The 144,179-nt window shown below is 47.5% G+C and overlaps 2 protein-coding genes across 2 annotated transcripts; both read left to right on the top strand.

Moving 5' to 3' along the window:
- The first annotated feature begins 64,210 nt into the window (after positions 1 to 64,210).
- On the top strand, positions 64,211 to 123,058 carry LOC135911726 (uncharacterized). The gene is made up of 11 exons (XM_070538424.1): positions 64,211 to 64,228; positions 75,796 to 75,931; positions 80,119 to 80,177; positions 82,719 to 82,770; positions 92,472 to 92,568; positions 96,179 to 96,303; positions 106,594 to 106,652; positions 113,527 to 113,729; positions 114,626 to 114,731; positions 121,113 to 121,298; positions 122,806 to 123,058. The coding sequence occupies exons 3-8, from the start codon at positions 80,166 to 80,168 to the stop codon at positions 113,605 to 113,607; spliced, it is 426 nt and encodes a 141-aa protein (XP_070394525.1). The 5' UTR covers positions 64,211 to 64,228; positions 75,796 to 75,931; positions 80,119 to 80,165; the 3' UTR covers positions 113,608 to 113,729; positions 114,626 to 114,731; positions 121,113 to 121,298; positions 122,806 to 123,058.
- Positions 123,059 to 131,174: 8,116 nt separating this feature from the next.
- Positions 131,175 to 143,417, top strand: LOC135911696 (uncharacterized). Its single transcript, XM_065444050.2, has 4 exons — positions 131,175 to 131,357; positions 139,456 to 139,582; positions 140,059 to 140,315; positions 142,529 to 143,417. Exons 1-4 carry the CDS (start codon positions 131,190 to 131,192, stop codon positions 143,054 to 143,056), a joined length of 1,080 nt encoding a protein of 359 aa, XP_065300122.2. The 5' UTR covers positions 131,175 to 131,189; the 3' UTR covers positions 143,057 to 143,417.
- Positions 143,418 to 144,179: the final 762 nt, after the last annotated feature.

Here is a 144,179-nt window from a genome sequence, read left to right as displayed (position 1 = left end):
ATCTACGTAGAATTTATGACATTTGCATGCAACTGATGGTGTTTCTATCCCTAATAAATGTTGTAAATTATTATAAATGTTTGTTTTCTCATGAGTCGTTAGCATTGCTTAGATCCCATAGATGAGATGAATATTTACAATTATTATTAGGGTTATATTTATATTCGAATGCTGATTGGTGTGCTATCGTTTGTTAACGAAGCTTTCCCTCAAGTCTAACTATTCTAATGCAGTTTTTCGTGTGCGTATCATAGCCACGCACGCTTATATCGCCTTCCGTTTCTCTACCACGGGTGTGCTTTAAAACCACGGCGCTGTAATTTTGCTTTCCCTTCCTTCATTCCTCTCCGCCCTTAAACTGGCTGTCTTCACTACTACACGCAGAGATAAAGCAACAACGCGCGCATTAGATTCCATAGATGAGATGAATATTTACAATTATTATTAGGGTTTTAATTATATTCGAGTGCTGATTGCTGTGCTATCGTGTGCATATCATAGCCACGCACGCTTATATCGCCTTCCGTTTCTCTACCATGGGTGCGCTTTCAAACCACGGTGCTGCAATTTAAACCTCCGCCCTTAAACTGGCTCTCTTCACTAACACACGCAGAGACAAAGCAACAACGCGCGCATGCGGTCCCATAGATGAGAAGAATACATATATATATATAGAAAACTATCAGTCATACCTCTCGTAGTATAGCCTTCTGGGCCGTTTTTTTTCTTTTTTTTTGTTCTTTCGAAAGTAGTTCTATTAGGGTTATTATAATTACACGAAGGTATTTCGCCCTCCTCAGCAGCAGCCCTTGAGATAGCTATTCTGGCGGCTAGCTTCCCACGCTATGCATGCCGCCCTCGCACCTGTTTAAGCTTTTCCTAGACGCTAGAGCTACACTACTATGTCCGCGCAACCTTGAGCGATCGGAAAGCGCGTTTTTCCCTCTTGGCCGGCGGAGAAGGGAGGCTTCGTTCCGGCCGCGAAGCTCCCCACATCTCAGTTAGGTGCCTGGTGGTGGTCTCATGCTGACGATGCCCTCTCGGTGAGCGCATATTTCCCCCTCAGTACTTGGCCACAACCTCCCATATGAATACAACAATCAAACCCCGGCGCTCAGTCCCCAGCAGCCGCGAAGCAACTGACCACGGCGGTGGTCAGATCTGTGACGCTGCAGAGGGTGCTAAGAATGCCTGGCTCCGGACAGGCCGCCATTGAAATCTGAACCTGGCAACGTTTAACGTTAGAACGTTATCTAGTGAGGCGAGTCTAGCAGTGCTATTGGAGTAATTAGAGGGTAGTACATTGGATATAATAGGGCTTAGTGAGGTTAGGAGGGCAAAAGAAGTACGTACAGTGCTAAAAAGCGGACACGTACTGGGCTACCAGGGCTTGGCGGAGAGACGAGAACTAGGAGTCGGATTCCTGATTAATATGGAAATAGCTGATAACATACAGGAATTCTATAGCATTAACGAGAGGGTGGCAGGTCTTTTTGTGAAACTTAATAAGAGGTACAAGTTGAAGGTGGTACAAGTCTATGCCCCTACATGCAGTCATGATGACCAGGAAGTCGAAAGCTTTTATGAAGACGTGGAATCGGCGATGGGTAAAGTCAAAACAAAATACACTATACTGATGGGCCAGGGTAGACAAGAAGCAGGCTGGAGACAAGTCAGTGGGGGAATATGGCATAGGCTCTAGGAATAGCAGAGGAGGGTTATTAGTAGAGTTTGCAGAACATAATAATATGCGGATAATGAATACATTTTTCCGCAAGCGGGTTAGTCGAAAGTGGACGTGGAGGAGCCCGAATGTTGAGACTAGAAATGAAATCGACTTCATACTCTGCGCGAACCCTGGCATCATACAAGATGTAGACGTGCTCGGCAAGGTACGCTGCAGTGACCTTAGGATGGTAAGAACTCGAATTAGCCTAGACTTGAGGAGGGAGCGGAAGAAACTGGTACAGAAGAAGGCAATCAATGAGTTAGCGGTAAGAGGGAAACTAGAGGAATTCCGGATCAAGCTACAGAACAGGTATTCGGCTTTAACTCAGGAAGAGGACCTTAGTGTTGAAGCAATGAACGACAATCTCATGGGCATCATTAAGGAGTGCGCAATAGAAGTCGGTGGTAACGCCGTTAGACAGGAAACCAGTAAGCTTTCGCAGGAGACAAAAGATCTGATCAAGAAACGCCAATGTATGAAAGCCTCTAACCTTACAGCTAGGATAGAACTGGCAGAACTTTCTAAGTTAATCAACAAGCGTAAGACAGCGGACATCAGGAACTATAATATGGATAGAATTGAACAGGCTCTCAGGAACGGAGGAAGCCTAAAAACAGTGAAGAAACTAGTAATAGGGAAGAATCAGATGTGTGCGGTGAGAGACAAAGCCGGCAATATCGTTACTAATATGGATGAGATAGTTCAAGTGGCTGAGGAGTTCTACAGAGATTTATATAGTACCAGTGGCACCCACGACGACCGTGGAAGAGAGAATAGCCTAGAGGAATTCGAAATCCCGTAGGTAAGGCCAGAAGATGTAAAGAAAGCCTTAGGAGCTATGCAAAGGGGAAGGCAGCTGGGGAGGATCAGGTAACAGCAGGTTTGTTGAAGGATGGTGGTCAGATTGTTCTAGAGAAACTGGCCACCCTGTATACGCAATACCTCATAACCTCGAGCGTACCGGAATCTTGGAACAACGCTAACATAATCCTAATCCATAAGAAAGGAGACGCCAAAGACTTGAAATTTATAGACCGATCAGCTTACTGTCCGTTGCCTACAAAGTATTTAATAAGGTAATCGCAAATAGAATCAGGAACCCCTTAGACTTCTGTAAACCAAAGGACCAGGCAGGATTCCGTAAAGGCTACTCAACAATAGACCATTTTCACACTATCAATCAGGTGATAGAAAAATGTGCAGAATATAACCAACCCTTACATATAGCTTTTATTGATTACGAGAAAGCTTTTGATTGAGTCGAAACCTCAGCAGTCATGGAGGCATTACGGAATCAGGGTGTAGATGAGCCATATGTAAAAATACTGGAAGATATCTATAGCGGCTCGACAGCCACCGTAGTCCTCCACAAAGAAAGCAACAAAATCCCAATAAAGAAAGGCGTCAGACAGGGAGATACGATCTCTCCAATGCTATTCACCGCATGTTTAAAGGAGGTATTCAGACACCTGGAGTGGGAAGAATGGGGGATAAAAGTTGATGGAGAATACCTTAGCAACTTGCGATTCGCTGATGATATTGCCTTGCTTAGTAACTCAGGAGACCAATTGCAATGCATGCTCACTGACCTGGAGAGGCGAAGCAGAAGGGTGGGTCTGAAAATTAATCTGCAGAAAACTAAAGTAATGTTTAACAGTCTCGGAAGAGAACAGCAGTTTACGATAGGTAGCGAGGCACTGGAAGTGGTAAGGGAATACATCTACTTAGGGCAGGTAGTGACCACGGATCCGGATCATGAGACTGAAATAACCAGAAGAATAAGAATGGGCTGGGGTGCGTTTGGCAGGCATTCTCAAATCATGAACAGCAGGTTGCCACTATCCCTTAAAAGGAAGTGTATAACAGCTGTGTGTTACCAGTACTCACATATGGGGCAGAAACCTGGAGGCTTATGAAAAGGGTTCTGCTGAAATTGAGGATGACGCAACGAGCTATGGAAAGAAGAATGATCGGTGTAACGTTAAGGGATAATAAAAGAGCAGATTAGGTGAGGCAACAAACGCTGGTAAATGACATCTTAGTTGAAATCAAGAAAAAGAAATGGGCATGGGCCGGACATGTAATGAGGAGGGAAGATAACCGATGGTCATTAAGGGTTACGGACTGGATTCCAAGGGAAGGGAAGCGTAGCAGGGGGCGGCAGAAAGTTAGGTGGGCGGATGACATTAAGACGTTTGCAGGGACAACATGGCCACAACTAGTAGATGACCGGGGTAGTTGGAGAAGTATGGGAGAGGCCTTTGCCCTGCAGTGGGCGTGACTAGGCTGATGATGATGATGACTGGAAAGAAAAAGCAATACTCAGACTCAAGATTCACGTGCATTTCACACGCCATTGGTAAAAAACAGTGCCAATGGGGTCACTGAAGGCTGTCGCGATAAAATCGTTCGCAACATGCCGCAGGCGGCAGAATGCAGCAGCATTGGCGCGGCCACACTTGTGGGCGTCTCTGCCGCTGCGGCAAGCAAGTAGTTCTCTATGGGCTGTATTGTGGGTGCTGCAGATACTTCTCGCAGCAGGCCACTTGCCGCCGGCTGTATTGCAGCTGAGATCAGCCGGAATACAGCCAGTGGCAAGCGGCCTGGCGCGAGATATCTCCAAGACCCATTCGCTTCTCGTCGGGAAAAAGTTGCCGCTTGCCTCTTTTTTGCCGCCCGCTTTCTGCTACCCGCGGCATGCCGCGTGCGTTTCTGGCGCTAGTGAGAATCTATCTATGCGCCTACAGAAAGGCGGGTTAGTTGGTATAAAATGATCTTAGAAAAAAAATCGCATTCCCACCCGAGAGGCCAAGCACCGATTGCGATAGTAAATTCTTAGATATCTGTACGAAGTACGAATAGTAGTTTTATCAGGCGTGTAAACTTCTAATATTCGCTAACTAACTAAATTAACAATGATAGAATGCATAAGCGTGACTCGACGAGGACGCAGAAAAAAGTCACATGGAGACCGCTTGTCTTTGTGCTTCTGCTTCTTTCTACGTCCTGGTTCAATCGCGCTTGCGCATTCTATCATGGATTCAAAACAAGTTGCTCGTCAACGTGTTTTAACAGAATTAACCAGCACAGTGTCACGCACGCACAGGTAAACATGAGCATATCTCGCTCGAGGAGCGCGGAAAATCGCTGTCAAAATTTTTGAGTAAGCACAGCGCATACGAAGCTACCGGCACTACGCACACTCGGCAAATATCGAAAATGGCTTTGAAGATGAGGCTCGCGTGTGCGTGCCTTGCATAGTTGGTGTCTTTCCTCTAGAACTTTGCATTTGCATTGTGGGACCCGACATATAGAGAGCGTTCCACGCAGTTTAGGGATATCTTGCTCACAAGGCATCTGTACGGGCCAATTTGGAAGAGGTAGTCGGTCGCCTCAGTGCGCGTCAATTTCACGGTAGATTAACCATAAACAGCTTAACTGCAAAAATTTAGGCCTGAAAGCTTCGATTTAGAAGTTTGGCGTGCAGACCTGCGCAAGACGCAGGAGATGGACCGCATAGAGTCCTGTGTTGTTCGCCTCCCGTTTCTTGTGTCCGTGTCGGGACGCCTAAGTTTTCACGATCAAACTAATGCATCGGGAGCCTGTAGTCGTGCCTATTGGCGTAGTAGTCATATCCATTTCTTTCTATTTCCCATTGTTGCGTTCAGTGAACTCTCGCAGCATTGGTTGTAAATATTGTGACCTTGACGGCTTCTTGTTTTCATGTTTCTCTCTTCAGTTCAAAGGCCGTTGAGACGATCGGACAATACTGGAGCGAGCAGCGACTACCTGTTCTACTCATAACGGCGCCCAAGACTTACGCCATTATCAGGTGAAAAATTGCTAGCAATGAGTTAGCCCTTGTCATCGTTGGTGTCTTTCCTCTAGAACTTTGCATTGTCGGACTCGACATATAGAGAGCGTTCCACGCAGTTTAGGGACATCTTGCTCAGAAGGCGTCTGTGCGGGCTAATTTGTTTTAAAGCGAAAGCTTTACTGGACGCGAACTTGCGATTTCGCCGTTTCCGTGACGTCACACCACATGACGTCAAGGCCACGGCGAGGCACATGACGTCACGGCCACGGTGTGTGAGGCACATGACGTCACACCGTGTTCTCCGCCACATTATGTTCCTCGTCGTTGCATTCGCCTGCGCTCGCTTCGCCAGCTGCGTCGCATGTCTGATAACATGTCGGAAGATTGCAAAGGAGAGCTCGCGTGGGCCGCAACCACAGTTGAGGTGGCAGTATGGACGGCTCTAATTCTGATAAGCAGGAGGAGGCCTAAAATCGACATCGGAACGAGATGAAGGGGAAAGGAATCGTCCAGGAAACAGACTAACAGCGCGCCGAACGACTGGCTAAACGCCGCAACGTAGCTAGAAAACAAGACTATCCTAGACTTGCAATCAAGATTAACCCAGGGTAACCATGCCTTAGTTTTCGCTACGTATGGTATATCCTGGCATAGCCGAGCTAAGCTACTGCCAATTTTGGTGCACGATTATTTAGGCATCTGTATCGTAGAGAGGTGAGAAGGAGGAAATTCGATACAAAAAGCCGTCACGCCTCCTCCTGCATGCAGCTCTCCGGTTCGTTTTTTTATCACGACGATGAATGGAACGCGCCGCTTTAAGTAGATGCACCGCATGCCCGTGATAAAGCACTGCGCATGCCCAGTTAAGTTACGGGCTTTGCAGCTTCGTGTGTTGCGTACGTGTTTTTGACCGTCACTCAGCATAGCGGAATTTACAAGTCAATCCAGTGAAACGCGCAAGCCTTTGATTTCCTACAGTGCTAGTCGGTACCTCGGCAGACACGTGTTAGCGAGCGATTTGTTTGCCTCTCACGCGACAGTAAGACAGCCACCGATGAGCGTTTGATGACTTCGTTTGAAGTACCCTGCGAAAGCAGCACAGTTTTGAGCGCTGGATAGTGGGAGAATCGATCAGAAGGAAAAAAAAAAAGATATTTACTTCACACTACTTATTTCCCGTGAAAACGGCTGATGGGTTATCAGAATGCTGCCTTTGACGTCACATGACCCTGTGAGAAGCACTGAGACGTTGGACCGAGGATCCCCTGAAATCTGTAAATGCCGAAGGAGAAAAAAAAAAAAAAAAACACGAGAACGTCATCGCCTGCATAAAATGTTCAATTTGGACGTTCTACGAAGGCCAATGTTTAAGCAAACTAATGTATCGTGAGTATGCAGCTTTACCGAACGAACAACTCCAAAAATAAGGTTGCTCTATTTGCTCCTCATTCTTTAGTGGATATCAGTTTGCTACGTAATAAATATAGCAGATTGTCAAGGAGTTTCGAAAGCGTCAAGCAAGTTTCATGGTCTTTCTCTTCCCTCTCCAAGCATGTGCACCGAGGCCATCAAAATGGTCAGGCAACACGGGAGCGGTCAGCAATGACTGTAGAAGCGACAGGGATTTGACAGTCGAGAACAAGCATTCTAGGTAGGTGACATGCAGTGAGCTCGACAGTGCCACTTTTGGAAATGGCTGTCATGCAGTGATTTAATAGAGTAGTTTCGCTAGATGGAACTTGCATTAGTTTCGCTAGGTACAACATGTACAAGTTGTTCGGTGGTTCTCCGGTTAACATGTTAGAGCTTCAACTCAAGATCTTAACACATTGGCTTAACCAATCCGTGCAAGTCGATCCTTCTACAAGTTGTTTCACATATGTTCGACATTCTTCAAGAATTTGAAAGCTTTAAATATTGTGACCTTGACGGTTTCTTGTTTTCAGGTTTCACTATTTAGTTCAAAGGCTGTTGAGATGATCTTGCAGTGCTGGAGCGAACAGCGAGTACCTGTTCTACTCACAACGGCGCCCAAGACTCACACCATTGTCAGGTAAAAAATTGCTAGCAATGAGTTAGCCCTTGCATAGTTGGTGTCTTTCCTCTAGAACTTTGCATTGTGGGACCCGACATATAGAGAGCGTTCCACGCAGTTTAGGGATATCTTGCTCACAAGGCATCTGTACGGGCCAATTTGGAAAAGGTAGTCAGGTCGCCTCAGTGCGCGTCAATTTCGCAGCCGAATGCCATGCCATTTCGGTGGCTGTATCAAAAATAGTCGAGATGAACATTCAAAATAGCATTACCTACACGGACTCGCTAAGTGCAAGCACAGCACTGAAAGCCAGGAACGTAAGGGAACCTTTAATAGGAAACATAATCCATAACATAATAACTGCTCAAACGCGAGGACACGAAATTAAGCTGAGTTGGGTACCAGGCCATCAAGGAATTAGAGGCAACGAGAGCGTTGACGCGTGCGCCGCTCAAGCCTGCCATAAGGATGTCAGTACTGTAAATATGCCCTATGCAGATTCCATGAAGTTAGTAAAAAACAAGATTAAAGAAAAATGGCAGCGTACATGGAAGAAAATAACAAACTACATTTAGTAAACCCTATTCTAGGAGAATGGAGATCATGCAGGCATCAGGAACGTTTTATTGAAGTAATTTTATGCCGCCTGCGCATCGGACACACCCACTTAACAGACAACTTTCTACTGAAAAAACAAGACAAACCCTTATGTGAGAAATATGGCAGACAAAGTGGCCTGTTTCGAGTAGTGTAGAAGGGGTCGATCAGCCCATGTGAGAGCGGCGGAACTGAACATGCACCTGAGCCTGCATAAAGCGGAAGATCCCAGACTGAGATGATGAAGTGTTTCAGCCAACAGTCTGGGTACCCACATTCCCTTCCCTCCTAATCCCCATCAGCGGCCTAGAGCCCTCCCCTTCCTTAAAATAAAGGCTTTATTCATTCATTCATTGTCGTGCACACAACTCGAACGGCTAAGGAAAAAACATTTTACTGTATTTTACAATGAACACATTCCCTTCCATCCCAGTCTGCTTTTAGGAGATAACCCACTAGTAGAAACTTCATCTGTTTTTAGTTGTTTGAAAGACGCAGCGATCCTAAACGCAATATAATATATCACAGAACTACTAATTCTAAAATTTATTACCCGTTTTTTACACGCATCTTATGATGCACCTCACCCATTTTCTCAGTCCTGAGAAGAAGGCTGAGGTCTTCAATTGGTTTGTTGGGCTCCTCAGAGTCCTTGTCTGGACAAGGACCTCGATAAGGATACCCAATTTTTGAAATAAGTTTTACCATGTGCTTGGCGCATGATAGCCTAAGTTGCTTATGCGCCATAAAACCCAATACAATACAATACGATGTTTTAAAGCGAAAGCTTTACTGGCCGCGAACTTGCGATTTCGCCGTGGCTATGCTCCGAGGAGGCACATGACGTCACACCGTGTTCCTCGTCACATTGCTCGCGTGCGCCGCAACCACAGTTGAGGCGGCATTATGGACGGTTACAGTTCTGATAAGCAGCTGGAGGCCTAGAATCGACATCGGAACGAGATGAAGAGGAAACGAATCGCCCAGGAAACAGACGAACAGCGCGCCGAACGACTGGCTAAACGCCGCAACGTAGCTAGACAACCAGACTAATCTAAACGAATGTCGCGGAATAACATTTGCTGCAATTTGACATACCTGAATGACTCGGGTTAGTAATAAAGTAAGGAACTGTCAAAGTAGTTTGCCGTTTTAAACCTTCGCAAACGACGAGTAATTGTGTCCGACAGTGAAAGTTTTCACTTCAGTAAATTGTTATAAAATGGGAGCATGTTTAAGCTAATCGAATTCATTGTATAGGGAAATTTAATCTTTACGGTCAGTGTCAGCCAGCGTGGTTTATGCATTTTGGGAAGTTACCGCAAGCAAAGCACGAGACTTGAAGAAAGCGGCAACATGAAGCCTTTCCCTTCCCAAAATCATGAATCGCCAACTGGCCGGCACCGACACTCTGCTAGAGTTCATGAAGTTGTCTGACAGGATTTTGCACATTGCGCGCTCCAATGCCTCGTAATAGCCAATCAGCACGTGAATAGTGTCTTCAAGATAATACGAAAAATTACACAACCAGTTTCGTTTCAGCGCGATCCTGTAGTTTCACGAAAGGTTCTCTAACATTCCCACTAATAACCTGTAACAAAGCAGCTCATAAACGCTTTGAGATGTCGTTTAGATATTCTGCTAGTACTTTGTTTCGCGCGTATTTCAGTATCACTGATTTCCGGCGGACTGGTTATACACCAGACATTTGACTACTTAATACGTGAGAGTGGGTTTGCGTAAACTGAACATTCAATTCTTTTATTACTACATTTCAGTTCAATAAACTGAGTTTTGCTACTTACGACTACATTGCTGAAGTCGGCATATTATGAAAACGAGAAAAAACTGTGATTTCATAACTTAGATGACATTATTAATAAATTGCACTGTAATTACGAGGCATTACTGATACACGCAATAAGCCATCCTGACTTTCTTGGAATGGAGTCTGCCGCGCATTGGGAGAAAACTACGTTTCTTTGTTACAATTACCCACATGCCCGCGTAATTCGTCACTTCTGTGTTGCTCTGTTTTGCTCTTCAGGCAGAGTCGGGGAAAGACTGGCAAGACAGAAGCGAGCAGCGGTGCCGCCTCCTGGCACTGGGTCTCCGAAACCGAGCGACGCGACCGGGAGCAGAAGGAGGCGCCCGCTGGGAGCCGTAAGTTGTGCGGGGTTTCCTTTGAAATTAACGACACTGTGCTGCAGATGTTGGCTTCGTCTGACGTCAGAGGTAGCAAAAACATATTTGTCCATGCGGCTGTGGCGGGTGATTGGGTTTACTAGGGTGGCCATAGGTGGTGGTGGTACACATTTATTGCTTGAGCCTTTTTACTACGTTACTTGTGAGGGGGCTCAGGAGCGCGTAGGGTGTCCGGGAGTTTGTGGCCCTCGGCGACCCTCAGAACCCAGTCCACCAGCCGTATTTCGTCGGCTGGGTTGGAGCTAGACACCGCGGTCTCCCATCCCTCGACGTCGGTGAGTTGCCACTCAGAGGGTGGCTGGAGCTCAGGGCTTAAGAACATAATGTGATGGAAGTTAGCTCTAGGTGCGCCGCAGAGCGTACATTCCTGTTGATATAGGCCTGGATGAACCAGGGCGAGAAAAGCTGGAGAAAGAAAAGTTTGTGCCTGAAGCTGGCGCCAGGTACTTTGTCGGAATTTTGTTAAGGATTTATCTGGGGGAGGGTATCTCAACCGCATTTCGCGATAGTGGAGGGTGATCTCATGATATTCGACCAATCGGTCTCTGGCGTTATCCAGGTCATCGGACGGCGTGGCTCGGTTGACGGCTACTCGAGCGATAGGATGGGCCGTCTCATTGCCTGGATGGCCTGCGTGCGCGGGCACCCAGATGAGCTTAATTGGTCTGAGGGGGGTCTGATGATTGAGAATTTTCAGTGCCGGTTCATGAACTCGGCCTTTCGAGTAGTTGCGGATTGTAGTTTTGGAATCACTAAGGATAACCTCGGCAGTGGTGGTTGAGATGGCCAGCGCTATGGCAGCCTTCTCCGCCTCTATGGACGTGCGCGCGTGTATTGTGGCAGCTGTGATGTAACCAAGTTGATGGGACACTGCACTTACGGCATAGGCTGGTATCTGTGGGTAACTAGCGGCGTCGACACACACAGTGAGGAGGTCGTGTTGGTGTTGTTTGTAGAAGGCTTTTGCCCTGGTCTGCCTGCGTGCCTCGTGATATACGGGGTGCATGTTTTTAAGCAGGGGGAGAATAGTGATGCAGTTTTGTATGTCCGATTGTAGAGGCATGTCTCATGGGCCTGGGAAGTCGGGATTAGTCCTAGTTTGTCCAGGATGTGCCGACCTGTGGTGGTAGAGGACAGCCTCTCAATTTGGGCTGTGCGATGGGCTTCCGTGAGCTCATCAAATGTGTTATGTACCCCCATGCGAAGGAGGCGCTCGTTTGGCGTGTGCGTGGGGAGGTTAAGTGCAGTCTTATACGCTTGACGTATAAGGGCATCCACTTTTTCCGTTTCCGTCCAGTTGAGATGTAGGTATGGGAGCGAGTATAGTACTCTGCTTATGACAAAAGCCTGCACTAACTTTCTCAAGTCATGCTCTCTCATCCCATTGTGTCTATTGGCTATCCGCTTAATCAGGCGCATAGTGTGGTGTACTGTGGTGGTGAGTTTGTTCAAGGTCGCTGTATGTCTGCCGTTGTTCTGCATTACCATGCCAAGCACTCGGAGCTGTGTGACCTCTGGAATGGAATACATCTTCATGTGGATACGGATGCTAGGGTTTGGAGTTGGGTCTTTGCGACTCTTCGGGGGGTGAAGAACAAGAAGTTCCGACTTGGTGGGGGAGCACGCGAGACCTATTGCCATAGCTCGCTCCACCACCACATCGGCCCCTGCTTGTAAGGTCGCCTCCATGTCGCCTATGCTGCCTGTAGTGGTCCACAAGGTGATATCATCTGCATACAGGGAGTGCGAGAGGTTGGGAATATTTGCCAGGTCTCTGGCCATGGGAATGAGAGTAAGGTTAAAGAGGAGTGGCGAGAGCACTGACTCTTGCGGTGTGCCTCTGCTACCCAGTGGGACCTTGTCTGTTGTCAGTTATCCCACAGTAAGGACCGCAGTCCTGGTCTAGGAAAGCTGTGACATAGGCGTGAGTTCTCCCGCCTACGTGTAGATCGGATAAGGCGTTCAGCACTGCGGTATGTTCCACATTGTCAAAGGCCTTGGTCAGGTCGAGTGCTAGTATGGCTTTTGTGCGTTTGGCATGCCGGGGGTGCAGGACTTCTTCAGAGAGCTGAAGCATGACGTCTTGCGTGGATAGATGCCCGCGGAAGCCAATCATTGTGTGAGGGAAGAGATTATGTGTTTGCATATGCTGTTGGAGTCTTTCTAGTATGACATGTTCGAAGAGCTTACCTAGACATGAAGTGAGTGAAATAGGACTTAGGTTTTTTAGATTTAGCGGCTTGCCTGGCTTGGGAATAAACGTTATCTTTGCATGGGTCTACTATGGCGGGAGGCTTCCTGCGGCCCAGTGCGAGTTAAAGAGTTGGGTTATCGCCTGTATCGACCTGTCATCAAGGTTTCGAAGGGCTTTGTTCGTGATGTTATCCCCCCCTGGAGCGGATGTGGTTCTGAGCTTATGTAAGGCTGCGCGGACTTCCCAGACAGTGATGTCTGCATCTAGTTCTGGATTGTCCTGGCCGGTGTAAGGAGGCAAGGGGACCCTTGTGCGGTCCGCCAGATATAGGGTTTGGAGCGAGTCCAGTAGTGCTTTGTCTTCAGCTGGGTTGCTGTGCAGCAGCCGCGAAAGACTTGCGCTGTTGGATCTTGTTATTTTCGGGGTTTAGCAGGCATCGCAGGAATGACCACGTGTCCTTTAGGCCTAAATTCGCACTCATGCGGTCGCAGAGCTGCCCCCACTGTTGGCGTGTTAGGTGTGTTGCGTGCTCTTCTATTTCCCTGACAAGGGCCGCAATTCGGGTTTGAGTTTGCGATTGTGCTTATTTGCTAGCCAGCACTTCTGTAAACTGTTGTGTGCCTCCCACATGTGTAATAGCCTACTGTCTGTGAGTTCTGAGTCTGACGCGATTGGTACCTGGGATGTGGCCACTGTGGTATCTGTCATTAGTTGCTGCACCCACGTGTCCAGGTTATCGATGGTTTCAGGTGTGGCTGCTCTAATCCTTCGAAACCTGTCCCAGTCAGTGATGGCGACTTGGTGGCGTTGTGTCTTGGAGAGCGTACGGGTAGGGATGTAGGTGCTAAGAATGAAGTGGTCACTGCCCAGTGAGTTGAGCGTATTGAGAAATGTACCATTGGGTATGTGCTTAGCGAGAGTAAGGTCCGGGTTTGTGTTATTTTGGACACTGTTGCCGATCCTTGTGGGAAAATTAAGATCGTTGAGGAGCGAGAGCCCCTTATTTTGGATGAGCGTCCACAGCGTGGTACCCTTCAGGCAGTTCTTTCTGGATTCCCAGGCAGTGTGGTTTGCGTTGAAGTCGCCCGCTATTACTAATGGGTTCCTTCTGCAACTGTCTAAGGTTTTACGTATCGCCGTTACTAGCGGGGATGCAGGGCCCTTGGGGGGGCTGTAGATGTTGAGCACAAACAGACTGGTGTCGTGTCTGTGTTGGGGAAGAAGTTCTATGAGCACTCCATCAATGTCCGGAATATCAAGTGGATGGAGCGTAGCTGTATAATTTCGGTGTACCAATGTGGCTACCCTGCTGGAGGTCGCATTGGCGATCTCGAAAGGTGTGTAATTAAGGAGCTTTGCGGGCCCTTGTGTTTCTTGTAGTGCTATCATTGTGGGCGTTTGATCTGTGGGCAGGTACTGTAGGCGGAGTTGGGGGTTGCTGCGCTTAGCCCTGTAACTCCGGCAGTTCCACTGCCATACCACGGCCCCGTTAGGCCGTGCTGCCATGATGATGACTGTGAAGGGACTCGGCTACGGAGGCCGAGGTTGTAGAATTTGAAGCTAGCAGCCCATTGAGCAGAGTTTGTATCTGAGACACGGTTGCTTCCTGGGTGCCCTGCCGTTTCTTGAGCGCCGTGAGTCTATTAGCTATATTTGCCATCCAGGCGGCATTGTCTTTCTGCATGGCCATGAGGCTTTGTTGCATGCTTTGGATAGCGTTTGCAAAGTCTGCCATGGAAGTGGTCCCGTTTTGAGAATTTTCTCCGCTACCGTCAGGCTGCGCACGGCGCTTCTTAGGGGGATTCCTGGTGGGGAACGTTGCTTGTGACGGATGGTTAGATGCCTGCGGCGCAGAGGGGGGTCTGACAGAGGGAGCCCTAGTGGCGGGTGGGGGATTAGGAGAGTCGGTTCCGCGCGTATGCATGTCGCGCTTAAGCAGTGATCGAATTTGTTCACGTAGTTCGGCGATTTCGGCACTTTGTTTCTGAAACTGGGCCCTGAGCTCCTTATTTTCCCGCTCGAGAGACGGAGACCACGGCCCCCAGCTCACCTGTTTCGTGGACGGAATCTCCGTCCTAGATAGAGGAGGGTAGGAGGTGGAGCGGCTCCTGGTCTGGCCGCGCCCGGTTGTGGATCGGGATCTGGACCTGGACTGCGTCCTGGAGCGAGAGGTCCTGTCCGACTTCTTTTGGGGGTAAGAGAGCAGCCTCGTGCGACTGCGGGAGCTGCGTTGTTGGGTGGAGTGAGGGGTAGCCTTTTTCTCGATCAAAGCCACCTTGACGGTGGCGGGTGGAGACTTGGTCTTGCCGGTGCGGTCAAACCGCACCTTACACTTTTTCCACCCCGTGAAGTGCGCCTCTCCACAGAGGATGCACTTGGCGTTGCAGGTGGGTGGTTCGACGAGTTGATGCTCTACTCCGCATCACGGGCAGCGGTTGCTCTTGGAGTGCGGACACACGTCCACTCTGTGCCCTGGCCTCCAGAAGTTGTGGCATGCCTCCACTTTGGCCTTGAAATGGTGGCAGGCATATAGAGTCCCATAGAAGTTCAGCTGCTTCGGGAACGCTTGCACATTGATGAAGGTGATTAAGATAGACTTGGTTTTGCTCAGAGGTCTTGCGTCAGTGATCGTATACTGGGAGCTCTTATTCATAGCTACCAAATCTTGGATGTGAAGGTGATTAAGATAGACTTGGTTTTGCTCAGAGGTCTTGCGTCAGTGATCGTATACTGGGAGCTCTTATTCATAGCTACCAAATCTTGGATGATTTCTTCTTGATTTTGATTGTATAGCGCATTGTAAATGATGCCACGTACCGCATCGTCAGGGGCGGCCACGTAAGCGCGGAGTGGATATTGCACGGTGTCTAGTATCAAAGAGTCCACAGCCACATACCTCTTCGCTCGGTCCTCCGCAGGGGTACTGATCATGAACGAGTTGTTGAATGGGTTCAGGCGCAGTTTGTCCTCCGCCGGGCGGTGTTATAGTCAATGCAGGCGTTCGCGCATACGAGTGGGAGAAGCACTCCGCCGTTGCACTGTCGCACGCACAGTCCGCCGCCGGGTCGGAATATGACCTTGAGGTCCGTTTTGGGTAGCTTGGGTAGAGGAGCGTGCCTTTTTGGCTTGCCGGAAGTCAGCGGAGCCATCGGCGGGGTGGTTGAACTAGAAGAACTGCCGGTAGAACCGGCCGATGGCGCCGGGAGCGGACTCGGCGCCAGGTGTTGGAGCTTGGGGTAGGCAGCCTTCCGGGCTTCAAAGGCCCTCTGCCACCTTGGGTCACTTGCGAACTCCTCTGGGGTGATATTTTCTCCATCGACACAGTAAGCCATCTCCAAGGACGGCTCCATGTCGCTGAGCGGCGTCGGAACAGACGCCGGTAGGCCAAGACCTAACCGGCTGTCGTGGCGAGACGCTCGTTGCGTTCGGCGTAAAGTAGGCCTATAGCGCGGCGGCCGCCGCGTTAGACAGAAAAGCGCTTCTCGCGCACAAGGTCCGGTCGGAAAGTTCCGAAGAAAGGTGAAGACGGGTGCCGGGCACCTGCACTGACCTTTAGGGACCGGTTTCAGGCCATTTACGGTGAAATATCCGCCATCTCGGTGAATGAATCAATAAAGCCTTTATTTTAAGGAAGGGGACGGCTCTAGGCCGCTGATGGGGATTAGGAGGGAAGGGAATGTGGGTACCCAGACTGTTGGATGAAACACTTCATCTCAGTCTGGGATCTTCCGCTTTATGCAGGCTGAGGTGCATGTTTAGTTCCGCCGCTCTCACGTGGGCTGATCGAGCCCTTCTACACTACTCGAAACAGGCCACTTTGTCTGCCATATGTCGCAATGGCTTTCTGTGTTTCAAGGTTAGCTTGTATTGCAATTCCTAATGTTCTAATGTCTCCGTGTAGTAGATGCTGAATGTTGGATCTCCCTTGGGAAAAAGCTGCACAGCTCCAAATGAGGTGTTGCAAGTCTGCTCTGCGTGACTCCTGGCAATGTGTTTTCGCAATCGTAGCTTGTATGGGTTGGTGCCATTTCTCAAGTATGTGTGGTGTGTACGCAGCGTTTGCCATAACCTTATTCAAGAAAACCTCTTCCGTGCGGGTAAGCCCGCCCTTGTCGTCAAACACATGTACTGGTGTAGCTCCTAATAATCTCCGTTTACTGTCTGCTTTTATTTTAGTACGAATGTAATGCATCAGTGCTCTGCTAGGAGAGCCTGCCGCCAATATGTTTAGGTATGGGTTTTGGTCCGCGGGGTTTGGCGAGGAAATGGAGTGTGGGGCGCTGTACGTCTAATCAAGCCCACCCGCTTGCGCGGCAGCAGCGTGAGCGGCTGCGTTTCCCCCATCCGTGCCGCCGCCGCGACGCCGCGAGTGACGGCGCGAGTCGGAGCCCCGTTTCTCCTCTGTCGTGACGTCACGGTGTCACGTGGTATTGAAGGCGACACCGCCGCGCCTGAGGAGCTGGGTTGAGCTCTAGTAATAAGCTTCGCATAAAATTCTCGGAGCCGATGTAAGGTGCGTCCGCTCTGCTCGGCCGCTGGTGGCGTTCCGTGGCCAAAGTGGTACGATTGGCCAGTCATATTGAATTGAAATGAAGGGTAGCAGGCAATAGAGACGCGGACGCACGAAGGATCGATCGACACTCAGTGCTCTTCGAACTTTGAAGAGAAAAAAAAAAGCGCTGTGGGGCATTCCTTAGGTCGCTCGTGAATGTCCCCCGCGTCGCGCTACACTTAATTCAAATTGATTGTTATGCGAAGTTGCAAAGCTGGCTTTCGCAGGTCGACAGCTTCTATATAGCACGAAAACAGTGGGCATGCAGATAAGGCACATTGTAGTCTGGCGAACTGATTGGTCAGGATTAACGGCGTACTTAGCATACGTGAGGTAGCAGGATTTGCTCCCGCAACATTGCAGGCGCAGCGAAATTCGTCGCTTTATGCGTTGGTACTGATCTCGAAGAGCGTCCGCAAAGCAGCTTATGCAAGCCCAGGTATCAGCTCCGTACACTGTTTTGCATTCCTATGTGTCAAAAAAAGAAGAGAAACGAGAGTGCCAATACAATGCTCAGGGGTCGGAGGGCAATCTCTGTCTTCAACACTATACCTTTGTCATCATTCCGTATCTACTTCGCCTTGCCCACACTGCTGGCCAATTTTCAGGCATCAACCACACGCTACACAGTCAAGATGCGGTCATTAGGCCTTTCACTGCTATGTGAAACAATCTCCCCTCCTCTCTCTCGCATGCAGCACAAACATATATTTGCCTAAAGTTGGTTCCCCTGACTTTCAGCCGTGTTGTGGGCTTCTATACATATGTACTTTTAAGTTAATTTTAATCACGAATAGGAAAATGTTATGGTGCACTTCAGCAGAGGCATTCTATAGTGTGTGGGAATTGTAACATCGTTGGTTCTCATCTATTTGTATAGGTGTAAGAAATAATAAAAGAAACACGGAATGTACGTCGTGTTTTCCAGGGAACATTGAATGCCGATGTTATAGCTTATTTCAGCGTTGAAAAAGTTAGCTTGTTTGGAAATTGCCGTTTAGCTGAACCATTGAGTTTCTTAAAATAATTACTAGAGGGAACTATGTCGCTGCGAGCCTTCAACCACCATGGGATGCGTAGTAGATGGATTTGAACGGATCTTCGTGCTTGTGGATTCAGATGTTCTTGAGGCTTTGTTTTTTGTGCGTTAAGTCACGTTATTGTCCTCAATTTCGAAGAAATAAGTGACTTTCTAAATACAGAAGACTCTGCCTGTGAACACGCATATTATGCTCGTACTTGCAGTGGTTCAGCCCGTCAACGTGGCCAAATGTTTCGAAGCACTGGCTTGCCCGCGCAAAGTTCAGTAGTGTTCTACGTCGTTTGTCGATGCATGCGTGCGTGTCATGAGGGTTTCAATATCCCGCATATGTGATAGGGGTTCTGTGTTCACATACTGCCGTCCCGCACTTTTAATACAACTAGTTCGCTATGTTTAATGCAATGCCTTGTTGAAAATGCCACGGGGCCGTTTGAATCCTGAAGGACGACGTTTACGCAAATCCATGTATCAGCCCCGTACCATACCATCAGTCCTAGACAGGCTGAACCTACCAGCTTGCAGCTCCGGTAGACACTGGAGCCACAGTTACTTCTGGTAATTATTCCATCGAACTGGTTGACCCGAACCTGCAGGCGCAATAAAGGCTAGCTGTCACATTGACGTTATAAAGATGTTTATTACGAATGACTCTGCAAGACCCGTCAAGTACATTTCACTGTTTCCTTTCTCTCTCTACTCTCGCATCCTCTCGCATCGTTGTGACGAAGGTGGTCGGAAACCTCGGGCAACACGCGAGCGAGCAGCCGTTGCGTTGTGGAAGCCGCCGAACAGTGGTGAGAGTAGCGCCCATGCCGTAGAACCGAGGGGACGGTCACGTGGTAGGTAGCCGTGGCTTTGACATTGTCAGATTTGGTAGCGTAGTGTTTGCACTGCCTGACTCACTGGGTGCGACGGGATTCTTTAAACGTCATTTAAATATTTGCGAAAGTATATATCCTTTAATGGACTGCGTTTGGAAATGTTCGAAAGGAAATAGGCAAGGTGATATGGCTAATTAAAATGTACCTTTCGAGTTGCTTTCCTTAAAGCAGCACTTATTTAAAAGTGGTTCGATGTAGTAATGGGACAATTAAATTTAAGATTCGTTGGCCGAAGACGGTACGGCCGTTTTCGGTATTGCAAAAACCTCGATCACCTCTTTGAAAGTTCATTATGACCTCAAATAATCTATAGTTTTGTTCGCTTTTCGGCACTTAGCTGGAGCATAGAGACAGGAATGTTAAAGGAATGTTTGCTACAATTTAATATTATTTTGGAACCGATGCTGTGTATTTGTACGAGATGAGTTAGCGCACTTCCGCTGTCTGATCGTTGCAATCGCGAAAAATGCCACGGGGACAGCGATCGGGTAGTTCTGCGGGCTTTAATATCTATCGAGAAGCTTGTTGACTAGGCAGCACTGATATCTACAGACGATGATTTGTGAATGAGCTGAAACTGTGAGAAACTGTGTCAAATAAATTTTTTTATGAACAAGAGATAAAAAATTTGCACCGTGCATAACGCAAAGGAAGTGTACTTATGGTTTACAATAGTAATCTGTTACGCTAGTCGGTTTGACATGATTTTTGCAAATAGGAGCGCAGAATTAAGCTGTGCGGAAAAGGGAGACGTGGGTAGGAAGGATGCAGGAAAGAGCGTCGTTCCTGTCCACGTATCCCTTTACCGCAGCGCGTCTGTGCTCTCCTTTATAAAAATTACACTTATGCAGATCGCGCTCAGCAACTTATCATTCAATATGGCTCTACTACCCATAGATAACGATCAAGATATAGCTCCAAGCTTTCTGTACTAAGGCACTCCCTTTATTATTCTCATTTCCACTTCTCCTTGCATAGAGGCTCACCAAGAACAGCCATTTTAAAAGCCAACATATACATGCCCACTAATATACGTAAAGGTAGCTCAACCGCCTTTACAAATTTGCACGTATATATTTTGGCACTCAGTCCTCTAATGTTACAGCTGGTTGCCTTAACTGGCCCTCCTTCTTTGGGCTTAACCTTAAGATCTTAATCCTAAATCTTAATCCTTAAGATATATTAAAATAATTATTTGATGAAGAACTGAGCATGATTTATCTACTAAGGCATGATCAGGGAAGGCGTGCGTCGTACTCTTGTTCATCTTGATCGATTATATAGAGGTCACGTGATGCTCTGCACAGATTTGCTCGAGTCAATTTAGTCGCAAACCTATGGCTCGATGCCAGTGCCTTCGCGCCCTCAATCTATCTTGTATGTGCAATGCACCAAAGAGCGCAACTTTAGGCTGTGTTCCGTGGTGAATTGCAGCTAATCACCGTCTTCATTTGTATATGGAAGACTGTGGCACGGGGAATGGGAACAAATAGGCTCATCTTAAATGATAACGTAAATTGGTTTGTTTTACGAACACATTTTTGTTTGTCAGCGAAATGTGAAAAATTCTCGGGAAGACGAATAATCAGTCGACCTGTGGTCGAATAAGTAAAGTCGCTGGTAGCAACGTTTCGGCAAGAAGACTTTTCTTAACTTCTTTTGACTTGCTCTGGCGAATACAAATCTACTATTCGAAGCACTCGCTCCAGTGTCATTCCTTATACCAACAACTCTGATCACTTCTTTCGTTACAACGCTCACAGTTGCCATGACTGCAGATCAGCGGCAATGACGACAACGTGATGAGAGAACTAATATCACATAAAAAAGATAGGTAGGTAGACTACGCCGTACCAGCCCCCAAATCGTGTATTCCTAATGGGAAATTTCCTCGGCACTAACTCGTCACAACCATTTTTGCAGACATTGTAGTTTATGCATATGTGCAATGAATTGGGGAACCAATAATTGTAGTGCACCTAAGAGCTCGGATATTGACTTTCGCTTTCCTCTTTTGTATATTCTGTGAAGCGATATGCAGATTACGAGTTCTAATATTTCTGAATATGATATTCGTTTTTCACGCTTTACGGCGCAGATCAGCCCGGCCGAGCCAAGACGGATGCGAACAGCTCCCGTTCTTGAGTTGCACCAAGGAGCCGCCAAAGTGTAAATACCGAACGGGACAGGACACAAGTCCTCCAGGAGACGTAAGTTTGACTTGTCCGTTTTTGAAATCTGATGATGCTATGCTCGGCTCTACGTGACGTGATGGGCCCACAAAGTCCTAACACTCAACATCCCAACCGGTAGAAGTTTCGCTGTGGTGGTCCTCGCATTTGTGGGCATCTCTCACGCAGGCAGCTCCTATTCTCATTGAATCGCAGAAGGTCACTGAGAAATATTTGTTGGGATTAAGCTTGCTCGAAAGTAACCGCGTAGCGTCTTTCTAAACAGAAATCGCATTGAATGGGGCCTGTAGGGGCTCAACGAAGCTCTGCTGGTGCTATTAATGAAGGCCCTAGTTTGGCAAAATTCGGGCTCCTCGAGCAATGGTGACGTCGTCGAATGAATTAGCTATTGGTATCAAGACATAAAATTGAACGCTTCAGTTTCCTTGCCTTAGCTAGATTAGCTCTTGGGTTATCACCGGGGCGTGACCTCATGGGCGGCCGAGAAAGGAGTCATGTAGCCAAACCGTCGGTGCCTTCTTTCAATTTGGTTATCATTCCACACAGTGGAGTGGTCGCGGCAGTAAGTCATATAACAATTGTATTCTTTATGCGCATTCAAAAAACCAAATGGTTGGCGCCAGAATGCGCGACGCCTGCACTGTTCGCATTCGACGCTGGATAGACGTACACCTAACCTAACTTAACCTAACCTAACCTAACCTAAACATATAGTCCTAAAGAGGGGAGACGCCCATGACGCGCCACAGAAAGGCGTGACAAGGGGCTTGCCCCGAGTGTGTGGATAGGCAGAGGCACAATCACGACATTACGATACTCTGTTAATATTGCGATACTCTGTTAATATACCCATTCGACCGAGGTCTACCCAGTGACCCATGTAGTCGGGGAAAACGGTTATACGTGCGTGCGTGCGTACGTACGTACGTACGTACGTACGTACGTACGTACATACATACATACATACATACATACATACACACATGCATGCGTGCGTGCGTGCATACATACATACATACATACATACATACATACATACGTACATACATACATACATACATACATACATACATACATACATACATACTTACATACATACGTGCATACATACGTGCATGCATACGTGCATATGTGCATGCATACGTACGTGCGTGCATACATGCGTGCACACATGCGTGCATACATTCAGGTATACATACATGCAGTCATACATGCGTGCACGCATACATGCATACATGCAGGTATACATACATGCATGTATACAAACATGCATACATACATACCTACATACGTAATTACGTAAGTATGTACATACGACGTAACCTCCGTAAAGTGCGTGAGGTACCCTGAGAATACTAACGCGTTACAATGCGATAGAAATTGATCGCCTGGTCATCTGTATATGGCATCGACCGAATCAGAACACCGCTGTGAAAGGCCCCCCTCACCTGCTCTAAGTAATATTTTCTATTTCGATCAACGTTTTCTTTAGCATATCGTAATAATGACTGCGCTGAAGCAACATATCTTAAGGATTATGGTATTATAGTTAACAGTGTTTCGTTTCCGAGAAGTATGCACCGGGGTTGGACAGTGGAGCTAATTTCGGTACTGGCAATAAAGCGCCGCCAGGATACTAAATTTGACAAGGCGCTCGCGGTGTTATGTGGTGCAGAGTGGCTTTTCAGAACTACCAAATAAACTAATGGAGGAAAAATTTCCAAATTCTAGCGTCATGTCAAACACGCTTGTGTGTTGTGTTAGTTTAAATGTAAGAAAAAAAGAAAGGATGTGGCAGAAGCCATCGGAAATTATCGATAATATCAGCGATAGCTTTATTGTGTGACCTGCAGCTTGGCCTCATACTATCCCTGAATCGGGAGGTATTACGGGCACGTCATCAGACGTACGAAGGGCCAATTTCTCTGCCGAAAGCAACGCAAAATGACACCACGACACACTATGTCTTGTTTCAATCACATCACTCCAGTTGAATCACCGTAGCCGCCGCACTATCCATAATCCATAGTATTGTGGCTGTAATTTCGTTGCAGTGGCTATCTATCTGGCTAAGCGTCTGCACTCGACCCGGGAGTGTCTGTTGCGGTTTTGGGACTGTCACCTTGCGCGAACGAAGGATTGAGACTGCAGACTATTTACAAGGTATATTTACAAGGGGTAACTGCAGCACTGGCCAGTTCAGCCGAGAGCTCGAGAGCCAGAGAGCGTTCGTCTACGCAGAAACGCTATGTGCCATCTTTCTTTTGAAGAAGCACCACGTGCGAGGCCCAAGGGCTTGACGAAAGTTTATCAATGCTTTTGGCAAGCATTTTGTTCATTTCATCTCGAATAACCTTACGCTCTGAAGCAGAAACTCGATATGGCCGGTGATGGATATGACTGGAATCACCAATAATCACATAATTATTGGCCCAATTGGCGATTGCTGAGGTCGAAGATGTTGTGGTAGGAAACCAAGAGGTGACACCGTCGACGTGAACATCTAGAAAGTTGTAGTTCGTTGAGAGCGTCAGTGGAGGGTTTCGCGACGACGAAGATAATGCAGCAATATTTAAGGCTACATAGCTAATATATGACCTAGGCACATCCATTACGGGGGAATGGCCGGGGTATCTGGTCTATCGGTCACATACACAGTGGCCCATGTTGTCTGCTTGGGAAGACAGCACGCAGCCGAATACCTACCAGCCCATGTTGACTCCTCTTCCATTAAGAGCTAGCGTCTTACAAACCGGGAACGTACGCAGCAGAGAAAAAGAATCTATTGCTTTAAAAGTGTATCTGTCAAATGGATAACGAATGAAAATAGTCTCGGTCAAGCTTACTCTACGATAACCGCGTAGTGCTGGTCGATACTGTGTTCACATTGAGTTTGGTCTGCGCTGATTCAACAAGGCTCGTATGCCAGGTCATGGATCGGGAGTACCTGACCATTGTGCCAGGTACCCCATACGCGCCCCGCAATCATCGCCCTCACGGCCACCCTGAGTCTCGGGTGCCGGTCACGTTGCTGTTCAGTGGTGCCTGGTTGGCTGCCTTGATCGATGGCTTGGCCGCGTCTGATCTCGTTGGCTGATGGCCACCACTCTCCAGTTCTCTTCGGCCGCTTGTCTTGCTGCCGCAGGCTTAATTTTCCTGCGAAGCATTCTTTAGTCATTCCGAGGCACATCGTCATAGCCGAGTCTCTTTCGTTGTTCTGGACGTCTTCAATAAATAAAAGAATTTGCCCGATGCTGGAATCAAACCTCCACATCGTAATGCAATAAATAAGTCGAAGTAAGTCGGCCAACTAGGCCCCGATTCGCTTTGTCTTTAGTTCACTAGGCCCCGATCGCCCGCATACGTGTGCCGACATGACCTAGCCTTTCGTGCAGACGTCTAGAGCTCATCGCATAATGCTATTTGACGAATTAATTGCGCGAATGAGGGTCAATTTAGCCGCCGTTCTTCAGTTGCTTATCAAAGCAAGAGCATGTCAGTTTCTACCGTTCTTTCCTCGAGGCTGACGTAGCGCTTTAAAGTGCTGTGTTAGACTGCACCGCTCAAGTGGTAACAAAGCGGGCTGTAAAGATAATAAGCCAGGTAAAAAAATTTGTCGCCATGCCATCGCCTTCATACTAAGTCGTCGCGGTCATCGTCTCGCGTCACACACACGTAAGCAGTGTTTTTAGGGCCCCTAAGCAACCTCTAACATTTGTTTTGCACATTTCGAACAAACACGCACAGCATGGCGTCGTAAATGCGCCGACGCTAATATCTGGCGACTGCACCAGCGCTACAAAAGGCGGGGAAATCAACAGTGAAAATACACTTTGTGAAGGTGGTTGGACAGCGAAGCTGTAAACAACTGAAACGGGTACGCATTGCGGCGTAGCTGGAAATTATTCACGTCATGACATTCACCTGCACTTTACCTAACTATTAGTGTAAGAAGTCTCAACGGCCTGCGACTTGGCTTGCGCCGCTGCTTCGTGGACCTACAAGAAGTGGATCAGAGAGAAGAGAGAAACTCGCTATGTCTCGTATGCATGCTGCTATTAAGGAGTCCTTCCTACACGTGCCTTCGCATAGCACTGTGAAAGAACAAAGTAGTCTCTAGGAGGGTTCTTATATGTGCGAAAGTCTAGTTACGTAATCTAAAACGCAACAGTAATCTTTACCGGGATACGTTTGCTGGGAACGCTACGTGCTTAGCATTGCTATCAGGAGCGCCTTGTCATGAATTATGTGCTTCGGATGCTTTATTTTTGAGCTTTTTGTTCACTGAAATGTATGCTGTTCTGTATGTTGTATGCGAGATTCCAAAGACCATATAGATAGATCGCTTCGCTTTGGCGAGTGCTTGTAGCATAGAGACGCATATTGGTAAAGAGCGGACCCTCCCATAGAGCCCTGCGGCTGGGTTACTCCACTGACGCCAGCGCCCCGAGCGGCTGGTCAAACCGCCCATTTTGGCTTCCATGATTTTGGACGTCTGGTTTAGCTCTGTTTTGATTTCGCTTTCGACAGTGCGGCTCTGGATTCTAGTTTACCTATACCTGTTAGAATGTTCAACTACGTCGTCTATAGTGGAGCGCAAAACTTTAATAATAATTGAAAATTTTAAGCATGCCGCAAATACAGACGTTATAATAATAATAAGATCTTGATGAGGGCTAGTTGGTTCATACTTAGAACTGAGGTTAAACTCAGGAACTGCTTAACCTCAGTTCTAAAGTCGTAATAAACTCGTGGATCGCAGCTTTTTTACCGGAAATAACGCCAAGATTCTCGAAGAACCTAAGCAAGGTTGAAGAATCTTATGCAAGTCGGAAAAATAATGCTATGAGAGCTGTTTCTATTGCAACCTTTTTACGTTTTTCAGCCGCTTTTGTCAGTTGCATACAAAAGGAATGAGTGGTTCCGTAAAAAAAAGTTCTTGCTTACACCGGAAATTTCAGTGAAAAAATTCTGGATCACACACTTGATAAAGACACCGACCAGACCGACATATCGCATCAAGAATGTTTTGGACACGATAAGTAACGAGTCAAGCACACATGAACCGGTCCAGGCCCAAGCATCGTATATGTGCAGTGAGGTAAACAGCCTCCACGCAACAATACCCAATGACAAATCGATGCACGTACGCCACTGGGTGGTCGTTTCGGCCGGATCGGTGTGGCATCACAAGCGATATGTCTGCCACGTAAACCATCCCTTTTCTTTCCCAACACATCCACATTGAAATGACTGACAACGACAACAGCAGTAGTGTCATCGCAACTTACCGACGCAGAGTAGCCATGAACCTTACGGGGCTATGAGCCAGTGGATTTCCCTTTGCTTCCGGCAGTATGGAGCATTGATGATGACAGTTTCTTAACAAGAACAGAACGCGGGCTTGCTCAGTTTTGCGTCCTTGTAACTAATGTGTCGAGAAGCTGCTGTCTTACTGAACGTACTGCCCTAAATTCATACCCACCTGTTATTTGTCATTGCTTTGCTTAGTGAACAGCTTTCACATTGTTAATAATTTTTTTATCTCGACCCTTTCTTACATGTCGCGCTTTATTTTATTGCATGAAGGCCGTTCAAGTGATAGGGCAAGATGTGAGTGAACAGCCAGAGTACACCAACTCCTCAGGAGGCGCTACCCACGGCGTCTATTGCCAGCGAAAAAGGATGTCAAGTAACAGTGAGTGACATTGACATTCTTACTGACCTGCTTCCGTTGCTTGGATTCGCCGGGTGTAGCATCTCGCGAGCGTGGTGTTCGTGACGGCCAATGATTCTCGTTAGGCAAGTTTGTCATGCTGCACATTTTGCTGAGTGACCGCGCCGTTAAGCAATTAACATATGTGCAGGTATGCGCTGTAGAAAGCCGTCGCGTCTTGTCCTTGTCTCTATTTGCACAGCCCGTGTTCATTTGCACCTGTCAGCTGCACAATTACCAGATAACCGGATAATGTCAGCTACTGACACTTTGTGTGCAGTTGTCTGGCACAATAATGCCAATCTTTTTCTTTGCATTACGGGAGAGTGGCGTAACCAACCTGCGCGGTTCTAAAATTGTTGGGGGGGGGGGGGGCGCACCACGAATTGATGTTCCAGGTTACATTAGCACACGGTTTGCCGTGAATTCAACGCACTGAAAGTAGCAGTGCTGATTTCATGGTAACCGCCCTGCTTCCTTCAAAACGTTATATAATCAATAACTGCCCCGTCTATTCGTGCTTCAAATCACGTCGCCTGCTCCGGTTCTCAGTGCCCTTAACATTGTGCTGCTGACGTCGATGTCATGAATTCGGTGCCAGCCGCAGTTCCCACACTTTGGGGTGGAGGGCGAAATGTAAAACCGTCAACCGCTTCGATTTATGTGCGGGTCCAGTAGCCACAGTTGGCCAAAATTTGTCTTGCGTCGTAATCAGATGCGGTCTTGACCAACCAAGCTCATACAAAGTCACTTTTGTTTGAAATATTCAGCGACCGTCAACAGGACAGAACCCTCCCACGGCATAACTCAAATTATTAAGGAACAACGCCAATTAAGATGATCACGAGCGTTGGCGCTGTTCCTTCCTTATTTAAGCATGTACCATCTAGGAAATATGAATGCTGTTCTGGGCCTAACTCGCTATAGATATTCAGATACTTGTGTCGGACCACAAATGTCGCCGCATCATGAGGCTGTTCGGCGCAAATGTGCGAGTGACCATGATGTTTGTGAATGTACACTGCACAATTTCGGATAGTTGAATGTTATGCCATGTTCGATTCCAAGTTGTGCACCGTACATTGACAAATTTCGTGGTCACTTGTATGTCTGCACCGAACCGCCTCTTGATGCGGTGACCTTTGTTTTGCGAAATTGGCTTACTGATACTGTCGTTCGCATCAAGATAACAGATCGCGACTAATATACCTGTATGTGCATGGTAGCGCTCTCTGGGGTACTTTTAGGCGAGAAAATTGTGGAAGGGCAGGAGATACATGAACTTTTTCTCTAAGTAGGCCATGATGTAAGGTATTTGAACGCATTTGTGTTGACAAGTAAAATTAGTTCACTTAGTAAGATAAGTGCACCTTAGGTGCTACGGACTCGGATGAAAGTACAGTGTTTTAAATAAGCACCAAGGCAAGTACTGCTCGCAAAACAGGGATATATTGTCTGTACAAATATATATGCACTCTGCCCGTATAACGTAGATGTGGCCTGAGCCATAGGTTCAGTCGGCGCCTGTGGTGGTTTTACTGTCGATGTCGCCAAGCAGCCTGTCCAATGCTCGGCATCATTTTGAAACAATCCATTCTATTTTACTTCGATGGCGGACAGAAGCATAAAAAGCTCGAAATTGGTATTGTTTCGTCTCTGTCCGGCCATATTTCGTCGCGATGCTACCGTGCTGCCCTCGTTAGATCGCCATCCAATCCACAGGTCTCAAAATCGAGAAAGAAAGGAAAAATGGGGAGAAAAGGAAACTGTTTCCAACCCCGGTGGTTTCATCTCAAATCGCCACGGCAATCTGCAGATGGCAGGTGGACGCCGTAGCTAAAGCGCTGGAGCGCAGATTCGGTACTTGGCACGTGCGCTTGATTTTGCTTGCTACGCAGGCTCTGGAAACTCCCTCAGGTTTGAAGCTCAGGTAAATTCTGGGCTTTTCTATGCCAATACCACGATCAGCATATGAGGCAGGCCGTAGTGGAGAGGGGGTGGGAGGTGGTGCTGAGGATTATGTTGAACACCTGGAATTTTTTAGCGTGCATCGAACGTACGACAAACGAGCGTTTTTTTTGCGTTTTGTTCTCATCGAAATGCGGTCGCTACGGCCGAGACTTCACCCGCCAGCCAGAGCCCAGAAGCGACACTCCATAGCAAATGGGATACCGGGGCGGGTGCTGCATGCTTGAATTGAACGGGGTGCAAACATTTTTTTTTCATGTTGGTTCCCGTGAATATTGTGAAAGTGCACCATTTACTGTTGACCTGCAGGCTTCGTTTAGCCTCATTGGGGAAAATGGGCGCCTACCCCAAGCGAACAGCGACGCCCTCCAACGCCTACAGTGGGCTACCGAAGACTTGAGGACCCAGGCGTGGGAGGAGCCAGCCAAGAAGGGTGCGTTTGTGGTGAGCATCTATATAGGAACTGACTGGTGCGTGGAATTACGCGATGCTGCAGGACATGACTGAGCACTGCTGTCACTGAGGATTGCAAAACAAGGGTGCTGTGCAGCAAGGCGCGAGTTTGTCAAGGTTCGGGATTAGCGTGAACTGTTGCGACGCCCTGATATGAGTGAGCTGATATATCCAGACACGAAATTAAATCCTTGGCACGCCACTAATTTAATTGGCTCGTCTTGACTCACTCTTGGGTGGTCATTACTGGGACGATACCTCGTGGGTGGCGAAAAAGTCGTGCGGTCAAAACGTCGGTGTCTTCTGCCATTTGTGTATCGTTCCACCCAGTGCATTACCTGTGGAAGCAAGTCATAGAAAATAGTTTTATTACGTGTTTTTGTTGCGCACTCAATGGTAGTGCATAAACGTTTAAAAAGGTGCAGCATAATTTGCTATCTTTGACATTGTGCGTTGTACCGCGAGCGAATGGTAAACGTGAAGAGATAATGACCGAACTAGCAGACCCGCCCGTGCCGCGTCCAGAAAGGCGGGGTGGCTGGCTTGCACCGAATGCGGAGATAGATACTGGCACAAGCACGTCATTGAGATATGGTGATATGGCGCTGATAAGAATAAGTGGCACTGCCGCGTGGGTTTGAAACGAGGAAGTGGCGTGCATAGGGAGCGCTTCCTCTTATCTTGAATTTATCTCGACACTTTGTTTGTTGCTACTTTCTTGCTTTCCGCGCTATCTTTGGCGAATACCAGATAGTTGGCGACAAGGAAGAATGAATCTCCTGGGTGGCGGTAATGAAAAAGAGAAAAAAGAAAAACGAGCTGTGGGTAACTACCTAAGAGGTAAAAACAAAATCGGTGAAGAAACAATTCATGATAGACCTTTACTTTTCGAAGCGAGATTATGATGCCTTATAACGCGTAGTGATAAAGCGAGGTACGAGCACGAAGAATGCGCGCGGTAAAACAGGTCAAATGCATGATGCAACATGTTTTGCTGGAATGTGAAGATATGTTTCCAGCGGTGGATTTAGGCTCCTCTGCACTCTTGCAAGACTTTGGTTTCAGCGATAGCCGGTGGAAAGTGAAAATCTCCGTTATAGAAATTATTAAGAGGGGGCGCAACCCACCTCCCCGTTTCAAAGGGAACTTTCACAGCATCCATCCGCCCATCCGAGTGTGAGCTATTCGACGATTACGCGCGAGCAGCAGCTCCAGCAGTACGCGGCATCCACGGTCAGCAAAGCCCGTGGATGGTTCGCGAAAGAAAGCTTTGCTTTAAATGTTTGGTGCGCAGACACGGATACAAGACGAAGGACAAGGATAACACAAAAGCCCGCATTGCACGTTCCCCTCCTCTTGTGTCCACTTAAGTCCTAACAAACTAATGGGTCGCGAGCGTGTAATCGCACGTAATGGCATAGTGGGCATATCTGTGTGTTCGTTCCTATGGTAATGTTCAATGAACAGTTATCAGCTTGGTAGTAAAAAATACTCTAATCTTCAACAGTCCATCGTGTTTCACTATATAGCGCAAAGGCCGTATGGAGGATCGGGCACCACGGGAGCGAGCAGCGAGTTCTTCGACGCTGCAGGACGACACCACAGACTGACGCCATTGCCAGGTCAAGTGAGCAGCGAGTGTATCATAATTATGCTTGGGGCCGTGCCTCCAGTAGTTGGCCGTGAAGGAATCGACATACCTAGAGTGTTCCACGCAGTTTCGTGACATGTTGCTGAGAAAAGGACTATTTCATCTAATTTGTTCCGCAATTCTCAAGACATTGACGTGTAAAGAGGAGGTGATTCAATACAAAAACTCCCAGTTTTGCTAAAGAGGCGAAGCACCGATTTCTATAGCAAACTTGTACATATGTATACGAAGTAAGGGTAGTAGTTTTGTTGGCCGTATAAACTTGTAAACATACGCTTACTAAATAAATTAGCAATGACGAGCAAACACAGCAAGCACATGGTTCTCTTTCATTGTTGTGTTTCGCTTTATAAATGGGTTTTCTAAGGCGTCTTGTTCTCGCTTCGAAAGTAATCAACCTCCTTTTGAGTTAACACAAATTGTTTCTTTCCTGATCTCGTTTTTTACCGCCTATTTATAGTTACTCCTAGTGTGTTTCTTTTCCATTGCCACCGCTAATGAGATTATCTCAGCCTGTGTAACTCTCCGCTTGACGTTCTTTTTTGCCGTGTTGCTCACCGTGCTGGTCACATACTTCCTGGGAAGCTTCCTAGCTATATTCCTCCACTGTGCTGCCGGTAGGCGGCGCCTCTCGCGGCGATGTCGTTTTAGCTTTTTTTAGCTTTTTTAAGTCCTTTTGCTAAAAAGGCTTCGCCTTTTTAGCAACGCTGGCACTTTCTGTATTGAATCATCTCCTCTTTACATGCCAATGTCTCGAGAATTGCGGAACAATCAAATTAGATCAAATAGTAGTTGTGTGAGCAACATGTCACGAAACTGCGTCGAACGCTCTAGGTATGTCGATTTCTACACGGCCAACTACTGGAATCACGGCCCCAAGCATAATTATGATACACTCGCTGCTCATTTGACCTGGCAATGGCGTCAGTGTGTGGTGTCGTCCTGCAGCGTCGAAGAACTAGCTGCTCACTCCCGTGGTGCCCGATCCTCCATACGGCCTTGGTGCTATATAGTGAAACACGAGGAACTGTTCAACCTTAGTGTATTTACGTTGCAAACCACCCTGAGGCAGCGCTTGCAATCTCACAGGCCATGCCTGCGGCTGGTCACGTGGTCGCGTGAATCTGGGGAGGGGTTGTGGCGAGTGCTATAGGGCAGCGCCTCCTCGGAACGCGCGGCACTGCAGGACCGCTTCTATGGTAAAGCAAGCGACGTTCGCGGCGGAGACGCTGGCCGGACGTCACAGGTTTCTCTTAGGTGGTGGCTGACAAGTTATTGGGCACGCGATGGGGGTCTCATTGGTCAGCCATATTGAATTGGGTCGACGACGAATAGCGCATGTAAACGCTTTGCGAACTTTGAATAGCAAATCTGTGTGACGTTTCACTTATTGAACGTGGGTTACGCGCCAGCGTATGCATGCCGTGAAGACGGAAAGTGAGCTCTGTGGCGTCGAAGCAAAGAGGAAAAGGGCGCGAACGCGACCGCGTTCGCCATATTGATCTCGGCGATGGAACGCCTGGTGTGCGACAGGAAAGCGCATATTAACGCGATAGGTTTACGGGCCCTGTGTCGCAGAAATCCTCGCGTCGGCGTGTGACGACGACCGTCTTGGGTGCAAAGAATCATTCCGAACCCCGAATACCTTGCACTACACTCCGTGTAGCGGCACGAGTTACTGGATCAATTGAATTTCTCGAAAAAAAAAGCGTCAGAGAAAGCGTAAAGACTTAACACACAACCGTACAGACATGTGAGCGTCGGATTGTAATTTGATATACGTTAAAACGTAATTCTGTTGCGCGGAAACAAACTCCTTTTCCAGCGTATCTTCCATTCATAGAGCGACATGCCGGTTCCTTGTGACACGATCCAGATGGGGCAAACCTCCGCGCATTCACGCCCCGCGCAAGAGGCTGCGTTTGTACGAGAAAGTCACATGGCGTTCGTGCATAGCGTTCGACGCCATCGTTTCCTGATAAGCATTGCGGTCACATGAGCTGCAGTCGCCGGGGAGCGTAGAAGCAGTCGGGGGCCTTTCAATGCGATGGCGTTCCACTCTTAAATTCGAAGCTTAAGCGTCCTCCAATTTTTTATGCGAAGCATATTACGAGAGCTCAACCCAGCTCCTCAGGCGCGGCGGTGTCGCCTTGAAACCACGTGACACAGTGACGTCACGACAGAGGAGAAGTGGCTTTGGCTCAACTCTTGCAAGATGGGCTGGGTGGGAATCGAACCAGGGTCTCCGGAGTGTGAGACGGAGACGCTACCACTGAGCCACGAGTACGATGCTTCAAAGCGGTACAAAAGCGCCTCTAGTGAATGCGGTGTTGCCTTAGAAACGAGCTGTTTCTAAGGCTCAGGCGTGCGTCGCTTGCTCAGGCACACATTTCGTTGCCGCGCCGAACGCTGCGTTGCTCGACGCTCACCGCGTCCAATGCGGGGCGTCCAAGGCGAAGCAGAGTAACGCATGAGTTGTTTCTTCGTCTAGCCGAACCAAATATAGCCAAGCAACAGCAGTTCACCAAGCTAAACAGTGGTTCAACAACTAAAATAAAGGCTAGTATGCTTCGCATCCTGGGCTTAACCTTACCTAAGCCACAGCCATTTTTTTGCTACACATGCAAAGAAGAGACCCCACGAACATGGACAGCGAGTACAGCGCTGTCCATAACACATACGGAAAGAGCCATATAGGGTGTGACACTGTATTTAGGAACGAATACGCTCATATAAATTAATACAAATTTGTTTTTATAAGCATCTTTTTTTGTTTTTATGGAAATAAGAAGTTCACACGAAGATGAATGTTCGCAGCCGAAGTGTCGTCAAATAATTAACATCCATGGTAGCAATGTTTGGACAAGACTTGGCTTCTTTTGAGTTATCATGGCAAAAACAAATTCGCTAGTCGAAACGCTTACTCTCGCATCATTCCTTGTTCCAGCACTACTAATCACTTTGTTCTTAACGACGCTCACAATTGCCATGACTGCAGAATAACTACTTACAGAGTTAAGCATTTAACTGTAACTAGTCGTAACTAGTAACTAGTAGTTTCGCCGTAACTGCATTTAAGCTCCGTCGTTAAGAGCGGAACGCGAGAGCATTCAACGATCCCTGACTTGATTCTCACGCTTCCCTGCAGCTTTATCATATGAAGCCGTAATGCTTACCGGCAAGCGCTGTCGGCGAATGCACGAAGGCGAGCTCTCTGGTAGAAACGCGGCCTCTTGAGAGGGCCGAGGATGCGCGGAGACGAGCTCCATTTGGATGGTGTTGCAAGGAATCGGGTGCGCCGCTGTATGAATGGTAGAAACACTAGAAAGTGAGTGAGTTCCCGCGTAACACAAATATGTTTTCTCGTGTATTAAAATTAAACAGAGCGACGCTATCATGTCTGTAGGTTGTGTATAAGTCGTACTTAACGAGTAACGGAGGCACGGAGTGCCTGCATGGTTGGCTATGCGTGGTTCGAATTGATGTTTGGCTCGCAGTACGGTCGTCGACGAAAGGCCAGACGCCAACGCGGCATTTTCTGCGACACGGATCCCTTAATGCTATCGCGTTAGAATGAAGGTATATAAACTGCGTAGTACCGTTCACGGAGCCTGGCATTTCTAATCTGTAATTTCTGTGGCATTAACTTATCACAACCATTTTCGCAAACGTTGTAGTTTGGAGATATACGCAGTGCACTGGGAAATCATAATTGCAGTGCATCTAACGGCTCAGATGTTGACTGGTCTTTTCCTCGTGCATATTTGATGAAGCAACATACATATTATGAGTTCGAGTGTTTCTGAATATGACATTCGATTTTCATGCTTTAAGGAGCGGATCAGCCCGACCTGGGCAAGATGGATGCGAACAGCACCAGTCGGTACCATGAAATCGGGCCGGTGCAGCGCCCCGTTATAGATACAGAACGGGACGGGACACAAGCCCTCGAGGAGGCGTGAGTTTGACTTGTACGTTTTAGGAATATGACTGTTACGCTCGGTTCTGCCTCACGTGATTGGCCGATAACGTACTACACTGTGTTATAGCTTGGTTTTGGCGGCCCTCGTACTTGCGAGCGTTTCTTACACAGGCAGCTCCGATTCCCATTGAAGCCGTTTAGTAGTGAACTTTCCGAGCACGAAACGTCACTGAGCAATACATGTTGGGATCAAGCTTACATGACAGTAACCGTGTAGCGTGTTTGTATGCTCAATTCGAATGCGTACATCTTCCAGGACATTGAAAAGACGTGTGTGTAACACTTGAATTCCACTTTCTATCTGTGAAATAATTTACTGGCAATGCCGTAAACAATTACGGAGTTTTGCGCGCAAAAACCATGATCTGATTATGATGAGGCACGCCATAGTGTGGGACTCCGGAAATTTCGACCACCTGGGGTTCCTTAACGTGCACCTAAATCTAAGTACACCGATGTTTTCGCATTTCGCCCCGATCTACATGCGGCTCGTGGCTGGGATTCGATCTGGCGACCTCGCGTTAGCAACCCGACACCAGAGCTACTAAGCAACCACGGCAGGTATGCAATAATTCAAACACACAGAAAAAAAAACTTAGCACCTGCATCAGCATTCCCTTCGTGTCAAACAATCGGGAAGCGGGTAGCACTCTTTTTTTTTCCTTTCACAGTTGTCAGGCATTGTATGCGGCTCGCAAAACAAATGTGAAGCGCTTTGAAGCGCCGACATTTTGCAATTTACTGCCAAGAGCGTAATTAACAGACACTCTTGTACTTTACACCAGGAATAAGCCTTCCTACTTTTTATGCAAAATATAAAAGTGTAAACACCAGCATTTGGCTGTTAATAGAAATGGCAATATACCAGTCCTAATGCGCCCCCATTTTCACCAACTATATACCTGGATTCGACTTTGAGTTCCCCCGTGGGACTCGGAAACGTTATGACGGGTGTATAACGAGGTGGGACTCTTACAGAAATAATTTAAGAAAAACTTCCCAATTAGGCTAACACAAAAATCTTTGCATGCGACTAAGCAATAATGTGCACCTGGCCAAAGATTATCGGTATGGTTGCGTTCAGGCTTACTTGTACACACCGGTGATTAGTGAGTTCATCGCACACGCGAAGGTGGTCCGGCGCTAACTCGAGCATGCTCGAATCTGCCAGTGTGGCACGTGCAGTGTACTGCGCGATTGAAGACAAGGACGAAAACCCGCCGCGGTTAAACACCTACGGAAATATTACTGCCCCTTAACAACAACACAAGCCTAGGATGAGCTGTGAGAAGCTTGCTCACTTCAAACTCGGATAAATGGGAGAACTGTCTGTGTCACCAAGTCGGCGGGGAAGGCGAGTGGAATCCCACGGTTACGTACGAACTCAAAATGCGTGCGGCAATCCTTTTGATGAAACAAACGCACAACCCACAGCCTTTACTAGATTCATATACGGTGGCCGTTGTCGCGGAAATAGGAATGGGTTTAAAGGGCGTACATTGAGAAGTGAGTGACGAAATCAGCCTCCTTCACGATTCCACTATAGGCAGGTCAATGTGGTTCAGCGGGTCGTATGTCCGCCCGGTGATTGCACAATCTTATATAGCCTTATGTAGCGCATATGTGGCAAGATCGCAGTGCTGGAATGACACAGTACTGGGTCGCAGAACTGGTTCACTAAGATTTCTTTCTGACCAATTTTCGCCCATGTGCCAGAGCCACTGTCAGGAGGGTTCCGCAGTAGTACTTCAAATTTCGCAATAGCAGCGTAAGTGTTTTGTCCCGTTCGTTTTAGCCATCACAGAGAGTGAGTTTCAGCGGTTGTGCCTTCGAACATTCGCTGCATACATTGAGGGGGAAGCGACTAAGAACCAGTTGGGAAATCAAGTTCTCTAGCATATGGCATATACACATAACTAAAATGTGAAACGAGCTACTGGGATATACCATTGCATTGGTGAAGACACACTGACTCTTTCCAAAGGACAATAAAGAAAAGCGTTTATACGATTGTGAGGATAATGCCACCTATGAAACGTTTACGCAGGGATAGAGCGTTGTGTGGCTATGTGAGCCGGGCCATACATGGCCGAATGCAGCATTTAACGCCGCAAATGAGTTGTGATGGTCCTATTGGTCAGATTTTTCACCACGGAGGGGAGGGATGAAAGCTACTGAACAGGATTAACAGCTCATAAATTTTACATGACGCCAATACCAAATTGCCTAATTAACAATCTGCTGTTGTCGTATTTAGGTTTGTGCGGCTAGTCGAGCAAACTGAAATTTATGCATCTTAAACAACTGGGTTCATTGGTCTTTTCCCAGTCCTAACAATCAGTCAGCAGCTGTGTCTTTGATGTTAAAATATGACTGTGAGTGTTTAAATAATAGTAATTACATGTCATTCGCATTTCGCGCTTTGCGGAAAAGCCAGTCGAAGCGGATCTGCGAGAACGGGCAGCTCGGGAGCGAACAGCAGGCAGGGCCCGCCGCAACGGGCGCCTGAAGACCACAGCCTTCCGTCTACCTTCCGCGAGGGTGAATGCCATCGCAGATAGTAGACGCGGTCCGGGTGAAACCGAAGCGAAAAGTGGTTGTGTCTGAAGCCAAGCGCGGATCGCGAAGACTGGCTGTGCACGGGCTAGTGGAAGTCACGCCTGCGAATAACAGTAAGTTTATCTTGGCCACCCTGAAACTTCTTCGATGTTCTGGTACGAAAGCCGTGCTGTGGCTGTGTCCCCTAAAACCGTGTCTGTGAACTGCCTGGATGTTTGTATTTCGTCTTGATCAATTTTTGTACGCGTCCCACGTATACTCTTTTTTCCCCATCACTACCACCTTCTTTTACTCCAAATGAATGGCATGTTAGTTTAGTAAGGTAAAACTGGGTTCAGTATCATTAAAATACTATAGAAATAAAGCATTTCTGCAATAGTCGAACTGTAATGAACACGGCGTAGTAAAACATCACATCATTGAGTATGTACATTATAGTTTGTTGCCACAGCCAGCATTTCAGAAACAATAATTATGGGGTTTATTCTCCGGAAACTGCACAGATGATTATACCATAGATACCATGGATACCATGGATAGAATTGAACATGCTCTCAGGAACGGAGGAAGCATAAAAACAGTGGGGAAGAAACTGGGAATAGGAAAGAACCAGATGTATACGTTAAGAGACAAAGCCGGCAATATCATTACTAATATGGAAGAGATAGTTCAAGTGGCTGAGGAGTTCTATAGAGATTAATACAGTACCAGTTGCACCCATGGCGAGAATGGAAGAGAATAGTCCAGAGGAATTTTAAATCCCACATTTACCGCCGGAAGAAGTAAAGAAAGCCTCGGGAGCTAGGCAAAGAGGAAGGCAGCTGTGGAGGATCAAGTAACAGCAGATTTGTTGAAGGATGGTTGGCAGAATGTTCTATAAAAACTGGCCAACCTGTATACGCAATGCCTCATGACTTCGAGCGTACCGGAATCTTGGAAGTACGCTAACATAATCCTAATCCATAAGAAAGGGGACGCCAAGGGCTTTAAAAAATTATGGACCGATCAGCTTACTGTTCGTTGCCTACAAATTACTTACTAAGGTAATCGCAAATAGAATCAGGAATGTCTTAGACTTCAGTAAACCAAAATACCAGGCAGGATTTCGTAAAGGCTACTCAACAATAGACCATATTCACACTATCAATCAGGTGATAGAGAAATGTGCGGAATATAACCAACCCTTATATATAGCTTTCATTGATTACGAGAAAGCGTTTGATTCGTTCGAAACCTCAGCACTCATGGAGGCATTACGGAATGAGGGTGTAGACGAGCCGTATGTAAAAATACTGAAAGATATCTATAGCGGCTCCACAGCCACTGTAGTCCTCCATAAAGAAAGCAACAAAATCCTAATAAAGAAAGGGGTCAGGCAGGCAGATACGATATCTCCAATGCTATTCACAGCATGTTTACAGGAGGTATTCAGAGACATGGACTCTGAAGAATTGGGGATAAAAGTTAATGGAGAATACCTTACTAACTTGCGATTGGCTGATGATATTGGCTTGCTTAGTAACTCAGGGGACGAATTGCAATGCATGCTCACTGACCTGGAGAGGCAAAGCGCAAGGGTGGGTCCATCTGCTTAGGACAGGTAGAGACCGCGGATCCGGATCATGAGATTGAAATAATCAGAATACCAATGGGCTGGGGTGCGTTTGGCAGGAATTTTCAGATCATGAACAGCGGGTTGCCATTATCCCTCAAGAGAAAAGTGTGTAACAGCTGTGTCTTACCAATACTCACGTAGGGGGCAGAAACCTTGAGGCTTAAGAAAAGTGTTCTTAAATTAAGGAAGACGCAACGAGCTATGGAAAGAATGATAGGTGTAACGTTAAGGGATAAGAAAAGGGCAGATTGGGTGAGGGAACAGACGCGAGATAATGGCATCTTAGTTAAAATCAAGAAAAAGAATGGGGCATGGACTGTATTCCAAGGGACGGGATGCGTAGCAGGGGGTGGCAGAAAGTTAGGTGTGCGGATGAGATTAAGTTTGCATGGACAACATGGCCACAATCACTACATGACGGGGTAGAAAAGTATTGGAGAGGCCTTTGCCTTGCAGTGGGCGTAACCAGGATGTTGATGATGATGATGATGATGATGATGATGGCGACGGCGCAAAGCAAGTATACTTATGCGTTAGAATAGTAAGCTGTTGGGCTAGTTGGTTTGACATGATTTTTGTAAAGAGGGCTGCAGAATTAGGCGGTGCGGAAAAGGGAGACGTGTGTTGGAAGGACGCAGGAAATAGCGTCCTTTCTGTGCACGTGTCCCTTTTGTGCACCGCTTCTGCGGTCCTCTTTGTAAAAATTATACTTATGCTGTTCACGCTCAGCAACTAATCATTCAATGTGACTCCGCTTCCCATAGATAACTGTTATTATATATCTCCAAGCATTCTGTCTTAAAGGCACTCCCTTTATTCATTTCCAACTTGTCCTTGCATAGAGGCTCACAAATAAGAGCCACTTTAAAAGCGAGCATTTACATGCCCACGTCTATACGTAAAGGTAGTTGAAGCGGCTTTCAAAATTTGCACATATTTATATTTCGGCCCTCACTCCTCCAACGTTACAGCTGGCTGCCTTAATGCGGCCTCCTCCTTTAGGATTTTTGGAAATCACTCTTGGAAACAGATAAAACCTGATGGATGCTAGAAAGCGTGAACGGGCCTCCTTAAGATTGATCAAAATAATCATTTGATGAACAATTGAACATGATTTAACGACAGAGACATGACCAGGCAAGGCGTCTGTTGTGCTCTTGTTCATCTTGATCGATAATTTAGAGGTCACGCGATGCTCTGCACAGATTTGCTCGAGTCACTTTTTGGCGCAAACTTAAGGCCAGATGACAGTGCCTTCGCGGCCCGAATCTATCCTGTATGTGCAACGCACTACGAAGCGCAACGTTAGGCTGTGTTTCGCGGTGCGTTGTAGTGAATCACCGTCTTCATTTCTATATAGAAGGCTGTGGCACGCGATATAGGAACCAATCGGCTCATAATGAAAGATCACGCAAATTGCTTTGTTTTGCAAACGCATTATTGTTAGAAAAATAAGAAGGAATTTCACAGGAAGACGAATGTTCTTAGTCGAACTGTGGTCAAATAAGTAAAGTCGTGGGTAGCAATGTTTCGACAAGAGGACTTGTCTTGACTTCTTTTGACTTGTTCTGGCGAATACAAATCTACCAGTCGAAGCGCTCGCTCCAGCGTCATTTCTTATACCAACAACTCTGATCAATTTTTCCGTTACAACGCTCACATTTGCCATGACTGCAGAACAGCGACAATTACGACAACGAGATAAGAGAACTGATAGCACATAAAAAAAATAAGTAGGTAGACTGCGTGGCACCATCCCCCAAATCTTGTGGGCCTAATGTGAAATTTCCGCGACACTAAATCATCACAGCGATTTTTGCACACATTGTAGTTTATGTACATATAATTATGTGCAAATAATTGGCAACCAATGATTGTAGTGCAGCTAAGAGCTCGGATATTGACTGGCGCTTTCATCTTCCATATATTTGATGAAGTGATATGCAGATCATGAGTGCGAATGTTTCTGAATATGATATTCTGTTTTCCCGCTTTCTGGCGCGGATCAGCCCGGCCGGGCCAAGACGGATGCGAACAGCCCCCGTTCTTGAGTTCCCTGAAAATTGCACCGAGGGATCGCCGAACGGGACGGGACACAAGTCCTCCAGGAGACGTAAGTGTGACTTGTCCGTTTTTGGAATATGACGGTTTTATGCTCGGCTCTCTGTGACATGACGGTCCTCCAACGTCCTAAAACATAAAATCATAAACGGTAACAGTTTCGCTGTGGTGGTCCTCGCTTTTGTGGAAATCTCTCACGCAGGCAGTTCCTATTTTCATTGAAGCGCGAAACGTCACTGAGCGATATTAGTAGTGATTTAGCTTGCTCAAAAGTTTCTGCGTAGCGTCTTTCTAAACGCAATTGGCATAAAATCCGGTTCGTACGGTCTCAATGAAGCTCTATTTCATTCAATGTACCCACTCAGAGATTGTGAAATATAGAGCCCAACAACGGCCCAAGCGCCTCCTCGAGCTCTGGTGACGCCATCGGATGCATTAGCCAATGGTATCGAGACATAATGTTCAACCCATGAACGCCTTGGATTACCACCATGGTGTAAACTCATGGGCGGCCGAAAAAGGAGTCACGCGCTGAAATCGTCGTGGCCTTCTTTGAACTTGTTTATCGTTCCGCACAGTGCAGTACCTGCGGCAGTAAGTTATGTAATTTTTATACGCATTAGAAAGGAAGAAAATGGCTGGCATGCGAATGCGCAACGCCTGTACTGTTCGCATTCGACGCTGGACAGAAAGGCATGGCAAGTGACTTGCACCAAGTGAGCACGCACGCACGCACGCACGCACGCACACACACACACACGAACACTCACACGCACACGCACACGCGCACACACGCACACACACACACGCGCGCACACACGCACACACGCACGCACACGCGCGCACACGTATATACAGCCTCTGTAAACTGCATGAGACACATGGCATCTGCCACGATGCGATATGTCATGTGAGGCAATGAAAATGGTCAACCCACTCAGAGGTTGTAAAATGCAGAGCCCAACAGCGCCCCAAACAGACACCTCTCCTTTTGTGTTTCGTGTACTACGCAGACAAAGAGCTGTGGTGCACGCAAGGTAACGTTTAACATCAACTCACGACTCTTGTGTTGGACAAAGCGTTGAAGCAACTAAACATTCGCCGTCAACATCACCATTAATATTCGTCAGTGAAAGAAAACAGCACAGATAGCTTTGCTTTCATCGATTCCCACGGTGCGTGGGATCTGCATATTTATTTTATTAATAACGAGTGTGCTCTTGCTCGACTCAACGTGTGTAAAAGAAAAGGATGCTATTGTGAACAGTTTTTTTTTGCGAAAATTATAAACAGCAGGTGGACAGTAGGGCTGGTGTCGGTATTGGCAATAAAGCGTCACCATGATACCGAATTCGAAAAGGGGCTTGCGGCGTTTTCTTGCGCAGAGTGGCTTTTCAGAACTACCAGAAATAAACTAATCCACGAAAGATCCGCTGATTTTGTCTTCTTGTCAAGCATGCTTGTATTTTGTTATACATAAGAAAAAAAAATGTGGCAGAAACTATCAAAATTTACTGTCAATGTCAGCGATAGCTTTATTGTGTGACCTTCATCATATCCGCATGCTATCCGTGAATCGGGAGATATTGCGGGCACGTCAGCAGACGTAAGAATGGGCAGTTTCCCTGCCAAAAACAATGCAAACACACCACCGACACTGTTATGTCTTATTTCACTCACATCACTCCAGTTTAATCTGCGTAGGCGCCGCCACTATCCCCATTCCATAGTATTCTGGCTGCCACTTGGTTGCAGTGACTATCTGAAAAGCGGCCGCTCTAGACGTGGAATGTCCGGTGCGATTGGGGCGCTGTCACTTTATTTATTTGAGGCTACATAGCTAGTGTGTGACCTAGGCACATACATTCCGGGGAAATGGCCGCGGTATGTGGTCTATCGGCCACATACACAGTGCCCCATCATATCTGTTTGGGAGGACAGCACCCAGCACAATAGCTACAAGCGCAACTTGACTTCCCTTCCAAAACAGCCAGCGACTTACGAATGGGAAGGTACGCAGAAGAGGCAATGAAAGCTATCGGTCTAAAGGTGTATCTGGTAAAAGGATGACGAATGAAAATAGGCTTGGTCAAACTTCCTGTGTGATAACCGCATAGCGCTGGTCGATACTCCGTTCACATTGAGTTTGGTCTGCACTGATTCAGCAAGGCTCGCATGCCAGGTCGTGGATCGTGAGTACCCGACTGTTGTGCCAGGTAACCCATATACGCCGCACAGTTGTCGCACTCACAGCCACTTTGAATCTCGCGTGGCGGTCTTGTTCCTACTCAGTGATGCCTGGTAGGCTGCCTTGATCGCTGGCTGGGCCGCCTCTGATCTCGTTGGCTTGTGCCCCCCCCCCCCTAGTTTTCTTGGGCCGCTTGTCGCGCCGCCGTGCGCTTAATTTTCCTGCGAAGCATTCTTTGGCTACACCGAGGCACTTCATCATAGCTGAGTTTGTCTTTATTTTGTCTGGGCGACTTCAATAAAAAAAATAATTTGCCCGATCCTAGGAATCAAACGCCCACACCGTAATCAAATAGCTCGATGCACAACAGCCAGAAGGCCACGATTCGCTTTTTCATTGGTTTATGAGGCCGCGATCGCACACATACTGCTCTCCTGCTGGCGCGAACAAATCTTTCATACAAACGTCCAGAGCTCATCGCATAACGCGAGCTTGAGCACGTGCGCACGCACCTCTTTCCATTTCTCCACGGACTCGCGGGAATGAAATGCGCGAATGAAGGTCAATTTAGCCACTGTACTTTAGTTGCTATAAAAGCAAGGGCAAGAGCCTTGAGCCTGATGTAGCGCTTTAAAGCACTGTATTAGACTGCTCCGCTCAAGTGGTAACGAAGCGGGCTGTAAAGATTATTAGCCAGAAAAAAATTAATTTGTCGCAGTGCCATTGCCGTCATACTAAGTCGTGGCGGTCATCCTATCGCGGCACACACACGTGTGCAGTGCTTTGAGGGCCCCTAAGTGACCTGTGACATTTTTTGTTGCTTATTTCCGACGAAGACATGCATGACGTCGATAATGCCGCGACGCTAATATCTGGCGAATGTACCAGCGCTACACGAAGCGCGAGCACCAACAGTGAAAATACACATTGTGAAGGTGGTTTGACAGCGAAGCTGTAAACGACAACTAATAGGAGTACGCATTGCGACGTAGCTTGAAATTATTCATCTGACGACATTCGCATGCACTTTACCTAATAATTAGCCTAAGACGTTTCAACGGCCTGCGATTTTGCTTGTGCCGCTGCTTCGTGGACCTACAAGGATTGTGGACCCACAGGGAGTGGACTTTTCTCGAGTCCTTACTACACGTAGCCTTCCCATAGCACTAGCACAACACAAAGCAGTTGCTAGGCTGGTTCTTCTTTTATGTGCGAAAGTGCAGTTATGTCACTCCCTATGTCACCGCGGCAGGTTGCGGGGCGGTAATCTTTACCGGGAAGCGTATGCGGGAAGCCCTACGTGTTTCGCACAACATGTTGGTGCCCAAGTGCCTTTTTATCAATTATGTGGTTCGCATGCTCGCTTTGAGCTTCTTTTGTAGGGAAACGTATATGGCCGTACTGTATGTTGTGTGCGGGACTCCAATGAACATATGCACAGTTCACTTCGCTTTGGTGAGTGCTGCTAGCATGGAGAGGCATATTGGTAAGCAGCGGACATTCCCATAGAGCACTGCGGCCGTGTTACTCTACTGCCGCCAGCGCCCCGACCGGCTTGTCAGATTGCCAATTTCAGATTCCATGATTTTTCAACGTGTGGTTAGCTCTGTTTTGGTTTCGGTTTCGACAGCACGGCTATCGATTCTGGTTTACCTATGCCCGTTAAAATATTCAACGACGTCGCCTGTACTGACGTGCAATAGTTTAATATTTAATTTTCAAGCATGCCGTAGATAAAGACGCAATCAACTCGCTGATCACAACCGTTTTACCGGAGAAAGCACTAAGGTTCTCGAAGAACCTAAGCAAGGCTAAATTAGCTTATGCAGATCGGAAATATAGTGCTACCAGAGCTGTTTCTATTGCAATTTTTTGTAGTTGTCAGCCTCTTTCCTCAGTTGCACATAATAGAAAGTAGTGGTTTGATTAAAAAAGGAAACTATAGTTTACATTGGGAATTGCAGAGAAAAAGGTCGGGAACACATCATGATTCATCATCATCAAGAACACAGACGAGGAATACATACCGCACCAAGAATGTTTGTGTAATGACAAGCAACGAGTCAAGCAACCGGCCCAGGCCCATGCATTGTCTATGTACAGTGAAGTAAATAGCCTCCACGCAACGATCTCAAACGACAAATCGATGCGCGTACGTCACTGGGGGATCGTTTGTGCCGGATCGGTGTGGCATCGCAATGGATATGTCTGCTACGTAAGCCATCCTTTTTTCCGACACATCCACAATGAAATCGCCGACAACGACCACAGTGGTAGTGTCATCTCAACTAACCGACGCAGAGTATCCATGAACCTTACGGGGCTATGAACCATTTCATTTCTTCTTGCTTGCGGGAGTATGGAGTATTGATGATGACAGTTTATTAAGAACAGAACGCGGGCTTGCTCAATTTCGTATCCTTGTATCTAAGGCGTTGTGAAGCTGCTGTCTTACTGAATGTACTACCGTAAATTCATAACTAGTTGTTATTTATCATTGCTTTGCTCAGTGAACAGCTGTCGCATTCGTAATAATCTTTTCAAAAATCTCGCCCCTTTCTTATGCGTCGCGTTTCATTCCATTGCATGAAGGCCGTTCAAGTGATAAGGCAAGATGTGAGTGAACAGCGAAAGCATACCAACTCCACAGGTGGGCGCTACCGACGGCGCCCATTGCCAGTGAAAGAGGCTGTCAAGTAAAAGTGAGTTTGACATTGACATTCTTATTGACCTGCTTCCGTTGCTTGGATTCGCCGGGTGGTGGGTGATTGTTATTTGCTGCGTGAAATGCAATGCGGTCAACCAGTTTGATTTATGTACAAGTCAAATAACTGCAGTTGGCCAAAATCTGTCTTGCCTCGGGATCATGTGGGGCTTTGGCACATAAGACCCCGTAATTTTTTTTTTGCAGAGGAACTCGAGAGTTGTACGTATAATATATATATAGCGAGACAAGGTTTAGTCAGCCAGTCCCTTCTTTTTTCTTCCGAGTGCGAGTCCCACCACCAGGCCCTAAAACATGGATGATGAGTATGTACAGGTTAGAATATAAAGTGCATGAATAATGCTCATTAATTTCCCCCACGTGCACAAGCGGCCAGCTAGGCCGCGACTTAGCCAGGAGGGAAACGCCGAACGAATCGTTTGAAGCGCCAAACGTGAACGATTTGGGAACCGGCATAACGATGGTTCAAAGAAGCGTCTACGGTAGTAACGCGATAGTTCACGGGGAATGTTTAATAATAATGTAGGGTCCAAGCAAACGGGATTCAAACTTCTCATACAAACCGGATGTACGAATGGGCGTCCAAAGGAGTACTTCCTCTCCAGGACCAAAGGAGACGTCGCGACGAGAGATGTCGTAACGTTGTTTGCGATCTAGCTGACTGACTTCTGTGTTGAAGCGAGCATGTTGACGGCGTTCAAGTCTCGAGACGAACTGTTCGGGTATACTGGCCGAGGTGTTAGTTGGGGCGTTCAAGAAACCGGCGTCGATGGTGAATGTCGGTGAACGTACGTAAACTAGGTAGAAAGGTGAGTGCCCCGTAGTTAGTTCGAGAATGGTGAAATCACCAAAGGTAAAAGTTTGACCCAGTTGTCGTGGTTTAGCCAGATATACAGTAATATCATACCTTTAAGTGTCCGATGAAATCGCCCTGTTAATCCATTTGTTTGAGGGTGATATGCGGTTGTCGTCTTACGAACTGTGCCACAAGGTCCGAGTACTTCTTTGATCATTGTTGACATCAAAGTCTTGCCGCGGTCACTTACCAGTACGCCAGGGGCACAATGACGCAGCACAATATCCAGAAAGAAGGTGGCAACGTCTGACGCCGAACTACAGCGTAGAGGAGTGGTCCCTGCGTAACGTGTGAGATGGTGAACAGCTGTCGCGATCCATGGATGACCTGCGGGCGTTATGGGCAGAGGGCCGACTAGGTCTATCTCAACGATGGCAAAGAGTGTCTCGGGACGTGGTATGGGCTGTAAAAGGCCAGCAGGAGGCGAAGTTGGTCGTTACCGCCGTTAACACTAGACGCAAGAAGCCACGTACTTGACCACAAAGGTAGACATGCGTGGCCGAAAGAAATAGCTCCTAACGCGGTGGTATGTTTTGTGGAAACCCAAATGGCCAGCAGATGGGACGTCGTGAAAGGCTTCAAGGACTTGTGTGCGCAGCGAACGTGGAAGAACAGGCACCCAGTGGTGTCCGTCGGAGTTGAAAATTTAGTGGCGTAGCACATCGTGTTCGAGCTTAAATGGTCGTAGTTAGACATAATCTGGCATGTGGGGCAGAAGTAGTTCGGCACAGGCGTTGGATAATGCTGTTGAAGTATGGACCAGAACGTTTACAAGATGCGAGATGAGTGACGCGATTGGAAGATAACGTGCCAGTAACCGCTAGAGGTAATAACGGGAGTGGAGACTTAGTCTCATCATCAAGTGGCGAGCAATGGAGAGATGTACACGAAGATAGTAGTGGCAGGGGCAGCGAGATCGAGAGAGCGTCGTAATCTTGTAAGCGGACCGCCTAGCGACCAAGGCGTTCAGATAAATTTTTGATTGACAACCAGCATAAGGCGTAGTGGTCGGTTATGGCCGTGAAGTGGCGTCCATGAAGATATGGTCAAAATTTTTGTATCGCCCACACTACTGCGAGACATTCCTGTTCTGTGATCTAGTAGTTCTTTTCGGCTGTCAACTAGTTAGTGTGTTCTCATCGAAGTGACAGAGGACAGGGTCGGTGGTTAATGCTTGCTTGAGGGCTTGGAAAGAAAGTTCGCAGTCGTCTGTCCAAGGGAAAACAGTGCAGTGCGCAACTTGAGCAATTTGTGCAGTGGCGATGCCATGGCAGCAAAATGACTGATGAAGCGGCGCAAGTAGGATGCTAGGCCCAAGAACCTTAACTGTTCTTGATTTTGAGGGCGAGGTGAACAAAGCACGGCAGCAACCTTGTCGGGATCCGGTCGAACGCCATCTTTACTGATAAGATGGAACAACACTTTGATGTTGTTTCTGGCAAAATGGCATTTCTTTGTGTGGATTTGGAGTCCAGCGTTGGAAATGCATGTCAAAACTTCGTCCAAACGCTCAAGGTGGTTACGAAAAGTTGTAGAAAAAATAACGATGTCATCTAAAGAGCACAGACAGGTCTTCCACTTAAGGCCACAAAAAAGTGTCGATTATGCGCTCAAATGTTGCAGGAGAATTACATAAACCGAAGGGCATGACGTTGAGCTCGCATATTCCGTCTGGTTTTGCAAAGGCTGTCTTGACCTTGTCCGCTTCGTGCATGGGGATTTTCCAGTACCCGGATCAGTGGTCCAGACTAGAGAAATATTCTGCACCCTTGAGGGTGTCAATGGCATCGTCGATTTTTGGCATCGGATATACGTCTTTGCGCGTGATCTTATTAAGCGATCGATAATCGACGCAAAATTGTACAGAGCCGTCTTTCTTGCGGACCAGCACAACAGGAGACGGCCAAGAACTGGACGATGGCCGAATGATGTCTCTTTTGAGCATGTCATCAACGCCATCCGCAATGATTTTGCGTTCTGCGGAAGACGCGCGATAAGGGCGGCGGCATGCAATCGTACTGGCTTCTGTTTCGATGTGATATACTACGACGAAAGTGCGCCCCGGAAGCTTGGAGTGGACGTCAAAAAAGGCGCTGTGTTTTTGCAGTAGTGCCAAAACGTCATCTTTCTGCGCAGCAGTGAGATGGGGATTTATCGCGACCGTTAAAGCAGAGGCACCAGAATTAGGCAAAGGTGGTGATTCGGTGTGAAGCGGTACCTGCGAAAGAGGTTCGGTGTCAGTAAAGCAAGTCACAGTGGTGCACTGGGAGAGCACACCTGGCGAAGAAGTAAGGTTACGAACAGCGACGAACGCTCTACCGTCCTGAAACCGCACCAGGCTAGGACTAATGCTAAACTCTCCAGAAATGCAGCGACCGCTCGGTGCAAGGAACACATCACCATTACAATAGTGTCGGAAGTCAGTGTGAGAATATGCTCCTTGCATGTGGGAATGAAACAGTCGGTAGACGTGACGAAACGCAGGCTGTGAACACCGACAGCGGACGCAGATTCAGTGTCCGTCATATGAATAGTGCGCTGACGGCAACAGATGAAAGCTGAGGTGGAGGACAGGAAATCCCATCGCAAAATCATCGTGTGGGCACACGAAGACAGCACGACAAGCTGATTGTGGTGAAGGACGTCATCAATGAAAACACACGCAGTGCAAACATCGGAGGGCTGAACGAGAACCGCATTAGCACAATTAAGGGGAGGGCCATTGTACGGTGTTTTCACTATTCGCAATCAAGAACACAAGTCAGTACTAATAACGGAAAGCGATGCACCTGTGTCAACCAGGGTTTCGGCTCTGACATCTTCAACACACACAAAAAATACATTTGACGGGTGCTACGGAGGAGTTTCACGCTGTCCAAAGGAGGCAGCTTTGCCTCCTGAAGCTGCACCATTTAGTTTTTCAGGTGGTGATCGGAGGACGAAATAGGCGGTCGAAGAGGGGCAAGAGGAGCTCCACATCGGTGATGGAGAGCGACGACGCGGGAAACGCAATGAACCGGCAGCGTTGAAGTCCTGTGGAGATGGGGAACGTCGTGGATAATAAGCATAGTAATGACGCCGACGTTGTGGTACAGGGCCAGAAAACTCATCCCATTCAAACCCGTCATTGCCACTGCCTTTCATCTTGCTGATGGCGTCGGTATAACCTTGAAATGTGGCCACGGATGCCGCAATAGTAGCAAACCGGTCGAGGTGGACTCCATGCGTTGTAAGACGGAAGAGGTGGTGTTCTTGTAGGTATAGGGTTCAGGAACACGTGCGGCGCAGCTCCCTGTTGTGGTGGCTGCTGGGAGGGTGGCACTATAGAGGCAACCTGAGCGTAAGTTGGCGTAGGGATAGGGTGCGGGATCGGGACTTGGGGGCAGGTGACGGCAGCTATCTCTTCCCCCATGATATGGCGTAGACGGCCAGCAGGAGGCATCATATGGACCTCAGGAGGGGTTGACGAAGCTTGACCGTTCAGTTCCTCACGGATGATGGAGCAAATCAAGGCACGTAGCTCGCTGTCATTGGACGTCTTGAAATCAGATGTTTCAGGGTGTAAGCAGAGCATATCCAGCTCATCGAAACGCTGACACGTACTGATGTCTGCGACGGTAGTTTTGAATGCCACCGTCCCAATACACGTCAACAGGGGACGTACATGGTCACTCTCGGCCATCGGGGAGTTCACGTGGCGGCAGAGGGCGGGGATGTCCTCCGTATACGAAGTGTACGACTCGCGCGTGCGCTGAACACGCTCACCATGCTGCTTCTTGGCGATATCGGAGCGGACAGACGAGTTCGCGTAAATCTGGCGTAGGTGGTGTTGAAAGGTGCTCCAGCTGACGAAATCAAGTTCATGATTGTAAAACCAAGTTTTCGCCACCCCGGTTAGGTAAAAGTCGATGTGAGCAAGTTTTGCAGATTCGCTCCAGTGGTTAGTCACTCAAGAGCTCGTATAGCTCCAATCAGCCTTTAACGTCATCACCTGGAAGTCCAGCAAATACTAGTGGATCCTTCTGAGGGTGGTGACAATCCAAGAAGAGCTTCCCGAGGAGCAGGCAAGGTGGATGTCGTGGTATTGTTCCGCTGGTCTTGGGACATGGTCGAGTGCCGTTGGTGGAAGCGGTGACTCGAAGCGGCGCTTCGTATTCTCCCCTGTACATACTCCTCATCACCGTTTTGGGGCCTGGTGGTGGGGCTCACACTCGGAAGAATAAAGAAGAGACTGGCAGCCTATATATATATATATATACAGTATACGATAGGTAGCGAGGCACTCGAAGTGGTAAGGGAATACGTCTACTTAACTACATTAAGGAGGTAGTGACCACGGATCCGGATCATGAGACTGAAATAATCAGGAGAATAAGAATGGGCTGGGGTGCGTTTGGCAGGCATTCTCAGATCATGAGCAGGAGTTTGCCATTATCCCTCAAGAGAAAAGTGTATAACAGCTGTGTCTCACCAGTACTCATCTACGGGGCAGAAACCTAGAAACCTGGCGGTTTACGAAAGGGGTTCTACTTAAATTGAGGACGACGCAACGAGCTATGGAAAGAATGATGGGTGTAACGTTAAGGGATAAGAAAAGAGCAGATTGGGTGACGGAACAAACGCGAGTTAATGACATCTTAGTTGAAACGAAGAAAAAGAAATGGGCATGGACAGGACATGCAATGAGGAGGGAAGTTAAACGATGGTCGTTAAGGTTACGGACTGAATTCCAAGGGAAGGGAAGCGTAGCAGGGGGCGGCAGAAAGTTAGGTGAGCGGATGAGATTAAGAAGTTTGCAGAGACAACATGGCCACACTTAGCACATGACCGGGGTTGTTGAAGTATGGGAGAGGCCTTTGCCCTGCAGTAGGCGTAACCAGAATCATGATGATGACACACACACACACATAGCTTGCTGTTTCCTGTCTGCAGCGCTACGCATGAAGCGATATATCCAGGGTTAATGCGAATGGTGCCGCCCTAGGCAGGCACACAAGAAGCGCCAGAACCGTGGATGCGTCGTACTAGTAAGCGTGTACGGAGTACGTGCAACTTAGAGCGGTGACCGGACCAGCGCAGAAGGTTCTCATGCCCTCGCGTCGGCGAGTTGCAACGTGTATATAGGTGGTGGTACGTCAGTCTACGGCTTAGGTGTCGGCGGTGGCCTTGTAACAAATGCACATTCTCAATTTGGCTGGAGTGGTCTGGTACGTTCATCGTTTGCACATAGCGTTGGCCTTTGCTAATGGGCGTCGTATTCTTTCTGAAGAAAAAATGGCTGTGGCTTAGCTAAGGTTAAGCCCGGGATGCGAAGCATACTAGCCTTTATTTTAACGCGACAGCGTTAAGGAGCTCGTGTCGCAGAAAAGCCGGTGTCGTCGGCGTCGGCTCAGGCGTGCGGAGCTTGCTCAGGCGCACATTTCGTTGTCGCGCCGAACGCTGCGTTGCTCGACGCTCACCGCGTCCGATGCGGGGGGCGACGCCGCGAGCGACGGCGCGAGTTGGAGCCCCGTTTCTCCTCTGTCGTGACGTCACGGTGTCACGTGGTATTGAAGGCGACACCGCCGCGCCTGAGGAGCTGGGTTGAGCTCTAGTAATATGCTTCGCATAAAACTTGAATGTTGCGCACTAGCAGCCTGTAGTACTTCCTGGTAGCGTCTTGTACTGGTGGCATAGCCCCACGAGGATAGCCAACCAAGCTCATACAAAGCCATTTTTGTTTGAAGTATTTAGCGACCGTCGCCAGGACAAAACACTCCGACGACCGAACTCACTATAGATACTTACCTGCTTATGTCGGACAACAAAGGTCGCCGCATCATGAGGTTATTCGCTGCAGACGTGCGAGTGACGTTGAAATTTGTGAATATACACTGCACAATTTGAGCTAACTGAATGTGAAACCATGTTCGATTCCAAGTTATGCATTGTACATTGAAACTTCATGGTCACTCGTATGTCTGCACCGAACCGCCTCATGATGCGATGACCTTTGTTGTGCGACATTGGCTTGCTGATGCTGTTGTTAGCATCACAACAACAGATCGCGACTAATACACCTGTATATCTACCATGCATACCTAAGTATGCATGGTAGTGCACTCTGGGATGCCTTTAAAGGGATAAACTTGTGGGAAGGGAAAGAGATAATAAACTTTTTCTCTAAATAGGCGCCTGATTTAAGGTAGTTCAACGCCTTAGTGTTGATAATTAAAATTCGTTCACTTATATAAGTGCACCTTAGGTGCTACGTACTCGCAGAAACGTACGTAGTTTCTTCATGTAAGCGCCAAGCGAAGTACCGCTCCCAAAACAGGGATATGTTGTCTGCACGAATATATATGAATTCCGCCCTTATGACGTAGGCATGGCCTGAGCCACAGGTTCAGTTGGTGCCATTGGTGGCAGTACTGTCGATGCCACCGAAGCGCCCGGTCCAATGCTCGGCATCATTTTGAAACAATGCATTTTATTTAATTTATTTTACAGATCCATAAACGCTTGAAATTGTTTTCTTCTCTGTCCGCCCATTTTTCGTCGGCATGCTGCCGTGTTCGCATCGTTAGGTCGCCATCCCATCCACAGGTCTCAACTTCGAGAAATAAAGGAAAAATGGGGAGAAAAGGAAACTTTTGCCAACCCTGGTGGTGTTATCTCAAAGCCCGGCGGCAATCCGCAGATGGCAGGTGGACGCCGTAGCTAAAGCGCTGGAGCACAGATTCGGTACTTGGCATGTAGACTTGATTTTGCATGCTGCGCAGGCTCTGGAGACAGTGGTATAGCGTCCTTACCTGTATTACGGAAGGTCAGAGGTGCCGTAGTGTAGAAGGCAAGGACACCGCCCTGTGCATCGCAGAGAAGACGGTTGTTCCGGAGAGGATGGCATTGTCTGGAAGTGTCCGGAATTCTAACAAAGAAGTTCAAAAAACTTCCTTCATGTTTAAAGCTGAGGTAAACTCTGCGGTTTTATATGCCAAAACCAGGATCAGAATATGAGGCTGGACGTAGAGGAGAGGGGGTGGGGGCGGGCGATTATGTTGAACACCTGAAATGTTTTTTTTTTGCGTGCATCGAGCGTACGACACACGAGAGCTTTTTTTTTGCATTTTGCTCTCATTGAAATGCGGTCGTTGCGGCCGATAGTTCACCCGTCAGCCAGAGCCCGGAAGCGACACGCCATAGCAAATGGGATACCGGGGCGGGTGCTGCATGCTTGAATTGAACGTGGTGCAAACATTTTTTTGTTCATGTTGTTTCCCGTGAATATTGTGAAAGTGCACTATTTACTGTTGACCTGCAGGCTTCGTTTAGCCTCATTGGGGAAAATGGGCGCCTACCCCAAGCGAACAGCGACGCCGCCCAAAGCCTACAGTGGGGTACCGAAGACTCCAGGTCCGAAGGGGGTGAGGAGCCATGCAGGAAAGGTACATTTGTCGTGGGCACCTAGGGATTACTGGCGCATAGAGTTCCTCGATGTTCCGCTACATGAGTGAGCGCTGCTGTCACTGAGTATTGCAATAGAAGGTTTCTATGCAGCAAGGCGCGAGTTTGTCATGGTTCGAGATGACCGTGAGCTATGGTGGCACCCTGATATGAGTGAGCTGATGTATTCAGACATGAAATTAAACCCTCGGCACGCCTCCAATTTCATTGGCTCGTCTAGACTGACTCTTGGGTTATCGCAACTGGGAAGTTACCTCACAGGTGGTGAAAAAGTCACGTGGTTGAACCGTCCGCGCCTTCTTTCATTTATATATCGCTCTACCCAGTGCATTACCTGTGCAAGTAAGAGAAAAGCGTTTTGTTGCGTATATTTGTAAAAACATTTAAAGAAGTGCAAGATGTTCACAGAGTGTGCTTCAAGATAATTTGCTATTTATTACATTGTGCGTTGCACCGCGAAGGAATGGTAGGCATAAATAGAATGTCTGAACTATGAGACATGAGAGCGATGTGAAGATATCTATCCAGTGGTCGGTTTAGGATCATCTGCACTCTTGGAAGACTTTGGTTCAGCGATAGCGGGGGGAAAGCAAATAAAAATAAGTAAGAGGGGGCGCAACCCACTGCTCCATTTCAAAGGGAACTTTCGCAGCATTCATCCGTCCATCCGAGTGTGAGCTGTGTAAAAAGCCGTCGCGTCTTCTTGTCGCTGCATGCATCACACCTGTTATCTGTATTGTCACGATGGAAATAAACGATGGAACGTGATTTGTGGAGCACGCCGCTTTAGGTACATGCGGTGCTGTTTACCCCAGTCCGCGGTAAACTGCTGCACATGCGCAGTTAGGTTGACTTAGGCTCGTGATGTCCTCGATGGTCGGTCAATGTATCACAATTATCAAATCAAGCCAAAGAAGGCAGTGCAAACATTTTCTTTCCCACTGCATTCGGTTTGTTTGTCTCAAACAGGAAAAAACTGCGCAGTTAACAAGTGAACAATGTTTGATGTCCCTAAAGCAGCGCATGTTCAATGACTTGTTTAGGTTAGTGTAGAGTTGAAGCGTCGCAAAAAACTTTCTTTTTGTGTAAGAAGGGCCCTACGGGTAAATGAAATGTTGCATTTGATGTCACATTATCGTGCTAGAAGTATTGAGATGTGGGGATTGTGAATCGTTTGTCATATCTAAGACTGAAAAAGAAAGAAAGATCTGTACGTGGTCTTTCCGTTGCAGTGCTCAGTGTGGACACTGCAAGGAATATTCAACCTGACATGTTCAGGCAAACTAATGTATCGTCAACCTGCAGCTATAAGGAAACTACATCCATCAGGAAATGGGCTCTATTTCTGCCTTTTTGTTTAGTGAAGATCAGTTTGCTACGTAATAAATATAGTTGATTGTCAAGGAGTTCGGAAACCGTCAAGCACGCTTCATGGGCTTTGTCTTCCTTCTCCAAGCATGTGCACCAAGACCATCAAAAAAGTCGGGCAACAGGGGAGCAACCACCAGCGGCTCTGAAAGCGAGATAGATTTTTCAAGGGACGAGAGGAGAACTAGCTTTCCAGGTGGTGAGTTCGACACTGTCATTCTTGTAAATGGCTGTCATAGTGCTTATATAGATTAGTTTCGCCGGAGGCGACATATCGAGGATGTACTGCGAATTTCTTAGAGCTGGTTGTCAGCACGTTAGCTGAAACAAGCAATGCAGGTCGGTCGTACCACAAGTTGTTTCACAGTCTTCTAAAGTCTTCTTAAGTATATTAAACTAAATTGAAACTTAACGAATCTCGGGGAATAACTGTTGCTGCAGTGCTACGTGTTAAGGACGTCTCGCTGGATGTTTCTATGATTACCATATTGTTCCGCTATGGTTAAACGAATTCAATCTATAGGTAAATTTCATCTTGAAGGTCACACCTTGAGCCCCCTCGCGCCACCAAGAGACTGGCGCATCATGAATGAGCGATCCGACAAGCGGATGCAATTGAACCCGTTACGGAGATACCGGTGTTTTGTCGCACAAATACACATCAATGAAAAAAAACAAACATGTAATGCCTACTGAAAGTTTTAATACACATTAATACAATCAAGAAATGTTTTCATGACGAAAGGTCATTTGAGACAATAAGACATGCTATATATACAATTCACACAATATATAACAATTTCTGAGCACAAGGACTAGAATCGTAACGACATAGCAGTGTCAGTCCACAATGAGATGGTTTATTTACTTATCAAAGTATGCTATGTGCCATTGTTTTCATTTATTTTCGGGCGGCACAATAAAGGATTATCGGAATTATCAGCGGCAGATATAAACAACGCCATGGAGAGCAAGTAGGAGCAGTGTGGATTAAGTTTTTGGGCAGCTGATAAGGTATAGGACAAATAAATATTGATATGGAAAATGCACAGCATAGACTGTGTAGTTTTAGAAATAGCGTCTTTGTGTACCCAAAAGGTCTCACCCTTTTTCGCTGCTATGTACCCCATTTTCGTTCCTTGTATCAGTTTTTGCGTCGTTTTCCAATCCGCATGGCTTGTTTGAAGCTTCCCTTACTTCTCGTCGCTCGCTTCCTTTCTTTTCGGCGAGCTTCTTCCTGAAACTTGCCTCACTGCCTCCTCGCCTCGTATTAGCTCTGATAAATTTTGCCAGCTGAATACCTCGTGCATCTAGGTATTCGATGCACAAGGCACTAAGTTCATGTACTCAGGTATTCAGAGGTATTCAACAGAACGTTCATGAATGTGCGCCCCTCCATTATAGAACGAGGGTGAACATTGTTCGAATCAGTCAGTTACGCCGAATGAAAGAGTTAAGCGCACTTGGCTGTCCGTGCGCCTGCGGAGTACGCCGGTGGCGCGCTTTATTTTGGAGCTAATCTGCGCCGGGTTCAAGCTTGGAATGAAAGATGGCTCGGCCCTTTGCGTGTGCCGTCTCCCCGAGCGCTTGATGGCATATTTCCGTTGGTGCTTCTGTGGTGGAAAGTACGCCTCCTTCTCAGCCTCGGACGTGTTCTGGCGAAGTACCGATGAGCGACGGGCTCGGTGTTGGCTTTGTCATTGGCGCTCGCGAAGGTTTGTAGCCTGTGCACACTGCGACGTTTTCAGCCGCGGTAGAGGCGAGCTCGACGCCTGTTTTCTTTTATTTCTCGTTGTCGCCGGCATGTTCCGTATGAAGTCCAAAAGCCATATGAATGAGCGACTCGAACGTCTTCTTGATGGGCATTATCTTCCCAAGCGTTCAATGTTCAGGTTAGGGGAAGGTCACGTGATCAAACGTGCGCTTTGGAGGTGCGTTTCTCGCACGTCTTCTCCTCTATCGCTGCGCAGCTCTGTCGTCAAATAAATAATATCGAGGGTAGCAATGTTTCGACAAGACTTGACTGCTTTTCACTTCTCATAACGAAGACAAATTCGCTAGTCGAAGCGCTGACTCTCGCATCATTCCTTGTTCCATCACTGCTAATCACTTTGTTCTTCACGACGCTCACAGTCGGCATGGCTGCAGAATAACGACTTAGCGAGTTATGCCGCAATAACTGCATTTAAGCATCGTGTTTAAGAGCGGAAAGCGAGGGCATTCAAAGCACCGCTACTAGATAGTTTTCAGTTGTAAAACTCCGCCTGGGAGTGGCGCGAGAACGTGACCCTCTGCCGTCTCCTCTCGCGAGGTGGCGCTGCCGCCACGGTTGGCCCGGTTGGCTACGGAAGCTTCCCAAGGCAGCAGCGCGCCGCCGACTCAATGCCAGTTTTAACGCGATAGCGTTAAGGAGCTCGTGTCGCAGAAAAGCCGGTGTCGTCGGCGTCGGTGTCGGGTGTCGGCGTCGGCGGCGTTGACCGTGAGCGATAAATCACGGCAGGCGCTTCATAAATAAAAAGCAACTTCCAAGATTGGCCCGGTGGGAATCGAACCAGGGTCTCCGGAGTGTGAGACGGAGGCGCTACCACTCAGCCACGAGTTCGATGCTTCCAAGCGGTGCAAACGCGCCTCTAGTGAATGCGGTGTTGCCTTTGAAACGAGCCGTGGAAAGTTATACTGCGGTGTATATCGGTAATTATGAACATGTAACGTACAGAAGCCACAATTACACGAGTTGCGAAGTGCGTTTCCGCTGCATTTCTTCTGCGCTTTCCGCACACGTAGAGCCATCTTGCGGCAAACACAGAAGACCCCCTCCTCTCAATGTACGGCGCTGCCCCGACAGGAGGCGCGCCGCGCGCGCATTGGGACCGCTGCCAGGCGCGTCGCGGGACTCCCTCTCCCCTGACGACGCTTCGCCGTGCTCCCGGTTTAGATTACTATCTATCTCTCTGCCCGTGCCGATCATGACGTTTGGCTGGCGTAGATCGTTTCCCCTCCGAGACACCGAGTTCTTTGGTTCGTTTCGTTCGCTCAGGCGCACGTTTCGTTGCCGCGCCGAACGCTGCGTTGCTCGACGCTCACCGCGTGATAGGTGGGCGCTAAGTCCGATGCGGGGCGCATCGTAAGTGATTGCTGTGCCGTAGCGCATATACCCCTTGGCGGGTCGACGGGAACGCTGTCGCGTCCCACTCTTGAAGGCGAAGCTTAAGCGTCCTCCAATTTTTTCTTTTTCTTTTGCTGCTTTTCGTGGCGCTAAATATTCAAAGAATAGCCTTTTTACATCGTGCACTCCGTAAAAAGCAGCTAATAGGTGAATGAAGAGGACAGTGAAGCCTTTCGTTGTGTCATGTTGTTTTATGTACGCATGAAAAAAACGAATAGGACCGGTACAACGCCGGATTGATGAATCTAAGCATGCTGCATTGATATTCACAAAAGATGCGTTTTCTTGGTTGCTACAGCTACTGCTTTCTAGTTGACAGTTTGTATCCCTGGAGTAAAAATGGATCCGCATAACAATGAAGAAATTCAGTACTTCGCACGTGAACGCGGACATATGCTCTGCACAACCAAGAAGAGGGAGGCAGCACCCATCTAGATCATCTAAAACCTTCCAAAATATCTCTCCGTAAAAGCTTGCCTCATCCAGGGAAGCGGACACACTTCTGTTAGCTGTCTTCATAAAGCCCAGCATCTTCGGCGTCGGGTGCTTTAAGGAACCTTGCTTGAGACTTCTGTACTCAATTAATTTAAGTAAATGTCGCAGCCAACTGCTGGGATTGCAGAGCTTATGTCCGCTATGCATAGATCACATGGTGTGCCCTTTCTGACTTTATGAATGACATATCCACAGAGATAATAACCAGCATTGTCCTCTATGTTTCCTCGAGCTCATTGCGAGCACGTTCTGGTGAGCTGCTTGGCTCCACGCAACTTATCAACGTCGCATCAATGGCATTGCGATGACTATGTTTTGACTTGCAGGCTTCTCTGGTCTGCTTGAATGTGTCGTTGACGCCGACGAGCACAGAGCCTGGCACACCTTCCACACTCCCACGTAGCGCCAAGTGTATACAAGCTTTTAACAGGTGTATACAGGCTTAGAAGGCGGAATATCTGCGTGAAGTTGTTTATAGTTGGATGGGACTCACCTCCACCGAAGGAATGCACTAGTCCAAAGTGTCGCTGAAAAAAACATGAGTGGGTGAATTTCCTAGCAAACAGCGTAATGTGAATGCAGTCACAACAAACGTGAACAGTGTACCTCCAATGGATCTTGATTTAACTTGGCTGTCAAAACATAGAGCGAACCTTGACGCAGCAGATTATCGACAATGTTTAAACTCGACATCAGAGTTACTCGCAGCGACTCTGTCGTTTCTTATGATGCAAAAAGCTTCAGGTTCTTTTGAACTGCGTTCTGTTCTGTCAAGTAGCAGTTCCAAAATATCTTTGATGACCTGAAATGATTAGTTTAACAAGTTTATAGCCCTCAGGAAATGCGCACGAAGCTGAAAGGCGGTGGTCTGGTACACTATTTCGTCGTAGAATGCTTGCAAGGTTTTATTAACACAAACAAAAAAACAGGAGTAAAAACAGACGAAGTGATAGTTAGGAAAGGCGCTGCACCCTCCCTAGCTATCACTTTGTTTCTCGTGGTTTTCCTGGTTTCATTGCAGGCATGTTTGCTCACAAGACAAGCAGCATTTTCCTGACACACAAATAAGAAACACGAGCAAAACGTGCAACGCTGCTGCACGCATCAGCGTCTCTGTCCGCCCGCACAAACGTTGCTCGCACCGCCCGCCTTCGGGCCGACAGTGTCGCGCGCGCCGCCCCGTGGGCGCGACAGAAAGGGGCCAGGTGCCGCGGCGGAGTTTGACAACTGAAAACAATCTAGTAACGTTGATTCAAAGATCCCTGACTTGCTTCTCACGCTTCCCGGCAAATGTATCGTATGAAACGATAATACTTACCGGCAGACGCTGTCGGCGAATGCATGAAGGCGAGCTGTCTGGTAGAAACGTGGCCTCTTGCGTGGGCCGAAGATGCGCGGAGGCGAGCGCGATTTGGATGCCGTTACAAGGAACCGAGCGCGCCTTTGTATAAATGGCAGAAGCACTAGAAACACTAGAACATCAGTATTTTAGTTTCCGCGTAACATAGTTACGTTTTCTCGTATATTCAAGGGTGCTATAACGTAACACTATTCCGAACTTTTCTATTCCAATCCTGCGATCAGCTCTCCGCGATTGGTCAAATTTTTTTTGGACCACCCCCACTTGTCTGTCACGCGACGTCACGAAAACCGCGATAGCTCCCCATCTAATATAACGTGCACAAACTGATTATGCATGACTTGACCGAACAAAAGGAAAAGTTATTTATGATTCGACGCCTTTTCATCATTAGCCCTAGGCTATTTATTGGTCAAGAGTTTTCGGGCTGCAGACACTTCCCCTGCCTGTCAGGCAACGTCACAAAACAGTAAAAACTCACCACGTCAAAGTGGCGTGTACGCGTTAAAGATACATTAATATGCCCAACAAAACTAAATTTTCTTCTAAATAGCCGCAGGTTGCCCCGTTCCGAAAGGTATAGATTAGGGCTGCCACCAATCGTTGAGGCACTGGTTACTCGCAGTTGCCGGAGAGCATGGGTTTGCTTGCGTGTAATAAAATGTTTCGCGTGGCCGTGTAACGTTTTCGAGCCATTTCGACGCGTTTATGGCCTTGTTCTGGCAACTCTTCTTTGCTGGTGATCCGTTTTAGCGTTATTCTTAAGCTTTCGTTGCATGCCGCCGCGGTTGTTGACGAGCCAGCGCAAGCTATGTAAGGGAAAGCGTACCAATCGCAGACGCCGACACCACCCTCTTCATCCGGTTATCGATTTCCAGTGCAGTGGCTCCGACCAATCGATTCTCTCTCCACTTGAGGGTGTTCCTCGCCACTTGTGAGCCAATTAAATAAGACAAGTTGCTCAGTGTAGGCAATGTTGTTCGTTTTTCAAGCAAACAGAAGTGTCGTCCTATGGAAGAGGAGAGCGTTTGATTGGTCTGTTGAGACAAAGCTGTGAGTGACCGCCTGACGCTTGCGTTGGCGGTTACCCAAATTGGACGTCAGGAGATTGGAATAAAAGCATATTGGAATAGTTTTACGTTATAGGGTCCCAAATTACAATGCGACGCTATCATGTCTGTAGGTTGTGAATAGGTCGTACTTAACGACTAACGGAAGCACAGAGTGCCTGCGTGGTTGGGTATGCGTGGTTCGCCATGATTTTTGGCTCATTGGACGGTCGTCGACCTAAGGCTGGACGCCAACGCTGGATTTTCTGCCACACGGATCCCTTAATGCTATCGCGGTAAAATGAAGGTATGTATACTGCACAGTACCGACCACGAAACCTGGTATTTCTAATGTGGAATTTCTGCGGCAATAACTTATCACACTCATTTTTGCAAATGTTGTAGTTTCGAGATGTTCGCAGTGCAATGGGAAATCATAATTGTAGTGCATCTAATGGCTGAGATGTTGACTTGTGTTCTTCTCTTGCGTACACTTGATGAAGCGATATGCGGATTATGAGTTCGAATGTTTCTGAATGCGATATTCGATTTTTGCACTTAAGAAAGCGGATCAGCCCGGCCTTGGCAATATGGATGCGAACAGCGCCGGTTGGTTCCATGAAATCGCGCCGGTGCAGCGCCCGGATATAGATACAGAACGGGACAGGACACAAGCCCTCGAGGAGCCGTGAGTTTGACTTGCCGTTTTAGGAATATGTCTGTTACGCTTGGCTCTGCGTGACGTGATTGGCCGATAACGTACTACACTCTGTTATAGCTTAACTGTGACAGCTCTCGCACTTGAGAGCATTTTTTACACAGGCAGCTCCGATTGCCATTGAACCCGTTCAGTATTGAACTTTTCGAGCGCGAAACGTCACTGAGCAATGGAAGTTGGGATCAAGCTTGCATGTTCCAATACACGCTTCAAGCTTGCATGCAAGCTTGCAGCGTGTTTTTATGCTCGATTCGCATCGAGTAGCTCGGGGTTGGTATGCAGGAAGGTATAAGATCGTACCCACAATATCCATATTATGGGCCCTATTTCTTACACAATTCAACCTCGGTGTCATACTTCGCTCTTCCAGGACAGTGAGAAAACATGCGTTTAATGCTTGAATACCACTTTCTTGCTGTGAAATAATGTCCTGAAAAGCCCGTAATTGCGGGGTTTTACGTGCCCAAACCACGACCTGGTTATGAGGCATGCCATTGCGGGGGAATCCGGAAATTTGGACCACCTTGGGTTCTATAACGTGCACCTAAGTGTTTGCGCATTTCGCTGCCATCGAAATGTGGCCGCCGTGGCCAGGAATCGGGAAGTGGATAGAACTTTTTTTTCCTCTCGCAATTGTCAGGCATTGTATGTGACTCGTAAAACGAATGTGAAACGCCTTGCAGTGCCGACATTTTATAATTTACTGCGAAGGTCGTAATCAGTCGCATTCTGCGTCATAGTGAACTTTTTGAGGAGGAAGCGAGTAACAACCAGACGGGACATCGAATTCCCTAGCATATAGGGCATATACACATAGCTAAAATACGGAACGGTTTACTCGGAGAAACCATAGCATTGGTGAAAATATTGCAAGGAGATATCCCGAATGCTGTAGATGTCATTGTAACGCGGGGCTCTTTCCAAAGGACAAAAAAGAAAAGCGTTTAGACGATTGTGAGGATAATGCCGCCTATGAAACATTTATGCAGGGATAGAGCGTCCGGTGGCTGTGTGAACCGGGCCATACGTGGCCGAATGCAGCATTCGAGGCTACAACTGAGTTCCGATGTTCCTATTGGACAGATTTTTCACCACTGAGAGGATGGCTGAAAGCTACTGAACAGGATTGACAGCTTATAAATTTTACATGGCGCAAATTCCAAAATGGCTAATTAAGTCTGCTATTGTCACTTTTAGGTATGTGTGGTTAATCGGGCAAACTGCAATTTATGCATCTAAATAACTCGGTTTATTGGTGTTTTCTGAGTCGTAACGATCAATGAGCAGCTGTGTCCTTGATGATAAAATATGACTGGGAGTGTTTAAGTAATAGTATTTACATTTTATTCGCATTCCGTACTTTGCAGAAAAGCCAATCGAAGTGGATCTGCGTGACCGGGCAGCTCGGGAGCGAACAGCAGGCAGGGCCCGCAGCAACGGGCGCCTGAAGACCACAGCCTTCCGTCTACCTTCCACGAGGGTAAATGCCATCGCAGATGGTAGACGCGGTCCGAGTGAAACCGAAGCGAACAGTGGTTGTGTCTGAAGCCACGCGTGGATACCGAAGACTGGCTGTGCACGGGTTAGTGGAAGTCACGCCTGCCGATAACAGTAAGTTTATGTTGGCCACCCTGAAACTTCTTCCATGTTCTCGTACGAGAGCCATGTTGTTGTTGTGTCCCGTAAAACCGTGTCAGATGATTATCAAGGACGGCAAAATTGTAGAATCAGCCCAAGAACGTAAACCTTGCGGAAAATTCTGAAGGATTGAAAGCTACAGGAAATGTCCCGCTGATATTACATACTGTGTCAATACTCATCGATTATTTAATGACTTGTTTTATCTCCCAAAGCAGCACAGGATCGACAAGGGGTCGGGGTTAGTCGACAATAAAAGATTCGCAGAAATTAAAAACGATACAACATTCGAATAATTTTTTGTGCGTCAGAAAGTACCCACAGAGCTGACTAATTGCTGCCTTTGACGTCAGACGGGCATGTCGGTTACATAGCGATGTGGGAAAGGCGATTACATTGTAATCATTATAGTTCACTGAAAGAAAGAAAATGGCCGCATGCATGCAGTGTTTAGTGTAATAAAACAAATTAATGGTACCGTGAGCCTGTACAATGGGGCTAGTGCCGGTATTTGCAATAAAGCGTCACCGTGATACTAAGCTCGAAAATGTGTTTGCGGCGTTTTCTTGTGCATAGCTACTTTTAAAAACTACCAGAAATAAATTAATCAACGAAACATTTCATGATTTTGTCTTAATGTCAAGCACGCTTGTGTTATGTTAAACGAAAGAAAAGAAAACATGAGGCAGAAACCACCGAAAATGATCGTCAATATCAGCGATAGCTTTATTGTGTGACCTGCTGCATATCCGTATGCTATTCGTGAATTGGGAGATATTACGGGCACGTCAGCATACGTACGAAGGGCCAATTTCACTGCCGAAAACAATGCAAAATGACACCACGACACAATATATCTTGCTTTAATCACATCACTCCAGTTGAGTTACTGTAGCTGTCGCCACTATCCCTAATCCATAGTACTCTGGCTGCAACTTCGTTGCAGTCTGTCAAGCGTCTGCACTCGACGCCGAAGTGTCTGTTCCGGTTGGGGCACTGTCATTTTATATATTTAAGGCTACATAGCCATGATTATCTAGGCATTCCAGGAGAGCGGCCGCGGTATGTGGTCTATCGGCCACACACACTAGACGGCACCCAGCACACATTCACTCCCCTTCCATATACAGCTAGCGACTTACGAACGGGAAGGTACGCAGAAGAGCCAAAGAAAGCTATCGCTTTAAAAGTATATCTGTTAAGTGGAAGACCAATGAAAATGGTCAGGGTCAAGGTTACTCTATGATGACCGCGTAGCGCTGGTCCATATATACTCCACTCACGTTGAGTTCGGTCTGCTCTCGTGGCACTCACGGCCACCCTGCACCTTGGGTGCCGGTCACGTTGCTGCTCAGTGGAGCCTGGTTGGCTGCCTTGACCGCTGGCTCGGCTGCATCTGATCTCGTTGGCTCGTCGCCAGTACCTCCAGTTCGCTTTTTCGCTTTTTCTTCGCACGCATACTTCTCTCGTGCTGACATGAACTAGGCTTTCATACAGAACTCTAGAGCTCATCGCATAACCGTAGCTTGAGCACGTGCACGCGCACCTCTTTCAATGAATTTTTCCTTAATGTTTTCAAGGAAACTTTTCCTAGAAGACGTGGCATCGAAAGCGATATCAAAGCTTTACGTGGCACTCCAGTTCCTCGAGCAGTGTTCTAGCAACACGTGGAGGCGGGTGGTATTATTTCTCCAGGGACTCGCGAATGAAATGTGCGAATGAGGGTTAATTTAGACGCCGATCTTCAGTTGCTTATAGGAGCAACTGCATGTCAGTTTCTACCCTTCTTTCCTCGAGGCTGGTGTAGCGTTTTAAATGCTGTGTTAGGCTGAACCTCGCAAGTGGTAATGAAGCGGGCTGTAAAGATTATTAGCCAGAAAAAGATTTGTTGCCACGCCATCGCCGTCATACTTGGGGCGTCGCGGTCATGGTCTCGCGCCACACACGTAAGCAGCTGCTGCTTTGGGGGCCCCTAGGCAACATTTTGAACAAAGACGCGCATGGCGTCGATAATGACGCGACGCTAATATCTGGCGAATGCACCAGCGCTACAGAAGGCGGGAACACCAACTGTGAAAATACACTTTGTGAAGGTGGTTTGAGAGCGAAGCTGTAAACGACAACTAATAGCAGTACCCATTGCGACGTAGCTTGAAATTATTCACATGACGACAATCTCATGCACTTTACCTAATTATTAGCCTAAGACGTTTCAGTGGCCTGCGACTTGGCTTGCGCCGCTGCTTCGTGATCCTACAAGAAGTGGACCAGAGAGAAGCGAAATATTCGCCACGTCCAGTATGCACGTTGCTCTTTAGGAGTCCTTACTACAGGTGGCCTTCCCATAGCACTATCGCAACACAAAGCAGTTGCTAGGCGGGTTCTTCTTTTAGGTGGGAAATGGTAGTTTCCTCACACCCTCCTTCGTTTGCTATAGTCAAGCTGCCGTCACCGCGGCAGCTTGCGCGACACTAATCTTTACCGGGAAAAGTATGTGGAAGCGCTACGTGTATCGCATTGCATGATGGCGCTGGAGCGCCTTATTATCAGTTATGTGAATCGCATGGTCGTTTTTAGCTTCCTATGTATAAAAATGTAAGCTGTTCTCTATGTGGTATGCGAGATTCCAAGTTCCTAAGATCCCGAAACACTCACCAAAGCGAGTGCTTGTAGAATAGAGGAGCCTATTGGTAAAGCACTCCCATAGAGTACTGCGCCCGGGTTACTCCACTGCCGCCAGCGCCCCGAACGGCTGGTCAGACTGCCAATTTTGGCTTTCATAATTTTGCACGTGTGTTTAAATCTCTCCTTTGATCTCTCTTTCGACAGCACGGCTCTCGATTCTAGTTTACCTATCCCTGTTAAAATGTTCAACTTCGTCGTCTATAGTGGACAACGTAGTTAATTTCAATTTTCAATAATGTTAATTTCAATTTTAGGCATGCCACATATACAGACGTAATAAACTCGTGCATCGCAGCCTTTTTACTAGAAAAAGCGTCAAGATTCTCGAAGAAACCAAGCAAGGTTGAATTAGCTTATGCAAATTAGAAAAATAATGCTGTGAGAGCTTATATTGCAATCTTCCGTTTTTCAGCCGCGTTTCTCAGTTGTTCGAAATACGAAGCAGTGGTTCCGTAAAAAACGTGCTTGCTTACATTGGGAATTGTAGAGAGAAAGCACTGGATCGCAAACATGATAAAGACAGACCAGAGACACATATACCACACCAAGAATGTTTTGGCCATGACAAACAACACGTCAAGCACTTGCGAACCGGCCCAGGCCCATGTTCGTGTATGTAAAGTCAGGTAAACAGCCTCCACGCAATGATCCCGAATGACAAATCGATGCACGTACGCCACTGGGTGGTCGTTTGCGTAGAATCGGTGTGGCATCGCAAGCGATATATCTGCCATGTAAGCCGTCCTTTTTTTAGCGACATATCCACATTGAAATCGCCGACAACGACCACAGAGGTATTGTCCTCGCACTTAACCGACGCAGAATAGCCATGAACTTTACGGGGCTATGGGTCATTGCGTCATCAATATTCCGTATCCTCGGAAGCATCCGAAGGTACGGAATATTGATGATGACAGTTTATTGAAAAGAACAGAACGCAGGCTTGCTCAGTTTTGTGTCCGTGTAACTAATGCGTCTTGAAGCTGCTGTCTTACCGAACATACTGCCGTAAATTCATACCCATTTGTTATTTACCATTGCTTTTCTCGGTGAACAGCTGTCGCATTGTTAATAAATTTTTTTTATCTCGACCCTTTCTTACATGTCACGTTTCATTCCCTTGCATGAAGGCCGTTCCAGTGATACGGCAAAATGTGAGTGAACAGCCAGAGTTAACCAACCCCACAGGAGGGCGCTACCGACGGCGTCTATTACCAGCGAAACAGGCTGTAAAGTAACAGTGAGTGACATTGACATTCTTACTGACCTGCTTCCGTTGCTTGGATTTGCCGGGTGTAGCAGCTCGCGGGTGTGGTACTCGTGAGGGCCAATGATGTTCGTTGGGCAAATTTGTTATGCTTCGCAATTTGCTGAATAACTGCGCTGTTGAGTAGGTAACACATACGTGCAGGTATACGCCCTAGAAAGCGACCGCTTCATGTCCTTGTCCCTAGTTGCACAGCCAGTGTTAATTTGCACCTGTCAGCAGCATGGTTACCACATAACCAGATAACGTCGGCTACTGACAGTTTGCGTGTAGATATCTGGCATAATATTGCCAATATTTTTCTTTGCATTACGCGAGAGCGGCGTCAGCATCCTCTACGGTTATCGAATGGTTGGGGGGCCGCAGCGTCACTTGCTGTTCTTGGTTATATTAGCACATGGTCTGCAGTGACTTGGACGCACCGAAAGTAGCAGTGCTCATTTCATAGTAGCCACCCTGCTTCCGTCAAAACATTATATAATAAATATCTGCCCCGTCTCTTCAAGTCACGTTGCCTGCCGCTGTTCCCTGTGGCTGTGCTGTTGCGCTGCCGATGTCGATGTCACGAATTCCGTACTGGCAGCGGTGCCCACATTTTGGTGGTGGCGAAATGTAAAAGGGTCAACCGCTTTCATTTACGTGCAGGTCCAACAACGACAATTCGCCAAAGGTGCCTTTAGCGTCCCCTTGCTGCCTGCGCAGCAAGCAGAAGGCGACGTGCCTCAATTTCTGGGTGTCATTCCACTTGTTGCAAGAACTCACGCGGTCGTAGTGGTCGATCCAATCGTCTACGTCCCCTTGCTGCGCAGGCAGCAAGGGGACGCTTTAGGTCTTGTAATTGAAGCTCCTCGCGGATGATGGTGCGGATTAGAGCACGTAGATCTGGAGATGAGGAACATGAGGATCGCTGCTGTCATGTGGAAGATGAATAGACTGCAGCTCGTCGAGGCGTTGACACGTTGAAGTGATGTCTTGGACAGAAGCTGGATTTTGCACGATTAAGGCGTTGAACGCGACAGGCCCAATGCCTTTAAAGATGTGGCGAACGCGTACGGCTTCCGTCATGCTAGGATTCGCACGGCGGCACAGAGCCAACACATCCTTTATATATGAGGTGTAAGACTCTTGGGGAAGTTGGCGGCGCGTTCCCAGCTTCTGTTTGGCGACTTCTGCACGGCCAGACGAGGAAGCGAAGATTTGCCGCAGCTTCGAGGTAAACGTGGACCCACGACACATCTTGCTCCGGTAGCGCGCTCCACACCTACCTGCGCGGATGTTGTTTCGCTACCCACCCCTACCGTGACTTCCGTGCCTTCTGGCGTTTCCTATGACCATTTGGCTTCGATGGGAACCAGAGCACTTGCTGCGCCATCGTACCCTCAGTGGCGTCCACCTCGTCCGGCTTGTTTTTACTGTGGTATACGCGGCCATATATCTAGCTTCTGCCGCTGGCGCCAGCAGGATGAAAGGTGAGGCTATGCTGAACACGAAAGAGACCGCACTCGCCGATCAGACGACTACTATCCCGGACCGCACTCTTTCCCTCAACAGCGTTCTCCGTCTCCACCAGCTGCTCCCAGTCTGCCTCATAGTTCCCGTTCGGCCAGACGTCGTTCTCCATCCCCTTACCGGCGCTCTTCATCACCGCTTCGTCCCACTTCCCATTTTGTCGACCAGCACTCGGAAAACTAACTGTTGCAGTTTTTGGAGGGGAAACTGCTTCTTATCGGTCTTCAAAAATTCCTCCTGTTCGCCCGGCCAACATGCTTTCTGTGACTGTCGAAGGTGTTCCCGCGTCAGCTCTCATCGATACCGGTGCCGCCGTTTCTGTTCTTCGGAGTGATCTGTGTTCCCGGCTCCGTAAAGTAAAAACGCCTTATCTTGGACCTATTTTGCGTGGTGCTAATAATGCATTCATTCACCCTGATGGACAGTGTACTGCTCGTGTTCTCATCGATGGCATACGCCACCACATCGAGTTTATCCTCCTTCCAACGTGTATCCATAAACTTATACCTGGTTGGGGCTTCCTACATTCTGCTTCAGCTGTCATTTCATGTAGAGAGGAAGTTGTCCACATCACGGATACAGAGCTTGAACCTGTTGCGGACTCTTCAATTTCATGCGTGAACTTGGCCATCGCTGCAGACTACGTCCTGCGTCCTGGTCTCGAAGACGTTGTAGCCGTAACATCCAGTCAGATCGCTGACGGAGACGCCCTAGTCGCCCCTTCTTCGCGCTGTACTTCTCGCGGAATTCTCATTGCCACCTGTCTCGTCCGGTTTTCACGCGGCCGCGCCCTTCTGTCTGCTTGCAACACGACCCCAGATCCTGTGATGCTGCCCAAAGGGATGACTGTGGCAACCCTCGCCGACACTCAACCTATCTCTCTAGTCACGCTTTGCCCTTCTTCATCGCCAGCACCAACCTCAGGTTTGGATGATTCTTTCCCTCCTCCAGCCGTTCTTGGTTCGGACCTAACAGCCACCGCAGTCCGAAGCCTTAATAGTGGTCTTGGCAAAACACAAAGCCTGTTTCGATAGCTGTTCCCCTGTGTTGAGCCAAACTCCTGCGGCTACACACCGCATCGAAACCGATGGCTCCGTCCTAATACGACGACGCCCCTATCGTGTATCGCCGTCCGAACGAAAGGTCATTGAACAACAGGTTGCTGACATGCTTGCGCGGAAGATAATACGACCTTCATCTAGCCCATGGGCGTCTCTCGTGGTCCTGGTAAAGAAAAAAGATGGCTCAGTTCGCTTTTGCTCGATTATCGAGCGCTCAATAAGATCACACGCAAGTACGTATATCCAATACCTCGAATTGACGACGGTTTGGACGCACTACAAGGGGCGGAGTATTTCTCCAGCCTTGATCTTCGATCAGGATATTGGCAAATTCCGATGAACGAGACTGACAAAGAAAAGACCGCATTCGCTGCACCGGATGGCCTTTATGAATTTAACGTGATGCCTTTTGGCCTTTGTAATGCTCCTGCCACATTTGAGCGCATGATATACAGCGTACTTCGTGGTCTAAAATGGAAGACATGCCTCTGTTATCTGGACGATATTGTCATCTTTCCGTCTGACTTCAGCCAACATCTTCATCGATTAGACGAAGTTCTCAAGTGCCTTGCGAATGCTGGTTTCCAGATCAACACAAAAAAAATGTAAATTTGCAAGCAAAACAATAAAAGTATTGGGTCACGTCGTCTCAAAAGATGGCATCCAGCCTGACCCCGATAAGATTAGTGCCGTTCTTCAGTTTCCTCGCCCCCAGCAAAAGAAAGATCTACGTAGTTTCCTCGGCTTGGCGTCATATTTTCGTAGGTTTATACGCAACTTCGCAGCAATAGCAGCTCCTCTACGCAAGCTATTGGTTACCGGTGCCTCTTTCACGTGGACCAGTGACTGCGAGTCGGCTTTTCAAGCTCCTAGGCGGCATCTTACTTCCGGACCAGTGCTTCGCCACTTCGATAATCGTGCCCCCACCATACTCCATACTGACGCAAGCGCACAAGGTATTGGCGCAGTACTTCTGCAATGTAATACAGCATCTAAAGAGCAAGTCATAGCATATGCCAGCCGAACACTTTCTCCAGCTGAGCGGAACTACACCATTACAGAGCAAGAGTGCCTGGCTATCATTTGGTCGATTCAGAAATTTCGCCCATACCTTTACGGCCGCCACTTCACCATCGTCACCGACCATCATGCTCTGTGTTGGCTGTCATCAATGAAAAACAGGTCAGGACGCTTAGAACGCTGGATACTCCGCTTGCAGGAATATGACTTCACTATAACGTACAAGTCTAGAAAACGCCATCATGATGCAGACGCATTGTCTCGCTGCCCACTCTCACTCTCTCCAGGTAACGCGCCGTCGTCTTCCCAGCCACGTCGTTCCGATGCTACGCCTGCCTCTCAGCAACTCTCGGTAACGCCCCTGGACCAAGTTACGCTTTCATCACGCTCTGATTTCGTCTCGCTTCAGCGGGCCGACTCCTACTGTCGAGCTCTCATGGATCGCCTTAGGGGGTTCGCCGAACCACCCAACAGCCGCTTGCGACGCCAACATCGAGAATTCCGCCTTCAAGGTGGCGTGCTACACCGCTACGTTTACCACCCAACAGGTCACTGGTGGGTCCCAGTTCTACCTCGCTGCCTTCGTTTGCGGCTATTAGAGGCACTTCACGACCATGTATCGGCTGGCCACTTAGGTTTCCACAAGACCTACGACCGCATAAAGACCCGCTGCTTCTGGCCTGGACTATCCTAAACGGTGGCCAAATACATTGCCTCTTGTGCGTCATGTCAGCACCGCAAACGCTCGACATCCCCTCCTGTCGGTTTACTACAACCTCTGCCTTGCCCGGACGCACCTTTTGAATTTGTTCGCATTGATTTATGTGGTCCCTTGCCGTCGACACCCTCCGGTCACCGCTGGATTGTCACTTCGGTCGACCATTTAACAAGATATGCTGAAAGTGCCCCTCTGCGATCCGGCACCGCTTCTGAGGTCGCCGACTTTTTCTTGCGCGCAATCGTCTTGCGCCATGGGGCTCCTCGCGTTCTTCTCAGTGACCGTGGCAAGGCGTTCATTTCACAAGTTCTCGAGAAAGTTCTTCGAGCCACTAATACCGTCCACAAATCTACTTCTACTTATCATCCGCAAACCAATGGCCTTACTGAGCGCTTCCACCGTACGCTGTCTGACATGATTTCCATGTACATCCGTCCTGACCACACTGACTGGGATAAAATTCTTCCTTTTGTGACATTCGCATATAATACTACTATTCAACGGACTACCGGCTACAGCCCTTTCTTCCTTGTGTATGGACGATCTCCTTCCACCATATTCGACAGAGAACTCTTTTTCGCACCTTCTTCGCCTAACGCGTCGCTTCCAGAAGATTTTGCTGCCCGAGTTGCACATTGCCATCAAATCGCCCGGCAAAGCACAGAAGCTACCCAAGCTGAGCGCAAGCGTTACTGCGACAACAAAGTCGTGACCTACGTTTTCACCCTGGAGACCAAGTCCTGCTTTGGACTCCAGTCCGCACCCCAGGCCTCTGTGAGAAGTTCCTTCCACGCTACATTGGCCCATACACCGTTGTGCAGCAAACATTTGCAGTGAACTATCTCGTCCGCCCAGTACACTCCGTCACTGACCGGCGCCGCCGGAATGCCGAAATTGCTCACGTCTCGCGGATGAAGCCCTTCACTCCCCGTTTAGATAATCTCTAACCTGCGGCCAGGCTGGCTGCTTCCATGACAGGGGGAAGTTAGTGTAAGCACCATTAACGTACTTCGACGTTTTTATTTGTACATAGCCATCATCATCTTCGTTGTTCTTCGTCCTCTTCGCGCGTGAGCTGGGGGCGTTGCCTTTTGTAGAATAAACAGCGCTGGACAACTTGGTCGGTCTCGGTATTATATATATATATATATATATATATATATATATATATATATATATATATGTAGATATAGCTTGCCGTTACCTGTCTTCGGCGTACGTCGGAGGGAATAAACCTAGGGATAATGCCGAAAGTGCTACCCTAGCCAGGCATACAAAAAGCGCCAGAATCGTGGATGCTTCATACTCGCACGCGTGTCCGGGAAACGTGCAACCAAAGCGGTGACCAGACGAGTGCACAAGGTTCTCGTGCCCTCGCGGCGGGGGCCTCATAGCAAATACATTAAAATGAAACTGCATTTGCACACACAACATGGAAAGTGTGTGTTCCTGGGCGCATTACTCTGCTTGCAAATGGTAAAAAAATGCATACACGTTTTTTTTCGGTGGCATTCTCAATTTGGCTGTAATACAGTTGTCTGCAGTGGTCTGGTATGCTCATCGTTTGCACATTGCGTTGGGCATTGTTAATGGCGTCGTATTCTTTCTGCAGAAAAACTTGAACGTTGCGCACTAGCGGCCTGCAGTACTTCATGGAAACGTCTTGTACTGGGGGGCAAGCCGCACGAGGACAGCCAACCAAGCTCATACAAAGTCATTTTTGCTTGAAGTATTTAGCGACCGTCGCCAGGACAAAACACTCCGGCGACCTAACTCCCTATATATATTCAGCCGCTCATGTCGGACAACAAAGGTCGCCGCATCATGAGGTTATTCGGTGCAGATGTATGAGTGACGTTGAGGTTTGTGAACATGCACAGCACAACTTCGGCTAGTTGAATGTGAAACTATGTTCGATTCCAAGTTATGCATTGCACATTGACAAACTTCATGGTCGCTCGTATGTCTGCACGGAACCGCCTCATTATGCGGTGACCTTTGTTGTGCGACATAGCTTACTGGTATTGTTGTTAGCATCAAAACAACAGATCGTGACGAATATACCAGTATATGCAGGGTAGTGCACTCTAGGGTACCTTTAAAGCGAGAAACTTTTGGAAGGGCAGGAGGTATTCAACTTTTTCTCTAAACAGGCGCATGATTTAAGGCATTTCAACGCTTTAGTGTTGACAAGTAAAATTAGTTCACTTAGTTATATAAGTGCACCTTATGTGCTAGGGACTCGGGGAAAGTACAGTGTTTTTTTGAAATAAGCACCAAGGCAAGTACCGCTCGCGAAAATTGCCTACAGGTATGTATATGCGCTCCGCCCGTAAAACGTAGGCGTAGCCTGAGCCTTAGGTTCAGCTGACGCTTTTCGTGGTAGTACTGTCGATGGCGCCGAAGCACACTGCCCAATGCTCGCCATCATTTTGAATCAATCCATGTTATTTTACTTCGACGGCGGACAGAACCATAAAAGCTCGAAGTTGTTTTCTTTTCGTCTCTATCCGCCCATTTTTGATCGCTGTGGTGCCGCATTCTCGTCGTTAGGTCGCCATCCCATCCACAGGTCTCTACTTCGAGAAAGAAGGGAAAAATGGGGAGAAAAGGAAACTTTTTCCAACCCCGGTGGTTTCATCTCAAATCCCAACGGCTATCCGCAGATGGAAGGTGGGTGCCGTAGCTAAAGCCCTGGAGCGCAGATTCGGTGCTTGTTATGTGCGCTTGATTTTGCTCGCCAGGCAGACTCTGGAGAATGTGGTATAGTGTCTTTACATGGATTACGGAAGATCAGAGGGGCCATAGTGTAGAAGGGAAGGACACCGCTCTGTGCATCACAAGGACGGTTGTTCCGGGGGAGGGCGGTGTCTAGAAGGGTCCGGAATTCTAACAAAGTTCAAAAAACTTGCCTCAGGTTTAAAGCTCAGGTAAAATCTGGGGTTTTGTATGCCAAAACCACGATCATCATATGAGGCAGGCCGTAGTGGAGATGGGGTGGGGGTGGGTTGCTGAGGATTATGTTGCACACCTGGAATTTTTAGTGTGTATCGAACGTACGACGAACGAGCGTTTTTTTTTATTCCATTTTGTTCTAATCGAAATGCGGTCGCTGCGGCCGAGACTTTATCCGCCAGCCAGAGCCCAGAAGCGACACGCCATAGCAACTGGGATACCAGGTCGGGTGCTTCATGCTTGAATTGAACGGGGTGCAAACATCTTTTTTCATGTTTGTTCCCGTGAATATCGTGGAAGTGCACCATTTGCTGTTGACCTGCAGGCTTCGAGCGAGCCTCATTGGGGAAAATGGGCGCCTACCCCAAGCGAACAGCGACGCCCTCCAACGCCTACAGTGGGCTACCGAAGACTTGAGGACCCAGGCGTGGGAGGAGCCAGCCAAGAAGGGTGCGTTTGTCGTGAGTATTTATATAGCAAATGACTGGCGCGTAGAATAACTCGATGCTGCAAGACATGAGTTAGCACTGCTGTCATTGTGTATTGCGATACGAGGTTGCTATGCAGCAAGGCCCGAGTTTCCCATGGTTCGTGATCATCGTGAGCCCTCGCGACGCCCTGATATGAATGAGCTGATGTACCCAGACGTGAAATTATACCCTCGGCACGCCTCTAATTTCATTGGCTATTCTAGACTCACTCTTGGGTTATCGTAACTTGGACGTTACGTCATGGGTGGGGAAAACGTCGCGTGGTTGAACCGTCCGTGCCTTTTTTCACTTGCATATCGTTCCACCCAGTGCATTCCCTGTGCAAGTAATTTAAGAAAGGTGTTTTATTACATATTTTTGTTGCGCACTCTATTGCAATTTATAATCAGTTAAATATGTGCAAGAGTTTCACAGACTGTGCTTTAGAATAATTTGCTATTGGTTACATTGTGCCCTGTGCCGCGAGGGAACGGTAGACATAAAGAGATCATGACCGAACTCGGAGGCACGCCCGCGCCGCGTCCAGAAAGGCGGGACAAGTGGTTTGCTCCGAGTGCGGAGATAAGATACTGGCACAACCAGGTCATTGAGATATGGTGATATGGCGCTGATAAGAATAAGCCGCACTGCCGCGTCACACTGCGCAGTCTTCTGTGTTTGAAACGAGAAAGGGGCGTGCATAAGGAGCACTTTCTCTTATCTCGACTTTATCTGTACACTTTGTTTGTTGCTGCTTTCATGCTTTCCGCGCTATCTTTGGCGATTACCACATAGTTAGCGACAAGGAAGAATGAATTTCCTGGGTGGCGGTAATGAAAAAAAAAAGGGTAATGCCTGCTATGAGTAACTATTTTAAGAGGTAAAAACAAAATCGGCAAAGAAACAATTTGTGATAGACCTTTACTTCTTGAAGCGAGATTAGGATGCCTTAGAACGGGTACTGATAAAGTGAGGTACGAGCACGAAGAATGCGCGCGGTAAAGCAATTGAAATGAGGGAACATATTTTTCTGAAATGTGAAGGTATCTATCCAGCGGTCGGTTTCGGCTCCTCTGCACTCTTGGAAGACTTTGGGTTCAGCGGTAGCGGGAGGAGAGTAGCCATCGCCGTTATAGAAATTAGGAAGAGGGGTCGTAACCCGCCGCCCCTTTTCAAAGGGAACTCTCGTAGCATCCATCCGCCCATCCGAGTGTGAGCGATTCGGCGATTACGCGCGAGCAGCAGCTCCAGCAGCACGCGGCATCCACGGTCAGCCAAGCCCGTGGATGGTTCGCGAAAGAAAGCTTCGCTTTAAATGCTTGGTGCACAGACACGGATACAAGACGAAGGACACGGAGAACACAAAAGCCCGCATTGCACGTTCCCCTCCTCTTGTGTCCGTGTCTGCACACTTAAGTCCTAACAAACTAATGGGTCAGGCGCGTGTAGTCGCACGTGCTGGTATAGTGGTGATATGTATGTGTGTTGGTTTCTGTTGTAATTTTCAATGAACAATTATCACGTTGGCAGTAATAACTCTAACCTTGAGTTTCTCGCGCCTCGCGTTTCACTATATTGCACAAAGGCCGTATGCAGGATCGGGCACTACGGGAGCGAGCAGCGAGCTCTTCGAAGTCGCAGGACGAAACCACAGACCGACGCCATTGACAGGGAAGATAAAGAGCGACATTATCATAGTTATGCGTGGGGCCGTGCCTCCAGTACTTAGCCGTGTAGGACTCGACGTACTTAGAGCATTTCGAGCAGTTTCGTGACATGTTGCTCACAGAAGCACTATTTGGTCTCGTTTGTTTGTTTCGCAATTCTTGAGGCAACTGCGCCGTTGACAGGTAAAGATGAGTAGATTCAAAACAAAAAGTCCCTGTTTCTTCGCAAAGGCAAATCACCGATAGCTATGGAAAATTAGTAGATATGTATACGAAGTAAGGATAGTAGTTTCGTCGGCGCATTAAGTTCTAAACATTCGCTTACTAATTGAATTAACAATGGCATAATGCGTAAGCACAGAGACGTACAGAGACAGCGCTGTCTCTGTGCGTCTGTTTGTTTCTACATCCTCGTTCAGTCGCGCTTATGCATTCTATGGCGGATTCAACCCGATTATCCCGCCAACGTGTTTTAAGTAAATTAATAACCAAGTTGACCCGCATGCACAGGTAAACATAAGCACATGTCACTCGATGAGCGCGAGAACTCGCTATTGAAATGCTGGAGTGAGGAATTGCGGCAGCGGCAGCCGTCGAATTGACCTTCTTGTTTCTTTCGATTCAACGCGAACGAAACATCGAAAGCAGAACGTATATAGACGAGTACAACGGTCAAAAAGTGCACTCGGCAAACATCTAATCGCGAATTCCTTTGAGGGAACCAGAATTAGAGTGCGGCGTAGTGCGCAGCTGGGTGGCAGCGCAGTGAGAGCCGCAACCACTCGACCAGCCACTGGTAAAACCCCTTAAACTTCGTAAAGTAGCGACACTCTCCTCCCCCGCCTTCACCCCCCCCCATTGTTTCTCCTCTCTTTCACGCCCCCTCCTCGACTTCGGCGCTGCCTACACAGCTCGAGTGTAGCAACGTCACCAACATGCGCTCCTCGCCACTCCGTAGACGCTACTCGAGCAAAAATGGCGCTGATGCACAGCGCGAGGGCCCACGTGATGCTTTTAGGCCAATAGCGACGCGGCGTTGGCATCGGCCTGAGCGCGTGAGGAGAAATCGGCATTCTTCAAAGCGTGGCACTACTCTACGAAGTTTAAGGGGTTTTAGCCACTTGAAGGCGACGTACATCCGGAGAGCAGGTTGGAGGGGGACATGTGAGGTGAAATATTCCATGTGACACAAGCAGGCGACGTCCCGGCATTCTTTGTGGGAGAGCGGCAAAACACGTGTAATTGTCGGGTGTTCACCGGCTCGCGGCCGCATGTAACACACATTTGTGCAACGCCGACGCATCCGGTGACAGTAGCTTTCGCTGCTGTCATAATCGAGCGTCACAGGCAATTTAGCAAGGCGAAGTCTCTTTCCTCCCGCTGTCCTCCGCACATACGACGAGAAGCAAGGTGCACTAGAAATGCCAGTATCTGTCGCTGAATCGTTGCCAAGCTCCTTCATATCGACGACGTCAAAGTCAGAGGGGCTAAAACCGCGGCTACGCTTGGCTGCCTTCATTGCCGCCGCGCTCGCTGGCTGAACCAAAATAAATATAAGTGATGAGGATATGACGCCTTCAATCACGGGACTTTCCCCGTACTCCGCTTTTCAGGCGTGATAATTATTCTCTAGGTGTAGGCTATCCATATCATTAAAGATAATTGGTGGCTACCTTTTCCTGTTGAAAAAATATAAATTTCGCGCTGTGTAAATATTTAAATGTATTGTTTGTGATTGGTGTTCGTTGACAGTGGAAATTTTCGATGGTAGAAAATGCGAATGAGGTAGTCACCATTCGTGCTTCTAATGCGCAGCTAAAGAAACTAAAGAAAGGCAACCAAAAAGAAACCTCAAATGATGCGGGTAATAGAACTTTGATAATAACCCTTTAGGGGGGTAGGCTGGCTTCGACAACGCCGGGGCGGGGCTTCTGCCCTCCCCTCCCTGCCTCCTACACCCCCGGAAAATTTCGGAGGAGGTTTAGGCCCCGGAGCCCCCGTAGTCGGCGCCTATGGTGACAAGAAATGTCGCACGGACGGAAGTGAAGTTTCGGATAAAATTAATATTATATTTCGTTGTGATTACACTTCATGTAAATGAACTGAGTTTTGCAACACGCGAAGACATTTCTGAAGTCAGTACCATATTTTACTGGGATGTCCGATACGCATCGTTCCGTTGGCATTGGTGAAGAAAATTAGTGCCTTTCTTTAACCAATAATTAATTGTGGACGCCTTAATTTGGGGAATCAGTTCACATGAAAAAGATAACGCTGTTGCGTCAGAACCTAATTATATGGCTTCCTTATTTTAAATTGCACCGCAATTAGGAAGGCATACGTAAACGCATTAAGCATCGTAGTGTCACCCTGACTTCTTTTGAATGGAGTGTGGCGTGCTTTGGAACGAAATTGCGTTTCGTTGATACAATTGTCCGCATGCCCTATAGTAATTCATTCACTTCTTCATTATTGCATTGTTCTCTTCTTTTGCTCTCTTTTGATCTGCAGGCAGAGCCGGGGGCAAGAACGGCAAGACTGAAACGAACAGCAGTGGCATGCCGAGAAACGTAAGCCCTTGAATTCAATTCTGATGTTTTACGTGCGGAAACCACGATTTCAGTATGAAGCACGCTGTAGTGGGGGACTCCGGATTAACTTGGACCATCAGGAGATCTTTGAGGTAGCTCCGATCCACGGGAAACGGGTGTTTTTTTTTTTTTAGCATTTAGCCCCCATCGAAATGCGGCTGCCGCGAGCGGGATTTGATCCCGCGACCTCATGCTTATATACACAAGCGCCGCATCATAGCCGCTAAGCCCGCCCCGCGGGGGCAAGTTGTTCAGGGCCACCTTTGAGATTAGCTGCCCATGCTGGCTTCGGCTGACCGACTCCTTCTCCAACTACATGCCCTGGAACGTGAGCTGCGAATGCGCTACCATTGCATGCTCTTTTCTCCTCCTTTTGAGCCGCTGTAAGGGTGGATGGATGGATGCTATGCGTGTCCCCTTTGGAACAGGGTGGCAGGTGGTGCCAACAAGCTCTTCGTACTACTTTGTTTAATGTCCTACCTATGTCAAAAAAGGAAAAGGAAAGAAAGAACCCACGATGAATTCCCATAACCAAATTTTCTGCACCCCTATTGTGAACTTTGTTTTTATACGCTCCCGTTGTTTGTAGTAGCGAATGTAAACGCTTTTCGAACTTGGTTTAACAAATGTCGGTGAAGTTTCACTTATTGAACGTGGGTTACGCGCAAGCTTATGTACGCCGCGAAGATGGGAACACGAGCAGCGCGAGCGTCGGAGCAAAGAACGAAAGGGCGCGGACGCGGTCGCGGTCGCTGCATTGATGTCGACGATGCGATGCCTGGTGTGCCACAGGAAGACGCACATTAACGCGTTTGGTTTACGCATGCCCTGTGTAGCAGAAATCCTCGCGTCGGCGTCCGGCGGCGACCGTCTTGTGAGCACAATATCATTCCGAACCACGCATACCTTGCACCACATTCCCTGTAGCGCCAGGAACTATTGAATGAATTTGAATTTATCGAAATAAAATGTTTGGGAAAAATTGTAAAGTAAGACCTATACACGACCCTACAGAAATGAGAGCATCGGATCGTAGTTTGAATAGAGGAGAAAACATAATTCTGTTACGAGGGAACAGAATATTTTGTCAGCGTTTCTACCATTCGTAGAGCGTCATGCCGGTTCCTTACGACACGATCCAGACGGGGCTCGCCCCCGTGAATGCGCACGCCACACAAGAGGCTGCGTTTCCACCAGAAAACCACATAGTGTTGCTGCATAGCGTTCGCCGCTATCGTTTCCATGTAAGTGGTACGGTTACGTGAGCTGCAGTTGCGGGGAAGCATAGCATCAGTCAGGGATTTTTTAATGCCGTCGTGTTCCACTCTTAAAGGCGAAGCTTAAGCGTTTTCTTGTTACACATGCAAAGAAGAGACCCCGTGAACATTCACATCGAGCACTGCGAGGTCGAAACGCAAAGGGAAAGAGTCGTATAGGGTGTGGCACTGTATTCAGGTACGAATACGCTCATATAAAAAACGCAAATTATTTCACAAACATTTTTGTTTTTGTTTTTTAGGGAGATAAGTTCACAAGAAGAGGAATGTTTTCAGCTGAAGTGTCGTCAAATATTTATTCTCGACGGTAGCAATGTTTCGACAAGACTTGACTTGTTTTCAGTTATCACGAGTAAGACAAATTCACTAGTCGAAACGCTGGCTCTCGCATCATTCCTTCTTCCAGCACTGCTAATCACTTTGTTCTTTACGACGCTCACAGTTGCCATGACTGCAGAGTAACGGCTTACCGAGTTATGCTGCCGTAACTGCATTTAAACTTCGTCTTTAAGAGCGGAACGTGAGAGCATTAAAAGATCCCTGACTGTTTCATATGAAACCGTAATGCTTACCGGCAAACACTGTCGGCGAATACACGAAGGCGAGCTCTCTGGTAGAAACGCGGCCTCTTGCGTGGGCCGAGGATGCGTTGTTGCTAGGAACCGGGTCCACCGTTGTATCAATGGTAGAAACACATTTAAGTCAGTAGTAAGTAGTAAGTAGTGACTAATAGTAAGTAGTTTCCGCGTAACATAATTGTTTTCTCGTGTATTGAAATTACAATGCGACGCTGTCATGTCGGTAGGTTGTGAATAAGTCGTACCTCACGACTAACGGAGGCATCGAGTGCCTGCGTGGTTGGGTAGCTTGGTTCGCAATGATTTTTGGCTCACAGTACGGTTGTCGACGGAAGGCCGGACGCCAAAGCTGCATTTTCTGCGACACGGATCTCTTAGTTCTATCGCGTTGAAATGAAGGTATATAAACTGCGTACTACCATCCACGGAACCTGGTATTTCTAATCTGGAATTGCTTATCACAAAAATCTGGAATAACTTATCACAAAAATTTTTGCAAAGATTGTAGTTTGGATATATATGCAGCGCATTGGGAAATCATAATTGTAGTGCATATAGCGGCTTAGATGTTTACTGGTGTTTTACTCGTGTATATTTGATGAAGTGATATGCAGATTATGAGTTGGAAAGTTTCTGAATATGATATTCGATTTTCACGCTTTAAGAAACGGACCAGCCGGGCCACTGCAAGATGGATGCGTACAGCCCTCCAGAGCCGTGAGTTTGACTTGTCCGTTTTAGGGAAGTGACTGCTACGCTTGTCTCTGTGTCACGTGATAGGCCGGTAACGTACTACACTGCGTTATAGTTTGGCTTTGGCGGCCCTCGCACTTGCGAGCGTGTCTTACACAGGCAGCTCCGATTCCCATTGAAGCCGTTTAGTATTTAACATTCCGAGCGCGAAACGTCACTGAGCAATTGAAGTTGGGATCAAGCTTGCACGACAGTAGCCGCGTAGCGTGCTTCAATACTCAATTCGCATCGAGTAGTTCTGGGGTGCTAAGCAGGAAGGTATAATATCGTACGTACCCTTAAGTATTATCCATATTATGGGCCTTTCTTTTCACAATTTAAACTTGGTGTCACAGTTCGTCCTTCCAGGACACTGATAAAACATGCGTGAAATGTTTGAATACCACTTTCTAGCTGTGAAATAATTTACTGCAAATGCCATAATAGTAAAGTTTTACATGCCAAAAGCACGATGTGGTTATGAGGCATGCCGTAGTGGGGGACTCGGGAAATTTGCACCACCTGGGGTCCTTTAACGTCCACCGAAATCCAAGTACACGGGTGTTTTCGCATTTCTGCGCCATCGAAATGTGGCCTCTGTGGCCGGGTTTCCATCTCGTGACCTCTTGTTAGCAACTTAACACTATAGCCAATTAGTAACCACAGCGGGTATGCCATAATTCAGATACACAGGAAAAGTCTTTGCATCCGCATCAGTATTCCCTTCGTGTCAACTCTTCGGGAAGCGGGTAGCACTTCATTTTCCTCTCACAATTGTCAGGAATTCTATGTGGCTCGTAAAACAAAGCTTTGCAGCGCCGACGTTTTATAATTTACTGCTAAGTTCGTAATTAACAGACGCTCTTGAACTTGCACCTTCAATAAACCTTCCTACAATTTCTACAAAATATAATCGAGTGTTTGCGGGGAACAGAGTTTCGTATATTGCGTGAGAATCAAGTAAATATGACTATTCGGATGGTAATGGAAATGGCATTATCAAAGCGATGTTATTTCTTGCATTTTCTGTGACACGGATCTCTTAGTTCTATCGCGTTGAAATGAAGGTATATAAACTGCGTACTACCATCCACGGAACCTGGTATTCCTAATCTGGAATTTCTAGTCTGGAATAACAGACGCTCTTGAACTTGCACCTTCAATAAACCTTCCTACAATTTCTACAAAATATAATCGAGTGTTTGCGGGGAACAGAGCTCTTAACAACAAACGCTCTTAACGTGTCCTTTCTTTCACCAAATATCAACCTGCATTCGACTTTTAGTTCCCCATGGGACTGGCAAACGTTATGACGGCTATATAGCAATGTGCGAAACCTACAGGGGTAATGTACGAGAAAATTCGCAATTAACCCAACGCACAAAATTTGCATTCACCTAAGCCATAATGTGCACTAGGCGAAAGATTAACGGTATGGCTGCGTCCAAGGTTACTTCCACACAGCGGAGATTAGTAAGTTCATTGCACGCGTCAAGCTGCCAGAGTAACACGTGCAGTGTAGTGCGCGACTGAAGACAAGGACGAAAACCCGCCGCGGTTAAACACCTACGGAAATATTGTTGCCCCTGAACAACAACACAAGCGGAGGACGAGCTGTGAAAAGCTTGCTCCCTTCAAAGTCGGATAAACGGCAGAACTGTGTGTGAGACCAAGTCGGCGGGGAAGACGAATGGAACCCCACGGTTACGTGTGAACTCAAAATGCGTGTGCAAATCCCTTTGGTGTCCAGAGTTTAAAACAGAATAGAACAGACGCACAACCTCCAGCCTTTTGTAGTGTCATATACGGTGGCAGCTGCCGTGGAAACGGGAAGGGGTTTGAAGGGCGTACGTCCAGAAGCGAGTAACGAGAGCAGCCTCCTTGTCCTGTCTTTGTTCCTTCCTAGTGTGCCGTCAGTTTTGGCACTTCATGTTTAGAAAGGAATCCTTTATTATGTCCACTATAGGCAGGTCAACGTGGTTCAGGGGTTTCTATGTCCACCTGGTGATTGTACACTCTTATGTTGTCTTATGTGGTACGTATCTTATGGCAAGATCGCAGTACTGGAAAGAAGCAGTACTTGGTCGCAGAACTGATTCACTAAGATTTGTTTGCACCTAATTTTAGCCCGTGTGCCATAGCCACTGTCAGAAGTGTTCCGCAGTCGTAATTCACAAATAGCAGCATAAGCGTTTCGTTCCGTTCTGTTTAGCTATCACAGAGAGTGAGTTTCAGCGGATGTGCTTTCGAACATTCGCTGCATATATTCCTGAGGGGGAAGCGACTAACAACCAGTTGGGAAATCGAGTTCTCGAGCATATGGCATATACACATAGCTAAAATGTGGAACGATCTACTGGGAGATACCATGGCATTATGTGAAAACACATTAAAAGGAGACATTATGAATGCGGTTGGCGTCATTGGAATGCGGGGCTCTTCCCAAAAGAAAAAAAAAGAATGGATGCGTACAGCCCTCCAGAGCCGTGAGTTTGATTTGTCCGTTTTAGGGAAGTGACTGCTACGCTTGTCTCTGTGTCACGTGATAGGCCGGTAACGTACTACACTGCGTTATAGTTTGGCTTTGGCGGCCTTCGCACTTGCGAGCGTTTCTTACACAGACAGCTCCGATTCCCATTGAAGCCGTTTAGTATTGAACATTCCGAGCGCGAAACGTCACTGAGCAATTGAAGTTGGGATCAAGCTTGCACGACAGTAGCCGCGTAGCGTGCTTCAATACTCAATTCGCATCGAGTAGTTCTGGGGTGCTACGCAGGAAGGTATAATATCGTACGTACCCTTAAGTATTATCCATATTATGGGCCTATAATGCCGCCTATGAAACGTTTACGCAGGGATATTGCGTACGATGGCTATGCGAACCAGGCCATAGGGGGCCGCATGCAGCATTCGACGCTACAACTGCCTTGCGATGTTCTTATTGGACGTATTTTTAACCACTGAGGGGATGGCTGAAAACTACTGAACAGGATTGACAGCTTATTAATTATACATAGCGCCAATACTCAAATGCTTAATTAACAATCTGCTATTGTCAGTTTTAGGTGTGTGCAGTGAATCGGGCAAACTGCAATTTATGCATCTAATCAACTCGGTTCATCGGTCTTTTTCCGGTCGTAACACCCTGTCAGCAACTGTGTCTTTCATGGTATAATATGAATCTGAGTGTTTAAAAAATAGTATTTACATGTTATTCGCACTTCACACTTTGCATAAAAGCCAGTCGAAGTGGATATGCGAGATCGAGCAGCTCGGGAGCGAACAGCCGGCAGTGCCCGCTGGAAATGGCATTATCAAAGCGATCTTATTTCTTGAACAACAAATACTCTTAACATGTCCCCTTTCTTACCAAATATGAACTTGCATTCGACTTTAAGTTCCCCCATGGGACTGGCAAACGTTATGACGGCTGTATAACAGTGTGGGACACCTACGGAGGTAATGTACGAGAAACTTTGCAATTAACCCAACGCAAAAAATTTGCATTTACCTAAGCCATAACCATTCCGAGGCACTTTGTGATAGCCGAGTTATCGTAAACAGCTATATCGTGTTATTGGTTGCATTTTTATTGCTCTTCGCTCGGCAGGCATGTGCCATGCGGATACGCTAAAGCGCCAGCCAAGTTTCATTGCCGGAAAGAGGGCCAGGTGTAAGGGAAGTAACGGTGATCTTGACGGGGCCTTCCTTGGAATTAGCAACCATTGTGCTTCCATTCCTTGGTTTCGCCGGGCCCGACATAGTGCGTCCACATTTTTCATTAGAGCTGGTTATCGGAGTTTTGAAGTTGCCATAACAGCAAAATGTTCGAGCTGGAATTGTGCATTCCAGGTTAAATCACATCCATCCCATAGTAATCTGACAAAAATGTGAGTGCAGTAAGTACGAAGAGAACGCTGAGTGGGACGAAAGGAATTGTAGTGTCGAAAACGTATCCCTCGACACCGCTTCTGGTGATAGCTACCACCATTTTTACATAATTTGTGATGCAGCAATTCAGAGACACGGCTGTGTTGTCGGCTTTGAAACAGTGTTTGAGCGTACCAGACATATGGTTCCGCATGCTCCCGCACACAATTGGATAGCAGGGGAGTCGCTTTCAATTGTGCCTGGAATTGCTTCCCTCTCGACATTCGGTACAAGTACCGAATGGGACGGGACACAAGTTCTCCAGGAGCCGTAAGTTTGACTTCTCCGTTTTTGGAATATGAGGGTGTTATGCTCGGCTGTGTGATGTGAAGGGCCTACAACGTCCTACAGCCGGTAGCAGTTTCACAGTGGTGGTCCTCGCTATTGTGGGCATCGTTCGCGCAGACAGCTCCTGTTCTCATTGAAGCGCGAAAGGTCACTGAGCAATATTAGAGGGATTAAGCCTGCTCGAAAGTAACCGCGTAGCGTCTTTCTAAACGCACTTCTCATTCGATCGGGCCTGTACGGGCTCAACGAAGCTCTGCTGGTGCTATGAAGGAAGGCCCTAGTTCGACGAAATTCGGTATCTCCTCGAGCTCTGGTGATGCCATCGGATGAATTAGCTAATGGTATCAGGCCGTTAAGTTCAAGCCTGGCGACGCCTCCAGTTTGCTTACCTTAGCTCGATAACCCAAGTGATAACACAAAGGTAACTCTTGGGTTATCACTGATGCGTTACCACATGGGCAGGCCAAAAAGGGGTCACGTGGTCAAACCGTCTGTGCCTCTTTTCAAATTGGTTATCGTTCAACACAGTGAAATGTCCGTGGCAGTAAGTTATATAAAAAAACGGCCACGCTTAGCTTGGTTAAGCCAAGAATGCGTTGCATATTGCGCGAGTTGGGGCCCAGCTTTTCCTCCGGCTGTCGTGACGTCACGTCACGTGGTTGCGCTAAAGGTCAATGGTGGCTGCCCGGCCCCGCCCAAGGGTGAACTGAGTGATTGCAATATGCAACGCATAAAAATAGAAGGAACCTAATAACAAACATAGCAAACATAAAAGAGAATAGACCCACATATGAAACACGCAGCAATGAAAAATGGCTCATACCCTCAATGGTGGCTGCGCGGCCGCGCCCAAGGGCTCAACTGAGTGATTGCAATATGCAACGCATAACAATAAGTATTCTTCACACGCATTCGAAAGAAAGAAATTGGTTGGCGTAAGAATGCGCCACGCCTGCACTGTTCGGATTCGACGCTGGATAGACGGACATAAATTAAACATATAGACGACATATATTAAACATTTAGTCCGAAATAGTGGAGACGCCCGTGACGCGCCACAGAAGGGCATGGCAAGTGACTTGCGCCGAGTTGTATGGATAGGCAGCGGGGCAGTCTCGGCATTGGGATACTCTGTTAATTTACCCATTAGACCGAGGTCTACCCAGTGACCCACGTAGTCGGGAGTAGATACGTACGTACGTACGTACACACATACATACATACATACATACATACATACATACATACATACATACATACATACATACATACATACATACATACATACATACATACATACATACATACATACATACATACATACATACATACATACATACATACATACACGCATACATACAGACAGAGCCGCCGTGGTTGCTCAGTGGCTATGGTGTTGGGTTTCTGAGCACGAGGTCGAGGGATGGAATTCCGGCAACGGCGGCCGCATTTCGATGGGGGCGAAATGCGAAAACACCCGTGTGCTTAGATTTAGGTGCATGTTAAAGAACCCCAGGTGGTCGAAATTTCCGAAGTCCCCCACTACGGCGTGCCTCATAATCAGAAAGTGGTTTTGGCACGTAAAACGCCATAATTTCTTTAATACATACATACATACATACATACATACATTCATGTATGCATACATACATACGTACGTACATACATACATACATACATACATACATACATACATACATACATACATACATACATACATACATACATACATACATACATACATACATACATACATACATACATACATACATACATACATACATACATACATACATACATACATACATACATACATACGGCTCCCACCCTAAGAATGCTAATGCATTACAATGCAATAGAAATAGATCGCCTGGTCATCTACATATGGCATCAACCGACTAAGCATGTTTCTTTAATAATGACTGCGCTGAGGCAACATATATCAAAAAGTAGAATAATATAGGGTACAGTATTTCACTTCCGAAAAGTATAGACAGTGGGTTTAAACTGTGGCTAATTTCGGTATTGGCAATATAGCACCACCATGATACTAAACTTTTTAAGGCGCTCGCGGCGTAATCTGGCGCAGCGTGGCTTTTGAGAACTACCACAAATAAACTAATGGACCTAAAGTTTCCAAATTCCATCTTTATGCCAAGATCACTTGTAAGTAGTAGCAGCTTTAATGTCAGAATAGAAAAGGAATGAATCTGACAGAAAGCATCGAAAATGATTGTAAATTTTAGCGATAGCTTTATTGAATGATCTGCTGCATATCCGCATGCTATCCGTGAATCGGGAGATACTACGGGCACGTCAGCAGCCGTACGAAGGGCCAATTTCACTGACAAAACAAAGCAAAATTACACCACGACTCACTATGCTTGTTTCAGTCGCATTACACCAGTTTAATCACTGTAGCCGCCGCCACAATCTCAAATCCGTAGTATTCTGGCTGTAACTTCGTTGCAGTGACTATCTATGCAGTCGACGCGGAAGTGTGTGTTGCGGTTGGGGCGCTCTCACTTAATATATTGAAGGCTACATTGCTTTGTGTGGCCTAGGCCCATCCATTCCGGGGGAAGCCGCGCTATGTGGTCTATCGGCCACATACAGTGGCCCATGTTGTCTGTTTTGGAAGACAGCACCCAGCACAATAGCTACCAGCCCAAGTTGACTCCCCTTCCATAAACAGCTAGCGCCTTACGAACGGGAACGTACGCAGAATAGCCAAAGAAACCTGTCGCTTTACAGTTGTATCTGTTAACTGGATGACGAATGAAAATAGTCTTGGTCTAGCTTAGTCTTCGATATCCGCGTAGCGCTGGTCGATACTCCACTCACATTGAGTTTGGTCTGCAGTGATTCAGCAAGGCTCACATGTCAGGTCGTGGATCGGGAGTACCTGACTGTTGTGCGAGGTACCCCACAGACGCCTCACAGTCTTGGCACTCACAGCCACCCTGCATCTCGGGTGCCGGTCTCGTTCCTGCTCAGTGGTGCCTGGTTGACTGCCTTGACCGCTGGCTCGGCCGCGTCTGATCTCGTTCGCTCGTGGCCACCACCTCCAGTTCTCTTCGGCCGCTTCTATCACCACCGCATGCTTAATTTTCCTGCGAAGCATTCTTTAGGCATTCCGAGACACGTTGTGATAGTCGAGTTGGTCTTTCATTGCTCTGGGCGTCTTCAATAAAAAAGAAAATTGACCCGATGCTGGAATCAAGCGCCCACATCGTAATACCTGAACCACAAGGCCACGATCTCTTTCTTTTTGTTCATTAGGCCACGATCACCACGTACTTCTCTTGTGCCGACACAAGTGAGCGTTTCATAGAGACGTCTAAAGCTCATCGCATAACGCTACTTGAGGAATGAAATGCGTGAATGAGGGTCAATTTAGCCGCCGTTCTTCAGTTGCTTATAAAAGCAAGAGCATGTCAGTTTCTACCATTCTTTCCCCGAGGCTGATGTAGCTCTTTAAGGTTATGTGGTAACGAAGCGGGCTGTGAAGATTATAAGCCTGAAAAAAAAAATTAGTCGCCATCACATCGCCGTCATACTTCAGTCGTCGCGGTTATCGTATCGATTCCCACACACATGTGCAGTGCTTTGAGGTCCCCTAAGCAACCTCTAACCTTCTTTATTTGCACATTTTGAACAAATGCGCGCATGCTGTCGATAATGCCGCGACGCTAATACCTGGCGAATGCACCAGCGCTACACGAGGCGGGAACACCAACTGTGAAAATACACATTGTGAAGGTGGTTTGACAGCGAAGCTGTATATGACTAAAATGAGTACCCATTGCGACGTAGCTTGAAAATGTTCTCATGACGACATTCACATGCACTTTACCTAATTATTAGCCTAAGACGTTTCGACGGCCTGCAACTTTGCTTGCGCCACTACTTCGTGGACCAACAAGTAGTGGACCAGAGAGGAGCGAAATATTCGCCACGTCTGGTGTGCGCGCTGTTCTTCAGGAGTCCTTACTGCACGTGGCCTTCCTATAGCAATATCACAAAACAAAGCAGTTGCTAGGCGGGTTCTTCTTTTATGTGGGAAACTGTGGTTACATCACACCATCCTGTGTTTGTTATAGTCAAGCTGCCGTCACCGCGGCAGCTTGCGCGAGAGTAATAGTTACCGGGAAACGTAAGCGGGAAGCGCTACATGTTTCGCATTGCATGTAGGTGCCGGAGCGCGTTACTATCAATTATGTGGATCGCATGCTCGTTTCGAAATTCATTTGTACGTATGCTGTTCTGTACGTTGTATGCGGAATTCCAAAAAATATACGTATAGTTCACTTCGCTTTGGTGAGTACTTGTAGCGTAGAGAAGCATATTGGTAAAGCGCATACACTCCAGTAGAGCCCTGCGGCCGAGTTACTCCACTGCCGCCAGCGCCCGAGTGGCTGGTCAGACAACCAATTTTGGCTCCCATGATTTTGTACGTGTGCTTTAGCTCTGTTTTGATGTCGTTTTCGACAGCACGGATCTCGATTCTAGTTTATCTAGCCCTTTTAAAATGTTCAACAACGTCGTCTATAGTGGAGCGCAAGAGCTTTAATATAATATTAATTTCAATTGTAAGCATGCCGTACACACAGATGTAATAAACTCGTTGATCGCAACCTTTCTTTACCGGAAAAATCGTCAAGCTTCTCGACGAAGCCAAGCAAGGCTGAAGTAGCTTATGCAATTTGAAGAAATAGTGCTAGGAGAGCTGTTTCTATTGCAATCTTTTGCCGTTATTCAGCCACTTTTCTCAGTTGCGCACAATAGGAAGCAGTTGTTTCAAAAAAAAAAGTTCTTGTTTACATTGCGCATTGCAGTCAAAAAATACTGGATCGCATACTTGATAAAGACACAGACCACAGACACATGCCGCCGCAAAAATGTTTTCGCCATGACAATCAACGAGTCAAGCACTTGCGAACCGCCCCAGGCCCATGTATCGTGTGAATACAGCGAAGTAAACAGCCGCCACGCAACGATCCCAAATGAAAAAAATCGATGCACGTACGCCACTGGGTGGTCGTTTGGGCCGGATCTGTGTGGCATCGGAAGCGATATGTCTGGCACGTAAGCCAGGCTTCTTTCTTTCTCGACACATCCACGTTGAAATCGCCGACAACGACCACAACGGTGGTGTCATCGCAACTAAAAAACGCAGAGCAGCCACGAACCTTACGGGGCTATGAGCCAATGCATTTCCCTTTGCTTCCAGCAGTACGGTGCATTGATGATTACTGTTCCTAAAAAGAACAGAACGCGGACTTGCTCAGTTTTTTGTCCTTGTAACTAATGCGTCGTGAAGGTGCTGTCTTACTGATGTACTGCCGTGAATTCATTCGTACTTGTTAGTTAACATTACTTTGCTCAGTGGACAGCTGTCATATTGTTAATATTTTTTTTTATCGCGACCCTTTCTTACACGTCGCGTTGCATTTTATTGCATGAAGGCCGTTCAAGTGATAGGGCAAGATGTAAGCGAACAGCGAGGGTAGACCAGGAGGGCGCTGCCGACGGTGTCTATTGCCAGAGAAAAAAGGCTCTCAAGTAAGAGTGAGTGACATTGACATTCTTACTGATTTGCTTCTGTTTTGGTTCGCCTGGTGTAGCAGGGCGCGGCTATGGCATCCGTGACGGCCAATGATGTTCGTTAGGTAAATTTGTTACGCTTCCCAATTTCCTGAATGACTGCGCCGTTAAGCAATTAACCTATGTGCAATAATAATAATATTTGGGGTTTTACGTGCCAAAACCACTTTCTGATTATGAGGCACGCCGTAGTGGATGACTCCGGAAATTTAGACCACCTGGGGTTCTTTAACGTGCACCTAAATCTAAGCACACGGGTGTTTTCGCATTTCGCCCCCATCGAAATGCGGCCGCCGTGGCCGGGATTCGATCCCGCGACCTCGTGCTCAGCAGCCCAACACCATAGCCACTGAGCAACCACGGCGGGTACCATATGTGCAGGTATGCGCTATAGAAAGCCGTCGGGTCTTGTCCTCGTCGTTATTTGCAGAGCCCGTGTTCATTTGCAACTGTCAGCAGCACAGTTAGCAAATAACCAGATAACGTCTGCTGCTGACAGTTTGCGTGCAGGTATGTGGCACAATATTGCCAATCTTTTTCTTTGCATTACGTGAGAGTGGCGTCAGCATCCTGTTGGTTCTCAAGCGGTTGGAGGCTGCAGTAAGACATGCTGCAGATTACACTAGCGCATGATCTGCCGTGAAGCGCACCGAAAGTAGCAGTGCTGATTTCGTAGTAGCCACCCTGCTTCCTTCAAAACTCTGTGTAATAAATATCCGGCCCGTCTCTTCGCGCTTCAAATCGCGTCGCCTGCCACGGTGCCCACTTTTTGGTGGGGGCGAAATGCAAAACGCTCATCTACTTTGAGTTCCGTGCAGGTCAAAGAACTACAGTTGGAAAAAAAATGTTTTGGTTTCATGCTTGTCAAGCATGAAATGATACGTGGTTTCGGCACATAAGACCCCGTTATCTTAATTTTGAACTTTTGCAGATGACGTCAAGTGGTATATATATATAGTCTTATCATAAGAAGCCATCAAACTCTGATGACAACGAAGTGCGAAAATCGGGCCCCTCCGTTTATCACCTTTCCTCTAGTTTATTAGATAACGAAGGTCTCGAATCGCGGAACATTGCTGCCTTCAGGTAGCATGTGTGGCTTTATTGACCAATTGCCTTCACCCAAAAAAGATCACATACTCGGGACGACTGCCGCATAAAGGACGTTCCACGTCCGTCGCCAAGGTCTGTGAGTGGTGGCGTGGGTAACTCTCTCAGGCTTCTTCCTGGAAACATAAATACCCAAGAAAGTGGATGGCGAAATGGCGCCGCGGTAGGTGAATTGGTAGAGCATCGCACGCGAAATGCGAAGGTTGTTGGACCTCCCCCTCCTCCCCAAGTTGTTTTTTCACCCACTTTCATTTCCATTATTTATTGTCGCTTGTTTACATTGATTAACCACAATTGATTTCCTCTGTGTTGTCCTTAGTGTCAGTGTTTGTTGGCTTCTTAAGACATGGCTACAAAGACAGTACTCTCAGTTAACCCCCTTTCTTTTCGTTGATATATATATATATATATATATATATATATATATATATATATATATATATATATATATGCTCACCGTACTCGTACCCGTACTCATACGCATGTCCGGAGAACATGCACCCCGGACATGCGTGCGGTCACATGCGTGACCGGACGAGGGCAGAAGGCTCTCGGGCCCTCGCGGTGGTGGCCTCGTAGCAAATGCATAATAGTCTAGCATCGGTTTTGCCATTGCGAGTGACGTACTGCATTTACATACACAGCATGGAAAGTATGTGTTCTTGAACGCATTACTGTAATTGCAAATGTGATGAAAATGCATGCACGTTTTGTGGCGTGTCATTCTCAACTTCGCCGTAATACAGCTTTTGCAATCGTCTGCTATGTGGATCGTTTGCACATAGCGTTAGGCCATAGCTAATGGCGTCGTCTTCGTTCTGCAGAAAAACTTGATCGTTGCGCACTCGCGGCCTGCAGTACTTCACGAAAGCGTCTTGTACGGATGGGCAAGCCGCACGAGCACAGTCAACCAATCTCATACAAAGTTATTTTTGTTTGAATTATTTAGCGACCGTCGCCAGCACAAAACACTCCGGTGACCTAGTTTGCTATAGATCGTCAGCTGCTTATGTCGGACAACAAAGGTCGCCGCATCATGAGAAGATTCGGTGCAGACGTACGAGTGACGTTGCAGTTTGTGATTATACACTCCACAATTTCGGCTGGCTGAATGTGAAATCATGTTCGATTCCAAATTATCCATTGTACATTGACAAACTTCTTGGTCACTCGTATATGTCTGCACCGAACAGCCTCATGATGCGGTGACCTTTGTTGTCCAACATTGACTTACTGGTACTGTTGTTCGCATCAAAACAACAGATCGCGACTAATATACCTGTATATCCAGGGTAGTGCACTCTAGGGTGCCTTTAAGCGAGAAACTTCTGGAAGGGCAGAAAGTATTGAACTTTTTCTCTAAATAGACGCCTGATTTAAGGTATTTCAACGCCTTAGTGTTGACAAGTAAAATGAGTTCTCTTAGTAAGATAAGTGCACTTTAGGTGCTACGGGCTGGGAAGAACGTACGCTGTTTCTTCAAATAAGCGCCACGGAAAGTACCACTCGCAAAACAGGGACATGTTGTCCGCACGAATATATATGCACTACGCCCGTATGACGTAGGCGTGGCGTGAGCCATAGGCTGAGTCGGCGGCTTTGGCGGTAGTATTGGTGATTCCGCTGAAACACCCTGTCCAGTGCTCGGCATCATTTTGAAACAATCCACTTTATTTTACTTGGACAGCATACAGAAGCACAGAAGCTTCTGTATCCCTTTTTCGTCGCCATGCTGCCGCGTTCTCATCATCAGGTCGCCATCCCATCCACAGGTCTCAACCTCGAGAAGAAAGGAAAAATAGGGAGAAAAGGAAACGTGTATACGAACCCCGGTGGTTTCATCTCAAAGCCCGGCAGTATCCGCAGATGGCAGGTGGACGCCGTAGCTAAAGCGCTGGAGTGCAGATTCGGTACTTGGCATGTGCGCTTGATTTTGCTTGCTAGGCAGGCTCTGGAGACAGTGGTATAGCGTCCTTACCTGCATTACGGAAGATCAGAGGTGCCATAGTGTAGAAGGCAAGGACACCGCTCCTTGCATCGCAGAGAAGACGGTTGTTCCGGAGCAGATGGCAGTGTCTGGAAGTGTCCGGAATTCTCAGAAAGTTCAAAAAATTTGGTTCAGGCTTAAATTTCGGGTTTTATATGCCAAAACCACGATCAGATTATGAGACAGGCCGTAGTGGAGAGGGGCTGGGGGGGGGGGGGAGGGCTGCGAAATATGTTGAACACCTGGAATTTTTTAGCGTGCATCGAACGTACGACACACGAGCTTTTTTTTGCATTTTGCTCTCATCGAAATGCGGCCATTGCGGTCAAGACTTCATCCGCCACCCAGAGCCCTGAAGCGACACGCCATAGCAGATGTGATAATAGGGTTGGTGCTTCATGCTTGAATTGAACGTGTTGCAAACAGTTTTTTTTTATGTTGGTGCACCATTTACTGTTGTCCTGCACGCAGGTCTGGAGCGAGTCTCATTGTGGAAAGTGGGCGCCTGGCCCAAGCGAACAGCGACGCCGCCCAAAGCCTACAGTTGGGTGCCGAAGAATCCAGGCCCGAAGGGGATGAGGAGATAGCCAAGAAGGGTACGCTTGTCGTATCTATATAGAAACTGACTGGCGCGTAGAATCACTCGATGATGCAGTACATGAGTTAGCAGTGCTGTCACTGAGTATTGCAATACGCGGTTGCTATGCAACAAGGCGCGAGTTTGTCATGGTTCGGGATGACCGTGTGCTGCGGCAACACATTGATATGAGTGAGCTGATGTATCCAGACATGAATTTATACCCTCGGCACGCCTCCAATTTTATTGGCGATTCCAGACTCTTTCTTCGGTTATCGTAACTCGGACGTTGCATCATGGGTGGCGAAAAAGTCTGGTGGTGAAACCGTTCGTGCCTTCTTTCATTTATATATTGTTCCACTGAGTGCATTACCTGTGCAAGTAAGTCATAGAAAAGTATTTTATAACATATTTTTGATGGTAGTTACTCTATGGTGGTTTATAAACATTTGGAAATGTTCAAGATGTTCACAGACTGTGCTTACATATAATTTGCTATTTATTGCATTGTGCGTTGTACCACGAGGGAATGGTAGACATAAAGACATAATGTCTGTACTGGGAGACACGCCCGTGCCGCTTGCAGAAAGGCAGGGAAAGCGGCTTGCAACGAGTGCGGAGATAGGATTTGGCACAGCCACGGCATTGAGATATTGTGATATTGCGCTGATAAGAATAAGCGGTGCGGCCGCGTCACACTTCGTAGTCTTCCATGTTTGAAACGAGGGAGCGAACCCGCCGTGGTTGCTTAGTGGTTATGTTGTTGGGCTGCTAAGAACGTGGTCGCGGTATCGAATCACGGCCAAGGCGGCCGCATTTCGATGGGGGTGAAATGCGAAAGCACCCGTTTGCTTAGGTTTAGGTACTCCAGGTGGCCGAAATTTCCGAAGTCCCCCACTAGGGCGGGCCTCATAATCAGAAAGTGGTTTTGGCACGTAAAACCCTATAATTGAAACGAGGGCGCGCTCGTGTTCTACACTTTGTTCTTTGCTGTTTTGATGCCTTGCGCGCTATCTTTGGCGAACACCTGAAGGTTGGCGACAAGGAAGTATGAATCTCCTGGGTGGCGGTAATTGCAAAAAAAGAAAAACGTGCTATCAGTAATTACCTAAGAGGTAAAAACAATATCGGCAAAGAAACAATTTGTGATAGACACTTACTTTTCGAAGCGAGATTAGGATGTCTTGGAACGCGTACTGATAAAGTGAGGTACGAGCACGAAGAATGCGCGCGGTAAAAAAATTGAAATGATGGGACATATTTTTCGGTAATGTGAAGATATCTATCCAGCGGTCGGTTTAGGCTCCTCTGCACTCTTGGAAGACTTTGGGTTCAGCGATAGCGGTGGCAATGTCAACATCTCCGTTATAGGTTTTAGTAAAAGGAGGCCCAACCCACCGGCCCGTTTCAAAGGGAACTCTCGTAGGATCAATCCGTCCATCCGAGTGTGAGCTATTCGGGGATAACGCGCGAGCAGCAGCTCAAGCAGCACGCGGCATCCACGGTCAACAATGTCCGTGGATGGTTCACTGAAGAAAGCTTGGATTTCAATGTTTGGCGCGAAGACACGGATACAAGACGAATGAGACAGAGAACACAGACGCCCGCATTGTAGGTTCCCCCCTCTTGTGCCCTGTCTGCACGTTGAACTCCTAAAAAAATTAATGTGTTGGGAGCCTATAGTCGCACGTACTGGCGTAGGGGTGATATCTGTGTGTTTGTTTCTATTGTAATGTTCAATGAACAGTTATCACCTTGCTAATAAATGCCCCAGCGTCGAAGTTTCCCGCACCTCGCGTTTCACTATATTGCACAAAGGACGTATGGAGAATCGGGCACTACGGGTGCGAGCAGCGAGCTCTTCGATGCCGCAGGACGACACCACAGACTGACGCCATCGTCAGGTAAAATAAGCAGCGAGTTTATCTTACTTGTGTATGGAGCCGCGCTTCCAGTACTTGGCCGTGTCGGACTGGATATACCTAGGGCGTTCCACGTAACGTCGTGACATGTTGCTCGTTAAACGACTATGTGGTCTAATTTGTTGCGGAATTCTCGAGACAACTGCGCAGTTGAGAGGTAAAGAGGAGGTCATTCAGTACAAAACGTCGCAGTTTCGACCGAAAGCCGAAGCACCGATGGCTATAGCGAGTTAATAGATATGTATATGGAGTAGGCATAGTATATTTATCGTGCGCATAAACTTCTAAAGATTCATTTACTAACTAAATTAACAATGGCATAATGCGTAAGCGCGACTGAACGAACACGTAGAAACAGACACACAGAGACAGCGCTGTCTCTATGCGTCTTTTTCTTTCTACGTCCTCATTTAGTCACGCTAACACATTCTACCATACATTCAAGCCAACTATCCCGACAACGTGTTTTAGTTTAATAAGCACGGGGTCACGCGTGCGTAGGTAAATACAAGCACATCTCGCTCGATGAGCGCGCAAACTCGCATTCGAAATGCTGGAGTGAAGAATCGTGGCAGCGTCAACTATCGAAACGACCTTCGTGTGTCTCATCGCTTCAACGCGAACGAAACGTCAAAAGCACAACGTATACGAAGCTACGGGGCACTACGTGCACTGTGCAAACATCGAAGATCGCTGTGAAGATGACGCGTGCGCCGGCGCGCACTTTAGCCACGTCGCATATCACATTAAAGATGTGGTGGCCACATGGCGGTGCCGTAAGCAGCAGCCGCCTAGCCGCCTACAGTCCCTTGATATTTTGAAAGTACCGCCACTCTTTGAAGTCTGCCGCTGTCGCGCGGCCTCCTCGCCTCCTCCTCGCCCCTTGCGCGTCCCCCCCACCCTGCGGCAACCAGTTTCGGTCGATTAAGGTCGATTAACGTGAATTAAGTTTGATGACGGAGTATTAAGACCGATTAGGGTGGACTAGGGGAAATTAAGGAAGATTAAGGTGCATGAATAAGGATTAAGGAGTTAAGGTTGTCCTCCTCCTTAATCTTCCTTAATGTACTTTAATTTATCTTAATTCACCGCAGTCCACCATCCTCTTTCATCAACCTTAATTCACCGTAATCATCCTCAATCCGCCCGTATCCTCCTGAATTCACCTTAATCCACGATAACTCTCCTTAATGCACCCTAATCCACGTTCATCGGCTTTGTTCCACCCTGATCCTCCTTATCGCACCTTAATCTTCCTTAATCCACCCTAAGCCTCCTTAATTCATCTTAATTCATGATAATCGACCTTGATGCTTCTTCATTGGCCTTAATCCACGACGTCTCACCTTATAGCACCCGAATCCACCTTCGTGCACTTTAATCCACCGTGATCCTCCTCAGTGCACCTTAATCCTCCTTTATTCACCCTAATCCTTCTTCACTCGCTTTTATCCCCCTAATCCACTATAATCCCCTTTACTGTACTTTGTCTACCTCCATTCACTCTAATCCACCTTCATCGACTTCATTCCTCCCTTAATTATCCCTAATACACCCTAATCCTCCTTAATAACCTTAAATAATCTTAATCTAATCACTAATCAATAATTGCTTTGTTAATCAGTAATAATATCATATACACGGCTGCACATGCTCTGGTTCGCTTCCGGCTTTTTTTCGGTCACGTGGTGTTTTCTGTAGTTCACAACGCGACCTTGGAAGAGAGATTTAATTCTTTCGCTTAGTGAGCCACGTACAAAGATTCTGCCACATACAAACGGATGTGCCACAAGCAATACCAGATCAGACCCACAAAGCAAAACATGTCATCATGCATGTGGCAGAAAAATTGTCTGGAGTATAGAAATCCCCTCAAGGCTCCTTTTATATCAGTGTAGCCCGTTCATACGGCTTCAAGAAAATACCGACCTCCACATAAACATGACCTTCAGCATTATCGATGCTGTTATCAGCAATTCTCAAAATTTTCAACACCACTGGGGCGCGCAACTAGCCCAAAATAGCACACATCCATAGAATGCTGCGGCTCGTCCGCGGGAGCCCAGGAGAAAAAGCGCGCCGTGCGCAGCCGGCGGGCGAGGAGAATCGAGGAGGAAAGCGCCGCGAGGAGGAGAGTGTCGCTACTTTCAAATTATCAAGGGGTTTACAGCCGTCGAGGAAGGACGCCCCCTTTCCCTTCTCTCATCTCTCCCCCGGGCCGCGTTCCACCAGCGGTGCCCTTGCACGCTTTCACTCCACCTCACGACGACTGAGACGCCGGCGGCAGGAGTGCGCCTGGAGTGTTCATTTAAAAAAACGTCGCGTCATGTCGCTGCATGCATCACTCCTGTTATCTGTATTATCACGATGGAATTGACCCATTAAACGTGATTAGTGTAGCGCGCCGCTTTAGGTACATGATTTAGGTACGAACTGTGGCACATGCGCAGTTTGGTTACAGAGTTCGCGGCCTGCTCGCATGTCCTCGATCGTCGCTCATACATCAGAATTATCAAATCAAGCCAATGAAGGCAGTGCAAGCCTCTGCATTTGTGCTGTGTTAGATTTGTATATATGTCGCACAAGACAACGCTACAAAGTTACGAACAAGTAAAGAAAGCTTGATGTCCTAAAAGCAACACAGATTCGATGACTGCTTTAGTTAAGCGTAGAGATTTGGCGTGGCAAAGATATACGGGTAAATGAAATCCTGCATTTGACGTCACATGACCGTGTTAGAAATATTCAGTAGAACTTGAGACTGACTCCAACCAAATAACTGAATTTTATTAGCCCGACGTTTCGGAGCCCATTCGGCTCCTTCTTCAGGGGGTTGTTCTTCGGGGGGTGGCGGTGTGCCTCTTTTAAAGCGTCTTTTTTGAAGAAAGGAGGGGGGGGAACACGGGAGGTGGGGAGACACTCCACAGACGGAAAGGTGGGGGGGAACAAAAGGAAAGGGGGGTTTGTGTTGTTGACCGCTTCCAAGGAGCTGCGATGACCGGTGCTGGGTGGAGTGCTCACGAGGGTGCCCTGGATGGGCCGCGGGGGGGGGGGGGGGGGAGGTTACAGGGTCGCGCCGACGTTCTGTGTTGGTGAAACGAGCGGGAGTCTATCTGGCTGTGCGTCCTTTTCTTCTTTTCGTCATGTCGTCAAGGCCATGGACATAGACCGAGGGTAGGTTGCCCTTCACACGGTTTATGTTATTCTCCGTATTCTGAATGTGCCATGACTCCAGTAGTAGTCTCTTTCGCCAGTTCGTTTCTGTTTGAAGGATTTCAGTTTCCTTGAAAGCAATTTTGTGGTCGGCGACTTCAGAGTGTTCCGCGACGGCGCTGCGAATACGGTTGAATGTCCTGACGTCGTTCTCGTGTTGTCTGATCCTTTCTTTTAGATTTTTGGTTTCCCCGATGTACGACGCCGGACAGTCAGCACAACTGATTTTGTAGACGACGCCTTGAGCTTTTTCTTTTGGTGGACGATCTTTTGGTTTAGGGAGGAGGATATTGAAAGTGTTTATTGGTTTGTGCGCCACTTTGAGGCCTTCTTTTTTTAATATTCGGCTGAGCGCTTCGCTGGTACCTCTGATGTACGGGCTGGACGCTCAGCCGAATATTAAAAAAAGAAGGCCTCAAAGTGGCGCACAAACCAATAAACACTTTCAATATCCTCCTCCCTAAACCAAAAGATCGTCCACCAAAAGAAAAAGCTCAAGGCGTCGTCTACAAAATCAGTTGTGCTGACTGTCCGGCGTCGTACATCGGGGAAACCAAAAATCTAAAAGAAAGGATCAGACAACACGAGAACGACGTCAGGACATTCAACCGTATTCGCAGCGCCGTCGCGGAACACTCTGAAGTCGCCGACCACAAAATTGCTTTCAAGGAAACTGAAATCCTTCAAACAGAAACGAACTGGCGAAAGAGACTACTACTGGAGTCATGGGACATTCAGAATACGGAGAATAACATAAACCGTGTGAAGGGCAACCTACCCTCGGTCTATGTCCATGGCCTTGACGACATGACGAAAAGAAGAAAAGGACGCACAGCCAGATAGACTCCCGCTCGTTTCACCAACACAGAACGTCGGCGCGACCCTGTAACCTCCCCCCCCCCCCCCCCCCGCGGCCCATCAAGGGCACCCTCGTGAGCACTCCACCCAGCACCGGTCATCGCAGCTCCTTGGAAGCGGTCAACAACACAAACCCCCCTTTCCTTTTGTTCCCCCCCACCTTTCCGTCTGTGGAGTGTCTCCCCACCTCCCGTGTTCCCCCCCCCCCCCTCCTTTCTTCAAAAAAGACGCTTTAAAAGAGGCACACCGCCACCCCCCGAAGAACAACCCCCTGAAGAAGGAGCCGAATGGGCTCCGAAACGTCGGGCTAATAAAATTCAGTTATTTGGTTGGAGTCAGTCTCAAGTTCTAATCAATTTCCCAACCAGACAGGCAATTCTGTCGAAATGTTTAGCTTCTAGAAATATTCAGATGTTGGAATTGTGAATGTGAGATATTTAAGACTGAAAAAAAAAGAAAAAAGAAAGAAAGATCAGTACGTGGTCTTTTGCTTGCAGTGTTGAGTGCACTGCAAGCAATGTTCAACGTGATATGTTCAGGCAAACTAATGTATCGTCAGCCTGCAGCTATACCGAACCTACATCGCTAAGTTGATTGTGAAGGAGTTTCGAAAGCTTCAAACACGTTTTATGGGCTTTCTCTTCCCTCTATGATTACCCTGTTGTTTCCTTATGATTAAAGGAATTTTATCTATAGCCAAATTTAATATTTATGGTCACAGCTTGAGCCCCCTCGAGGCACCATGAGACGTCTCTTGATTCAGCCATCCGACAAGTGGATTCTGTTAAACGCGTGACGGAGATACATGCGTCTTGTCACAAAAATACACATCAATGAAAAAAAAAGCCATGCGATGCCTTCTGCAATTGTAATACACATAGATACAATCTAGAGATCTTTTCATGAAGAAAGGTCATTTGAGAAGACATACCTTATATACAAGTTACACAATATATAAAAATTTCTGAGCACACGGAGTACAATTGTAACCACATGGCAGTGTTTCTTCACAACGCAATGGTTTATTTACTTGTCAAGGCATGCCTTGTGCAATTGTTTTCATTTATTTTCCGGCGGCAGAATAAAGGAGTATAGTGTAATAAATTGTCAGGCGCAGAAATAAACAACCATATTAGCAAATACATAAATAAATGAATAAATAAAGCACAGCGATATCTCAAACGCGTGAAAGGACACCAGAGCAAGTGCGAACAGCGTAGGTTATGTTATTGAGCAGCTGATCAATTATATGACGAATAAAAATTAATAACGAAAATGAACAGCATAGACTGTGTAGATGCAGAAATAGCGTCTTTGCGTACCCAAAAGGTCTCACCCTTCTTGCGCTGATATGTACCCCATTTTCGTTCCTTTGTATAACTCTTTTGCGTTGTTTTCTAAGCCAGCTGCTTTGCTTGAAGCTTGCCTCACTTCGTGTAGCTTCCCTCACTGCCTTCTCGCCTCGCATTAGCCCGTGACTTTTGCCAGCTGAATACCTCGTGCATACCTTACTCTAGGAGGCGCCCTCGTACAGAACGCGCCAGAGCTATACGATAGCTCCCAACCTCTTTCTTTTATCAAGACTTATCGCCACACGATGTTCATGAAGGCGCACCCCTCCACTAGAACGAGGGTGAACAATTTTCAGAATCAGTCAATTACGCCGAATCAGCCGGTTAAGCGCGCGTTTACTCCTAGTTTGTAGCCACTGCGCTTGGCCGTCCGTGCGCCTGAGGAGTACTATACATGCGCAGGTGGCGCGCTTTATTTTGGAGGTAATCTGCGGCGGGTTCAAGCTTTGCGCGTGCCGTCTCCCCCAGCGCCTGGTGTTATGCTTCCGTTGCTGCTTGTGCGGTGGAAAGTACGCTTCCTTCTCAGCGTCGGACGTGTTCTCGCGAAGTACCGATGAACGACGGGCTCGCTGTTGGCTCTGTCGTTGGGGCTCCCGCCGTGTTCGTAGCTGGTGCGCATTGCGGCGTCCGCAGCCGCGGTGGAGGCGAACTCGACGCCTGTTTTATCTTTCTAGTTTTATTGCTCGCTGTCGTCGGGATGTTTCGTGTTAAGGTCAAAAGCCATATCAATGAGTGAATCGTACGTCGCGGATGGCGGCTTGAGGCACATTATCTTCCCAAGCGTTCCATATTCGGGTTAGGTGGAAGTCACGTGCTCAAGAACGCGTGCTTTGGAAGGGGAGCGCGCGTCTCCTCCTCTACCCCTGGCTCAGCTGCGACTGACTGTGCGCAGCTGACGTTTACGCGGCATGGACCGAATCTAATTGTTTGCAATCACTGGTGGCTGCAATGGTGAAGGACGAGCAGGGATGGCCGCTATAGCTTCATTCGCGCTGTCTTATCGAGCCCCATAGTCTTGCAGGTGGCGTTGTCCAAGAGTAGCAATTGGAGATTTCGCTGACAGACACCATCTTGTAGGCGACATAAAAGATAGGCAGACGGCGATTACGACTCTAATGTGGGGATTCACCGTGAATCGTGCGGCTGGACCACCCGTTCGTCCCCGCTGCCGGCGTTGTGACAGCGAGGGCTTCTGGTCATCCGGTTATTTACAGGTTAACATGGTCGGACAATTACACTATGCTTGTTATATTAATTATAAGTGAATTTTTACTACAATTTGTCTGCCGGATATAACGTATAGAGTCGTCTAAGGGCCACACCTTTTTGTCACGAAGTTCGCGAGCATTGAATGGGACCCGGCCATTTGACCTAGTTTTTGCAACTACGCCTATGAAATCAGCTACCCGCCGTGGTTGCTCAGTGGCTATGGTGTTAGGCTGCTGCGCACGAGGTCGTGGGATCAAATCCCAGCCATGGCGGCTGCATTTCGATGGGGGCCAAAACACCCGTGTGCTTAGATTTAGGTGCACGTTAAAAAACCCCAGGTGGTCGAAATTTCCGGAGTCCTCCACTACGGCGTGCCTCATAATCAGAAAGCGGTTTTGGCACGTAAAACCCCATAATTTATTTTTATGAAATGAGCTGTTAACCACAGCGATCGCCTCCTCTCGCCATCTAGTAGCGACACGCGAAAGTACGCTGTGCGCGAACATTCGCTCTTGAATGTGATCGGAATCGGCGCACCGACTGCGATTGCTTCTCAGTTGGATTTTCTTTTTTTAAATATTGCCTGTCAAGTTGGGGATGGGGCCCTTACTTGGATGCGGCGCGTACACGGATTTATATGGTAAGAATTTTCCTTCGTGTAATGACTGCACTATCAATAATACCGCTTTGCCCATCGGGCAAAACTGCAGCGTCATTTTTTTTTTGCCACTTGTCCGAGTATTATAAGCGCAGCTGCGCCTGACTCCTATTGAATCTGGTTTGTAGTGACTCTGCTTTAGCCTCATTTTGCTTACTGAGCGAAATTTATTTATATTTATGATCTTTGCATGCAAGTGGCGATGTTTCCGTCTAAGAAATCTAAGTTATTAGAATAGTTCTTTAAGTAGTTAATATTGTGGACTGGAAAGAGAAGCAGTACTGTCACACAAATCGTTCATGTGCATCTTGCACGCCGTTGATTGAAGTCCACAGCCACCGTCTTGCTTCTAATGCGCTTATCCTCTTATTCTCAGCATTTACAGTAATAAAGCAAAAGTAGGACTTGAAAGCTGTGCACGGCCGCATGGGCAAAATTCGTGTGAGCTTTTAGTCACAATCAAAAAGTAGATGCAACTAAAACGAAACCTCAAATGATGTGGGTAACGGAACTGTGATAATAACACTTCAGGGGCGTGGGTAGGCGTCGGAATCGCCGGATCGGGCCCCCTGGTCCGCTCCCCCCTCCCTCCCCCACCCCCGGAAAATTTCGGAGGAGACTTAGGCCCCGGAGTCGCCGTAGTCGGCGCCGATATGGTGACACGAAAAGTCGCACAGAGGGAAGTGAAGTTCCGGGTAAAATGAATATTACATTTTATTGTTATTACACTTGATGTAATTAAACTGAGTTTTGCAACACACGACGACTTCGCTGAAGTCAGTACCATATTTTACTGGGATGCTCGATATGCAGCGTTCCGTTGGCATTCGTGAAGAAAAATGCATAGTTTCTTTGTTTCTCGTAGTGCCTTTAAGCAATAATTATTTGTGGACGTGCCTTAATTTTGGGAATCAGTTCACATAAAAAAAAATGCGCTGTCGGTTGTGAGCTTAAATTACAAAAATTTTAAATTGCACCGTAATTAGTTTATAGACGTTTAGTTACGTTCAGTGGATAAAATTGTCCGCGTGCCCTGGTAATTCGTCACTTCTACAATCACGCATTTATTTCTTCTTTTCCTCTGTTTGGACCTGCAGATGGAGCCGGGGACAGGATCGGCAAGACTGAAACGAACAGCAATGCCATGCCGAGAATCGTAAGCCGTTCACTTGAATTCTGGAGTTTTACGCGCCAAACCCAGGATTTCACTTTGAGGCACGCTGTAGTGGGTGACCCCGGATTAAATTAGACCACTATGGGGAACCAGCGCTGGATAGACGGCGCGTCGAAAAGAGTACGTTGCACGCCGCCCCGGCGGCGAAACGCGGCATATTCCAGCCTCCCGACCACACGACACACACATGCGCGGCCGTATTAAAGTGCGGCCGCTTCAAGTGAACAGTTTTTGTAAAGAAGCTAGCGCCATCAATTGAAGAAGTGACGAAAGAAGCTCTTTAAGCTTTACATATTTTTCACAGTGTGTCGCGGCGAGCACGTGTGTTTCTTTAACGGTTTCTCCTCCCTCGCAAACCTAGCACCTACGGCTCCGGTCGTGCTGCGCTGTGGTTTCGGAAGTATTAGTTGGCCTGAAGACATTCCATATTTCTCTTGCTAGACATAAAAAATTCTAATGTTACTTCGCTACAGCAGTCAATGGAGAAGAAAGCTTTATCGCATCAGCTGACTCGCGCAAGCAAAGGTTTGTGTGCTCCGTTGCTGGATCCGTGACAGCGCTGGCTACATTTAGCACTAATTACATCAATTTAGCGGATGCAGCTCAGCGCCGAGTCCTCATCCGCATGCGCATTTTTAAAAACACATAGGTGGCTTACTCGCGCGTGCGCCGCCACTATGCGCATACAACTCGCATTACAAGGCAGCTTCCCTCCCACATAATTATTGGCAATGAATAGATAATATTTACCTTTCGTATCGTTCGCTTAGTTCGGTGGCGTTGGAAGGGGCTTGGCGGTGGTTTTACGAAGGAAAAATGGTTGGTACATATGCCGGATAGTGCATGCTATTGCTCATTTTGTTTCCGACGAAATGCCGACTGAAGATTCTGCTGTTTGGTACTGGCTGCCACGGCTGACCGTCTTCACTATCGAATGAACCAAGCACACACGCGAAATTCGATTTAGAAACCAGCGCGACACCGCTTGACCGGGCGACAAGACGGGAACTTACTCCGCTCACCTGACTGCTTGGATCCAACGCCGCCTCTATTCTTGTTCGTAGGGTTTAGATGGAAAGACGCAGAAGGATACATCCTCCCTTATCCCGACGTAGTTGTGGCACTTGTATACGCAACAGGGTCGTCGGCGTCCTTTTGTTTTCCTTCGACTTTCAGGGACGCATCGCCACTACCAGTAGCAATTTTCTTCCGCGGGAGCGGCTGCATTGTGCACGTTCTGATTGCCAGGGCGGCGCTGCAGGCGTCGTGAAAACTACAGCGCTGGTTCCCCATAGGGAATCTTTAACGTGGCCCCAATGCACCGGAAACGGGCGTTTCTTTAGCAATTTGCCCCCATAGAAATGCGGCCGCCACGACCGGGATTTGATCTCACGACCTCGCGCTTATATGCAGAAGCGCCACACCATATCCGCTAAGACCGCGTGACGGGTGCGCAAGTTGTTCGTGGCCACCATTGAAATTAGCTGCCCATGCTTGATTCGGCAGACCGACGCCTCCTCTAACTGCATGCCCTGGAACGTGAGCCGCAAACGCGCCGCCGTTACGACCTCTTCTCTCCTCCTTTCAAGCCGGCTTAAGGATGGATGGATGGACGCAGTGAGCGTCCCCTTAGGAACAGGGTGGCAGGTTGCGCCAACAAGCTCTTGTTTTTACAGTGCCTAATGCACTACCTATGTGGAAAAAGAAAAGAAGAGAAAATATTGCGATGAATTCCAGCAACCAAAGTTTCTGTACCCAACAGCTCCGTTGTTTGTTGTTTCCCTACTTCTCTTCCCCCAGCGTTCCAATCGCGTCTTACTAATGTAAATTGTGGACGTGTTTGCCCTCACCCTGCTCTCGCTGAGCCCAAGGGCTTCAAGGAGGCCAGAAGTGCCTGAATCGACCGCTGAGCACATATCTTCACATTCTAATAAAACCTGCTTTATCGTTTCCCTAGCTTTACCGCAGCGAGCACATGCTTCTCCTTCGTTGTTGTATCTCGCTTTATAAATGCGTGTTCGAAGGCGCCCTGTTTTCGCTTCAAAATCTAATCGGCTTCCTTTTCAGTTATCACAATATTTTTCTTTCGTGATTTTGTTTTTTCCCTCATGAGTAGTTACTCCTGGCATGTTTCTTTTCCATTGCCACCACCCATGAGATTATTTCAGCCTCCCTGACTTTCCGCTTGACGTTCTTTTTTGCCATGTTGCTCACCATACCACATACTTGCTGGTAAGCTTCCTGGTTCACTGTGGTGCCGGTAGGCAGCGCCTATCGCGGCGGCCTTGCAATTGGAATCGCAGCGCTTGCCATATCACAAGCCATGCGTGCCGCTGGTCACGTGGTCACGCGATTCTGGGAAGGCCTGTGGCGAGCGCTATACCGCTTCCTCGGAACGCGCGACAGTGCAGACCGGCTTCTATGTCAAAGCAAACGACGTTCGCGGTGGAGATGCTGGTCTGACGTCACAGGTTTCTCACAGGTGGCTATGACAAGTTATTGTGCAGTCTATGGTGGTCTTGTTGGTCAGCCATACTGAATTGGGACGACGACGAGTAGCGCATGTGAACGCTTTTCGAACTTTGATTAATAAATGCCAGTCACGTGTCACTGGCACGCCGCGCCGCATGCACGCCGCGAAGACGGATAGCGAGCACTGTGGTGTCCAAGCAAAGAGGGAAAGGGTGCGAACGTGGTCGCCGTCGCCACATTGACCTCGATGATGCGACGCCTGGTGTGCCACAGGAAAGCGCATATTAACGCGATAGGTTTAGGGGCCCTGTGTGGCGGAAAATGAGGCATCAGCGCCCGGCGACGACCGTCCTGTGAGAAAAAAAAAATTCCGAACCCCGCATACCTTGCAGTACGTTCCGTGTAGCGCCAGGAATTACTGGATGAATTGAATTTATCGAAATAAAATGTGTCAGGAAAATTGTAAATTAGGGCTTACACACAGCCCTACAGAAATGATCGTCGCATTGTAGTTTGAATATAGCAGAAAACATAATTATGTTACGCGGAAACAAACTCCTTTTCCAGTGTCATCAAATCAATAATTTTGAGTGTAGCAATGTTTCGACAATACTTGACTTCTCTTGAGCTATCACGACGAAGACAAATTCACCAGTCAAAATGTTGACTCTCGCATCATTCTTCGTTCCAACAATGCTAATCGCTTTTTTCTTCACGAAGCTCACAGTTGCCATCACTGCAGAATAACGACTTATCGGGTTATGCCACCGTAACTGCATTTAAGCTTCGTCTGTAAGAGCGGAACGCGACAGCATTCAACGATCCCTGACTTGCTTGTCACGCTTCCAGGCAAGTGTATCGTATATCTAACGGTAATGCTTACCGGCAAGCGCTGTCCGCGAATGCACTAAGGCTAGCGCCATTTGGATGGTGTTGCTATAGGAACCGGGCGCGCCGCTGTATCAACGTTAAGAACACTAGAAAGTCAGTCTTTGAGGTTCCGCGTAACATAATGATGTTCTCTTGTATGTGCTTTCTCGGTTGTGTGTAGGGCGTACATGACGATATTTCTGACGCATATTACTTTAGAAGTTCGATTAGTTCAGTAATGCCTAAGTGCTACTCGGAGTGCTTGCGTGGTTGGGTATGCGTGGTTCGCAATCACATTTCGCTCACAAGACGGTCATCGATGGAAGGCCGCATGCCAAAGCTGGATGGTTCTTCGACACGGATCCCTTAACGCTATCGCTTTAAATTGAAGCTGTGTAAAGTGCGTAGTACCGACCACCAAACCTGATATTTCTAATCTGGAATTTCTGCGGCAATAACTTATCACAACAATTTTTGCAAACATTGTAGTTTGGATATAAATGCAGTACATTGGGAAATCATAATTGTGTGCATCTAAAGGCTGAGATGTTGATTGGCGTCTTCCGCGTGTATATTTGATAAAGCGATCTGCAGATAATGAGTTAGAATGTTTCTGAATACGACATTCGATTTTCGTGCTTTAAGAAGCCGATCAGCCCGGCCTGGGCAATATGGATGCGAACAGTGCCGGTCAGTTCCATGAAATCGCGCCGGTGCAGCACTCAGGTACAGATACAGAACGGGACAGGATGCAAGCCCTGCTGGAGTCGTGAGTTTGACTTGTCCGTTTTAGGAATGTGTCTCTTATGCCGGCTCTGCGTCACGTGACAGGCCGGTAACGTACTACACTCTGTTATAGCTTAGCTGTGACGGCCCTCCCATTCGGTGAGCATTTCTCACACAGGCAGCTCCGATTCCCATTGAAGCCGTTTAGGATTTAACTTTCCGAGCGCGAAACGTCGCTGAGCAATACAAGTTGGGATCAAGCTTACATGACAGTAACCGTGTAGCGTGTTTCTATTGTCAATTCGCGTCAAGTAGCTCTCATGCGCTATGCAAGAAGGTATAGGATCCTTAAGTAGTATCCATATTATGGGCCCTATTTCTTAGACAACTTGAACACGGTCTCATACTTCGTTCTTCAAGGACACTGAGGAAACGTGCGTGTAATGCTTGAATACCACTTTCTACTATGAAATTTCCTGGAAATGCTATAGTTATTTATTGGGTTTTACGTGACAACACCACAGTCTATGCCGCGCGCCGTAGTGCGGGACTCCGACAATTTCGACCACGTGTGGTTCGGTAACGTCCAGCTAAATCTAAGTAGAAGCATGTTTTCGCATTTCGGTCCCATCGAAATGTGGCCGCCGTGGCTGGGATTCGATCTTGCGACCTCGTATTAGCAACCCGACACCATAGCCCTAAGCAACCACGGCGGGTATGCCATAATTCAGACACAGGCAAAAAAACTATGCATCTGCATCACTATTTCCTTCGTGTCAACCTTTCGGGAAGCGGGTAGCACTATTTTTTCCTCTCACAATTGTCAGGCATTATATGTGGCTCGTAAAACAAATGTGTAACGCTTTGCAGCGCCGACATTTATAATTTACTGCCAAGGTCGTAATTAACAGACGCTCTTAAACTTACACCAGCAATACGCCTTCCTACTATTTCTACAAAATATAAACGAGTGTTTGCGGTAAACAGAGGTTTGTATATTGCGTGAGAATAAAATAAAAACGAGTTTTCGGTTGGTAATTGAAATGACATTATCCCAACGATTTCATTTCTTGAACAATTTACTCTTTTCCCAAATTCCCCCACGTTAAGTATATATGAACTTGGATTCGACTTCGAGTTTCCCCATGGGACTCGGAAACGTTATGACAGCTTTATAACGACATGGGACACTTACAGAGGTAATTTAGGAAAAACCTTGCAATTAACCCAACGCAAAAACTTTGCCTGTACCTAAGCCAGAATGTGCACTTGGCGAAAGGTTATCTATATGGTTGCGTTCAAGCTTACTTGTACGCAGCGGTGATTAGTGAGTTCATCGCACGCGTCAAGCTGGTTCCGCGCTAAGTCTAGCATGCTCGAATCTACCTGTGTCACGTGCAGTGTAGTGCGCGAGTAAAAATAAGCACGAAAACCCGCCGCTGCCGTGGTTAAACACCTACGGAAATATTACTGCCCCTGAACAACAACACAAACCGAGGACGAGCTGTTGTCAACCTTTCATTTGTTTCTCATTTCAACCTCAAACAAATAGAACTGTCTTGGAGACCAAGTTCGCGGGGAAGACGAATGGAACCCCGTAGTTACGTACGAACTCAAAATGCGTGTGGCAATCCCATCGATGTCCAGAGTTTAAAACAGAATAAAATGAATGAACGACCACCAGCCTTGACTAGTTTCATATACGATGGCTGGTGCTTTAGAAATGGAAATGGGCTTGAAGGGCGTACATTCAGAAGCGAGTGACGATAGCAGCGTCCTTTATGATGTCCACTACAGGCAGGTCAACGTGACTCAGCTGCTCGTATGTCCGCCTGGTGATTGTACACTCTTGTGTAGTGTTATGTAGCGCATATCTTGCGGCAAGATCGTAGTGTTAGAATGAAGCAGTGCTGGGTCGTAGAACTGATTCACTAAGATTTCTTTGTGCCCGATTTTCGCGCGTGTGCCAGACCCACTGCCAGAAGTGTTACGCAGTTGTACATGCAATTCCCCAATACCACCATAAGCGTTTCGTGGCGTTTCTTTTAGCTATCACAGAGAGTGAGTTTCAACGATTGTGCTTTCGAACATTCGCTGTGTTCAGTTGCATTCTGCGACACAGGGTATTTCTTTAGGTTGGAAGTGAGTAACAGCCAGTTGAAGAAATCGAGTTCTCTAGCATATTGCATATGCACATAGCTAAGATACGGAACGTTCTACTCGGAGAAACCATAGCATTGGTGAAAACACATTGCAGGAAGATATTCCGAATGCTGTAGGCGTCATTGTAATGCGGGGCGCTTTCTAAAAGACAAACAAAAAAGCGTTTATGCGACTGCGAGGATAATGCCGCCTATGAAACGTTTACGCAGGGATAGAGCGTTCGATGGCTATGCGAACAAGGCCACACGGGGCCGAATGCAGCATTCGATGCCACAACTGAATTGCGATGGTCCTATTGGTCAGATTTTTCATGACGGAGGGGATGGCTGAGAGCTACTCAAGATGACTAAGAGCTTATAAATTATACATGGCGCCAATACCCAAATGCTTAATTAACAATCTACTATTGACAGTTTCAGGTGTGTGCAGTGAATCGGGCAATCTACAATATATCCATCTAAAGAACTGCGTTCATTGGTCTTTTCCCAGTCCCAACAATCAGTCAGCAGCTGTGTCTTTGATGGTAAAATATGACTGCACACATAGACGACGTGGTCGTGCGGTCAGATATATTGAGTGTTTAAGTAATAGTAAATACATGTTATTCGCATTTCGCGCTTTGCAGAAAAGCCAGTCGAAGTGGATCTGCGAGACCGGGCAGCTCGGGAGCGAACAGCAGGCAGGGCCCGCAGCAACGGGCGCCTGAAGACCACAGCCTTCCGTCTACCTTCCGCGAGGGTGAATGGTATACGCGGTCCGGGTGAAACCGAAGCGAACAGTGGTTGTGTCTGAAGCCACGCGCGGATCCCGAAGACTGGCTTTGCACGGGTTAGTGGAAGTCACGCCTTGAAACTTCGATGTTATGGTACGAGAGCCATGCTGTTGCTGGGTCCCCTAAAACCGTGTCGGTGAACTGCCTGGGTATTTGAATTTTTTCTTCATCAGATTTTGTATGCGCCTCATGTCTACTCTTTTTTTTTTCTCGTCACTATCACCCTTTGTTACTCGAAACGAAAGACAGGTTGGAATATTAAGGTTACGCTGGGGTCACTATCATTAAAGTACTATAGAAACAAAGCATTTCTGTAATAGTCCAACTGTAATGGACACGGTGCCGGTAAGATATCTCATCATAGAGTATGTGCATTATAGTTTGTTACCCCAGCCAGCATTTCATAAACACAGCACAGATGATTATCAAGGACGGCAAAATCGTAGAATCAGCGCACGTGCGTAAACCTTGCGGAAAATTTCGAAGGATTGAAAGCTATACGAAATGTCCCGCTGACATTACCCTCTGTGTCAATACTCATCGATTATTTAATGGCCTAGTTTCGTCTCCGAAAGCAGGACAGGATCAACAAGGTGTTGGCGTTAGTCGGCAGTTGAAGATTCGCAGAATTGAAAAACGATACAACATTCGAACAATATTATTTTTCGTGTGAAGAAGTACCTACAGAGTTAATGAATTTTTGGCTCTGGCGTCAGATGGCCACGTCGGTTGCGTTCCGATGCGGGGAAAAGTGATTCCATTGTAATCTCTTTAGATCACTCAAAGAAAAGAGAATATGGCCGCATGCTTGCAGTATTTTGTCTGTTAAAGCAAATTAATGTGCTGTGAATCTGTAGCGTTACCAAATCTCCATGGCTGATTTCCAGGGCTTTGTGTTCCGCCGACAGCTAACTCGTTATTTATTACGTTTTTATTGCTCTTCTGTCTGCAGAAATGTGCATGAAGGCCGTCGGGAAGGCCGGTAACACGTGAGCGAGCAGGGGAGACGCTGGAAGCGCTGGGCAAGTGTCATTGCCGGAAAGAGGGCATGTTGTAACGTAAGTAACGATGATCTTCATTGTGCTTCATTGTGCTGGGCCTGACATAGTGACGCCCCACATGTTTTGTTACAGCTTATCTGAGCTTTGAAGGGGCCGTGACAGCGAGCTTGAATTATGCATTCCATGTTCATCACACGCATCGACAGAAAGCTGACAAAAATCTCAACGCATTCAGTGCGATAGAGAACTTGTATTTCGATTTTCTTAAGTCGGAGTTCATCCGTACAGCAGACTGGTAAACGCTGCGTGGGACGAAAGGAATTATAATGCCGAAAACTTATCCTTCGAGCAGCAAAAGCCAATTTTAAAGGCCATGCTGTTACGTCTCACCGGCTACCACCATTTTAGCATAGTCGGTGACACCGGCAATTCAGGGGCATGGCTGGGTCGTCGGCTTTGAAACAGTTTGAGACCACACGAGACTTACCCTTTCGCACGCTCCTGCACACAATTGTGTAGCAAGGGCGTCGCCGTTCACTTGTGCCTATAATTCGTTCCCTCTCGAGATAAGTCGCTGCACAAATACCACCGAAGTGCACATGCTTGAACAAACCGCCGCATTGCGCCTTCAATCGCTTCAGGTCTTTGTAGTATGGCCTTCGATATCGGCTTCAGTTACTCGAGGGAGCCTCTTCGGGCGTTGAAAATTGATTGCCTTAACACTCAATAAAGCCAAACCGATGTATGGTTTGATGTAAAAAAATTCAGATAAAATTTTCTACTGTGCCGAACGAGCTCGAATTTTACCAGCTTGCTGTGCGACACCTATGGTTTACAATGCTTTGCAATATTGCTACACGCGTTTGGTATTTGACTGTTTGAAAGAGGTGCGTGGGCGCCATCACTCGAGAAAAGAGGAGGAAGAACGCTCTCAGGCTCTCGTGCTGTCGGTTGAACTGGTCAGCGCGGCCTTATCCCTTGTAAATATATATTGTAAATAGTCTCGAGTTTTAATCCTTCGTTCGCGTAAGAATATTAACCTCGAAAATACGCTGTCAGCCCACTGAAAGAAGCAGTGGAAGTCTGCATATCTCAGGTTGGATGGTTTTGGAAAATGTGAAAGATGAGATAAATAAGCGACTTCTTCGGAAAGCATTTTGCTATGTGGTGGTGTGTTCTATAATGACTCGAGGCAGTAATTATGCAAGTTTATGTACAAGGCTTTATTAGGAATACAACTGTGTTCTTGCATAGGAGAATATGTAGCAGGAGGTCCCAAGGACACAAACATGCAGATCTTCCTAAAATATTTTTGTAAAACAGTGTTGTTGCGAAGAAATAATTAAAACTAAATTCAATATGTTAGCTGACATAAAGGTAGCATCGAAAATAAAGAAGTAAATACAATTAGTCGGGCTTTCTGAAAAGAAAACTTCATTAAACAAAACTTGTTTAAGCAAAACGATGCAGGAATTCTATTCCACGCCAGTACCCTTCGCTAGAATCATTTGGGTGGAATCGAACATTTGACTACCCGCCGTGGTTTCTCAGTGGCTATGGTGTTGGGCTGCTGAGCTCGAGGTCGCGGGATCGAATCCAGGCCACGGCGGCCGCATTTCGATGGGGGCGAAATGCGAAAACACCCGTGTACTTAGATTTAGGTGCACGTTAAAGAACACCAGGTGGTCGAAATTTCCGGAGTCCTTTCCTACGGCGTACCTCACAATCAGAAAGTGGTTTTGGCATGTAAAACCCCACAGTTGCATAATTCTTGCAGTCACATTTGTCTCCGAGAATTGTAAATGCTCACTTTAATGAAGGTAAAGTGAGCATTAAAGTGAGCTACGCAATGACGACACAAAGGCTCGTAATATACAGTCACTTCATAAATAAGGTTGAGCGGAAACACAAGAAAATAGGTCACGGAAATGTAACTAAAATGAAACCCGTTGTAAAAGGAACCGGTCCATAATTTTTTGGTCTAGAGTGAATGTTCTACACACTGTTTTGCTATATACATGTTTCAGTAATAGTTAACCCCGTCATTAATGGAGTACGTGGTACACACTGCTAGGAGCCTTGTTCATTTGCCAGTCCTGAGCAATGGTAGCACAGAAAATTCCATGGACGTTGTAGAGAGGTTTAGCATGATCGTAAATGTATTAGGGTTCGCGGGATATCATGTTACCGGTGAGACGTAACGGCAACAACGCTCGTAGGGACATCTGATGAGGCAATGTCTAACCAGTGAGCAACCAAACATCATACTGCAGTGACCCATAGTCTTCTGCGTAATCGCTGGTGTAACGTGCTGGTAGCGACGTAAACGTTGTCGTGCTGTCTTTTTATGATCTTCCTTCGGCGAGAACACTCACGCGACACCAGTCATTGTACGGGTTGTAGTTTGGACAAGCGTTGCAAGATGTCGCGCTAAAGCTGCTTCGTTAGTGCCATCCAGGGATTTGGTAGCCCGGTAATGCGGGCTTAAATGGTAAGGAGTTTACTGACAAGCTAAAACTCTTTATTAGACACATTACCAGTCTACGTACTCAGTGTCTCTGCTTCCGTTCAATGTTACGAGTATTGTAACGACCAGCACAACGCTAAATTCACTGTCATATTTTACAGGGATCGCAGCTATCCGATTTCCGTCAGCGATTTCCGTCAGGATGAGAAAACGTGACATGAGGGTACATTAAATCAGTATCTTGGTTTCTTTTGTTTTATTGAGTGCAGAAAGGCGGCGGCGCCAAAAAGGCATTATTGCAGGGTGGAATATTAGCAAGAAGCACAAAAAATTAATAATAGACCACGGGTTCGGCTTAAAAAGGTTACAATGCTATATGCGCGTGATTTCATCGTCACTGATCTTGGAACTCAAAAAAATGAACCAAGGACGTTTTATTTCTGTTTTAGCCATTACATGCGGACAAACCAAGTTGTGAACAAAAGATGTAGCCCAACAAATATTGAACACGCTGCCGATGAAATACTTTCATTGGCAGCAGAAAAGTATGAATAACTGTCGTTAACAAAGAATGAAACGACAGTGATATTGTGCCACTCTGGCTTGGGGCAGAAACTTAATACTGCCCATACTACATTGTTTTGCGCATACAAAACGAGTACCGGCTGAAGCAATTATTGGGAAATGTGAAAAAAACACAAGAAATTTTGGTGTTCGCACACCCCCCGCCGCCCAACACAAGAGATGCCACGATTTAGCCATGTTTGTTTAATGCTTGGTTGGCTAGGCTTTCTGCGTCTTCCGTTTCTTCACGCCTTATCAAGCTTCTCCGCCTAATCTTTCCCATCTTCACGCTTACTACGACAATGGAAGCAAACGATTAAGTGCGCGCCCACTTCCGGCGTCGGTGTGCCGAGATGCTGCCCGATTGAAACGTTGGAAGGTAATTCAACCTCCAGTTGACATTTGATCGAAGGCAATGTAAAAGTGTCTAAACATTTCCGAGAATTTTATGCATGAACTACAGACAAACTTCGTAACAATTGATCAACATGCTTCAAATTGGACGACGTGATACACAAAAGCAATGCAGGGTAAGAAATGCTCTAATGTGCAGTAATATAATGTCACAATAAGTACAAGAAACAGAGCGAATACTTTTGAATGCGACAGCTCATTCAACAATGAAAATTTCACACAGTAAAATATAATCAATAGAATTACAGAGTGAGTGGGACATAACTAGGCCATAACAAAACAGAATTTAACGCGTAGTAGCACATTATTACCGGGAAATGACCGACGTAGTGCGTTAGGTTATGCAGATTTCTATACGTTGTTTGAAGAAGCCGCAATTTTTCTTGGCCACACTCAATAAACTATAATGTAAGGAAGGTCTTTAAAATGAAGAGCCCTTGGAAGAGCGGAGCAGTTAAATCAGTTAGTCTTTCCGTAGATGCGCATGAAATTGAAGCGATTGTACAACACTTGTGACCTGTAATGAGGAGATGTGACCTGTAATGGGAGGCAGAACTGATGGTGCTGTGTGGTGGACGTATTTATGAAATGATAGGAGGGCTATGTAATGACGATCACGCAAGGCCTGTAGTGGGAGGTGGAGTTTAATTTGTGCTACGCTTTTGTTCATATCATATCAATGGGAAATAAAACGCGCTGACATATTATGGATATATTCGAGTTTTTCGATCAGATATTTCTGATGGCGAGGCCATACGAATTCACCGCGTTGAAGCTGATGTTATTCAAGCCACTGATCTCGAAGAATTCACGCTTATGCATGCAATGTGCCTTGATCACGAAAAAGTCGAGGTTAGGTTAACGCCAAGATATTCCAAATAGGGATGTTATTTATGTGATAGAAGCGTAGAGTTTGTATGCTTATGGCATAAAAAAGATAATTTTTCATTTAGAAACGTCAAGCTTCACTAGCCAAGAGAAGCCCATAATGGGACGATAAAGAATGCAGTCGTCCGCAAATATGCGCACGTGTGAGGAAATGTTACTTTGTGAGTCGTGAATGTATATTACAAACAGTTGCGGTACAAGAACGCTGCCTGGTGGTACACCTGAAGTAACGTGCGAAGGAGGAGAGGTAAAATTAACTGCTGTGAATGGTTGACGATTAGATAGGAAATTGTCAGTTCATGTTAGTGTAAGAGAACGTAATTTAAAAGCAGGTAATTTCAAAATCAAACGGCACTGCACTGCAAGGTAAAATGCTTTTGAAAAGTCTAGTAAAGCACCATCAGTATTAGCATGCAAATCAGTTAATTTGAATGATTGTATCTCATGCTAAATTACATTACTTACGCCTCAGTTCCTCAGTATCTCTATCGACAAAGGAACTGGCGTATCTTGGGCGTATCTTGCGTCAGGAAAGAGTCACAGTTTCGCTAGAAAGGCGAAGCATCGATTGCGACAGCAAATTAGTGGAAATCTATACAAAGTAAGGATAGTAGTTTTGTCGGCGGTATGCACTTGTAAAACAGAAATATACTAACTAGATTAACAAGGGTGTCGCGCATGCGCCAGAAAGCATAGCGGGCGGCGTACTCTGTCCGCGTCGCAGACGGCTTTCAAGGTCACAAGAGCCCGAAGTAGAACGCGTCCCCTCCGTGCCCTCCTCACGGAGCCTTGCGCGCGTCAGAAGACGGCGTGCTTCCTCCCCGCTCACCCCCCCTTGAGATACAGCCGCGATATCCGGCTCTTCGCCCGCACGTTTTCACTCGCACATGCAGCATACGACACGCCGTGACGATTTGATCGCCCTGCCGTCGCGTCACCTCACGATGACGGCGACGGCAGGAATGAGTCTGAAGTGACCATGTGATTGCTTTCGCAATAAAATGAACTGTATGCGATGATTACAACGAATGCGCCAAATAAAACAGCGAACGAAGGAAGGTGACACGAACAACAACGTAGGCGCACTAACAACTGAGCGTTTTATTTATTGACACAGGAATAAATAGCTGTTGCCAAGGCTCAAAACAACAGGAAAAAGCAGTGCCGTCATCTTCATCGCACAGCGAAAACACGATACAGAACAGCTTCTAAGTGCCGCTCCCAAAATACGCCAGTTCCTTTGTCGATAGAGAAACTGAGGCTTGACTGATACAATCATAACTGCGCTTCTTGATCTCAAGCGCTTCCAATATCTCCCTTGTCAGTTGATCATCAGCTCTGTACAAAACAAAGGTTCTATTAAAATCTGGAATGCACTTGTGAGCCTTACAATGAGCACTAATGTGACCGGAGAGCTGCTTTTCCATCTTATATCGATGCTCGTGCAATGTGTCATTCAGACATCTGCCCGTTTGTCCTACATATGCCTGAAGTGAAGCCTCAGTTTCTCTATCGACAAAGGAACTAGCGTATCTTGGGAGCGGCAGTTAGGAGCTGTTCTGTCGTGTTTTCGTTGTGCTTGATCCTTTGATCCTTGGCAGCAGTTATTTATTCTTGTGTGAAGAAATAAAACGCTCAGTTGTTAGTGCGCCTACGTGGTTGTCCCGTCTCGCCTTCCTTCGTCCGTTGTTTTATTTGGCGCCGTCGTTGTAATCATGTATAACCAACTCGCCCACCAGCACGTGCTCAACGATCTGTATACGTCATGTGGATGCTGCGGTCACGTTTTAGTGTGTTTACATATTACTTGCTGCATTTTATATTTGTGTTCACAAGTAACACCACTGCCTGTGGAATTTATTTTCCTATGTAATCTTCTGGCGCTCAATTTATATTTTTCATTCTGGTGACGCCACGTAGGCCGAATGGCTCTATTTCTAGTTCTATTTTATACGGAAATAAAGAGTCGTTCATTGATTATATAGGCTAACTAAAGTACACATAAAGCACCATAATGCCACCTTGCCTTTCGCGCCTTGGAATCAAATTGATACATTCTTGTGAAGCTTGTCATAGAGAAGTTTACCCTCTTTTCTGATTTCCAGGAAGAACCAGGGCAAGAGCGAAGCGAGGGGCGATGCCGCCTGAAGCGACATGAGGGCGCAAGAAGACTGGCGACACGACCAGGAGCAGAGGGCATGCGTCTGCCGAGAGCTTCGCAAGTTCCACGTGACCATCTTTGAAATCTTCGATGCTCTGCTGACGAAGATCGGCTCCATCTGACATCTTAGGTTAGAAAAAGTACCTGTAACTGTTTGGCTATATGGCAGGTTGTTCCGCGCAGCTTCTTGCTCGCAGCAGTAGAGAAATCCGTGTGTGCCACCGGTATCTGTAGCACAGGAATGATGGACAGTGCATAGATATGACTTTATTTAATCTTGGCTTTCAACGACGTTACTAATTCTTCTATTTGTGTTCTTAAAGGGCATATTTCTTCTTGAATGATCTGAAGAGTTCCACTGAAGCGCTGCGTGTAGGGCAATTGTTGCTTTGAGACGCTAAAACAGACTCGTAAATAAATAAATAAATAAATAAATAAATAAATAAATAAATAAATAAATATTGTTACAAATGTGCATCAAGGTTCGTGTAAGGTGTTATAAGCGGAATGGCTAATAGGCTAAATTTGGAATGAAGTCGACAAACTAGCCTTTCAGGAAACAATGTCTACGTTAGCGGCCACGTCAGCAAGAAATGACGTCGACCTTTCGGACGGCATGGCATATTAAATGTTTGCCTGTTGAGAACGGACCACCCAGTCCACCGCTAGCTGGCCGCGTCAATCTCTCCTACAATATGTTTATAGTTGGAATCATGCGTATGGAATGCCGCGTGGCTCGTTCGCGCGCAGGCGACGGAAACTGGTTTCGACATCACGGATTAGGGTTGTGATGAGCGGGTCTGCAATCTCAGTGGCTGCTCGCACACCGGCATTTGTAACACGGGCGCGCCACTGCTCCCATTCGGTACGAGGGCTGGGCGGTTGACAGAGTAACTGTGCCGAGTTTTCGAAGAATGCTTTATTCGCGCATACGTGGGCGTGATCGTGAGCAAAACTAGCCAAGCGAAAGCGTGGCTGTTCCCGCTTCGCTTGTTCAAAACAAACAAACAAGCAAACAAACAAACAAACAAACAAGCGAACATGGAGAAACACGAACACAGACAGACAAACACAAACACAAACAAGAAAGCACAAACAAACAAATGCAAACAGACACGAACGAACAAACGCCAACAACAATAAGCTTCCGTGTCCTAGGTGGTACCAGTGGGTTTCACAGACCAGAAGGTGCTCGTGCGCGAGGTACTTAGAGCCGGCGCAAGGAAATGCCCTTGGCACTGCAGCTGACATTACCTAGTTTAATAACATTTGTAAGAAAAACTCTATTACTACTACACAACGTTAACAGGTATTTTGCTTTCGCAGCTCATGGAAAGTGTCGACGATGCGCACCTGTTGATTCGTACGTACCGCCGTAATTCCAGACTAATAGGCAAATAATGCACAGGCAATTCAGCTCTTTATTGAACCAGCGAGGGCCATTCATTCAGTAGAGGATATAATTCGCGCGAACACACAACGCAGTGTCACAATATCTCGCAGCCGAATGCACATTTCTCGGCTCTCGTAGCGTGCTCATCGGGCAGCATTAGATGCGAACGACAAGATTTGTCGAAACCGCGGTTACTCGCTGTTGTAAATTTTTTGATACCATGCAACATCTCTCCTGCTCGCAGTTCCTGCATGGCTATGAGGAAATTCGCTACACCTTTGGAGAATCCAGCGCCTTCCGTGGCGGACAAATTGTCCAGCATTCGAACACCTAGCATCGCAGAAAGCTCGAGCCTGCCTGTGCATTTCTGGGCACGACGATAGTGCAGCGAAAGACATTGCAGGCAACAACTGCTTCGGTTTATGCGGACCTTTGCTCGCCCTTACTCAGATCATGTGACATAGCTTAATGGAATAATAATAAAACAAAATTTTACAGTGGTCATTGCATTGAGTACTTTGTAGATGTACGTACCTTGCCTATGTTATCTAAAGTCATTCGGCACATATAGACGAGCAGTGGTTTTATTGAGAATGCCAATTCATTCGTGTGTGCGTGTTGAAAGCAATGTTTTTTATTTCACTGGTTGTCTGGTTTGTCTCGCAGTGTCCTTCTGTTCCGCGTAATTTGTTTGTCACACTTGCACATAACAAATTACGTGGATTTATTTACTTCTAATCAATTGTACTAGTCGCTAGTTTTGTAATTTTCTTACTCGGTAACGCTCGTTGTAGTCCTTTTTCTTTCCACTAAGTTATTTATTGCAAAAAGACTCGCTCGGAGTGCAGAACATCTATTGCGATAGCAAATTAGTAGACAGCCATAGTAAAGATAGCAGTATTATCGGTCGTATATACTTGTAAACACTAGCTTACTGAATTGACAAGCACGGTGTCAGTGCGCGCAGGCAAACGTGCACCTGCTTGCTGTCTACCGCCGCAACGCAGACTGAGCGGCGAGTACACAGCACACTGGAAGCTACCAGCCGTCGGCCCTACTAGACTCTGCGCCCAAAGCAGCTCGCTTCTAAGGGACCGCGCGCGGCCTCGCTATGCGCATCTATGCCGAAGTACAACTCTCCTTCTCCTACCTGCTCTCCCCTCGGTTCCTTGCGCGCGATGGGAGACTGAGTGCTTCCTCCCCACTTTGCTCCCTTGCGCGCACGAACCGTGATCGTGGGCTCACACGCACGCTTTCACTCGCACGTACAGCATGCAGCGCGCGGCGACGGCGTTATCGCCCTTGGAATTTATACGGCACATCATGGCGATGGCAACAACGCGCCCGGAGTGTGGTCGAAATTGATACCGAAATACTACTAATTGATACTAATATTAATACTAATTGATACCGCGGTAGTCGTAGACGTTAGCTCCCGGCTTACGCACGCGTGTAGTGTCGCGACAGAATACCCCAAAACAGCAGAAGAGGTAGCAATTGCGCTTGCGCTTACCGACCCCCTCTGCGAGGTAGTTTTTAGCGACTCACAATCCGCAGTTCGCAACTACGCGCGGGGGCGCATTTCCTCCGAAGCTCTCCAGATTCTAAGGAAAGCTGGTCGACAGCACTTCGATAACACCGCCATCATATGGTTTCCAGCGCACGTCGCCACCCCCACCGATGAGGGCCTCATTAACTTGAACGAGGTAGCACACCGCTCTGCGCGAGAACTGACCCGCCGCGCAGAATCGGAGACCGCCTCTTCGAGTTCAGAACTGCTGGCTCAAAACACGCGAGAACGCCTGGTCAGATACAATGACATCACCAAGCACTACCAGCTAGGCAGGCGGTTGCTGCCTCCACCTCACCCCATGCTGAAACGTCGCCAGGCAGTCATCTGGCGACAATTGCAAACACAAACCTTCCCCAGTCCGGTGTGATTGCAGCACATTTTCCCCGCGCAATACCCGACTGCTCTTTGCAAATTATGTCAGGAAACTAGAGCGACGCTGTCACACATGTTGTGGGAGTGTCGGGTTACATCAGCTACAATGGCAGTAGCTCCGGAGGCTCTTGCGTCGAAGTGGGCCGCCGCTCTGCGCAGCTCCAACCTCACGACACAAGAGTGCGCTGTCCAGCAAGCCCGAGAGGCGGCGACGAGGCAAGGCCTCGAAGTCCCCTCCTGGGAGACCTGAGCCCGGGTCGTCAAATTTGCCGGATTCAGAATAAAGTTGTTTCCATCCATCCATACCGCAATGCAAACAGGTACGTTATTGCTGAAAGCGAATGAAAATTTGACCGACAGTGAGTCACCTCACTTCTGGCCTGTAGGGCAGAACGTCGGTCTTCGAGTATTTCCAGTCTGTACTGGCTTTTGGCCTCTCGCAATATGAAAATTTGTGACCGACAGTGAAGCGAACCTCTGTCTTCGAGCACATCACGTCTATGCATCAGACCTATGCTTGCAAGCAACAAAACGTATCCCAGCAGGCAGTGTGAGTATATGTGCCCAGAGCAATAAGCGTAAGAAGACTAGCTGCAGCGAGCGAAGTGACCTTCGTGCTGTCTACTGCACCAACGCAAAGAGCGGTGAGAGAACAGCACGCACACGTGAAATACTATATTGTCCATCAAGAAGTTGCTCGAGAAGACTTCGTCGTCATCAATACCAGGAATGCTCTTGAATGAAGACGTTCAAGCAGGAAGATATTTTAATCCGGATATACAGGCGTAGCCACTGCTAGCGGGAACACGAGAGTCCATAGCAGCTCTTCGCAGAGCACCACTACCGGCTCCTCGTGAAGTCTTGGCAGACGACTCCCCGGGCTTTTCGCCAATCGCTTTGATTGCGCCTGCACCGCCTCATGCCTGCACCGCATGAGGCGCCGGTGGTAGAGTACTCCGCGCAGCGAGGCAATGGGCTCCGTGTTCTCACTAACAGTGGTCACGCCTGTAATAAGACTGCTGAAGTTCCGAAAGCTGCAACGAGAGCATACGAGTAAAAAGTTTTCTTGCAGACAAGCATACAGGAAAAACGACTGAGACGCTATTCCTTCCCCGTGGTGGGATAATGAACAGGGTGTTTTAGAGGAGCAGCATATCCGGCAGCAGAACTGATAGTTGGGCGAGTTGGTACGAATTCATAGTAAAATATTTTTGCGCGCACAATTGACAAGGACACAGTGAATCTGTTTGTTTTACTGACCACTCTTGTTGCACATATTCAGCGCTGATAGCTAGGGTATATATGTTCTGTATCTTTCCGAAAATAAAATAGTTGTGAGAAAGCGCTCGTGTGCCCCTTCACTGTGTCCTTGTCAATTGTGCGCGCAAAAATATTTTACTATGAGCAGCATATGGTGACCGGGAAGGAAGGAAATCAACTTTATTCAGGTCCTGCAGGCCACGAGAGCTTTGGGCTCTCATGGAGTGGGCGTCTCCCACGACGGAACCGGGAGGTTGAGTTTCCTGGCGGCGTCGTGGACCTGCTGGACGGCCCAGAGTTGGAGAGCGAGTTCTTCACTCCGGATTGCCTCTTCAAACTTGCGCTTGTCCTGGTCGTAGTTTACGTGAGCTTGCGACCGTGAGCTTGTGGCAACCGGGGAGATGACACGAATGACGTTTGGCACCACATCAAGCATGCTTGTACCAGCAGCAACAATACGTCGCCTGGACTAGAAGCAGCAAGATTTTCCAGAAACCATGGGTAAACATCGAAATCCCCTTTACTTGATGACGTTATGGCTGGAAACTCGGCTGAGAATCGGTAAGAGGCCTCCTCATCCCAGTGGGAAGTCGCTCTTTCCAGCACAGCCTTAGACGAGCATCAATATCTGGTTGACCGGGCCAGCCGGATAGCTACAGCAAATGGGGCTCTGGACTCAAGTCCCAGAGAGCTCCAACCTCGGGGACTTGATTACAAAATAGCAAATAGTTTTCTAGTACTACTACTACTACTACAACAACTATTACTAGTACTACTACTACTATTACTATCACTATACTAGACCTATACTATACTAGACTGTACTATACTAGACACACTACTAGATAACAACAATGAATCTTGGGAAGTGGGCATCAAATAGCCTGTAGATCAGATAACTATTTGTTACGAATCAAGATGCAATTCCCACATCATCAGGAGGATCATCAGGAGGATCAGGACGCAGGATGGAAACCGACTTTTGACAGGTACAAAAAAGGTCACAACCCCACCATTACCTGGCAGCCTGAGCAAAGGATGAAAAGGGGGTCCCTATCCAATGCTACTAAACAACGACGGTGACCTGGGATTCGCTGTTATTTAGACGTTTGCCACGAGACAAAGCACCATCCATCCATCAGCGCCTGTCCAGAGGTCCACGCAGCGTGGACACCGACTCTTCACCGCTCCAGAAAAGACCACAACCCCACCACCATTGCTTGGCAGCGTGAGCAAAGGATGCAAGGGGGGCCGTCCATCAAACGCTATCAAACAACGACGGCGTCCTTGCATTCGTAGGCTGCTTTCCTGCCACGTATTCCAATTACAGAATTGTGTATTGCGTATTCCGTATTCCAGAATTGTGATGCACTGGATAGACGAAAAAGCGTGAAGCATTCGTTGAACACACACTCCTAGAAATTAAGGAATACACAGTTGAAAATAGGGGTCATACGTCAGCGGAAATAAAAATCCGACTGATCTACTAACCAGAGCCGTCAGAGTAGAATAATTTTCGTCTTCAAAGCTTTGGTGGAAGGGACCTGAGTGGCTACAGAACAAAGGAGAGCCATGTTAACGATGAGGTATAAGGAAAAGAACTATTCGTTGGCTATACGTCGGAAAGCATCGCAAGACGAGGTATCGAAAATGACAGACTGACAGTTGGCAGTAAGTTGACAGATTGGCAGTTACTTGAAGATTTTCTGAGGTATGAAAACAGCATAGAAGTTTTGCTTCGTCAATAATATTCGACGCGACGAGGTCACCGGCTCTCTGGCAGCAGAAGAAACAGGCACCGCCGACGTTTTGTTTGGCACGAAAAAAAATGCACAGCTTACAAAAAAAAAGACTGCAGAATTATACGAGCTCGCATAATGACAACCCCATTTCCAGAGAAGCTCTTTCTTTCGAGGAGTTGCAATAAAAATTCAGTGGCCTGTAAACACACACACAATTTCAAACATTGACTACATAACACTGGTCTACTTGAAACGTTTCAGCATAAATGCATTCAGTCACTGATAAAGAAATTTGAAAAATCAAGCAATTCATCGCCACACATTTTAACTTCTGGGAATATCAACCATGATGTCTCCCCCTTCCTTTTCATTAGATGAAATTGTTGGAGCTTGCAGTTCTGCCATAGCAGTATGTTAAATTCTACTTTGTTCATTAAAGGCAGTTATAACGCTCCCGATAGCCTGCGTGCGGTATTTCCTGCCAAGACCTGTAATTTAGCCACAAAGAGTGAACTTTTTGTACATGTGAACTAGAACGTTACTCTAAAGCAACTGTAAAAAGGTGAGGTCACTAGAGTGAGGTCACTATGGAAACATACAAGCAACTTTGTATAGGAGAAAATAAACGCAAAAAAGGAGGATACACCGATTAACTGCTACACTTCTTATCTGTCAAGAAAATTTCAAATTTCGCCACACATTGCACTAAATATGCTAGACGTTTCTAGTAAGCATAAACATGGCGTAAACTAGAGTTATCTCGTGTAATTACGAAGAATATCTTATAACGGCAATATGATACTTTCGAGCACGTGTTTAAATTTTGAGCAAAGGCAGTACTTATTTCACACGCATTTATCTTGGCGCAATAACTTGAAATAGCCGCGTCCTCTTATTTCTCTTAATTTATTTTTAATGGCATTAGTTGTTCTACCAGGATAGCTTGCAGTTTTTTGCACGCTCGTAAAATACTCGTAATGCGTCGCAACGCTTGCGTACGTTATTTCTTGCAAGCGCCGCAATAAACCCGCGCACTACGAACTTCACGTACACATTACGCATTACCTGGGCCTTATCTTCACCAAACAGAAACAGGCTCTCTCTTTGAGTTCACCGAAGACGACGGGTGAAGGTCACGCACGCATGAAAATACAAAAAAACATTCATGGATATTTGTAAGGCTACCAATTAGGCCAGTAACCTGAAAAAACTTCGCAAGACATCAAATCGTGGTTGCCTGCCTATTTCTGGTAAATATAATGGTTTCATAACGCTGAGCCCTTACCGCGCATAAGAAAACGTAACTATGCAGCACGACATTTGGGAGCCCTTTAGTGAAAGTTTCTTTTTTCTTTGTTACCCGACGTGGTTGCTCAGTGGCTATGGTGTTAGGCTGCTGAGCACGAGGTCGCGGGATCAAATCCTGGCCACGGCGGCGGCATTTCGATGGGGGCGAAAACACCCGTGTACTTAGATTTAGGTGCACGTTAAAGAACCCCAGGTGGTCGCACTTTCCGGAGTCCTCCACTGCGGCATGCCTCATAATCAGAAAGTGGTTTCGGCATGTAAAACTCCATAATTTAATTTTTTAATGTTCTTTTTTTCAAAAGCTGTATTTTGACGACACTCATGCACACTACGGTTATGAGACTCGACAGATATATCAGTCTGGTTGGGGACAACTGAATTAAAGAGAAGGAAAACTCAAACAAAAATTTTGTTTAAAAAGTTACAGGGAGGTTTCACTTCTTGAACACGGGTTATGCGCAAGCATATGTTTTTTTTTGTAATTCGTCTACAGTATTGCTGAACAGAAGAATGTCATCGGCAAACCGAAGGTTGCTGAGATATTCGCCGTCGATACGTACTCCTAAGCCTTCCCAGTTTAGTAGCTTGAATACTTTTTTCAAGCACGCAGTGAATAGCATTGGTGAGATTGTGTCTCCTTCTCTGACGCCTTTCTTTATAGGTATCTTCTTACTTTTCTTGTGCAGAATTAAGGTAGCTGTGGAATCTGTAGGTATTTTCCAAGATATTTACGTAAGGGGTCTGTACTCCTTGATTACGTAATGCCTCTGTGTCTGCTCGTATCTCCACTGAATCCCTTCCTGAAGCCATCCTGTTCCTTCGGTTGGCTAAAGTCCAGTGCTGGCCTTATTCTATTGCATAGTGATGTATATTTTATATAATACTGGGAGTGCGCTAATGGGTCTATAATTTTTCAATTCTTTAACGTCGCCCTTTTTGTGGATTAGTGCAATGTTTTCATTCTTCCACTTTTCTGCGACCCTTGCAGTCTATAGGCACTTCGTATAGAGAGCCGCCAGTTTTCCAAGCATTAGGTTTCCTCCATCACTGCTTAGTTCGCGCTGAAGTGAGAGGCAGAAAAAAGGTAACTTCGCGCACTGCTGCTGCCACTCTTCCTAGCGCCAGCGTTTTGACAGCGAGTCTCCGCGCTGATCGAGTGAGAAGTGCTTGTTTGCCTGTGAGCGCGTGAAACCGTGGTTGTTTAATTTAGTTAATAGATGAGTGTTCACGAGTTTATACGGCAGATCAAGCTAAAATCTATACTTATTATAGCTGCCTACTAATTTACTATCGGATTTGCTGCTTCGACTTTCGGGCGCGACTGCGACTTGTTTATTATTTCATTAGTTCCTGACTCTTGCTACCTATTCAGGTATGACGAGGTGATATTTAATACCATTGTCCTATTCAAGCGAAATCTACGTGTCATCAAACCCACCGTTTCTTTAGGGAAGTGGTTATAAGATACCCAGATCCCAGATTCGCCAAATTCGTCTCAAGTTGAGAAGGTATTAAAAAAAAGTACTCCAGTTTCGCCCGAAAGGCGAAGCATGGATTGCGATAGGAAATTATTGTGCAGCCATATGAAACACAGTTGTTTTCTAGGCCGTATAAAGTTGTAAACGTCGATATAATAACTAAAATAACAAGAATGGTGTCAGGCGCCCACGAGCAAGCAGGAACACATCTCACTCTATGACCGCGGAAGCTCTCTGTCAAAACGCGGGAGTGAGGAAGCGCGGCAGCACCAGCCAAAGTATTGGCCTTCGCGCTGCCTCTTGCATCAACGCCAACTAAGCGCGAAGACACATGGCACGGCGATCTTCTGTCCCCGTCGCCGGTGGCTTTCGAGGTACCTCAGCCCGGGCGGTCGTGCGCGGCCGCCCGGCCTGCCCGCAATCGAAACCCCACCCCTCCCCTTCCCCGGAACCTTGCGCGCCGCGGAAGACGGCGTGCTTCCTCTCCGTTTTCCTACCTGGCGTACGCGAGATTGAGCTGCTATGTCTGGCTGACCCTCGTGCGCTTTCAATGGCGCACATAGCACAGGGCGAGTGGCGACGATTTTATTACCCTCGGACGTTATACGCTACCTTACCGCGCCTGGAGTGTGCATATAATGGTTATCGCAATAAAACGGCGTTCCCCGGCGCCTACACCTTTTGCCTAGAATTATAAGGCATTATCTTGAGAAAACCCATTGGGAATTGGCCGAATGTAGGCTTTATCCGTGGTTATCTTGATCGAAAAAGCCGTCACAGCTTGAAAACCCTTGTTGCTTTTTGTAGAACCATAAGAGCGGCGATGAAGACGAAGATAATGAGTGGACACGAGGTCATTATCATCATCGTCATGTTTTGAAACTGCATCAACAAGATGGGGGCCGCGGCCGCGGCAGCGCTGAGCTGCTGGACGGTGCTGCGAGCCGTTTCCCGGTGCTTGTCGGTGGAGGACCTCTTCAGCTTCGCGCGCTTTGACGCGCTATGGGAAGAGGCCACCCTGCCGCTGCTCCGCAAGCGGCTCCGCTTCTTCGTGCTGTTCCAGGTATTACTGAAGAATCGAGCCTAGTGATTGTGTCCTGCGTTTTACCACGAAAGGCATTACGTGACCCGCCAAGTGGAACATCCGGCGTCCGGCGTAATCATACGATAGTACCCAAACCCACGCGGTCAAATGATATGACGTCAGGCTCACCACGCTGCGCCTGCTGCGCGGCTCGCACTGCGAAATGGCATGGTGAACAGCCATGGATGCCGTGGCTCACACCCAAAAAATGCCGATTTGGCCCGCTCCCAAAATTGTATTAAGGTGGATTAAGGTAAAATATAGTGGATTAGCGTGTAATCAAATGGAATAAGCTGGATTGGAGTGTATTAAACTGAATTATGGTATACCAAGGTGGAATAAGGTGTGTTGACTATAGTAAGTGATGGCGACGGAATGCGCTGTACAGCCGGGCGTGGCACAGGTACATTGCTAGCGGCGTCCGGGCAGGATCCGGTATTCGTTGTAGCAGAACGGGCTCATCCTCGTCGCCAGTTAATAGTAGAATTCGATGGGGCGCGCTGGGCACGGGCCCTACGGCGTAAAGCCTAACGGCAGGGAAGCGAAGCGCTGCAAAAGGAGAGCCAGTCTGCTCTAGTCGTGCACCAGACAAAGAAATGCTTTATTCCAGTGAGGGGAAACGGAACACGGCAAGGTACACTTACAGCATTGGGCGTAGAGTGGCGCTATCGGTTCTAACCATTCGAATTCGAAACTGGATATCGAAACGCGATATCACATTGAGGCAGTCCTAGACAAGTCCTCATGGTTTCGCATTCACATTAAGATACTTAAGTGGCTGTCAAATTTGTTCCAACCTCCGATCAGCAACGTTTAACCGCTAACCACCGACGACGAAAACGGGTGGAAGAGCCAAAGAAAGATATCGGCTTTAAATGTCGGCAGCGTGAAGTACAGCTTCTCGGCCCTTCCAAATTACCTAGTGGTTCTGCCCGCGTCTGTTCGTCTCAACCAATGTCCAATAGGCAGCCTTGCTTCCCGACTGCTGCAGAAAATAAATCCACTGCTAATATCTGCTCGGGAAGCCGTGCGAGATTATCGCGCGTGCCATCTCGCATGCCATCTCGCGCGGGCAGTGACATCCTCCTGTTTAGAATTGAAAGGGCTAAATATGAAGGGGCATTTCAAAGCGCTTCTAAGCAACGTGGCCATTTGGGAATCTTTTTTTTGTTTTGTCATGCGCGTTTAAAACTGACAGCCCGGGTGCGCACTCGGACGGGCTTTTCCGGCTCCCAAATCTCCGTCCGAAACGCCAGTCTCTACGGTGCCTCGATTGGCGCGCCCGCCTTGCCGCCATGCGAGGTGGCGCGCGGTCGTCAAAGCACTTCACCGATCACGATTTATTGCCATCCCTTTTGAAACCGAGTGGTGACAAATACTCATCCTGCCTGCTTAGTTTAATCAGGTACGCCATACATGCTTTTCAATCTAGCAGTTCATATACATGTTCTTATTCTCTTTTTTTTTCTGTTTCCCAAAACCTTCTGTACCTACCTTCTACTGCTCCTGTGCCTGCAACGAATCCTCTGCTATCAATCTTTCCCCAACTTTTATCCCACGATTATTCGAAGCGTTTCGTGCTTATACCGACTGCTGGGCGGCAGATTCGTCCATGCAAATGCTTCGTGAATGTCTGCGTTGCTTAGTGGTCTCAGTGGGCGAATGCCTTCGCATGCCATTAGGATGTGCTGAGTGGCCTTCGGATTTTCGCTACAGCAAACACATGCCTCATCTTGTTGCGGATATTTGCTCCGGTATGGTTTGTCCTTAGGCAACCAGCTCGAACCTCAAATAGCAAGGCACTGACGTTTATGTTATCCTACAGTTTTCTGGTTCTGCTTTTTTCCCATTGCTGTAAATCCTCATGGCCTTTTTTGTTTCCATTATTTGCATTCAATTTACTGGCTCTGTTTATCTCACTTCCTTTTTTGATGACTCCTTGCTGCGGATCTTAGAACGGTTCGGAAGGCCAACCGCTTTCGCCTTCACTTCGTCACTTGCGTGTCTGAACGGGCTGCTCCCCAGCCGGTGGTGAAAGAGGAGGAGGACGCGGCCAATAGACGAGAGGGCGCTGTCTATGAAGTTGCGCACTAGTCGAAGAACCATGGAAGGTTTCTGCTTGCCTGATAAGTATAAAACATAAATAATATCCTGCAAGTTCTAGAGTATAAATGTGTGCTGGGTGTTTACGCTGTGCTTGAAGTAATTTATTATTGTCTTTTTTTCATTCTTGGCCTACAGATAGTGTCGCAAGCGCTGCGTCGCAAAGGTAGGCAGAGTGCCGAGCCGCGTCGTCTGCTACCACGAGCGCGCGCAATGCACGCACCAAGCACACCCTGCCAGCACTTCTAAAGCAGCGAGTGCAAAGGGCACGGTGAACTATCTCGTAGGGCCATGTTTCATAATGATACATCTAAATTTTTCTTTCTTTCTTTTTCACCTTTCGTGATTGGCTCGGACACGACTGGCATGCCACCGCCCTGCCGTTGCTGCTGCGATCTACCTCTCGGCGCCTCACGCTATAAATACAATGGGAAATATAATCCAACATTGCAATATGCGGGTCCTGTATTGCCTGCGTCAAGAACGCGGCGCGGAATGCGCGCACTGTACTGTCATATTGAAAACTACAGTGCGGCGCTCCTCAGCTAGAGCAAAACGGGCAGTCAAATCAGAGACCTCTACACTCTTATCGTCATCACTCTGCAGTCTTATTACCCGACCCGGTGGCTTAGCGGCTATGGTGTTGCGCGGCTAAGCACCACGTCGTGCGATCAAATTCCGGCCGCGGCGGAAGCATTTCGATATGGGGCCGAAAGGCAAAAACGCCCACGCCCCGTACATTTTGGGCTCCTTTAAGATCTCCTTGTGGTCAAAATTAATCCAGAGTCTCTCAATACAGCATGACTCGCAATCACATCGCGGTTTTGGCACGCGAAATCCCAGAATTCATTCTGCAATCTTATGAGCCGAAGAAAGGAACCGTGGAGCTGTATGGCTTGAACCCTCGCGGCTGCAGAATGGCTATCTGCGTGCTATGGACATTGAAGATAGCACCTGGAATTCTATCTCACCATGCAAATGTATCCTTGACATTGGGCTTGGCAGCCAGGGTCACAAGAAAGCTCATCGAGCCCTTCTATCGGCCAATAATAGTAATTAGGAGAGCAACTCCGTGACCAGTGCGGGCGACAGAGATGTGGTACTTCGCGTAATCTGCAAACACGCGGCGAGTAACCACCACGCGCAATTTCTTCCTCTCTACGGAATGCCCCCCCGCACCCGAGTCGCCACCAGTTCGTAGGGCAGCCAGCGAAATGTCTGCTTTAGAAAGCCGCCATTTATGGTGCAAATAAAATTTAACCATCTCTTCGACCGCACATTGCACCTACAGCCGTCATTGGCACGGAAAGAGCAATGCGGAGCACACAACGAGTGCAAGTCATAGCCACCGAAGTAACCAACGCACGCGTGCGTGACGCCCGCGGGTCTCCGGGGCAGCGCGGCCGACGCGCGCGACTATAGTCGCGAGCAAACAGCAAGCCACAGCAACCGAACCTAAAGCAAACTACCTCTTCTCCGGTTCCGCACATAACCGATGACAGGTTTGCTCTGAAAAGTATTGACAGATGCGTGACGTGTTCATAGTTTGCGCTGGCGCGCCACTGTCGCTTACAGCCCGGCGACACAAGCATAATTCGGGCCAATCACGTGGGGCCAAGTGGACCATACTGAAAAATTTTGCGCGGCGACACGGACAAGTCGAGAAAAGACAAGAATAGCATTCGTCCTGGTCTTTTCTCGGCTTGTCTTCGAGTCTCCGCGGAAACTTTTTCAGCATGCATTTCAACCAACTAGCCCAACTATCTGCTCTTCCAATTGAACCGTTTACTTTCCAAACCCATATAAGATTCTTCCCCTGATGATGTCTTGGCACTTTCAGTTACCCGGCACTTAGTTGCACACTTTCTTTCTTGACCTCTTCTTCTATACTGTATTCACGCTTTTCAAGTACAGACATTTGTGCATTTACGCGCCCATTTATTTTCATCGGAGCTTCTTTTGAAACCTTATTTTGCTCTGCGCTTCTCTGACTTCAAAAGAAGCTTCAAAAATCCGCACAGCCTCATTGGTGATGTTAAAATGGGCTCCGAAAGCCAACGGGCCTAACGTTCATTGGTTAACTTTCAACCCCGACAGGCTGTCCGATTTCAAGCACACAGTGTTATTTGCGAACGTTAGCGCGGGCACCAGTACTCCTTTGCAGATACCCCGCATCACGTCATAGTTATTGTAGCCCTAAAACGCTCTGTGTTTCAGCATTGCTGCATTCCGACTCACCTTCATTTTTATGTTTCCTTGGTCATTGCTTGATTAACACTCTTATTCAGAGATGCATCTTAAACTCTAAGAAGAATTCCGGGGAAAACGGGAGTAACTGGGCAGTTCGTCCTAAAAAGGGCGCTTTCGTCCCTCAAGGGAGTAGCTGCACGGATGTGCGTGTCATGTGCAAATTTTGGAGAGCAAGTGTTTAGTCCCTGGTCGGAAAGAGAGCAACGGGAGGACGAACGGCAACAGTTACTCCCCATGCTCTCCGCTGTTTTCGTCCGTGTCGTGGAATGATGCGGCAAAAACTGTATTGTCTATAAATCGTGAATAGTTCGAAGTTAGTGCACTGTCTATTGAACTACATGCAAAGCAGCACTTTGCATCTTCGTGAGAAAATTGCGTGAAATTTAAAGTTGGAATGTGAAGAGCCATGCCCTTCGTGGGCACACCAGAAGTGAGCGATACACATTAAACGCGCAAGTCATTGATAGACTGCCAGATTGTGCTGGTCAATAGTACCTAAGGTCATTCCGTTCCAAGGAGATCACGAACTTAACTGAAGCGATGTGTAGCTCAAACGGGACACACTAAGCGACAGAGCAATTGTCCGTCTCTGTCGTCTTAGGCGCCCCGTTGGAGCTCGCCTATACACGTTTATATCGCGTAGTGCCTCAGTTTAAAGCACGCTAAGAATACTCGGGCAGATTTCTTTTCGCACTCGCTTATGGTTGCAGGTACACTCAACGTTATACTCTCCCCGCACAGCATACACAAAATGCCGAGTCGCTTTTACATTGCCGTACGTGCATGCCAATGCTTAACCTGTCTCAATTTCCTACCCCACCAAGCAATCTGCCGTGGTCCAGTGGTGAGTAGCTGACTTGTGGGCACGAGGACGTGAGTTCGAATCCTCCTTTCGGGCACACTTGTTTTTCTTTTATGCGAAGCATATTACGAGGGCTCAACCCAGCTCCTCAGGCGCGGCGGTGACCATGAAATCACGCGACACCGTGACGTCACGACAGAGGAGAAGTGGCTTTGGCTCAACTCTTGCAAGACGGGCTGGGTGGGAATCGAACTAGGGTCTCCGGAGTGTGGGACGGAGACGCTACCACTGAGCCACGAGTACAACGCTTCAAAGCGGTACAAAAGCGCCTCTAGTGAATGCGGTGTTGCCTTAGAAACGCGCTGTTTCTAAGGCGTGCGTCTCTTGCTCAGGCGCACATTTCGTTGCCGCGCCGATCGCTGCTTTGCTCGACGCTCACCGCGTCCAATGCGGGGCGCGTAGTCGCTGCCCTGTAGCCCATTGTCTTACACCCCTTGGCGGGTCGACGGGAACGCTGTCGCGTTCCACTCTTGAAGGCGAAGAAGTAATGCATGAGTTGTTTCTTCGTCTAGCCGAACCAAATATAGCCAAGCAACAGCAGTTCACCAGGCTAAACAGTGGTTCAACAACTAAAATAAAGGCTAGTATGCTTCGCATCCTGGGCTTAACCTTACCTAAGCCACAGCCATTTTTTTTTTCAGCTCAGTGATCTTTTTTATTAGTGTATAAATGCCTAATTTTATTCATTCCACCTTTGCAGAGCATCGGAAATAATGACCGTTACTCCCTTGAGGAGCATCGGAAAAGAGCAACTGTTAGTCCTCGGAGGAGTAACGGCATGGGGAGTAACACTTCATCCCTTCGCACTTACTCCCTAAAGGGAGGAATGGTTGTGGCAGATCAGTTGCTCCCCTAAAGGAGTAACCTCACTACTCCATTTCCTCCTTTACTTCTTAGAGTGTAACTTGAAGCCCATGCTTGACTTGATTTAAATGATGCCTGTCGTAAACGCACTCAAGAAAACGTAATGAGCGTCTTGCGCGTGTTCACACCCGGGGGGGGGGGAGGTATTCTGTGGGAGTCCACCTAGTAGACTGTCCATTTCAGCCACTGCTGATTGGACGTAGCTGTACGAGCGAGAAGGAGACGAGTGGCCCCAGCCTATCAGCAGCGGCCGAAATGAAAAGTCCAATAGATGGAGTCCCACAGAATACCCCCCCCCCCCTCCCCCTCAGGCGTCATCTATATGAAGGCACGCATAGGCTTCAAGTTAGGATGCATTTCGCAATACGGGGGTTAGTCTTCATTTATGTCTACACCCAGTGTTTCTATTGCTTGACTGTGGGTGTGACTTGCTGTTGGATTGAAACCACCTAATTACTCGTATCTTTGTTAAAGACAGTATTTCCCGATTTCTTTGCGATAAAATTAAGATTTGTATTTATCACTACGTTGCCACTCTGTTGCCACTCTGAACACACATCTCTCTAAATCTTTTGCATGGCCAGCTAGTAGCACTACCTCGTCCCCCTAGCAACTTCTTGCTGTGCCCTTTGCCTATTACGAATGTAGCATATATCAAACGTTAATGCACTGTTGCCCAGTCTTCTTTCTATGCTCTAAACATAAACCTTGAACAAAGGCGGAGACGGGGGGCACCCTTGCTTCACTCCTCAGTGAATTTCCACCATTTCATTGCATTTCTGGCCTTCCTATATAATTTGTAATTGTTTGCCCCTATGTATGAGCCTGAGCAACTTCTCGAAATCGTCATCTAGGCCACCGCGACTGAGAATATCCCATAACATTTCCCGGTCTACGCTGCTGTAGGCTCCCTTAACTATCTAGAAATGCTATCCATAAATGTCTATTCTGAGCTATTGAAATATTTTTTTAGTATTGTTTTAGTTAGTATAGAAACACTCCTGTTAGAGTCTGCCTCATCTGAAACCATTCTGTAATTCGCCGGTATATCGCCACCCATTTCAACAGCTATAATTTTATGGCTTCCATTGCCATTCTGCATATCACCCACGTACCTGTAACTGGCCTGTACGAGCTCGTCTTATCATTTCCGTCATCATCATTGTTCGCACCGCCGTGATGTTCCATGTAAAACACAAGCACGATAACACCGTGGCCGCGCACAGTGTGCTGTAGGTGGGAGTGAAAGCGTGCGACGTTGAGAACACTTTCACTCGTTGATGGTGGCTTGCGCTGGCGGCGCAAGGGAGGAAGGCGGGAAGGAAGCGCGCCGTCTTCTGTCACGGGCAAGGCACGGGAGGTGGGAGGCAGGGGGTGACGGTTTTTTTTCGGTGGTGGCTGTGTTTGGTGCAGCCGCGCGGGCCCTATCTTGATATTGATCTGAGATGAGAACAGACTAGGTGCGCCGAGGGCTCATATATAACTTTGTGTGCGCTGCATACGCAGCATGAAAGTCAATTCGCTCATTGCAGCTGCCGCTTATGCTCGCGCGAGTGTTTTGGCAGCGAGTGTCCGCGCTCATCGAGTGAGATGTGCTTGTTTGCCTGTGCGCAAATGACGGCATTCTTGTTAGTTTAGTTAGTAAGCGAACGTTTGTGAATTTATACGGCTGATAAAACTGCTGTTCTTACTCTATATGGCTGCCTACTAATTTTCTATCGCAATTGATGTTTCGCCTTTCGGGCGGAACTGCTACTTTATCTTTTGAAGTAAAAGCTTTTTACAGAATTTTTGCAGGCTTCTTTGTTGCTATATCCATTTGTGTCTGCACTACGCTTTCTTTGCTGCTGAATCTATCCCTAGTAACGTCGCAGATTTAAACCAGTGCATGGTGTCTTTTGAAGATGTTACCTTTTTCATTCCTTATAGCCATTATGGAATTTTTTTGGTAGCTCCGAGCGCTCCTGCCTGGTTCCAGAATATGCATTTTTTTTTCAGGAGCAGTTCGGGAGCCGTTCACTGAGCCAGGCGTTTGCAGAGGAACTGGAATTTCGCCTGCATCTTGCTCAGAAGGCCAATAGGAACCCAGTTTTGGGGATTATCCTCTGCTCGCACAAGCAGTATGGTGAGTGGGACTAAGTCACGGACATAGGTGTAGCCCGTGATGTCTAAGGAGATCAACAAACTTGAAGTTTTCACACTTTTGCGAGCACGTGAAATTATGATAGTGCGTGAGCATTTTGGCACACATCATGTTTCTTTCTTTTTTGACAGGTTTTCAATAACCGGGGTATGCCGCCTGCAACAAAATACAGAATGTGTTCGTATTAACTGTGCTATAGTGGCGTCTATGAATATAAACAAACTTGCCCAAGAGAAAGTTATAGCTTGTGCACTTTTGTTGCATGGGTATTATACATTTCAGAGCAATATATACTTGCAACCTATTTGCGACTATAGTTTCGCGGTTCATTTGGCACTCAGCGGCTGCAGCTTCCGTGGTGATCCCCCCCCCCCCCCCCTAGTTTGGTTGAAGATCAAATGTAGTTAATTTTCGAAAGACTCATTGCGGCACACACTGCCCTGTTTCCACTGTTGTAGATGCAGACACCGTCGCCTCCCGGTTTCCCGACCAGGCCACCGTGGTGCAGCTGCACGTCGAGGAGCCCGTGTGCTTCACGCTCCGCGGGGACGCACGGCGGCGCTCGGCCTGCCTCTGCGTGCTGGTGCTGTTCCCGTGGCCCGGTACCGCAGTCGAGTGCGAGCGAGCACCGTGTGCAGCCTGCCAGAAGGCCGCGGCCCCTACCACTTCCATCGTCGGCGTCAAACGCAAGCACGAATACCGCTGCGCAAACAGGGCAAGCGTAGTTCAGCCTTCTTGGTGTACCCATCTCCCCTCTGTGTTTTTGTTTTATTGCGATAGCAATTATATAGACACTCCAGGTGCATTTCTACCGTCTGCGTCGCCGTCGCCGTGAGGTTACATATGATGGCCAAGGGCGATAAAATCATCCCCGCGCGCCGTATGCGAGTGAAAGCGTGCGTGGGTGGGCCGGCAAACGCGGCTCACCAATGGCAGCTACTTGAAAGCAATCTGTGACGTGGCCAAAGCGTGCTCTCGCGCGGGCCTAATCTTCAAAGCGATTTCCGATGTTTGCAGAGTGCGCGTGATGCCGGTAACTTCGTACGCGCTGTGCTTTCGACGTTTCCTTCGCGTTGAAGCGAGAAATGCCTGAATGTCAATTGGATCGCTGTTGCTGCTGCGATCTCTCACTCCATCATTTTGACAGCGAATTTACGCGCTCATCGAGCTATCTGTGTACATGTTTACCTGTGCGCGCGTGACACCGTGCTTGCTAATTTAATTAAAAGATGTTGGCGGTCTAGTTGGTTTGAAAGCATGGTAGAATGTGTTAGCGCTACTGAATGAGGACGTATAAAGCAACAGACACACAGACACAGTGCCGTCTCCTTCTGTGTGTCCGTATCTTTCTGCGTCCTCGTTCCACCGCATTATCATTCATTATTATTCGTTCAGTACACATCATTTAACTGTTAATTTGGTAAAGCAATGTTTACAAGTTCATACGGCCGATTAAACTACTATCCTTACTTCGTTTAGATATTTACTAATTTGCTATCGCAATCGGTGCTTCGCCTTTCGGGCGAAACTACTGCTTTTCAATGAGAATGTCTTCCTTAGCATGTTAGCTGAACTATTCCGGATCAGGTATGGGTGTTTCTAGGCTCTCTCGTGGACTCATCTCGGTAATAGGGAAGTCTAGAAATGCGCGTAATGGGCACACAATCCAAGGAATCTGCGCACTCCCTTCATGTCGGTGGGCTGTATGAAGTTAGTGATGGAAGATGTATTCTGCAGATAAGGGTGGACTCCAGATTTGCTGTTGACGTGACCCAAAAAGAGAAGCTCGTCGTAAGCGAAGCGGCACCTTTTCCGGCTTCAGAAGGAGCCCTGATGGCTTGATGGCTTGATGGCTTATAGTACTGTCGCAAGCCGCCTAAGGTGATCGTCGAAATTTACAACGAAGACGACGATGTCGCCCAAGTAAACAAGACCGGCCTGCCACTTCATTCCTGTGTTCGTTTTTCCTCCAAAACGACGTCCTCGTAAAGAACTTCTCACCAGTGAATGTCAGCTACCTTCTTGTTGTTGCCTAAGCATTGCGTCCAGAAGTACTATACGCTCTACATGACGATCCGACCTCTGGGCACCTCGGATTCTCCCGGACACCATGGAGGATACAAGAAAGGTATTGGTGGCTACGCCTCCGCCGGCGTCGCCCGTTACGTCAGACATGTCGGTACGGCCAGCGACGCAAGACGCCACCGACAAGGCCAGCAGGATTACTACAGCCAATCAGGCCTCCTTGCAGACCGTTTCAGCAGATCGGGATGGATTTGCATGGGCTCTTTCTGACGTCAACATCTGGAAATAAGTGGACCGTGGTGGCTACAGACTACGTTGCCCGCTATGCCTAACCAAAAGCTCTGCGCAAAGGTAGTGCGGCCGAAGTCACTAAATTATTCCACGAGAACATCCTGCTGCGACATGGTTCTCCTGAAGTCCTCATCATGGACAGAGGAACGGCCTTCACTACAGGGCTCGCCCAAACCATTTTGCAATACAGCCAGACAAGCCAGGGTAGCCAGACATCTACCCCTTGGAGATGATCACAATGTGCTGCTGCTGATGAGGATTTTCATTCTATGGACCACACCTAAATGAGCGATTGGCCAAGACGGGCGCGTTATATTGAAACCTATAAGGCATGTATAAACGCAAGGCAATATAATTGTCACAGTGCGTTGGACGGGTGCACTAGAGCACGTGCGAGCCTGCTAGTGTGCTTGATGCCAAAAGCGCACGACTGAAACGGGCGAATTTGTAGCATTTCTTTAACCGCTTCACGAAATGTTCCCTTCTCATAGATTACAACGTGCGCGTTGGATCTGCATGATTTTGTTTTGTTAATCATCGTGTTTAGGTCGTAGCGTACTATCCTGTGTTTTCTGGGGGCGTGTAATCCGTGTCTCGTTTTTGAAATCGCAGGTAACAATCCGTCACAGGGGCACGGGATACCCGGCCCACCTCGCCCTCTACGTCAGCAGCGCCTTCAACAAGACGACGTTCCGTAGCCCGCCCATACTGAATCACGTGGCCAGCTGCATGCTTTGGACCAATAGTCTCAGAGTGCTGAGGCCCATCACGAGCGGGCCGACGGTTCGCCCTATCTTGTGGGGTTTCACACTGTTCGGTGACGTCATCCGGGCCACCAGTCTCAAGTACCCGGCATCGACTACGACGCATCAGATGGCCACACATCTCGAGAGTGCGAGAAATGAGTTTGGCGACATCGAAGATGCCCTCGTGTTGTTCTTTCAAGAAGACAAGATGGAGCTGTCCGTGTCGGAAGTCGTGCGGACAGTATTTCGAGGTGCTGCTGTCATTTTGGGTACGGCCAGTTCTTTGGCTCTGGACGTCGGTCCCTTCTACCGTAGTACCGAACCGGGAGAAAATGTCGGACCTTCTAGCCACATCGAGACACCCGTCATTGTCGCCTTGCTTAGTATTCGCTAAACCACAGCGCGAGAAAACCTGTTGGCGTAGAGGCGAGAGTTAAATATTCACGCTATATAGCGAACTCACGCGGACATTCAGGGCTGTGCGCGTTTTAGTAGCACGCTTGAAAGCTCGAAAATTGCACCTGGATGCAGCTATGCTGTCTCCACAGCTTCATCTGTGCTCTGCGAGAATACAAACACAATTTTAGTCAGCAAACAAATGACGTACGATTTTAGTCCCGGGCGCAACCCTTTAACTCTTTCCCAACCATGGCGAAAATAGGTGTTATTGTAGGTTACGCCAGATCTTTCTTTTTGAAAAAACTACTGCACTGATTATTTTATGTAAGGCATAAATAAAAAGCAGGATGAATGCACTTCTCACGCATTAAAGTCTCGTTAAGTAGATATATGTCATAAAAGCGATATAAATTGCTAGCATCAACATTGTGGGATACGATTGAACAAAGTGTGTAAAGACGCGCTTGTATCTACTAAGAAACATATTTAACAAAACATTTGAGATGTACAAAACGGATTGCCGTTTAATAGGCACTATATAGGAAAAAAAATTTTGTTGAACAGGTATTCCACTACAAAAATTTAACTGCAAGCGCTACAATTGGGGGTGCCGCGTGGCGGCAGCCAATGTTTCGGGCTGCTTAGCGTCGTCGTCATTCTCCGGCAAAAAGGCAGTATCCTCAGACCAGCTGCTGCTCGATCCATCGATAAAGTGAGCCGTGGACGCAGCGGAATCACGAGATCTGCTACCTCTCGAAGGCGAGCGCCACTTCCGCAGGCAGCCATTTTTGCTTTCTACTTTGACGATGGCGTAACTTCAAAGCGCACTAAAAAATTACCGCCTCTTGGAAAAATATCGAACTGCACAGAAAATAATAATATAGTTCTCCTTAGCATACGATAGCGCAGTGTGGCCGTGAGCGGCTTGGAAGGTCTCGAAAGCAGCATTTCAAGCCATCGTTAGCGAGCTAACGATGCACAATGGGCGTGGTAGAGAGAGTTAGTTTATCATTTCGAAAGGTGTGCGCTGAAACGTGTATATTGCTCGAAACGTACACGATTTCGTTTTTGATGCATTGCCTTTCGAAGAACGTAGTCCTGTGTACGGATGAAAAATA

This window comes from Dermacentor albipictus, chromosome 5 (genome assembly GCF_038994185.2).
Source record: "Dermacentor albipictus isolate Rhodes 1998 colony chromosome 5, USDA_Dalb.pri_finalv2, whole genome shotgun sequence".
Taxonomy (NCBI): domain Eukaryota; kingdom Metazoa; phylum Arthropoda; class Arachnida; order Ixodida; family Ixodidae; genus Dermacentor; species Dermacentor albipictus.
This window is presented reverse-complemented; position numbering and strand designations above follow the sequence as displayed.

Excerpts from the sequence above, each read along its gene's own strand:
- LOC135911726 (XM_070538424.1), top strand. Across the intron at positions 82,771-92,471 it reads GCGTACAGCCCTCCAGAGCC|GCCGTTCAAGTGATAGGGCA; the intron begins GTGAGTTTGACT and ends TATTGCATGAAG. Across the intron at positions 96,304-106,593 it reads TGAGGAGATAGCCAAGAAGG|ATGGAGCCGGGGACAGGATC; the intron begins GTACGCTTGTCG and ends TTGGACCTGCAG.
- LOC135911696 (XM_065444050.2), top strand. The coding sequence starts at position 131,190 with ATGGGGGCCGCGGCCGCGGCAGCGCTGAGCTGCTGGACGGTGCTGCGA. Across the intron at positions 139,583-140,058 it reads CTGCTCGCACAAGCAGTATG|ATGCAGACACCGTCGCCTCC; the intron begins GTGAGTGGGACT and ends CCACTGTTGTAG. Across the intron at positions 140,316-142,528 it reads AATACCGCTGCGCAAACAGG|GTAACAATCCGTCACAGGGG; the intron begins GCAAGCGTAGTT and ends TTGAAATCGCAG.